We start from the raw sequence: 121,896 nt of genomic DNA on the forward strand, positions 1-121,896 counted from the left end.
GTTAACCATAAAGATTCTCTCATTTTGAAATTTCAGAAGACATGAAGTAGAAACAATGAGGCAGGCTTCGGGAAGCTATTTGCGTGCAAGGATCAAAGTGGCAAGCAAGCCGGCCCTATTTCAGAAACTGATTTTCCTGGGGGGTTTTCCTCTTAGTTTTTTCTGTTGCTCATAGATAGACCTTTTCTCCAAATTTCACCCACTTGTCTTTTAAGAGCTCCAAGGTTTTTCCGCCATGACTGAAGTGGCAGAACTTCTGCTGTGATGAGTCAGGTGGAGATGAGCCGTGGAAAGGAGGGGCGTAGACGGTGGTGGCAGCAGTGTGTGTTTATGTGTAAGATGCACTGCTTCTGTAAGTCGGAGGCCCTGATTACTCATAATGAAAACCTGCATGGAAATTTGGAGTGATGTGCCGGCAAACTTACCGATCTAGATCTGAAAAATACACTGAGGAGAAAGTACACCTGGCAACGAAGCTCGCCTTATCTGACAGCAGAAGAGCAGAGAAATAAAAAGTTTTTGAGGATTCGGTCTACACAGCCACCAGCCACAAACAGTCTTGCTGGATTATCTCGTGATCGTCAGCAGTTGTGATTTTCCCCCTTTTTACTTACATTCTTAATGGATGGAGCGTTTTATATTTTTAGGTAATTGTTAAGCTCAAATATACTGTCATTAAAATACAAAAATTGAATAGTTAATTGTCTGTTTGCAGCCAGACTAGGAAAGCGTACATTGTTTTCAAAGCTTAATAATTGGATTAAAATGTAAAAAAAAGCAAGGGCCTTAATGTGAAGGTGAGGGATCTGCATCTCCCAGCTACCCCTCTCTCCTATCTAGACATCTAGAGTCTCTAGATCCTGGGGTATTGGGGAGAATGGACAATGTTGCTTTCCTGTGCAAGATCCTCAGATGACATATTTTAGCCCCCAAGACGCTCATGCCTCCCTCTTCCTCCAGCCTCATGGGCATTTCCTCCCCTATGTGTACCTTTACCTTTCACCAGACAAAGCCACCTGTGGTTCCCTTGGATTCCTCCTGCTCTGTCTTGTCTCTGTAGTGTTGCATGTACTGCAGCCCAGCCAGCTGATGTGAATCCTGCCTTGCTACTTATTATCTGTCTGACACTCAGAATGTTACTTAACCCTCTGTGCCTCAGTTTTCTCATCTGTAGAATGGAGATAATAATAACACCTAACTCCTAGGGTTGATGTCAATATCGAGTTAATACATTAAAAGTGTTTACTTTTGTGTATGTGGCAGAATAAGCACCCAAATTATAGCTGTTATTGAGTACCTAGTTACTGTTCTACTGAATGGAATGGAAAATAAATACTCGTCCGTTGAAATGTCCTTCATCCTTCCTATCCTTTCCCGGCATTCCCTATAAAACTTTCTTTGTAGAACGCCCTTCCTGGCCTCCATCTCACCTGGCTCTGATGCCTGTCATCCATACTGCGTCTGTACCTCTGCAAACATCCTATCTGCTGCTCAGCATACTGGACTAGGCTGATGAATTGACCTGTCCTCTTCCTGTGCAAGACCTTAAGCTCCATGAGGCAGGGCCATACTTGTTAAATTGATATCTTCCATGTCTGGAAGGGTTCTAGCACACACTAGACAGATGCTAGCCATAAGTCTATAACTGTCTGGGTGACCTTAGGCAAATGACTTGACCTCTCAATGCCTCAGTTGTCTCATTTTTAAAAAGGATTGATGACACTGTCTAGTTCAGAAGATGATACAAGAATTGGAAGAGGAAACTAGAGGCAGTGTCGTGTAGGGGTTAAGAGCTTAGCCTCTGGATCCAAGCCAGCTGATGTGAATCCTGCTCTGCTACTTATCTCTATGATGTTGAGCATGTTACTTGACCTTCTGTGCCTCAGTTTTCTCATCTGTAAAATGGGGATGATAATAGTACCTACCTCCTATGGTTGATGTAAATATTGAGTTAATACATAAAAAGTGTTTGCTTTTGTGTATGTGACAGAATAAACACCCAAATTTTAGCTGTTAAGTACCTAGTTACTGTTCTACTGAATGGAATGGAAAATAAATACTCTAAAGTTATTCTGCACTTGTGTATCAGGAATTTGGACATCTCGAGGCACTTTTCAGGCAGGTGTGATGGCTCTAAATGGAGGTTATAGGAAAGTTAAGTTTTAAATCCCCAATAATTTTCAGGGACAGTGAGTATTTCTTTTACAACTTAACTTTGAGTGACTTTATTTTTGTCCCCTAGTTCATAGATGTTTTCATCCAAAGAAGATAGAAGTCTGTGATCCAAGAAATTTGAAGCATGACTTAGAACAGAAATAGGGATCATGATACTTTGAATAATGCATAAAGAAGGAAACCTTTCTAAACAAAAGGGACACAAATGTTGCTTTTTTGGCAACAGGATGCATACGGTCTGTGGAATACCATTTGCTTCAGGTCCAGGGATGTAGAAAACTCCCCTTGGTTTAGTCTTCACGCTAAAGGGCCAGGACAAGCCGTTGGAAGGGAGGTTTTAATGTGAAGTGGTTAGCCTTTACCTGTGCTTCAAGTTCTGTTTGTGTGTTAGTTTGGATTCCCCCAAAAGTAGACCCCAAGACAAGGATTCAGAGGTAGATGTTTATTTGGGAACTGATCCCAGGAAGCACAAGAAAGGAAGTAGGGACCAGTAAGGCAGAGATGGAGGGTCATAAAGGGTACATTGATGAACAGGTTTCTGCTCACATGTAGGATATCAAAACTGAATTCTTTAAAAAATCTGAACTCCTGGTTTTTCTGTCAAACCCCATCTCTCCTAAGGATGCCCTTCCAGTTATTTTGGCAGAATACTTCACACCTTCTGTTTTCTCCTGTAGTCTGTCCACTAGAAATCCTAATGACTCTGCCTTTACCTCTGTTGCTACCACCCTGGTCCCAGCCACCATCCTCTCTCATCCAGGTCATTACAGTGGACTGCAGGCTGGCCCGCAGCTTCCCCCCTAACCTACCCTCTGTTGTCTAATCTCAACAACAGAGCCAGAGCAATCCTTTGGAAATGTAATTCAGGTCTTTGTCATTCCTCTGCTCAGAATCTTCAATGGCTGTCCATTTCATCCATAGTAAAAAATAGTTCTTCTGGAGGTCTCCCAGCCCTAGACAGTCTTACTTCTTATTGCGTCTCAGATGTCATCTTGCATGGCTCCCAGCACACACTGCTCCAGCCCTCCTGTTGCCTTAGCTTCTCCCTTTGTTGTGATGTTCTTCCTCCATTTATTTCCATGGCTCATCCCTTGCCTCCTTCACACCTTCTGTGATCCCATTTTGATGAATGAATGATATGAGAAGTTTCTGGTACAGTTTGTAGTGTAGGTTCCTGTACAGTTAGGTGCTATATAAATGGTAGCGACTATTATTATCTTATTTAGTTCCCACAATAGCATTATGTGGTAGCTGCTAGTATTATCCTTATTTTATGGCGAGGTAAACTGAGGCTCAAAGAGGTTGGTTAGCCTAGAACAGTGGCTCTCAAAATATTTTGACTGACCCACAGGAAGGAATACATTTTACATCTCAATCCAGTCCATGCTTGCTTATGTGGATATGTACATATATATAATAGAAACAAAAGTTTCTCAAGCTCATAATTAGCCTTATGACATTTGATGCATTCTGATATTTTCTACTCTGTCCTAGTCATTTATTTTTTAGTTGCTAGTTTTAAACCACCAAGTTGAGTTTAAGAACCCCTTTTGACAAAGACTATCCAAGCCTTTAATTCTGTATCTTTAATTCTGTGTTACAGCTTTTCCCTGTGGCAACATCTGAACTAGCTTTGTCAAAAATTATTAGTGCCAAAAACTCCTCAGTACCCAGCTGAGTCAATATGTGTAACATTATAAGCTTATGTCTTTTTCTGCTGACCTCTGTAAAAGATGGTAAGGGTTTCTTCATACGAATAGATGTAAAGAAAGTATAGTAGGATTAAGGAAAATTTAAATGACTAACAGAAGAAAAAGGAAGGGAAATTATCAAGTAGTCACAAATAGAATAATTTTTTAAAAAGAAGAATTAAAATTTACCATTTACTTTGAAAGGATGGTAGTTGGGAATGGACAGAAACTTGGTACAGTCTGACCAGAGCAGTTGTTTGTGGACAGGCTAAAGGCATCATCTCTAGAAGAAAAGTCCTGTGTCTCAGTCAGTTAAATTGAGTCTCATCTTATCAGGGAGTCAGAAGGAATTGTATACCGCGTGTGGCCACTCCCAGGTTGACAGCCTAGGAGACTCTGGGCTCTTCCTGAAGAGCCTGGCAGCTGGGGTAACCAGCAAAGGCCAGAAGAGAACCTACAAATGTGCTGGGGTCAAGTTTGGTTCATCTACAGTTTGCCTGCTAGAGAAAGATAAAACCGTCACAAATATTCTTAGTTACTTGGGATACATGTAATCTTAAAAATAAACGTCTTTAACAATATTTGAAAGAAAATACGGCATTATAAAATGAAAGGGATGAGCCAGGTGCGGGGTCTCACGCCTGTAATCCCAGCACTTTGGGAGGCTGAGGCAGGCGGATCATGTGAGGTCAGGAGTTCGGGACCAGTCTGGCTAATGTGGTGAAACCCCATCTATACTGAAAATATAAAAATTAGCTGGGTGTGGTGGTGCATACCTGTAATCCCAGCTACTCAGGAGGCTAAGGCAGGAGAATCGCTTGAACCCAGGAGGCAGAGGTTGCAGTGAGCCAAGATTGAGCCATTGCACTCCAGCCTGGGCAACAGAGCGAGATCCTGTCTAGAAAAAAAAAAAAATGAAAAGGATGAGGTGTTAGAGGAACAGAAGCCTAAATAAGGGGTCAAATACACAGAGTCAGGCATTGTCTCTGCATGAAATGGCTTTGTCTGCATCGAGAGTATGGTGGGGTTAATCTGCCCTGTTTCTTTGATGCTGAATTAGATGCCTATTAATCCTGCAGTTTCTGAAAGTTAAGTGCACATTTGTTGAGTTTTCTTTAGATGAATTCTTTGCAACAACCCTGCAAGAGGAGGGCACAGTTGTCATTCCCGTCTCAGGTGAGGGACCTGCCACACCGAGAGGCTAACAAATACCCAAGGACAATCAGCCAGCCTGCAAGGAGCTGGCATCTCAACCCAAGTGTCTGGCACCAGAGCTTGCACTCTACCACTAGGCCTCCTCTTCTCATGTTTAGATTTGAAGAGCATTTCAGTGAAATCTCAGTTTAAACTCTTTAATTAAATTTAGAACTAGGCTAAAGTTTCCTTTGTGCTATTGCTGAAAATGTGATTTGGTAAGAAAATAGTATTCATGAGATTGCAAGGCAAATAGCATAAGAAAACAAACTTCTTTTATTCTTCAACATTTGATCTTTTTTTTTGTTTTTTTGAGATGACGTCTCTCTGTCACCCAGGCTGGAGTGCAGTGGTGCAATCTTGGCTCACTACAACCTCCACTTCCCAGGCTTAAGTGATTGTCATGCTTCAGCCTCCTGAGTAGCTGGGATTACAGGCGCATGCCACCACCCTCGGCTAATTTTTGTACTTTTAGTAGAGATGGAATTTCACCATGTTGGCCAGGCTTGTCTCGAACTCCTGACCTCAAGTGACCTGCCCCTTTTGGCCTCCCAAAGTGCTGGGATTACAAGCGTGAGCCACTGTGCCTGGCGCAAACACTTTCATTAGTAATTAGCAAATAATTTTTCTCTTTCCAAATTCTTTCTATTTTTAAAGGTCTCTTGGCCAAGCTCAGTGGTTCATGCCTGTAATCCCAACACTTGGGGAAGCTGAAGCAGGAGGATCTCTTGAGCCTACGAGTTGGAGACCAGCCTGAGCAACATAGTGAGGCCCCATTTATAAAAATAAAAATAAAAAAAATTACCCAGGTGTAATTAGTCCATTTTCACAATGTTAATAAAGACATACCTGAGACTGGGTAACTAACAAAGAAAAAGAGGTTCAGTGGACTCACAGTTCCACCTGACTGGGGAGGCCGTGTAATCATGGCAGAAGGCAAGGAGTGCAGGGCACATCTCACATGGTGGCAGGGAAGAGAGAACTTGTGCAGGGGAACTCCTCTTTATAAAACCATCAGCTCTCCTAAGATTTATTCACTATCACAAGAACAGCATAAGAAAGACGTGCCCCCATGATTCAGTTACTTCCCACTGGGTCCCTCCCAGATGTGGGGAATTGTGGGAGCTACAATTCAAAATGAGATTTTGCTGGGGACACAGCCAAACTGTATCATTCCACTCCGGGCCCCTTGCAAATCTCATGTCTTCACATTTCAAAACTAGTCATGCATTCCCAAGTGTCCCCCAAAGTCTTAACTAATTTCGGCATTAACTCAGAAGTCCACAGACCAAAGTCTTGTCTGAGACAAAGCAAGTCCCTTCCGCCTATGAGCCTGCAAAGTCAAAAACAAGTTAGTTACTTCCCAGATACAGTGGGGGTACAGGCATTGGGTAACTACAGCCATTCCAAATGGGAGAAATTGGCCAAAACAGAGGCTTACAGGCCCCATGCAAGTCTAGAATTCAGCAGGGCAGTCAAATCTCAAAGCTCCAAAATGATCTCCCTTGACTCCATGTCTCACATCCAGGTCAAGCTGATATAAGAGGTGGGCTCCCATGGTCTTAGGCAGCTCCGCTCCTGTGGCTTTGCAGGGTATAGCCCCCACTCCTGGCAGCTTTTATGGGCTGGCATTGAGTGTGGGTTTTGCAGGCACACAGTCCCAGCTGTCGGTGTATCTACCAGTCTGGAGGATGGTGGCCCTCTTCTCACAGCTCCACTGGGCAGTGCCCCAGTGGGGACTCTGTGTGGGAGCTTCAACCCCACATTTCCCTTCTGCATTGCCCTAGCAGAAGTTTCTCCATGAGGGCCCTGCCCCTCATGGAGGGGACGCAGCCCTGCAGCAGACTTCTTCCTGGACATACAGGTGTTCTCATACATCCTCTGAAATCTAGGCGGAGGTTCCCAAACCTCAGTTCTTTACTTCTGCACACCTGCAGGCTTAACACCACATGGAAGCTGCCAAGGCTTGGAGCTTGCACCATCTGAAGCCATGGCCCAAGCTGTACTTTGGCCCCTTTCAGCCATAGCTAGAGCATATGGGACACAGGGCACCAAGTTCCTAGGCTGCACGCAGAAAGGGGTCCCTGGGCCTGGCCCACGAAACCATTTTTTCCTCCTAGACCTCTGGGCCTGTGATGGGAGGGGCTGCTGCAAAGGTCTCTGACATGTCCTGGAGACATTTTCCCCATTGTCTTGGTGATTAACATTCAGCTCCTCCTTACTTAGGCAAATTCCTGCAGCCAGTTTGAATTTCTCCTCAGAAAATGGGATTTTTTCTATCATACTGTCAGGCGGCAACTTTTCCAAGCTTTTATTCTCTACTTCCCTTATAAAACTTAATGCCTCTAACAGCACCTGAGTCACCTGTTGAATGCTTTGCTGCTTATAAATTCCTTCTGCCAGATATCCTAAATCATCTCTCTCAAGTTAAAAGTTCCATAGATCTCTAGAGCAGGGGCAAAATGCCACCAGTCTCTTTGCTAAAACATAACAAGAGTCACCTTTGCTTCAGTTCCCAACAAGTTCCTCATCTCCATCTGAGACCACCTCAGCCTGGATTTCATTGTCCATATCATTATCAGCATTATGGTCAAAGCCATTCAGCAAGTCTCTAGGGAGTTCCAAAGTTTCCCACTCAAAACTGTTCCAGCCTCTGCCTATTACCCAGTTCCAAAGTCACTTCCACATTTTCGGGTATCTTTTCAGCAGTGCCCCACTCTACTGGTATCAATTTACTGTATTAGTCCATTTTCACACTTCTAATAAAGACATACCCAAGACTGGGTAACTTACAAGAAAAAGTAGTTCAATGGACTCACAGTTCCATGTGGTTGGGGAGGCCTTATAATCATGGTGGAAGGCAAGGAGGAGCAAATCACATCTCACATGGCAGCAGAGAGGAGAGAACTTGTGTAGGGGAACCCCTGTTTATAAAATCATCAGATTTCATGAGGCTTACTCTCATGAGAAAAGCACGAGAAAGACCCACCCCTGTGATTCAGTTACCTCCCACTAGGTCTCTCCCACAACATGTGGGAATTGTGGGAGTTACAATTCAAGAGGAGATTTGGGTGGGGACACCACCAAACTGTATCACCTGGCAAGGTGGCATGTGCTTGTGGTCCCAGCTACTCAGGAGGCTGAGTGGGAGGATTACTTGAGCCCAGGAGGTTGAGGCTGCAGTGAGCCATCATGGTGCCACTGCACTCCAGCCTGGGTGACAGAGAGATACCCTGTCTCAAAATAAAAAAAAAAAGGGTCTCACAAGACCTGCTTTGCAACCAATTGTTAACAGTTCACATTATGTTTAAGTATATGTAGTAATAAAGCTGATTTTCTTTCAGAATTATAGACTTCAGGGGTTTTGATAATTCGTACTTGTTTTGTGAATTGATAAGGAATAGTGCCAAGCATCAAATGGATAAGGACCCTAAATAATAAACCTTTATTTTCAAATATTGCTTCCATATCCACCTGCCAAGTTCTGGCAGCCTTTTTGATGGTATACAAATGCCTATGTTATAGTTCCTGCAATTCTTCTATTTTAATGAGGACCTACTTAAACCACGAGACTTATTTTACATTTTCACCATTATTTAAATAAGATTGTTCATTCATAGAGCTTCTGTCAGCCTACGATCTGCTGAATATTGGTACCTATGCAAAGACAGCTGATGTTCCCTGCTCTTGAGGAGGGGGGAACTTTTCACTGCAATATCTGTGGTAATTTTACATTTTGTCTTTTAGATAAACTCAAGCCATGGAGGGATTACTGCATTACATCAACCCCGCACACGCCATTTCTCTCCTAAGTGCCCTGAATGAGGAGCGTCTCAAAGGACAGCTGTGTGATGTGCTGCTGATTGTTGGAGACCAAAAATTCCGAGCTCATAAAAACGTCTTGGCTGCCAGCAGCGAATACTTTCAGAGTTTATTCACAAATAAGGAAAATGAGTCACAAACTGTATTTCAGCTTGACTTCTGTGAGCCAGATGCTTTTGATAATGTTTTAAACTACATTTATTCTTCCTCTCTATTTGTTGAGAAGTGCAGCCTTGCTGCTGTGCAAGAACTTGGCTATAGTCTTGGGATTTCCTTTCTGACTAACATCGTTTCTAAAACACCTCAAGCCCCCTTTCCAACGTGTCCTAATAGAAAAAAAGTGTTTGTAGAAGATGATGAAAACAGTTCTCAAAAGAGAAGTGTCATTGTTTGTCAAAGTAGAAACGAAGCACAAGGAAAAACTGTTAGTCAAAATCAACCTGATGTAAGCCATACTTCCCGGCCCTCTCCTAGCATTGCAGTCAAGGCCAATACCAATAAGCCACATGTCCCAAAACCAATTGAACCACTTCACAATTTGTCATTAACTGAAAAGAGTTGGCCGAAAGATAGTTCTGTGGTATATGCAAAGTCTCTTGAGCATTCTGGATCTTTGGATGATCCTAATAGAATCAGTTTGGTGAAAAGAAATGCAGTGTTGCCTTCAAAGCCTCTGCAAGACAGAGAAGCTATGGATGATAAACCAGGTGTGAGTGGTCAGCTTCCAAAAGGAAAAGCTCTAGAGCTGGCTTTGAAGAGACCACGGCCACCTGTTTTGTCTCTTTGTAGCTCATCAGAGACTCCCTATCTATTAAAAGAAACTAACAAAGGAAATGGTCAAGGTGAAGATAGAAACTTGTTGTACTATTCAAAGTTAGGCTTAGTGATCCCATCCAGTGGATCTGGTTCTGGAAACCAAAGCATTGACAGGAGTGGCCCACTTGTTAAGAGTCTCCTCAGACGGTCATTGTCGATGGATAGCCAGGTTCCTGTCTATTCACCTTCCATAGATTTGAAATCTTCCCAGGGATCATCTTCGGTGTCCAATGATGCACCAGGGAATGTGTTGTGTGCTTTATCTCAGAAGTCATCTTTAAAAGATTGTAGTGAAAAAACAGCCCTAGATGACAGGCCTCAAGTGCTACAACCGCATCGCCTCAGGTCCTTTAGTGCTTCTCAGTCAACAGACAGGGAGGGAGCCTCCCCTGTGACTGAGGTGCGCATAAAGACTGAGCCCAGCAGCCCGCTGTCGGACCCCACGGACATCATCCGCATCACTGTGGGAGATGCGGCAGCAACAACAGCTGCCTCATCTTCGCCGGTCACGAGAGATCTGTCTCTGAAAACAGAAGATGACCGAAAAGACATGAGCAGACTCCCAGCAAAAAGGAGGTTCCAAGCGGACCAAAGATTGCCGTTTAAGAAGTTAAAGGTGAATGAGCATGGGTCTCCTGTGTCAGAAGATAATTTTGACGAAGGCTCAAGCCCTACTCTCCTTGATGCAGATTTTCCAGATTCTGATTTGAATAAAGACGAATTTGGTGAGTTGGAGGGGACGAGACCAAACAAAAAATTTAAATGCAAACATTGCCTTAAGATCTTTAGATCAACAGCAGGTCTTCACCGTCATGTTAACATGTACCATAACCCAGAAAAGCCCTACGCTTGTGACATCTGTCACAAGAGGTTTCACACCAACTTCAAAGTGTGGACACACTGTCAGACCCAACACGGCATAGTGAAGAACCCATCACCAGCCTCTAGTTCACATGCTGTTTTGGATGAAAAATTCCAAAGAAAGCTGATTGACATAGTGAGAGAGAGAGAAATTAAGAAGGCCCTGATCATTAAGTTAAGGCGCGGCAAGCCTGGTTTTCAGGGACAGAGTAGCTCCCAAGCGCAGCAAGTCATCAAGAGGAACTTGAGATCTCGAGCCAAAGGAGCTTACATTTGTACTTACTGCGGAAAAGCGTACCGCTTTCTCTCTCAATTTAAGCAGCACATAAAAATGCATCCAGGAGAAAAACCCCTTGGAGTAAATAAAGTTGCTAAACCAAAAGAGCATGCTCCTCTTGCAAGTCCAGTAGAAAACAAGGAGGTTTACCAGTGCCGCCTCTGTAATGCTAAGCTCTCTTCTCTCCTAGAGCAAGGAAGCCACGAGCGGCTGTGCCGGAACGCGGCCGTCTGCCCTTACTGCAGCCTCAGGTTTTTCTCGCCCGAGCTGAAGCAAGAACACGAGAGCAAGTGTGAGTATAAGAAGCTGACCTGCCTCGAGTGCATGCGCACCTTCAAGTCCTCTTTCAGCATCTGGCGGCACCAGGTTGAAGTCCATAATCAGAACAACATGGCACCCACCGAACACTTTTCTTTGCCCGTTTTGGACCACAATGGTGATGTGACTGGTTCTTCAAGGCCCCAATCCCAGCCTGAGCCCAATAAAGTAAACCACATTGTCACCACAAAAGACGACAACGTGTTCAGTGATTCTTCAGAACAAGTTAACTTTGACTCGGAAGATTCCTCTTGTCTCCCTGAAGACCTTAGTCTTTCCAAGCAACTGAAAATCCAAGTCAAAGAGGAGCCTGTGGAGGAGGCTGAAGAAGAGGCAGCCGAGGCCAGCACAGCCCCCAAAGAAGCGGGTCCTAGCAAAGAAGCCAGCCTGTGGCCCTGCGAGAAGTGTGGGAAGATGTTCACGGTGCACAAGCAGCTGGAGCGTCACCAGGAGCTTCTGTGCTCTGTGAAACCATTTATTTGTCACGTGTGCAACAAAGCTTTTCGCACTAATTTTCGACTCTGGAGTCACTTCCAATCGCACATGTCTCAGGCTTCAGAGGAGTCGGCGCATAAGGAATCTGAGGTGTGCCCTGTTCCCACAAACTCTCCCTCTCCACCACCTCTGCCACCGCCACCACCACTGCCCAAGATCCAGCCTCTGGAGCCTGACAGCCCCACAGGCCTGTCTGAAAACCCAACTCCAGCCACAGAAAAACTGTTCGTGCCCCAAGAATCAGACACCCTTTTTTACCATGCCCCACCCCTTTCAGCAATCACATTTAAAAGACAGTTTATGTGTAAACTTTGCCACAGGACATTCAAGACTGCATTTAGTCTTTGGAGTCACGAACAAACACACAATTGAAAGACCAACACTTTTTACCTATGGGAGGCAGTCCCCAGATTTCAACCTGAATTGTGAAATGTGTCATAAGAAACAAAATATTTTTTAAACAAGAATAATAAAGGTTGGAGATCGTTACGCTTGAAATTAAGTTTGAGACAAATTGATCATTGCTTAGTAATGTCCTTAATCAACTTTAGAAATACACCTTTTAAAATATTGTGGTTCTGGACCTTACAAGAACAAGATGGTTCGATTTCGTTAATGTTGAAATTGGATTAGTCTTGATTGTGTGCATGGTTCCTCATTCCATGGTGTCAGTATAATCATTTAATTGAGGTTTTTGGTTTTTTATTAATTAGTGGAATACTATCGAAGTATTCCTTCTTTTGATTATTTTAGACACTTGAGTTCTAGTTAAATCTTAACCATGTTCTTAAGTCCAAAATATATCAGGAAGAAGTGGAGTAGTTTGCAGTATTGATTTATATCTTAGACTACTTTAGCAATAAAAGATAAATCTCAACTTTAATAAGTTATCCTGACACTTGAGAAAAATAAATATTTGGTATTTTGTGGTCATGTAAAACTTCTTTTTGTATGAAAATTGTGAGAAATTTAAATCAGCAATAGTAACACTTAGATTTTTATAAACTAACAAAAACTTGCTGTCAGTCAATATAATAAATGATAGTTAAACTCTAAGGAAGACCTGGGAAATGAAAACAATTTATGGAAGTCCCCTACGGTCAGTTTATAAGGGCTTCAGTAGTGATAGACATTGTTATAAAAACCTGTATCATGTTACATGTACACTGCACCAGAGTCTAAATTCAGACCAGCATTTGAAGGACTGCACAAATTTCATTTCCTCTGATTTATGCTGTCACAAATGGAAAATCTGAGTGTAGTTAGGACAAAAAGCTAACCATATGGCACTAATTTTGATTTTAACATTAGTATAACAAATAAGGTTGGGACATGTATTTAAATAGATCCCAGACACTCAAGAGTTAGCACAGCTGATCTAAAATTCTAAATTACCATTTACTTCCAGATAGAGCAGAGGAGAAACACCTCACTGCAGTTTCAACATGCTTTCTAAGAACAATAAATACGACATACACATTTTCCTGCCTCTCTCTTGTGACAATTTCTGTTAGAATTTGTTGAGGGTCTGGTGGTTAAAATCATGGGCAAGGCCATTCTCTACATCATTGCTTAATATTTCAAAAATAGGTATTAGAGCACTATCAGTGGTCCAAAATTAGTTTTAGCTACTTATTTTGGTCCATGGGTTTTGGGCTTTTCAAAGAATACTATGTATAATTTGTAATTAAAAGCCTTTCAGTAGGATATCCAAAGTTCAATGTGTTTCAAAAGGGAAAATTTTTACTTTTGGGGGTGGGAGTTAGATGTATTAAAAAAATGAAACTACAAAATCCTTTTAAGAAAGTAATACCAATTTAGACTCTAGTTTGTGTTACAAAGTATTCTTTCATATTTTTTTAAAAGCCAACTACTGTCATTAACAAATAATTTTAAATTTGTGCTCTAGCAGAAAATAACTCTGTACCCATCAATCTTATTGCCAACATTCCATACCAGTGTTAGGAAAGATATTCTCATTTTTTTTATTGAACCAGACATTTTTATAAAATACTGATTGACTTTGTACATTATGGATATTATATATAAAATTTTGCCTTGTATTCCTTCACTTGAAAAAACTCCAAAATTCCACAATATTTTAGTAGTTACTTCCTATTCTTTCTTAAATTTGATGGAGAAGGGAAAATAAATTGCAGTTATTGATTCTTGCCATCTTTGTTTTCTTAAAGAAATCTATGCATTTTAAGGATAAAACTAAAGCATATGGCTTTACATGAAACATCAAGATGGATTATTGTACATTGAATTCATTCCGTGTGTAATGTGGTATTTCTTACTCTGACCATCTTGGTAGCTGTCACTTCAAAAGAAGACAGTTTCCCTGAGTAATCATCACCTACATGGCCGTTAGAGTATCTGTCGGTGATAATTCCATGATACAGAGTATCTTGGCATTATAAATTCAGTATCCCAGGACTTGAACCTTTATGCTACATTTTCGAAGATTTTTTAAAAATAATATTGTTAATCAGTAAAAAAAAAAAAAAAATATTTTTGATCTAAACATAGGTTCTGCATATCTGTTAGATTTTAAAAATGACTGGTGTTTTGTCTTCACATTTTTGTCTAAGCAAGGAATATAAGATTTCAAATAAAATTTTGAACCAAAAACATTTATAATGCCGTTCTGGTTTTTCTATTACTTTTTATACTATACTTTAAAAGCATTAGGCTGAAAGAGTTTATTTTGGTGGTCAAAAAAATATGCTTCCACTCATGTAACTATTTTAAATGTTAAGAAGTAAAATAATGAAAGATACGTTAATTACTTTATTCAGTAAAGTTTTTTAAGAATGTTTATCTCAGCCAGTAGGCAAATACTTGGTGTAAAACAAGTTGGTCTTAAATTGTTGCAACTCATTAGCTAGTGAAGATATTCATGTAAATATCTTTTAGGATTGTAATTAATTTTGAAAATGTAGAAAGCTCTTTATTCCATGTAAGTATGCAGGATGCCTGCTTTTTTATGCAGTTGTGGAAAGAATGTAAAATGTTTTAATATATTCTTTGTTAATCTGAGAACTTGATATTGAATTGTTTTCTTTATGTGGGAGAAGGAAGGAGTAACCTAAAACATGTTTTTATCACTCAAAGTAAGCAATGGAGATAACAAATATTGTTCATTTTAACAGTAATATTTGAAGATTTGTAGAATATTCACCTTTAAAACTAGTTAGAATGCATTTATAATTTTACCAGAATATACAACTAACAATTCAACAGTGGTGTTCTTTGCATTTGTGGGGAGATGTGTGATGTTCTTGGTTTTCTGGTTTGGAATGGAACGTTTATAGCCTTGCCTGTAAAAATGTGCCCCAGCACTTAATTAGTGACCGTTTGAATCCATAGGTAGTCCCACTGGTGCTAATGAGAGTAGCTGCTGTGAAACAGGAATAAAATGTGTCTGTTCACGGAGGTGCAGTGTGGCTGCATCTACAAGGCCAACTGTCTGATCAGGGTGAGGGAGAGATGGAAGAATTAACAGATCTAAAGTTGGCCTTTGTTGTCTCAAATTGGGTTTGTACACACATGCATGCATGTGTGTATACAACTGTAATCTGGAACTTCAGGAAGTAAAATTATTTGAAGTTTCTTAGTAAAAAGTAATTAGGTATAATTCCAAATAGATTTCTGTATAAATTGTATCTAACTGGATCAGTTTGACAAATTTATGATGTCTCAGTGATGTTTCTGCAATAATTGTGAAATGCATTATTGATTTAAATAATGCTAACACATACTCTTTAAAAGTGTTCTTTAACACTGACTACTAAACTTTAAGTTTTAAAAAATAGATTTTCATTTATGGCTTTTTGTGGTTTTAGCACTTTAAGAAGTTTAATTTTTTGTAATTTTTAATATGCTCTTTCAGTGCATCTCAGCGGGTACTCCAGCTTATGGCATTCCCATGTGACTGGGGAGAAGACAAAATTGGTGTTTAGATTCTGGAGGAGAAGAAATGAGTTACGATGTCAGGTGTTTTTAAAAATTCCTTTTAGAGACAGTCTTTTGGGAACCAAAGTATTTTACTGTAAATCTTTAAAATAACAGAATTCAGTGCTGTTTCATTTGTTAATGCTGTCCAGATTTTTCACACAGTTATACTCGGTTAATACTAATTTTCAGAACATTAGTCCAAGGCTATTTCAAGTTTTCCATTGAATATATGCTTATGGTTAAAAGAAAAACGAATGGTTTTATAATTCTGTATATTTTGTCATATGCCTTAGAGTAAGTCATTTTTCCATTTTACTTAGGAATAAGCTTTTTCGAACTGAAAATTCATGGTAAAATAGGATTTCTATCTAATGTTAATCCATTGCTTATTTGTATTCAATTCTATTGTCTACAGTTTGCTTAAGTGTTGACTAAGAATGATTGGAGTCAATAAATTTGTACTGTATTTTGCTTTGAGTCAGTCTCAATGGTATACTCTGTACTTTGATAGTAACCATGTGTAGCATTTACATTTATGAAAGTAAAGTTAAAATCTTCCTATTTGGGTAATGTGAATAGCTGTGAGAGATTTAATTTTCCCCCGTTCCAGGTTGCTTATAGAATTAAGGTTGTATTAAAGCTTTAGTTATTTGGGCACCGCAAATACACGATGATTAAAACCAGATAGGCAACCATCTTTGCTCATCTGCCCTTTCCTTTACTGTTCGAACTGGTAGTTTTTAAGTTGATGGGGCAGCGGGGTAAATGCAGAAAAAGAACGTTTTTAAGTACCCTGCATTGATATTTCTGCATAGCAATTGATAAACGAGTTTTATTTGATAATCTAAAGAATTTAATGTCATAGCTTTTTTTTCATTCTAATGAGGCTTTTCTGTAAAACCGGGGTATATCTTTTTTTTAATTTTATTAGCTCTCCCTGTAACGTGAACAGCTGAACTGTAGATAATCAAGTTAATGCTACCAAGCTGACTGGAAAATGAAGAATTAGAAGGTACAGGGACCCACAGTGGGTTGATCAGTGCTGATTCTCACCTGCTTGGACTCGCACTTCTTGGCTTCTGACGATTCTGTTTTCCTTTGCTGATATCCTAAACTAGCCTTTCTCGGGAGCCTCTGCCCAAAGTGTCTGGAACACACTGTACCAGGAACAAATTTTATATATATATTATATATAAATATATATTTATATATGATATATATATTTATATATGATATATATTATATAAATATATATTATATATCATATATAAATATATATATGATATATAATATATATATTTTAACCTTCTGCTTTAACCGTGTTATTCAATTCGTCACCAATTATTGGTGGTGGTTTTGTTTTTATTGTTTTTAGGTTTGCCTTTTTTTTTTTTTTTTTTTTTTTTTTTAGCAATAACAGGCTTTGTGAGGTTTGGGATTGCTGCACTCCTTTGCATCCTCTCAATCTTTGGCACATACTCAAGACAGTAAATAGTGTGGCAAAACCATGTCCCCAATGTTTAATATTTTCCCCAGCCAGAGGCAAAATCTTGGCTCAGTTCTTATGAGCGTGAGCTCTATGAACTTGGAAAGTTGAGTGGCAGGTGTTCCTCATACATGGTGTATGTGTGAGATTTGCCATATTGTCATAGAGGCACTTTACAAATGCAGCATGGGGAAACCATGCTGCAGCATGAATTTGGGTATCATGCTATTGGCCATCGGCCCCCGTCCTCCACAGGAGAGCCCTTGGTCAGCTCATCCACCTCATGGTAATGCAAGTCTGCCTTTTGTGCAGTGTCTTATATCCCACTTGTGGTTGGCATCATTTCCTCCAGAAAATACTTCCTGGCCCCTTTCCAGGTGCTCTTCACCCCAGCCCACAGCAGTTGCCCCTCGCAAGTGTTCCCCATAACACTCTGATATTGGCCTGTCATTTGACTTACTACTTTCTATTTCATCTGCGTGTGGTTTATCCTGCTAGACTAGGAGGGACCCAAGGATAGGGGCTATTCTTGCGTTTCCAGGACCTGGCAAAGGGAAGGTGCCTATTAAGTATTTGATAAATACAGCAAAGAAATTTTGTCTGAGGCAACAGTCAACCAATTTATTTTTAGCTAATATAGGAAAGTTAGTGAAGATCTCTGCAAGTAGTCTCCAGATTTTGATTGACCTACACAGTAAGAGACCCATAGTGTATTTTAATTTTCATATGATTCTCAGTAAGCTCATGGGAGAATGGAAATGTTTGAATGGCTGGTGTTAGATTGACAAGTTCCTGGAAGTTTATGAATCCCAGGCACTCCGTGCTGCCATGATTGTTTTGGATGTGTGACAATACGTGTGTATCATTGGCACTGCCAAGGTCCCCCTTAGGACACCCAAGTATGGACAATTGCCTAATAAACTCATCAGTAAACCTAAGAAAAGGAATAGTAACTAATTCTGAGTGCTTATTGTGTGTGAAGCACTGTACAGGTGTGTGGTGGTATTTGTAAACGATTAACAGACTTGTTTTTCTTAACTTTTTACTCCCATTCCCCATTCTCAGGTATCCCAGTCTCCTGCAGTCTGGAATATTCCTTATTCTCTCTCTGGCTTTTATGGCCTTGATCATTTGGAAGACTGTGAACCAGTCATTTTGTAGAGTGTTTCTTAATTGGAGTTTGTCCCATGCTTCTCATGACTGGACCATCACTATGCATTTTGGGGTCAAAATATACGGAAGCTGTATTCTCTTCATTTCAACCTATGGATGGCATCTGATGCCTGTTTGCTCTGTTGCTGATGGCATTCATTTTAATCCTTTGACTAAGGTGGACTTCTGCCAACGTCTCCACTATGTTTGCCCCCATTTGTAGTTAATAAGTATTTTGTGGGGAGATATTTTGAGACTATGTAAAATTCTACTCCTCATCTCAATTCTACCCACTAACTTTAGCATCTCTTGATGTTCCTTGCCTGAATTAATTTATTTTTACAGTTGTTGCCAAATGGAGGTTTTCTCATGCCATTGTTCCCTCTTCATTTATTTGTGGGCTTTCTACTGCAAGAAAAATGTTCTGTAATTCCCCTTAACTTACTCATTTACATGTGTATGTGTTGTGGATTCATAGATTCCTATTCTGTTCAATGGTTTCTAATCAGTTGCTACCTTTTTTATTTTTTTGATGTTCAAATTATCCTAAATTTAATAGTAGGAGTTTCAAACCAGGCTGCTGCAAGCTTTGACATGTCCTCTCGGCAAAGTAAGAAAAATGCTCAAAGAGCTTGAGTTTTTTTTTCTTAATTTCTGGCACAACAAGATGTTCCAGACTCATCTCCCTCTTTCCCTGCCAGAGCCCTGAAACCAGCCATTTTATTTTTGTATATGTAATAAGCTCCAAAATACATTGTTATTATTTTTGCTTTAAATAGTCAATTGTCTTTTAAAGATATTTAATTAAAAAAACAAAGTTTTATAGTTACCTATTTAAGTTTCCATTTCTGGTACTCATTATTTTGCCTGCAGATTCAAGTTTCCTGTGATATCATTTTACTTCTGCTCAAAAGACATTAACATTTCTTTTAGTGTAGGTCTACTGATGCTGAATTCTTTCAGCTTGTGTATATCTAAAAAATATTTCTTTTGCCCACCTTGAAAGCTATTTTTGATGGGCATGGAATTCTAGATAGCTTTTTTTTCTTGTGGTCCTTAAAATACGTTGCTCACTGTCTCTAGCTTTATTTCCAGTGAGAAATCCTACTGTCCTTATCTTTGTTCCTCTGTATACAGTATGTCTTTTTTGCTCTGGCTGCTTTTTTAAAGTTCTCTTTATTACCAGTTTTATGCAATTTGATTATGATGCATGACCTTATATTAGGCCATTTGAAATTGTCTCAGAAATCACTATTGTTCTGTTGCATTGTTCTCTTTTTTCTCTCTGTTTCATTTTGGTTAGTTTCTATTGTTATGTCTTCTAGTTCACTAACCTTCTGCAATGTCTGATCTGCCACTAACCCCATCTGGTGTATTTTTCATTTCAGACATGTAGTTTTCATCTCTAGAAGTTTGATTTGAATCTTAGGTATATATTCTGGTCTCTACTTAACACATTCCATCTTTTCTCTGGCTTCTTTACCATATGGGATACAGTTAGAACACCTTTATAATGTCCTTGACTACTAATTCTATCATCTACTCCATTTCTGGGTTTGTTTTATTTTTATTTATTTTTTTATTATACTTTAGGTTTTAGGGTACATGTGCACAATGTGCAGGTTTGTTACATATGTATCCATGTGCCATATTGGTTTGCTGCACCCATTAACTCGTCATTTAGCATTAGGTATATCTCCTAATGCTGTCCCTCCCCTCTCCCCCCACCCCACAACAGTCCCCAGAGTGTGATGTTCCCCTTCCTGTGTCCGTGAGTTCTCATTGTTCAGTTCCCACCTATGAGTGAGAACATGCGGTGTTTGGTTTTTTGTCCTTGTGATACTTTACTGAGAATGATGGTTTCCAGCTTCATCCATGTCCCTACAAAGGACATGAACTCATCATTTTTTATGGCTGCATAGTATTCCATGGTGTATATGTGCCACATTTTCTTAATCCAGTCTATCGTTGTTGGACATTTGGGTTGGTTCCAACTCTTTGCTATTGTGAATAGTGCCACAATAAACATACGTGTGCATGTGTCTTTATAGCAGCATGATTTATAGTCCTTTGAGTATATACCCAGTAATGGGATGGCTGGGTCAAATGGTATTTCTAGTTCCAGATCCCTGAGGAATCGCCACACTGACTTCCACAATGGTTGAACTAGTTTACAGTCCCACCAACAGTGTAAAAGTGTTCCTATTTCTCCACATCCTCTCCAGCACCTGTTGTTTCCTGACTTTTTAATGATGGCCATTCTAACTGGTGTGAGATGGTATCTCACTGTGGTTTTGATTTGCATTTCTCTGATGGCCAGTGATGATGAGCATTTTTTCATATGTTTTTTGGCTGCATAAATGTCTTCTTTTGAGAAGTGTCTGTTCATGTCCTTCGCCCACTTTTTGATGGGGTTGTTTTTTTCTTGTAAATTCTGGGTTTGTTTTCTTTTTTTTTTTTTTTTTTTTTTTTTTTTTTTTTTTAATTGATGTATTTTTCTCCTCATTCTGGGTACCTTTTTGTTTCCTCTTGGCATGTCTGGTAATGTTTTGTTGAATTGCAGACATCATGAACTTTACCCCATGGGTGCTGGTTATTTTTGTATTTCTATAAATATTCTGGAGCTTTATGGGGGGGATGTAATTAACTTACTTGGAAACCATTTTATCCAGGTTTTACTTTTAAATGGTATTAAATGGGATCAGAGCAGAATTTAAATGAGGGCTAATTTTGTTACGTTACTGAGGCAAGTATACCCCCTGTACTCAATGCCCTTGAATTACTTCAAGCACTGTATGAACTCCAGGGATTGTTCCTTCTAATGCTTATGTGTTTTGTTGAGTTTTTTTGTTTGTTTGCTTTTTTTTTTTTTTTTTAAACCATCTTCAAGAAGTTTCCTTACAGGTTGAAGAGTCAAGGGACCTCTCTGCAGACCTCCAGAGTTCTTTCTTGTTCATTTGCGTGCTCGCTCGCTCTCTCTCAGGCTTTCTCTTCTCCAGCACACTATGCTTAGAACCCTAGCCACCTTTCCCTCCCTGGACTCCCAGCTCCATCTCCTCAACTCAGGAACACTGCTGGTTTATCCCATCTCTTTCTCATCTCCCAGTGATCACTGTTCTTTGTTGCCTTATGTTCAGTATTTTGAAAATCACTCATATGCTTTGTCTGGAATTTAGTCATTTCATGCAAGATGGAAAACCAAGGCTCTATGGTTTCATCTTGCCCAGAAGTGGAAATGAACTTGTTATTTTGTTATGGATAAGTTAGCTAATATGGACTAAAGCACCTAGCCCTCTATGTCTGGGGATGCTATGCCAGAAGTTTGCCAGTGGAAAATTCTCCCAAATTCTAAGCAGCTCATTTATGAAAGAACTCAGTAGAGATTTTCTCAAACTTAACAAAAAAAATTACACACATCTCACTGAATTCAGACTAACTTTATCTCCTCCTCAACTCACCTTTAGTCAGGTCTGAAAAAGCCTATGGTCACTTCAGCAGCAACCATCATGAAAGAAATTATGGGAGAGAAGGTCAGGATGGAAAGAGACAGGCATCTCTCTCCCATTTGGTATATGCACGGTCACAGTTTTACAAAGCCATAAAATATTACAAATTATAAGATAGTGAGATATTTATGACCTGGAAATTTCCTGACAACTGAGGCACCTGGAACTTCAGCTTCACAGTAAATCTGCCTATTTTATTCATTCACAGTGAAAAACCTTGGTCACAATCCAGTATGTGGATTTTATAAGCTGATAATGGGTCACAATCTGCCATTAGCCCTTTCCCTCGGCCAGGTCTTCAGATGACCTAGGTGGCAAGGATGGACTCTACAAAACCAGGCTGGGTTGGTGTCCAGCTTGCTGGCTGGAGGAAGAGCCGTTGCTTTGGGTTCTCAGTGTTTTTGGTGACAGATGATATGTAGTTAAAATGGCAGAAACACTAGATCTTTTCTTTCATGTGATAAAGACATCAGGAAGTTAGGATGCAAACTTGATTTCTACCACTTGAAACAGAAATTGGTGTGTAAGGAAGCAGAGATTTTGTTCTGAGGGTCCCCATTATTATTTAAAAGTAGGTTTTCACGGGCATGAAAGTTGGGTTTCCAAGTGGAGTTCATGGAACAAAAGAGCCAGTTTCTGTTCACAAAACCGAAGACCAAAGATAGATTACTGAATAATGTATAAGTTTGATGTTATAAAAATAACGTCTGTCTTTTTGTTAGGTGAAAGCATTAAGTACAAAGTAACCTACTAGCCCTTTAAATAAAATGATTTACATCAACTGCTGTTGGGCCTCTAAGAAGTGTTAGGCTTCATGTCTAGCCCCTACACAGCCATATTATTTTAGAAACATTGAGTGGGAGCTTTTCCTGATTTGTCAGAGTGAATAGTTTGGAAAAATCTCTAGCCTGTCACTAAGAAAAGGCTACCAATAATTGAAGAGCTAAAGCTCTTTCGCTGGAAACTTACTTGATGATCTAAAGAGTTATAGTTGAAGAGTTACCAGAGCTCAGGAAAAATATTAAAATTTATACAATTTGGAAATTCTGTTATTTCTGTTATTTGGAATAACCATATTTCCATTGCCAATGCTAGGACACAGGTCTAGGAGCATATTATGTCCCCAGTAAGTGGTTTTAGTTTTTTTTTTTTTAATACCTTGAAGGCAGGGTCGCATCATAACTTTTGTGGGCCCTAGACACTTTGGGGACACATTTCCTCCACAAAATATATACAAAATTATATTTTGCAACTACATTGGTATAAGGGCAAATATAATCCAAGCTGTATTAAAAATAAACTTTTCTTCAACCCCTAACAACTCATTTTTTTCCTTCTGATTTTAAAATAAACTAAAACATTGTTGTGGTCCATTAAAAAAAATTTATGGTTCCCTAAAAGTACCAGGGGCTCTAAGCACTTTGTCTACTGTGCCTAATGAATAAGTTGGCCCTGATTAAAGGAAGAAATGAAGCAGGCATGCAGCCAGCAGGGAGAAACAGATTCCAATACAGATAAATGGATACTTGGGGTTCTAAAGTTTCTTTTGGAAAAGTTGTCCAGTGGATGACAACCTCCCAACATTGATGTGTATTTTTTAGCCTGGATAACTGTGACTATGAATTCTTTTTGACATTTTCTTATCCTCTAAAATATAAGAGGCTTTTATAGCTGACACAGGATGAATTAGGTGCTCTGAGAAGCACTCAGATTCTTGACAAGACATACTTTTTGATGAATGCCAGACTTATAAGAGTAAGGAGTTTTCCAAGCCCTTCCTCAACTTACCTCCAAGAAGCCAACAAAACTCTTGAGCTAGGCAGAGCTCAGTGGCCTGATGGTGGACACTCCTAGTGTCACTGTCTGGGCACACTGACAAAGTAGAGGAGTTGAGCCTGTGACACCCACACTGAATTGGGACCCTGCAAGGTGGGTGGAGGCTGACAAGGTGTACAGAGAAGAGTAACCACAGCTCTCCTGGGAAAGGAGGCAAGGTTAGGTCTTGCCTGGCATCTAGGAACTTGGATTTTGGGAGGTTCTCACTGTCCCTGATAAACCCAGTGGCTTACTGTGCCTAAACGTGTACAAACCATACACTTCATGCTGAACAGCCTCTTTGCTTCCAAGAGTCTGGAATGTTGATGCGTCCTGGGCAGAAGACACCTACATGACTAGCCCCCAGTAATGACCCTGGCACCAAGTCTCTAATGAGCTTCCCTGGGGGCAACGTCTCATTCATGTTGCCACAAGTAGTTCCTGAAGGAATTAAATGCATCCTGTATGACTTCACTATGAGAGGGCTCTTGGAAGCTTGCTCCTGGTTTCTTCCAGATTTCATGCCCCTTTTTTCCTTTGCTGATTTTGCCTTGTGTCCTTTTACTGTCATCAGTCACACCCATCAGTGCAACTCTCTACCAAGTCCTGTGAGTCCTCCTAGCCAATCAGTGAATGCAGGGTTGGTCTTGGGGTTCCCCAACTCATGGTTTCAAGTCCATGACACCCATGGCTTGCAGTGAATCCAACAACAATTGTATTTGTGAAAGCACCACAAATTTAGACTTTCATGATTCCAGCAGATCAAGCCAAGGGCTCACACTCAACACATGAACAGGCAAGCAACCCCTTGAGTAAGAGTCAGCAGAAACAACCCACAACAGAACTAGACCATCAGAGACTGCTGACATCACCACTGTCATGTGCCAGGTACACAGCAGATACTTATGAAATGTTTAAATAAATGAAACGTGAAACAATAAGCTGACAAGTAATTGGACATTATCAGTACTGAACAGGCAGATTTGAGAAAGGAATGAATGGAATTTCTAAAAAGAAAAGAGGTTTTAAGTAAAAAGTCTCAATGAATGAGTTAAAGAATAGATTGCATATGACTGCAGAGAACTAATGAAGAAGCAGATATATCAGGAAAAAAATTACACAGAATGAGCCGAGACAGGATTGAAAACATGAAGGAAAAATTCAGAGTTATGGGGGATTTCTGCTCTGACTAAGATAGAGTAACAAAGACTGCATATGCCTTCCTACCTAAAACAATTAAAACAGCAGATAAAATATATAAACCAATAGTTCTCCAGGCAATAGGACCCCAGGCAATAAAGTGACATTTTAAATTATTTTATTTATTTGTTTGTTTTTAGAGACAGAGTCTCGCCATGTCACCTGAGCTGGAGTGCAGTGGCTAGTCACTGGTGCAGTCTTACTGCATTTCAGCCTTGAACTCTTGGGTTCAAGTGACCCTCTTGCCTCAGCCTCCCAGTGTTAAATCATTTTAATGTTAGTAAAACTGTAAATATTTAGTATTATTTAATATTAATATTTGATAATAATATTTAATGTTAATGAGAGATTGCCACTTGTAATATCTCTTAATCAAGGGACACTTTAATTTTTAATGCTATTAAAATACTTCATACTTAATGTTATTAATATTGAAAATAATATATGAACTTAAAATGATTTGAGATCATCACTTGGTCAAGAGAAATTATCAAATATAGCAGCTATCTGAATTGAAAATGAGGTAAGCGTGGCCGGGTTTATCTCACGCCTGTAATCCCAGCACTTTGGGAGGCTGAGGTGGGTAGATCACCTGAAGTCAGGAGTTTGAGACCAGCCTGACCAATAAGGCGAAACCCTGTCTCTACTAAAAATACAAAAATTAGTCTGGTGTGGTGGAACACATCTTTAATCCCAGCTACTCAGGAGGCTGAGGCAGGAGAACCGCTTGAACCCAGGAGGCAGAGGTTGCAGTGAGTCGAGATCAGGCCGTCGCACTCCATCCTGGGTGACAGAATGAGGCCTCATCTCAAAAAAAAAAAAAAAAAAAAAAAAAGAGAAAGAAAAGAAAATGAGATACACAAAGAAGTAGATGTTGAAAATGCCATTGATGAGTTTGTTTCCATTAAAGCCAGAAAAACAAAATTATAATAAATTTGTTTACAGTGTTAGTAAAATATTTAAACTTGAAACAATGTTACGATAATGTTACCTACTTTTCCATTTTTCAAGATTTTTCAACTTCTTCAATGTTCTAGAATAAAACAAAACCATTCAAAATATAAAACATACGTATAGGGGTGCACATCTTTCCTTTTGCCTGTGATCCAGCATGGGTCAGCTCAGCACTGGTCTTTAGTTAAAATGATGGGGTTTTTTGTTCATAATGGATGTTTTGCATTAATTTTGATTTTTTCTAATATTACATTAAAATATTTATCTTGATGACTGAGTTTCTGGCATCCTCTTGCATTTTACACCCAGACAGGTACCTCACTCCCCTCACCCATCTCTGTTTGGAAGCGTCAGCCTCCTGGGAGCAGGGAGCCTGGGCAGGGTATCCCACCGCAGCCCGTTCCCTGGCCAGATGCCTGGTGACTCTTGGGCCAGTGCGTAAGGCAGTGTTCTTCAAATCTCTTGAGTGTGACTGAAAGAAAGTGAGGTAGAACTTTAAATACCCCACGGCTCCTGCTGTCCTGGAAGAATGCAGGGGCTTCTGAATGTGGCCATTTGTCATTCTTGGGTGGCAGGACACAAAGATAGAGCAGTAGCTGCCACAGTAACTCGGTGGTCTCTGAAGGTGGAGCTGACGGGAAAGGGCCCCAGGTCACCACAAAGGTACAGGCTGTGTCCAGCAGGTGTGGTGGCATCCCGTGGCAAACCTAGCTCTATATAAAGTTCCTAGGGGAGCTGTTGAGACACAAGTTGCCATATGCATAATAGCCCCACAGTGCCAACCATCCAGTGCCCATCAACAGCAGTACAGAGGGATAGACGGGTGTCACACAATGACTTCTGCTCGGCAGGGAGTGTGGATAAGCCACATGCTGTATCCCACACCTAGTGAGCCAAAGACAGACACAGAAGAGTGTTTACTGCATGATTCTGTTGTGTAAAGAACAAAACAGGCAGAAACACATATGCCATAAGGAGTCAATACCTGGTTATCTTTGGTGGGGGCCAGGGATCTCGACTGGAGGCAGTACAGGGGTCCTGGGTGCTGGTCACCTTCCCATTCCTGTTCTGGCTACAGAGGTTTGACCCACTGGGGAAAACTCACTGAGCTGAACACATGATATTTGCCCGTTTCTTTACATATATTATACTTAAATAAAATACCTTAAAAGTAAATATAGGGTGTTTGTGTGCCCAGCCTCATTGCGGACAAACCAGAATTTCTCAGGGTAAGCCCCAGACATGAGAAAATTTTGTTAACTCTTTGGATGTTTCCAATAAATTTTAATATGCAGCCAAGATTGAGAACCGCTGATCAATCAAGGCCTGTTCTTAAACTTCCAAGTGGCCGGAACCCCCGGGGAGCTTGCTATGGGGCAGTTTGGCTTTCCCAAGCCTGGCCGGGGCCCTGGCGTCTGCATTTCTAACAAGTGCCCAGGCCAAGCCCAGGCTGCTGGAAGCAGGCCCACACTGAGCAGCTGTGTTAAACGATTCATTGTCCTCCCCCAGGAGAGCCTGGGAACTGCATTTTTAACCAACGACTTGGTTATTCTTGGTTAGGCAAATTTGAAAAACACTGATCAAGTTCCAAATGGCCTCATCAGATGGTGAGGAGTTCCATAACATTCACTGTGTTTCTTCAGGTGAGAAAGTTGACTTTTCAGGGATTTCACAAACTGCTTTAAAAAAATAATAATTTTACGGCTGGGGGCGGTGGATCATGCCTGTAATCCCAGCACTTTGGGAGGCCGAGGCGGGTGGATCACGAGGTCAGGAGATCGAGACCATCCTGGCTAACACGGTGAAACCCCGTCTCTACTAAAAATACAAAAAATTAGCCAGGTGTGGTGGCGGGCACCTGTAGTCCCAGCTACTCAGGAGGCTGAGGCAGGAGAATGGAGTGAACCCAGGAGGCAGAGGTTGCAGTGAGCTGAGATCGTAGTACTGCACTCCAACCTGGGCGACAGAGCGAGACTCTGTCTCAAAAACAAAAAAAAAAAAGAAAAAAGAAAATAATAATAATAATAATTTTTTAAAAATCAACAGGTGGATTTAAAAAATCAATAATTTTTTTTATTATTATACTTTAGGTTTTAGGGTACATGTGCACAATGTGCAGGTTTGTTACATATGTATCCATGTGCCATGTTGATTTCCTGCACCCATTAACTCGTCATTTAGCATTAGGTATATCTCCTAATGCTGTCTCTCCCCCCTCCCCCGACCCCACAACAGTACCCGGAGTGTGATGTTCCCCTTCCTGTGTCCATGAGTTAATTTTTTAAATTATTTTAAAAATCAATAATTTTTTAAAATTATTTAAAAATCAATCTTTTTTTAAATTATTTAAAAAAATAATTTTTTAAAAATCAACAAGCACATGTTCCTAGCTGGGAGGTGGCCGAGAGCTGCAGGGCTTGGTAGGCGCTGCCCATGCTGGCCTGAGAGAAGCAGAGGACAGGACCCTGGAGAGCGGCGGCTGGAGGAGTCCCAAGGGCAGCTGGGCCCTCATTGCCTCAGGAGGGCCCCGCAGGGCTCCAGGATGATGGATACTTGTCCAAGATCCTAGGACCAGCCAGAGACGACCAGGACTATCCAGTGCCCAGCACGCAGCACATGTGTCTCCTCAGGGTCAGGAGCTTGGGGGCAGCTGTCCTTGGAACTCAGGGCTTCCATCCTCTATTCTGACTTTGCTCGTAATCTCCTCACTAAAGACAGTGGCGCACAAGGTAAAATCAGTCTGCAGGGACCAGAGCGGGGCAGAGACTAGAGAACCGGGATGCCTTCAGACGCTGCTAGGGCCAGGCCTTTGGGCCCAGGTGGACCTGCAGGAAATGCTGCCAGAGCTTGCAGGTGTGGCAAACTTTCCCACCACACACCCGACCTTCACCTAGAGGTCAGGTGAGTAGTGGAAAAGCATCCCCCAACCCCACATCTCCTCGGGACAGGGGCTCTAATTGCCCATCTCCTGGCCTCCAGTGACTCCAGGCTACCCTGCTCCTGGGGGGAGTTCTGGAAGAATATTTGATGGGCATGGTTAGGAATCTGCTGCCTGCAGAAAGCCCGTCGGCCCCATCAGCCCTGCTAGTGCTTGGGTGTCTAGATCTACCCGATTCACAATCCAACTTGACCAGGAGATCTCAGGCTGCATCCTCAACTTACCTTCATAGGACAAATGGTGACAGTTTGCTCCCTGGGTACTCATTACTTCACTCAGCTTATTCAACTTATCCAATATCTAACGTCTCCAGCACCCAAGTGAAGAAGAGGGGTGCTATTTACTGGGGCCCCATACAGGGACCTTAATATAAGTTGCAAATGAAAAGGGAAAACATAAATATCCCACTTGTCTACAAGATGACTCCAGGAATTTCAGTCTGGTAATGTTGACAGTGATCTCTGAGAACATTCTAGACCTAATCATTAAGCAGATGGTTTGTAAAGATTTGGAAAATAGCGAAGACTTAAGGGAAGCAAGGATTCACTAAAATCACTCCCGGTGAACGTCTCTGGTTTCCTATCTCCATGGACACCTTAGATGGGGCAGCCCCAGGCAGAGCCCATCGCCCCCTCCCCTTTTCCCCCCACCCTGCATTTCCATGAAGCATGTCACCCCTCACCCATGGATGAGACCTGGCAGCGTCTTCTGGCTCCTCCCTCTGCCTTACCCTCCCCAGTTCCCAGCAGGTGCTGTGAGTCCTTCCTCTCCTCTCTCGCCAAAGACCCTTTCCCTTACAGAACTCTGCTGCCCTGCCCCAAGCCCAGTCAAAAGCATCCTCTGCAAAGTGCCCTGGGACGGGACTTCCCAAATTTTAATATGCATTCAAAACCCTAGGCTCTTACAAAACTGCGGGGTTTGGTTCCACAGTTCCGGGCGAGGCCTGACACTCTGCATTCCCAACATGCTCCCAGGTGGTATGGAAGCTGCTGTCCTGGCCCACACACTGGAATTAGCGAGGCTGTAGGGGACACACAAACTTGATGGCAGTTCTTCCTCGCTTGATCCCAGGGTGGGAGTTCCTCATGCCCTCTGAGTAAAACTGAATTCTCTCCAAGGTCACTTTGCACTTTGACCAGGAAATGCCTTCAGTTCCAAACTCATCTCAACCAGGTCCAATCAAACGTGCTGGATATCCGGGCAGATCTACCAGAAGCACAGGGCCCAGTCTCCACGGAGCCTGGCCTCCTTGCATTTCCTGGCCTTTGAACTCACTGCTCCTGCGGTCTACAGTGTCCCTCCCTCCCCCACTTCCTCTTCAAGATCCAGTTCAGCCTTCCCCTGACCTGCCCCAGGGGACCAGGCTGGCTTTCTTCCGTGCCACAGGCTCTGGGAAATGCCTCATGGCCCTCACCACGTGGGTTGAGATGGTTCCTGGGTGCCTGGCTCCATCTCCCTACACTGTGAGCTCCCTGTGGCTGCCTTAGCTACCTTCCTCATATAACAAGAGCTTGTGGCCTAGTGGTGAGTTCTGGAAAGTGATTCCAGAAACAGGTCCAGGCTGGGAGGAGGAAAACAGGAAAGAAGGGAACCCACACTGGATTACTAGGCTGTGGGCAGCCGGGATTCGCTGCCTTCTGCTGGGAACCCTGGAGACCCACAGAGAAGCCTCTGAGAAGGGAGATACAAGTGGCAAGTGTTTGTCCTTCGTCCTCCATCTCTTGTCACTCACTGGTCAAGGTTGGCCCCAGGGAATTAATGTTTCATCATTTCAAGATCTACCTGTCCCCCAGAATGGTGATGCCAGTCCCACGCAGGAGCAGTAGGGAAACCCGAGGCAAGAAGCAGGACATACGTGGGGCCGCGTAGGCACAGGGCTGCCAGGCCCCACCTGTGCACTGCCAGGTGCCAGAGCAGGGCTGAGGCAGAAAGATAGGTCAGGAGGACACGAGGTAGGGCCTAACGCCTCCAACAAGAGGCAAGGATTGCAGCTCTTCTCAGGTGTGGCCCAGAACGGACTGCACCTGCGCCCCGTGGCTGCCGGTTGTACTCCAAGGAATGCCGAATGAACGAAGGAATGAATGCGTGAGCAAAAACAAACAGCCTCCTGTTCTTTGTGGATGAAGCTTCCAGACTGATAACCCAGGGAACGTTCGTTGCTTTGCAAGCAGAGTCCTGATGCGCTGGCGGGCGGATGAAGCCTCATGCAGGAAGCGTTCAGCTCCACACCCCCTGGCCCCCTAAAGAACCAGCCTCAAGAACAGGGCTGGGGACCATGTCCCTCTCAGCCAACTCTCTTCATCTTTCCCATGCATCATCCAATGCCAGCGTCTGTTTCTTGACAAAGACTTTGAAATCATGCTGATGCCGATCAAAGTTGATCAAAGTGGCAGATAAAATAAAAGCTGGAAGACTATCAAGTGTCTCGTGGGCAAGGCCTAAGTTAAAAAGAAAAAATAACTTAGTGGAAAAGAGGCTGTACTTCCAGAAAAGACTCTGCACAACGGCTTTACACAAAGCCTGGGAAGTTAGGGTCGGCCGGCTGAGACCCTGGAGTCCATCTGCCCCTCAGCGTGGTCGGGCACGTGAAACACCTTCCCAGGTGCATGGGAAGCAATGTCTTGGCAGAGATGCGAGGGGCAGGCTGGCCTGGGGAACACGCTTGAACTGGGACGAGAAAGAGTAGGAATGAGTAGGCCGGGAGTGACCAGATGCCCGTGACAAGCACAGAAAGGACAGCAAACATGGACCAAAAGCAAAAGATGGAAATGTGAATACGCCAAATGAAAAACAAAATTAAACATTGCTTTCTCGCATGTTTGATTTGGAAGAGCATTGTTGTGGCACTGTCTCCTAACCCCCGGCCCAATCCCACCATCTCCCTCTCCCAGGGCGACAAGAACAGACTGAGCAGCAAGGTGCAGCCCCAGCTTGGCCGGTGATCCCTGAGGCCCTGGCACAATCTATAGAGCCGGAGGGTTCCTGGCACTCCCTTTATCAGCCAACATCTGGCTCTTACCTGAATTTTATTTTCTGTAATAATCTAGATACTTTGGTTTATAGGTCGTGTCCTTTTATAAGGAGCCTTATCAAAGTTAACCAAATATAAACCAGAACAACTAACAATCCAAGAACTGGCTGGGCTCAGGGACTCACATCTGTAATCCCAACAGTTTGGGAGTCTGAGGCGGGGCATCACTTGAGGCCAGGAGTTCGAGACTGTACTGTCCAACATGGTGAAACCCTGTCTCTACTAAAAATACAAAAATTAGCTGGGCATGGTGGCACACGCCTGTGATGCCAGCTACTCAGGAGACTGAGGCAGGAGAATCACTTGAATTCAGGAGGCAGAGGTTGCAGTGAGCCAAGATGGCACCATTGAACTCCGGCCTAGACAACAGCTCAAGACCCTGTTTCAAAAAAAATGAATAAAAAGAAAAATCCAAGAGCTGATCAAAACCAATCAGGAGTAGGCCCTTGAAACAGAACAGCTGTTGATCAAGAGGCATCTGGGGAAACTGCCTCATGATCGCCCAGTCACAGTAACCTCTTATGTTAAACTGGGGAGACTAACTCCAACTAATATTAAAGGAAGAGTTTATTATACACTTTAAAGGGGTCTTGGTAAAACAGCAGTCTTTTTTTTTTTTTTTTTGAGACGGGGTCTCACTCTGTTGCCCAGGCTGGAGTGCAGTGGCACGATTTTGGCTCACTGCAAGCCCCGCCTACCTGGTTCACGCCATTCTCCCACCTCAGCCTCCCAAGTAGCTGGGACTACAGGCACCCGCCACCACCCCTGGCTAATTTTTTGTATTTTTAGTAGAGACGGGGTTTCATCGTGTTAACCAGGATAGTCTTGATCTCCTGACCTCGTGATCCGCCCGCCTCGGCCTCTCAAAGTGCTGGGATTACAGGCATGAGTCACCGCGCCCGGCCAAAATAACAAAGTCTTTTAAGACCAAAATATTCTTCACACAAATCGTCTTTATACTGGACCTCATTAAAAGCAGAAGGTATGTCATTCATATCAGATCAGGGAAATTCTTTCCATTCGGTGCTGAAATAAGGTTTGGGTTTTTATTCCTCATCATCTAGCGTCATGCAAGCGCAGAGACTACTCCCTTGTCCCCCGTGTGTCCGTCTCTTGGATGCCAGATGTCTTCTGTGGGCCTCTGCCCCTGAGGTCTCACCGCATTCCTGGTGGAATTCATTGACTGGGGCCTAAGGAACCCCTGTTCTGTGCTGCATTTGCTCCTGGGAAAATGCCAGCAAGCCCCTCCCCTGCCTGGGTAGCAGGCGGGCACTTCCTCCCAGCGGGGAGAGGGGAGCACTGGCTCCTGCTCCTCCTTGCAGGGCCTCAGGGAGACTTTTTGCAAACAGAGGCTGCTTTGACCTGGGCGCCTCTGCACTGCGTTTCCAGCTGGAGGCGGCTCCAGCTCATCTCCTCTGTCTTGTTTGTCTCCGTGGCCTCTACCGGTGACCCTGACCGAGTTATCTCTGCTCCTTTTATCCAGCATGGAATAGAGCACAGCTTTCCCAAGCCCTTCTCTCCTGAACACAGCTCCCCCGAAGTCGGCTGACAGACCACCCAGCCCCAGTTTCTTGTGCATCACTGGGGGTCTCAGACTTCCTAGCCAGCACAGCAGCCTCAGAAGCCCCTGAGTGCAGTGCCATGGTACTCCCAGGAGGACGAGGGAGCCAGGGCTTCCACTGGCTGGACAGGCCTCTGCCTGCATTAAAAAGACACCCCTTCCTCCAGGCAGATGCAGCCTTCCACCAGGAGGTACACTGGCCCCACCGCTCCTTCTGCCAGGTGTCCTTGTGCAGTGAGCAGCCTGAGCAACTGAACACAAATGTGGTAGCAGTCAGGAGAGCTAAGAGACTGCAGCCTCCAAGGCTACTACCACCACCTCTGTGCAGTGCAAAAAGGCATGAAGCAGGTGTCACGAGTGGGAGACCTACAGCCCCTAACTCTGAGAAAAGAAATGGGAGCAAGAAGAAAGAACAATTCCTACTGTGGTACATCTAAGCCAAGGACAAAAGAATATCTAGAAACAGCCAACTATAGGCTGGCACCTTTATTCTAATCATTTTCCATCTTTATAGATTTAAAATAAATGTAATATGTGGAACTTTGCTTTGATGTGTGTTATCCACACTCTAGCAAGATGAACGGCCTGAAACTGCTCTGATGAAGAGGCTTCCTACCTCCAGACACAGCAGTGCCATGACCCATGATTTTGAAGCCAAGATTGTATTTATTTTAAATAGAAGCATATTGAATTGGGGAACACATTCTAACATCCCAGCTCCATGGGGAGGAGGAATTCTGCACTGCAAACCTCTCACCAGGGCTGATTTGCTGTTGTGTCCCCGCGCTGTGGAAGCCATGAGGAACGGTCATGAGGATGTTGACCCTGGCCCCCTCGGTGTGCTAGTGACTAGCAGCAGTGAGGGACAACCAGCTCTGTGTGTGTGTGTGTGTGTGTGTGTGTGTGTGTGTTATCACTGCACAGGCTGAGCCAGCCAATACCAGGCTAGCTGTGGGCATGCATGCATATTTACAGGCGTGATCTCAGCTTTGGTTCTGCTTGAATATTCCTGACAACTGCACACTCTCCTTTCTGCCCTTCACAAAAGGGCTATTACTCAGAGGCACTGGCCAGGAGACTGAAAGCAGCTTTTGTCCCACTAACCCCCCGCCCTGAGTAAGATGCAAAAGGAAGTTCATATTTTGCACCAACAGGATGACCTTAAATTCCGGGACTCCAAACAAAATTGCACTTGAAAACCCGGCCAGGTGCGGTGGCTCACACCTGTAATCCCAACACTTTGGGAGGCTGAGGCAGGAGAATCACGAGGTCAGGAGATCGAGACCATCCTGGCTAACACGGTGAAACCCCGTATCTACTAAAAATACAAAAAAATTAGCCAGGTGTGGTGGCACGTGCCTGTGGTCCCAGCTACTCAGGAGGCTGAGGCAGGAGAATGACATGAGCCTGGGAGGCAGAGCTTGCAGTGAGCTGAGATCGTGCCACTGCACTCCAGCCTGGGCGACACAGCGAGACTCCATCTCAAAAAAAAAAAGAAAAGAAAACCAGCTTCTTGGTTTTTGTCACTTGCATTCATTCACTCACTCATTCATTCATTCACCCATTCATTCAATTACCTAACAACCATATGTTGAGGCTACCCCATCTGACCAGTTCCCCATCCCATGCTGGGATACAAAGTGGAACAAGACAGTGAGGGAAGGAGACAGACCTGATCTTGGGGTGACCATCTACTGTATACCGGGAGCCGATGGAAGTGACCTGGTGCCAGGCCCTGTGCTTGCACATGTGCTTATTAGTTATCTGGTCCTCACAGAGACTGTAAGAAGTGGGCAGTCTCATTCCTCCCATGTTACAGATGAGGAAACTGAGGGGCAGCGAGGTGAAATGATTTACCTAAAATCACAGCAGCCAGAATTTGACCCCAAACAGTCAGACCTGGAGTCAGGGGTGTTAATCCATATGTGACACTTCCTGCTGAAGGAGATCATGTCTACGGTGTCCATTTCCAAGACAAAGTGCCTTGAATCAGCTTAGGTCAGCAAACTACAGAAGAAACAGGATACACTAGGCCCCTGCTTGGATTATCAACGCCTGCTTATCTGCTTCCTCTGCCCTCAGTTGCTGTCATCCGAACCAAAAAAGTTTAGTCTAAGATGAAAGTTTACTAGCCTTCAAAATAACTCACTTTGTCTGTTCTTATCATCCTGCCGGGCTACTTTGGTCATAAATACTTGAAGAGCCCCTGAGCTAACTAGGATTGCAATGCATTGTGGGCTGCAACAAAACGCAGCAGGACAGTCCTACAAAAAACCTGAAGCCCCTGCGCAACAACCGATAGGCAACATCTGGGAAGATTGTGACCCCCGGTGAGCTAGTGACTAGCAGCAATGAGGAAGCAGGGGAGGGATCTGCACACCAGGGGATAAATTACTTGTTAAAACCGTGCTGGGTGTGCCTGCCCATCAGACACTTGATTTTGCAAGACCATCATTAAGAGTCTCACTCTCAGGCCCAGTGGCACAGGCTCAGTGGCTCATGCCTGTAATCTCAGAACTTTGGGAGGCTGAGGCGGGCAGATCACCTGAGGTCAGGAGTTTGAGACCAGCCTGGCCAACATGTTGAAACCCGTTTCTACTAAAAATACAAAAAAAATTAGCAGGGTGTGGTGGCGCAGGCCTGTAATCCCAGCTTCTTGGGAGGCTGAGGCATGAGAATCACTTGAACCGGGGTGGCAGAGGTTGCAGTGAGCTGAGATCGTGCCATTGCACTCCAGCCTGGGCGACAGAGCAAGACTCCGTCTCAATAAAAAAATAAATAAATAAGAAGTCTCACTCTTGCTGTTTTCTAGGTCTCTGAGTCCGTTCTTTGGGCTTGGACAGGTGAGTTTATTTCTCACACTGCTAAGGGGTAACCATGATCTGATTCTTGGAGGAAGGAGAGAGATTTTCAGGTGAGGGGGGAGGGGGATCTGCAGGCAGAAAATGGTAGGGGTGATGCCAACAGCTGGGCAGGTCGGGTTCTGAGGAGCCCTGCAGGAGGCTGGATGTGCCTGTGGAGGGTCAGGGTTGCAGGGAGCAGAGGGATTATCTGAGAAGGGAAGCCTGGCATTGTTTTCCAGGCTGAGGGGCTTGAGCGCTTCCCTATGGTCTCATGAAGCCTCAAAGCCAAGGAGTGAGTGGTCGCTTCTGCACCCCAGAAAGACACCCGGTCCCCACGTGAGGACTGACCCTGAGAGGGGAGGGAGCAGGGCAGCCCCAGCCCAGCACTGGAGGGCCTGGCTGCTGCAAGGCCTGTGCACACCTGGATTAGTAAGTACGTCTTGCAAACAGCAGCCCTAGATCCAACTTAACTTTGGTGCTAGAGCTGCAAACCTCTAATTGAAATCAAGAGATGTTTCTGGAAAACCTGCAGATTTTTGAGGAGGAATTCAAAGGACCGTAAGGCCTGGTCCTAGTCCTGAAGGAACTGAGTCCAGCCGGGGCGATAGGCACACACATGAAATGTGAAATAGCAATCCAGGTCCCCATGACATTCCACAGGATAGAGGAGGTGCCTCTGGACAGCACCTAAGGAGAGTTCAGGAAGCAGCAGGTGCAGGCGTGCAGGTCACTGCAGGCAGCCGGGTCAGCAGTGTGTTCAGCAGGATGAAGCCCAAGGGAAGGGAAACTGTGGCAAAGAGCACTGGCCAAGGATCTAGCGGACAGGTCTGGGGGATGGCGAATGGAAGGTGATTAAATGTGTATGTGGAGGGAACATAGGGGAGCCCCAGTGCCAGAAATTATTCCTAAGTAGCCTTGGGCAACACTTGCATGAGGTAGGCCCTGGAAACCTTCCCTGCCCTGTAGCCTGTGTTGGGCACCATGCAGGAGCTTCACGCCTCCTGCTGTGGCCTTCCATCCCTCCCACAGCCTGGTGAGCGAGGCAGCTTCATGCCTGTCTTATTGATGGGGAAGATGAGCATTAGGAAGGCGAGATAACATGTCCAAGGTCACACAGCTTGGAGGCCCCCCAGGGGGAATCCACAGCCAGGTCTGTTCCAAAGTCCCGGCTGCTGGGCCAGCAGGTGGGTGCGGGATGGTGTGGAGAAGCTTCCGGCTAGAGAGCCAGCAGATGGACCCAGTGGAGAAGAAGAAAGAAGCTGCAGTTCGATCACAGAGAGAGGGCTGGTGGGATTTGGTTTCTGATTGGTCGGATGGGATGGGATCGAGGTTAGAGAAAAGGAGGCTGGTATAGAGATGATTCCTGGGTGTGTGTGTGAGAGGTGGTGATTCTGAGACCTGGATAGAGAAGTCAGAAGCAGGAATATCTTCATTGCTGAATAAACCTTTAAAAGGGTATTTATACGTGGTCTGTCTAACACAGTGGATGCTCAGTCCAGATGAGCTGCATGAATGAATGAATGACTCTCTATACTCTCTTCACTTGTATTTAACAAAAAGAAGCATCACCAGCCAGGGGTGGATTCCTCTGTTCTCCTTTTGACTAATTTTTAATGTTTTTTAAACATTCAACAGTGGAGGGGGCCAGCTCACCATCCCAGATCAGCCTCCAGGGTCACCCCCTTCCTCCCATTATCTCCTGGGGCCATCTTGGTCAAGTGCAAATATGATCTCATCTCTTCTCTGCCAAGTCAGCCACTCCTTTCTTTTGCTGTAGGAACAAAACCCAAAGTTTGTTTTTGCTGCTTATTCATCGAAGTTAAATACGCTTGGCATGAAGGGTGCACTTAGAGCTAAACGAATTCTTCCCTATTCTTGGCTCTGTGTAACAACAGCCATTATTCCTGTGCTGTATGGAGAACCCGCCCTGGGCCAGGCGCCGTGTCTGTGCACATGTGTTACCTCCAACCCCATAGCAGCTCTTTGCTGCAGGACTGGCTCCCACCGTACAGTGGAGGAGGCAAAGCCCATTCCCTTCATGCTGCAACCATGTCCTCTCAGAGCCCTGAGCCCTGGAGGCAGGATGGGGGCAACCTGCATGCCAGGGAAGGTGCCCAACCTCTCCTCCTCACCCGGACAATTGCACGATGGCCCCTCTGGTTGACCTCACTGGTCTCTTCCCATTTGATAATTCATCCCAAGATTTACTAATTACGTCCTTTCCCAGTGTTTTGTGATGTTCACACCCAGGCATCAGTTTCTAGAGTCTGCTGTGTTGGGGAGCCTCGCCATTCCATTTCATGGTGCTGCTTTATAACATGTGCCCACAGGGTGGGCGCCTGGCACTGGCTCAGCAATCAGTCTCTGCCACCCCCACCGTGGAATCCTTTCTTCTCCCTGACTGTTTTACACCTTTAGAATTTCTTAGCCCCCTCCATGATCCTCTCCTTCGTTTCTTTCTTCTTGCATCTCAGACCAACGTGATACTCCCGTGGGCAGGCATCGCTTTATCCCTGCTGGGGTGGCCCCTCCTCACAAGCCCTGCCCCACACACCCACTATGCTGCCCAAGGGAGACCCCTGCATGGCACCCTCTACAGCCCACTCCCACCCACCACCCCCTGAGGGGCCTGGCTCACCATCCCAGGTGAGCCTCCGGGTCACCCACCTCCTCCCCCTACTGTCTCCATCTTGGTCAAATGCAAATATGATTTCATCTCTTCTCTGCCAAGTCAGCCACTCCTTTCTTTTGCTGTAGGGACAAAACCCACAGGCTCATTGCAGTCGTGCCTGAGCCCCCTGCCCACCCTCCAGTGGCATCGCAGGGCTTTCCTTGGACTCTTCTTGGCCACTACTCCCAGGTGCACGGCTGCCCTGCCACCCATGCAGTTTACACAGTTACTTGTGGAATAGTCCCTCTGTCTCCTCTGCTGAGTTTAGGTCCCGTGAGAATTGATTTAGCTTATCACTAACCCCCCAGCGCCTAGCCCAGCACCTGACACACAGCAGCTGCTCAACAAATATTTGCCAAATCAGTGAACAAACCACCACACCCGGCCCATAACAAAAGCCAATCATAATATTTGTTAAACTAACCGGTCAAGCTCTGTTTTAAATGGTGGTAAGATACACATAACATTAAATGTACCATTACCACCATTTTAAAGTGTATCATTTGATGGTATTCAGCACACTCAAAATGCTGTGCATCCGTCACCCCTATCTAGTCCCCCAGAATGTTTTCGTCTCCCCCAACAGAAACCCTGTGCACATCAGCAGTCACCCCCTGTCGGCCCACCCCTAGCTCCAGGTAACAACTCACCTGCTTTCTGCCCCGTCACTCACCTATTCTGGGCATTTCATGTAAATGGAATCATGCAATGTGTGGCGTTTGAATCATGCACTGTGTGGCATTTGAATCACGCGATGTGTGGCATTTGTGAGTGGCTTCTTTCACACAGCATCACGTTTTCAGGTTCACCGTGTTGTAACCTGGGTCAGTGCTTCATTCCTTTTTACGGCTGAATAATGTTCATCACATGGATAGACCACATTCTGTCTGCTCGTTCATCTGCTGATGGACTTCTGAGCCTCCCCTCTCCAAAGGCTGGTATGACACTTTGCCTTCTTGCAGCTGGTCCCAGAGCTACAGGAGGAAGGCGAGGATGCCTCCTGGCACAATGGACATTCTCTCTTTTGCCTGCCCCCCCCTTTCCCTCCTTCATCTCAGGAGGGGCTCATTAAACACCAGGGACGGACCAGCAGGACTAGCAGCTCTGCCACTGTCGGCGTGCACCAGGACAACCCCTCCTGTGGCCTCCTGGGACAGCTCCTGCAGGGGACTCTCAGCTATGGCATCAGCAGTGGCCAGGCCAGCTCTCCCCAACACAGAAGGATACTCCCTTGTCTCTGCTTCTCACCAGAAGCTTTGACTCTTATAAACCTGTAGGCAAGAAGCATCTCCATGTTTTCTCTCCATCGTTTGGGGGGGAGGAGAAGCTCTGATGAGGAGATGGCTATCTAGATCACCTCCCTTGGTCCTCACCAGGGAGCCCTCCTGGGGGGATTTAGAGAGGAAGGAAGCATTTTCTGTGTCCACAGTGTCCACAGTACTGGATACTCTCTGTGCAGGAGGACCTCGTGTGCTGTCGCTGACAGGCGGAGGGCTGGCCCAAGGCCAAAGTGTGCAGGGACTGGAGCAGGCACAGTGCCATGGCCACATGTTGACCCAGTCTCCAAAGGACACATTTGCACACTGGACACACCTCTATCAACAAGAAAACTTTGCTTCAGTTGCTCTTCAATTCTGCATCATTTGTTAGATCAATTTTTTAAGAAGACAAAATAATTTTTTAAAAAAGGATCATTTTCTCCCCAAGAGTAGTGGATTATTGCACCTGAACAAATGCTTAGGCACAAACCCTTCAGTCATCCGGGGCCTCCCCATGGAGGCCTGGCTTGCGTGCTTTGACTTCTCACTGCAGAGCAGCGTTGAGAACATGAGCACACATGGATTTATTATTGGAGCAAATAATGCCAACCAGCCCTTTCTAACACTTGGCTGAATATGAAATGATTCCCAAAGACATATCTGATGGAACTGATGTCTTAGAAAAATGCTCTCAGGACTGAGGCTTCGCTGCTTTGCAGTCACTTGTCTTCACAGAGGCGTATGTCTCAGCTAGTAAAGGGGTTACCTGTTTGGCGTCCAAGCTGTGGACACACCACGTCAGCCCCAGCTGAATTTGTAATAAGTGGAGGGTCCTTGATGAGGACTTCGGATTCCTCACCTGCAAAACAGTGATAATAACATCTGTTTCATCCACCTCATAGCATTTTTTTTTCGGTTTTGAGATGGAGTCTCGCTTTGTTGCCCAGGCTGGAGTGCAGTGGGGTGAACTCGGCTCACTGCAACTTCTGCCTCCCAGGTTCAAGCGATTCTCCTGCCTCAGCCTCCCGAGTAGCTGAGATTACAGGCATGTGCCACCATGTCTGGCTAATTTTTGTATTTTTAGTAGAGACAGGGTTTCACCATGTTGGCCAGGCTGGTCTCCAATTCATGACCTCGTGATCCGCCCGCCTCGGCATTTTTATGAGGGCTAAAATAAAAATGTGGCAGTATCTAATTCCTTTTTCACCATTTCAATTCCCTTTAAAGGATCTTTGGTCAGTCATTTATTGGACAGCCCAGGGTCCATCGCACTGGCTGAGATTCTGGGTGCTTTAACCCGGCTCCTCGCTATTTCTGCAGACTTGCCCTGGAATCTGCGTTCTTTGGAGCAGCCTAGCCGAGGAGTCTCTAGGCACCAACTAAGGATCTTGCCCCACAGAGGGTCCTCTGCCAGGTGCCCTGAGCGTTCCCACCGTGACATCCCCTACAGAGGAAGGACCCTTCGTGATCCCCCAAAATTCACATGTTGACCCTTCGTGTTCCCCCAAAATTCACATGTTGAAGTCCTTACCTCCAATGTGATGGTATTAGGAGCTGGAGCCTTTGGGAGGTGACACTGAGGTCATAGGGTTGAGCCCCCGTGAATGGGATTAGTGCCCTTGCAAAACAGACCCCAGAGAGCTCCCTCCCTCTCTTCCCACCACGTGAAGAAACAACCAGAAGGCGGCAGTCAGCAGCCCCTCACCAGAACCTGACCCTTCTGGCCCCCTGATCTCAGACTTCCAGCCTGGTGACAAATAAATGTTGTTTACAAGCCACCCGGGATGGTATTTTGTTCTAGTGGCCTGAGCTAAGACACCTTCTGTTTTTAGGAATGTTTGCATGGATGTATGAGGTTGTGCAGCTTCCCTGACTTCACCTTTTAGTCCTGGAACATTCTTTCTCCAGTTCCCTTTTGAAGGGTACTGTTCAATGTGTGGAGCTAGCGTCCAGCGGCTCAGCAGCAGCCTGTGTTCTGGCCTACAGTTTCCTTTTTCTGCGATTTTCCTTTCTACAGACCCCCTGCTCCTCAGTGACAGAAGGCCACCAAACCTGTCCTGCTTCAGAACACCAGGGACCCAGTGGGCTTAACCTGGCCACCCTTTTTCTGTTTTGTTTTTTTTTTTGGGGTGGGGAGAGACTGGAGACTCCTTTTAAAATCAAGCCCAGCCATGCATTTGGAAGGCTGCTTTTGTGAGTCCATGCAGCACCCTGAGATGGGGGGAGGACAGTCCCCACCCCTTTGCTGGACACAGAGGTACCCGGTTCAAACAACAGTTGTGAGGATTATGAGGACAGCCGCGCCTCACCCACCGGCGAGGAAGGCTGTGATGCGCTTCACAGACTGAAAGACAAGGGCTTGTGAGGCTGTTTTCCCTCCCACCGGGACCCACCAGTGCCCCTCTCCCTGTCACCTGGGGCTTCTACTAGGTCGGTGCAAATGTAATTGCAGTTTTTGCCATAATACTAACAAAAGGAGAGCCCGGAGGAGGAGCTGGGGCTGCTTCCTTCCTGAGGGTCCCTGGCTTCCTCTTCGTTGCCCCTTTAGCCAACTGGACAGGAGAACAAGCTGGGGAAGGGGCTGGACTGGCAGGCAGCATGGATGCCCCGCTTGTGGTGACCGCCCACTCTGCAGGGCCCATCCCTCCCTCGGGCCCCATGAGCGGGAGCTGGCAGAGCTTCCGGAAGGTGACTCCGCGGGGAAATGACACACTGAGAGAATATACACAATGACTTCACGTACTATATTCAGTCCCGGCTCCCTGCTCTGAGTACCTAGAGGAGATGATGATCCATCGAAATTGGGGGAAATGACGCATTGCAATGTACCTGTGTCAATGAGCTGCTCTTCTCTAAGTCCACGGGGGTGTCGTATAGACTTGCTGCTTGGTGCAGCTGGGAGATCACGCAGCAAACACCTGGTCTAGCTCCGCCGCTAACCCTAACCCCAACCACGTTGTTGTTGTCCCTGGCGAGTCGCTCAGCGTCTCTAAGCTTCCACCCCTCATTCCCACGATGGGGGTGATAATTCCTGCCTCTTACTTGTTATAGGATTTCTTACAAAGTACTAGGCAAACAGAAGCATGAGTATTTCCTGGAGCAGCAAAATTATTCCCTTCATCTTTATTGCACTATTTGGCGTAACCACTGGCATATATAATAATTATTTGTAATTAGTACTTAGTTATGTGTAGATACATGCATGCTCCTGGATTGTTTTTAAAAGCCCTTTAATGGGATTTCCTTTAACTCTTTTTTTTTTTTTTTTTTTTTTTTTTTTTTTTTTTGAGAAGGAGTCTCGCTCTTCCACCCAGGCTGGAGTGCAGTGGCGCGATCTCGGCTCACTGCAGGCTCCGCCCCCCGGGGTTCACGCCATTCTCCTGCCTCAGCCTCCCGTGTAGCTGGGACTACAGGCGCCCGCCACCTTGCCCGGCTAATTTTTTGTATTTTTAGTAGAGACGGGGTTTCACCGTGTCAGCCAGGATGGTCTCGATCTCCTGACCTCGTGATCCACCCGCCTCGGCCTCCCAAAGTGCTGGGATTACAGGCGTGAGCCACCGCGCCCCCAGCCGATTTCCTTTAACTCTTAAAGAGACTAAATATCCCTCCAGGTATTTAGTTGGTTCTACTCACTGTGCTCAATGAAAACAAAAGCAGAAAGGAAAACTGTAGCCTAGAAGACAGGCAAAGCACTAATTACAAGAAATGTGCCTTGTCCTGCAGGGAATAAGGGCAGCTTTCCTGTGTCCAGTGTCGGGTAAGGGGAGACCCCTCTGGCCCGCGGGGCTTGGCTCTTTTCTAGTGGAGCCGCGCATAGATCAAGTGTTATTCCAGAGCCAGTGCTGGGAATGGCCAGATCACTGGAGCTGCAGAAGCAGATCCCACAGGTTCTGAGAAGCTACGAGCAGCTCTTGTCCTGCAGCCTAGGGGCTGTCCCCAGCGAGCAAGGCCCCACTGTGGCCACCCCTAGCTGGAGGCTGTGCATGGCATTCATTGAGAGTCTCAGCATGGGGAGGGGTCATCTCACTCCAGCGAAGTCATCTCTCTCTTCCTCCATGCACCCTCTCTCCAGACTCTCGCTGCCACCTGACACATCCCTACAAACTCAACTTCTACATGATGAACACATCTTTTTTTTATTTTTTTCAAGACAAGTTATTTGCTCTGTTGCCCAGGCTGGAGTGCAATGGTACAAACATGGTTTACTGCAGCCTCAACCTCTTGGGCTCAAATGATCCTCCTGCCTCAGCCTCCTATGTAGCTGGGATCACAGGTGTAAGCCACCACGCCTGGCTAATTTTAAATTTTTTTTTTTTTTAATAGAGAAGGAGTCTCACTTTGTTACCCAGGCTGGTCTTGAACGTCTGAGCTCAAGCTATCCTCCTGCCTCGGCCTCCTTCCAAAGTGCTAGGATTACAGGGGCCTGGCCCAGGAACGCATCAGGAGGTCAATTCCTCTAGGTAACAGTGTGATTTGGTTATCAGTGCATAGGTGTGGGACCAGCATTCTTTGGAGTTGGAGAAAATATGCAATTTATGCAACTGCCTCCTTGGAATTATATTCAAAAATTGGGGGCAGAGGCCGGGTGCGGTGGCTCACACCTGTAATGCCAGCACTTTGGGAGGCCAAGGTGGGCGGACCACAAGGTCAGGAGATCGAGACCATCCTGGCCAACATGGTGAAACCCCATCTCTACTAAAATACAAAAAATTAGCCGGGCATTGTGGCGGGCACCTGTAGTCGCAGCTACTCGGGAGGCTGAGGTAGGGGAATCACTTGAACTTGGTAGGCGGAGATTGCAGTGAGCCGAGATTGCACCACTGCATTCCAGCCGGGCGGCAGAGTGAGACTCCATCTCAAGAAAAAAAAAAAAAGGGAGCTGGAGGATCTCTTGAGCCCAGGAGTTCAAGACTAGCCTGGGCAACACAGTGAGACCCAGCCTCTACAAAAAAAAGAATCGAGGTTAAATATTTTCATTCATAAAATTGGTCCCAGCCTTGGGTACAGGCAAAAATGTCAAGTCACCTTGCTCCTGGGCATTCCCAAGGGAGGCTTAACTGAGTGACCTGGCAGAGGTAGGGCAGCCATCTGGGCCACATTCCTTAGTCTGCCCGGCGTGGGCACAGACTCGCAGGATGCATCATCAGGGTTGCCTGGGGCAGACTCTTGGCAGGCCTGGCTGGCCTGCAGCAGGCTGGCAGGCCCTGCCTCTGACGCTGCCCGGCCGCCTCCCAGCATCATGGCGTGACTCAGGCTCCCTGACGGGCCATCACCAGGGTGCGATTTGAAGGAGCGGCGTATCTGTTGTTCACTCTTAGGGTGGGTGGTGGACATCCTGGGAGGCTCTCCTAGGTGGGCGCCTGTGCAGAGACACTGATCACGGCAAATGCTAGGGCTGGATTCATCTCATGTCTTTCCCAGAAAGGACCTGGGACTTCACAGAAGCTCCATGAGTGAACTTCCCCTCTGGGTTTGAGAGGCCATGTCTCCTGGACTTCAGAACACAAAAGACAATTCTTCAGGCAGATCTTTGCACATGAACGTTAGCAATGGGGCCTCTATTTCCAGCTTCTAACATTTTTCTCTTTTCGGAGAATTTGTTTGCCTTGACCTTTATGAAAGGAGATGGAGAGAACATGGCCCCTGGGGTCAAACCCTGGCTCAGCCACTTTCTTGCTGGGTGGCCTTGGATAGTTACTTAGCTTCTCTGAACTCAGTTCCCTTATTTTTTAAATGGGGCGATGCTCTTGTTTGCATGTTGCTGTGAAAATGAAGTGAGTCCATGAAGTTGAGTACCCAGGTGGTATTTGATGGCGGGAGATGCTCAGTACACACAGCTATGACTTTCTGAACGCCCGTCAGGTGCATAAGGGTGCCTGGTGCATCTGTGGGGACCCGGGAGGGAGCTAGAGGGAGGCAGGGGCTCAGCCGATGGCACTACCATTTCCATCAGTCAGTCCTGGGAGGGACGGCAGGCGTGCGGTCTGGTCTTCACTCTCAGAGACTGTTCACGCGGCATCTGAGGCTCACCTGGGGAGTTAGTGCAGTTACTCAGCATTGCTGCTTTCCTCCTGGGGAAGGCATCATGAACAGCATCTCCATAAGTCATGCAAATGACTACTAGGAGAACTCACGGCCCCTCTTGGAGGGGAAAGCCCTGTCTGGCGCCGGGCCAGGCTCTGGCCACGGGTGACCTTTGGTTGGGTCTGCCGGCTCCGGTATTGACCCCGTGAGCAGTACAGGAAATAGACTCAAAGCACATTCCAGCCTCCAGGTGGTGGAAATGACTAAGCCAGTGAGATGGAGCCAAGGAGATTGGGTCAAATGTCTCCACAGCCTCTCTGGTCTCCAGAAATCTCGCTTCCCACAGCAGCTGCTGAGGGCACTGAGCCAAGTGCTAAAAGCATTTTGCTAAGAGGGAATTCTTGAAACGTCTGCCCCAAGTGCTGCTGGGGGGAAGCTGTGTATTTCCACTGGCTAGAGGTCCCTGGTAGGGCCTGTGAAGTGACTATCACAGCCCCCCGGGGCCCCCAAGGTGCTGGTCTCAGAATATTGGGGCACAACTTGATAATTCAAGCAATACTAATAATGTGAACTGCTTCAGGGTGAAGGGGAAACTTTTCACTCAGAGACAAACTATAAACGTTTTGGACCCTCTTCTTTTCCCCGCTTCGAGAAATTTAAGAATTACATTGAAAATTTAACAAAAGTCCCACATTTTTCTAAAAGTATTTTTTAAAACCCCGAAGTATAACAAAGTATAACTGTTTATAGATGTGCGATACATGACATACATGACACTAGACATATCTATTAATTTCTAAAAATGTCACATCATCCCAGAACCTCCTGGGATTGGTAGAGGAAGACGTTCAAAGACTTCCAGCTTTGATGCAGGGATGAGGCACTGCACCCAAGACTGGGTGACTCAGCAGAGATCATCCAACAAACAATTCTCATCTCCACCACGAGCATTTTAGAAATGTTTTAAAATGAAAAATAGTGCAGTGGATCTTGACTATGGCCTCAAACCCAGCTACTGTAAAGCATTATGAAGAAGAGTTTAGAAACGTGGCTTCCTCCTTCCCGCCTGGAGGCCTGCCATGCTAGCGAAGGAAGCCCTGGTTCAAGGTTTCTGGTGGACCCAGCAGACTGATGGGAAGTGGGCTTAGCTTGACCTAAACAGCTAGGAGCTGGGAGCTCAAGGTGAGCGTGCAGGAGGCGCCACAGCCACAGTGCTTTCCCTTTATGAGCAGCTAAAAATAGCAAACAACCACCGCAGAGTGAGTGACAGACCTATTTGAAGGTTCTGGTGGAGACAGAAGCCCTCCCTGGGCAGAGCTGCAGTCTCACTCCTTGGGTCGAAGGGAGATGGGGTGGAGAGAGAGGTGCCGGGAGCAGGAAATGTCACTGGGGGTGAGGGAGAATCCTGTGCTCTGGGAGAACCCAGCCCTCCAGTGTCTTCTGCAGTGGGAGAAGGGGACTGGGAGTTGGTGGATGTGTAGGGCTGGGAGCTTATGTAAAGGGAGCCTGCTCTTTTTCATAGATTTATAAGATGTTTCTGTTCCGATTTCGTGTTTTGGCCAACTGCGTTGTCCTGCAAGCCTGCATCATTCCTTATTTTCCCTCGATTTGCTTCTACACACAAGTAATCCAATATCTATATGTTGACATTATCTTTGAAAACACTTAACGGGGCCGGGCACAGTGGCTCACACCTGTAATCCCAGCACTTTGGGAGGCTGAGGTGGGCAGATCACCTGAGGTCAGGAGTTCAAGACCAGCCTAGCCAACATGGTGAAACCCCGTCTCCACTAAAAATACAAAAATTAGCTGGCGTGGTGGCAGGCGCCTGTAGTCCCAGCTACTTGGGAGGCTGAGGCAGGAGAATTACTTGAACCCAGGAGGTAGAGGCTGCAGTGAGCTGAGATCGTGCCACTGCACTCCAGCCTGGGCGACAGAGCGAGACTCTGTCTCAAAACGAAATTAGCCAGGCGTGGTGGCACACTCTTAAAATCCCAGTTACTTGGGAGGCTGAGGCAGGAGAATCACTTGAACCTGGAAGGCGGAGGTTGCAGTGAGCCGAGATTGTGCCACTGCACTCCAGCCTAGGTGCCAAAGTGAGAATCTGCCTCAAAATAAATAAATAAAATAAAGAAAGAAAAGAAAATTTGTCACACGGAAGTGTGACAAATTGCAAACTAGGGGTGCTGGTTAGTTTACAGTTTGTTACAAGCCTCTAAATAAGTAAGTGGGATGGGCCAGCACACCTGAGACCTGAAGGAATGAGACAGGTTCCACCGGTCACACAGGACAGGCTCTCGTCACTGCCCACACAGCCGCAGGCGGCCTGTGTGCACACATGGCACGGGGGACACCGGGCCCTCGGATTCCTCACCCCGGCTATTCTGGCAAGGGCACCAGCAGGACCGCGTCCACTGTGCAAGAGGAGGGCACAGGGGCACGTCCCACACACCACACACACACACACACACACACCACATGCACCACACTGACACACCACACACACACCACTCGAATTATCTGACTGCATAGGTCTAGCTACAGGTCAGGACATAATTAGACTTTTCTGCCAAATAAGAAGGGATTTCTTTTGTTTCTGCCTAAAATAACACAGAATAGAAGAAAAGAAGAGCAGTTTCCCCCACCCTTAAGAGGCTGCGGCAGACTGGAGCGCTCGTGTGTAACACATGGGGGTCACTTGCAGGACGCTGAGTCTCATTCTTTTTTTTTTTTTTTTTTTGAGACGGAGTCTCGCTCTGTTGCCCAGGCTGGAGTGCAGTGGCGCGATCTCGGCTCACTGCAAGCTCCGCCTCCCGGGTTCACTCCATTCTCCTGCCTCAGCCTCCCGAGTAGCTGGGACTACAGGCGACCACCATCAGGCCCGGCTAAGTTTTTTTTGTGTGTGTTTTTAGTAGAGACGGGGTTTCACCATGTTAGCCAGGATGGATAGTCTCATTCTTATTTCCACTTTCTGATAACAGACCTGGCTCGCAAGGGTCCATCCCCAGCTCACCTGGGCAATCCCCGTCTAATTTCACCTCCCTGACAGCTTCCTATCCTGTTCCCCACAAAGCCTCTCTGTCCAGCTGCTGTGCCATTCCTTCCTCTTTCCTGAAGAAAATCCGGGCCCACGGATTCAGGGCCAGAATCCCCTCTGATGGACCATCCACTGGCCCCGGAGCAGACTCCTGGCTAGGGAAGAGAAGGCCAAATGCTCAGTCTTATCTAATTCCTTTCAAGGTCAAGTCCCCTTAATACAGCTGCAGAAAATAACAGGTGAATCACTTTTTTATGGTTTAGGCCTGTGTTAGGCCCCGGAGAATCTCAGGCTAGTATGTTTCTATGGCACTCCCTAAGGACCGCGTCCACTGTGCAAGAGGAGGGCACAGGGGCACGTCCCACACACCACACACACACACACACACACCATACCACATGCACCACACTGACACACCACACACACACCACGCCACATGCACCGCATTTGCACATTACACATACACACACTCCACATCCATGCACCACACATACACACACCACCGTGTGCACCACACACACACACCACATGCACCGCACTTACACAATACATATACAAACAGCACCACACCACACCCATGCACCACACACACTCACATCACCCTGTGCACTACACACACATCACATGCACCACTGACACACCACACACACCACACCACACACCACATGCACCACACTGACACACCACACACACACCACACAGCACATGCACTGCACTTACACATCACACACACACACCACACACCACATGCACTGCACTTACACATCACACATACACACCCATGAACCACCCATACACACTCGCGCCACTCTGTGCACCACACACACACCACATGCACCACACACACCACACACACATGCTGTGCACTTACACATCACACATACACACCCACGCACACTGACACACCACACACGCACCACACCACATGCACCATGCTTACACATCACACACACCACATGCACCACACTGGCACACAACACACATACCACACCACATGAACCACGCTTACACATCACACATACACACATACCACACCCATGCACCACACATACACACTCACACCACCCTGTGCACCACCCACACCACACTCACAACACATCACACCACAGGCACCACACACATCACACCACATGCACCCCCGCCCCACCCACACACTGAATGAATAACACAGCCACACAGAGCAGGGCCTGGGCGGGCCCGGTGCTGAGCCCCTCCTTGCCTCTGAGAAGCACACCCCCTAAGGCAGGCCCAGCCCCCGGCTCCAGGGGCAGCCACGATTTCCAGGGACTTTCCGAAGACTGAGCCTGGAGCCTGTATTGCTGGCGAGCAAATGGCAGTCCTCGAAATCACCCTGACTGCGCGCTGTGCACACGCACACTCACACATGTGCACACACACGCACTTGTGCAAGCGCGCACACGAGCCAAGCCAGGCAGCCACACAGCAGCCGCCGGGGTCGGGCTGATGAAACCGGAGGCCCGGGTCACCTCGCGGCCCGCGGGCAGTCGCCGGAGGGGCGGGCGACGCGCGCACGTGGCGGGGCCGGGCGGCCGGGCCTTTAAGGGGGCGGGGGCACGCCGCGTTAGGAGCGGGGGGGAGGACTGCGGCCCCCGCAGGCCCGGCCGCGCCCCCTCCCTCGGGCACCGCCCCCGCCCCGCCCCGCCCCGCGGCCAGAGCCTCCTCCGGCCACCACTGGGCCGCGGGCGGGACGCCCTGGGCGGCGCGCGCAGGAGGAAGCGCGGCCGGCAGCGGCCCAGGAACTTCCCAGACGCCGAGTCGGGAGCGCGGGCCGCGGGGTCCGCTCGCGCCCCTGTTCCGCAGGTGTGCGGGGCTTGCGCCCAGCCCCGGCCGCGGCCGCCGCGCGTTTCCTCCCCGCTTGCCCCGCCCGGAGGCCCCGGGCCACGCTCCTCGCCGGGCTCCGACCCCGCCGCGCCCCCTCCACGCCCCTAGCGCGCTGCAGCCGCAGCCAGCGCGTGTCTTGAGTCCGCCGCTCCGGCCCGGGGCTGCCGGGGAAGTTGGGGCGAGGCGGGCCGGGGATGCGCCATGGCCATGGCCCGGCTGGGCTCGTGGCTCGGGGAGGCGCAGTGGCTCGCGCTGGTGTCGCTCTTCGTCGCGGCCCTGGCCACGGTAGGCCTGTACCTGGCGCAGTGGGCGCTGGCCAGGGCGCGACCCCAGCCCCAGCGGCGGACAGTGGAGCCTGGAGAGGGGCCGCGCCCGGGGTCCGACGCGCTGCTCTCCTGGATCCTGACTCTGGGCAGCTGGAGGAGCCAGTGGCAGGCGGCCTGGGTGACCGCCCTGAACGAGGAGGCCGAAAGGAAAGGGGTGAGTTTCCGGGACTGCGGGCCGGGGGGCCGCCGATGCCGGGGCGGGCGGTCCGGGCCGAGGTCTTTCCTGGAGGCGTCGCTGCAGCCCCTGACCCAGGCGAAGTGAGTCCTCCCCCCAGCGCAGACCATCCTCCAGAGTTAGGAGAGAGACGGGGGAGCGAGGCCCCTTGACGGAGAGACAAGACAAAGTGATTGATTTTATTCTCCAAACGGCAGGTGCTCCAGGCCCTGGGCTCCGCGAGGGACAGGCTGGCAGTTGAAGGGACTGTCAGAAGTGCTCATCCGCGCCAGCCAGTACCTGCCTTGCCTGGAGTCCCGGGGCGAATTCCCGTGCCCGATCGGACACTTACTGAGCTTGCATGTGATATATGAATAGCTGTGACCCCAATGTGCTTCCGCCTCTCATAGAGCTGAATTTTACCAAGAATTTATCTCCAAAGACTTGCATTTCTTGGCATATAAAAATAGTGACCGTTTGCTGAGGGCCAGCCGCTGGGCAGACATCCTAGCGAGGCTTTTGGGGCGTCTGCCATCTCTGAATCCTCACAACTCCCTGGACATGGGTGTTATCGCTGTTTTACAGATGAGGAAACCAAGGCCCGGAGAGGGCAAGCAGCCTGCCCAGTGCCACACAGCTCGTGGGCGGCAGAGCTGGCATGTGAGCCCAGCTGCCCTAGCCTGCAAGCTAAGGGCCTCGTGTCTTACCTCTGCTGCCTCACAGTCCTGTGGGTGTTTCTAGTCGCTGATTACTCGTTGACTTATTTTTGCTCTTAAGACATCTTAGTTTAATGACAAGCTCCTGGCGTGTACTATTCTTAGGCATTTCACAGAAGGAGTTGGAGCCTGGGTGGGTTTGGGGAGGCACCCCTAGTCTTGGCCGCTGCTCCGCCCTTCCAGGCCACAGTTTCCTGCAACTGCCTGTGCAGCTCACTGGTCATTCGCTGTGGAAATAGCAGAATTGCTAATTTTCAATGTCCGGCCCCATCAACCTTCAAAATATTCCATGGCAGGCCCTGTGCCTGGTCCTTGTGCCATGGCCTTGGAAGACACGGCCATGGAATTAAAAAACAAAAAAGCTTTGACTATCAGTTAACAGCCATCCAACAAATCAAGAGACCTTGTTTTGAACTCTTGAAAAAGAACATAAATGACTTTACTTTTTGGAGGAAAAAAGGCTTCAGGGTCAGTTGACTGACTTTTGTCCTGGTGCCCAGAATCTGTGCCTCAGCTGTCCAGAGCTGGACAGTGTCTCAGGGAAACCAGCTGTCTCTTGTGGGAGACTTCACCCCTGTTGGCCTCACATCCAGGAGCAAATGCAGGTATTTCCCCAGGAAGCTGCCATCACTGACCCCTGATTGACCTGGTATCAAGGCTTCTGAGGCTGAGGCCCCTCCAGGCTGGTGGCGTGATTGGGCACCAGTCTCATCTGTGTCCTTTGTAGGAGGCAGGCAAGTGTTGGGTGAATGACCTGTAAGTTCAGCTTCTAACTCTGGAGTTTCAGGCTTAGAGGCGGTGACCCTACCTCCTGTATATTTGGGATGGTTCGTTTCCTGACATCTATGGATTGGCTTCAGAAAATATGATCCCGTTGGATATGATCCTTCCATATTCCCATCTGCCTGAAGAGTCGAGAGGCAGAGAAGAGGATGTCCCTGGCAGCTGTCTTAGGCCGGTCAAGTCAGTCTGAGAACACTGAAGGAAATATTTGAAAGTTTTGGATGAAAACTTTTTACTTGAGTCTTTGTGTGGGAACAGGGAGGGTTTGCGTTCAGGGAGAGGAGAGAGGGTCTCACCTTGTTTGCGCCTTCACTGTTCTCTCTCTGCTCTTGGCCACCCACTGCAGTCTCAGACACCTGTCTCTCCTGACCTCCTGCCTGGAAGAGGCAACAGTGTCCTGGATTCACGCTCAAGCAACCCAGGGCCATCTCTGGAATTTTTGCATGGACATGGTCCATTAGTTCTGTGATGTCAGTTTTTGGTATTGCTTACTTTCCTGGGGATGGGGGTGGGGGAACACAGCCCTGATGCCTGGGAATGTCATTTGATTTGCATTCAAATGGAAGGTTTTGCAGGCAGATAGGATCTGGGTGACTGGGCTCCGTGTGAGTGATGGTCACACACCCTCCCAGCATCCTGAGCCATCGCTGCTGTGTCAGTGATGGCATTGTGGGTGAGCAGGTAGTGGTGGTTGCATTCCTGGCCGCCCTGAGTCCCGCGATTATCACACACATCCCAGCATCCTGGACCATCGTTGTTGTGACATTGATGGCAGTGCAGGAGAGCAGGGGCTGCTATGTCCATTCGTGGCTGCCCTGACTCTGGCAGGAGTTTCTCGATGCCCTCCCCCACCTCGATTCCCCCTAATCCCGGATTAGGGCTGACACTCCAAGCCCGCTCTCGCCCGGAGAGCCACAGCTTAGTGCTCCCCCTCCTGCTTCTGCCTTGTCCTGATATCACTCTGTCCTACCCAGGGAGGAGACCAGTTCCTAGCCTGTCACTTAGGGATTGAGAAGACACTGGTAATAACTTAATCACATCCAGCATTCTGTCTGAAAAGTGGAATTTTCTGTCCAACGGAGACAATAACTCCTCCCATTCCAAGTTTTACCCCATCTTTGTATTTTAAGATGGAAAGAAACCCTAAACTTTTCTAGCCAAGCCCCTTCCTTCTCCAGAAGGGGAGACTGAGGCCCGTGAATTGGCGGAATTTGCCAAGGTCTGCCCATCGGTGGCTGCAGCCTGTTCCCTTGTGGGAAGCAGTTTCAACTTGGAGACCTGAATGTTTCCTTTAAATGAGAGCTGGCAAGGAGAGCTCGGAGAGTAGACTTGTTAATGTGTTATCCCAAACGGTGGGGCTCGCACCTTCCAGGATCCAAGGACTGGTCAGCACCGGAGGAGTCCTCCTGGTCTCTGAGGACCACTGCAGCAGCACTGACTCCCTGTATCGCAGGGGACCTCGGATTCCCACCCTCACTCCAGAAAGGGGTCTAAATTATATGTGACAGTGATTTGCACTGACCTCAGGGGAAACCATTGCTGATCTGCCTGCTGGCCAGGTGGACGCCAGGTGTGCAGGGATCACAGGAGTCTCGTCCAGAGAGCTTAGTGACACACATGCCTGCCCCCCACATCCGCCTCAGTAGGCTTGGGGAGCACACTGTGAGGGTGTCCCATGGCTGAGAATCACTGGTGAGAAGCTGCTAGTACACACCTGCTATCCATCAGAGTTCCTCTTTCTTTCTTTTTTTTCGTTTTTTTTTATTATTATACTTTAAGTTCTAGGGTACATGTGCACAGCGTGCAGGTTGTTACATAGGTATACATGTGCCATGTTTTGGTTTGCTGCACCCATCAACTTGTCATTTACATGAAGTGTTTGTCCTAATGCTATCCCTCCCCCAGCTCCCCATCCCCCGACAGGCCCTGGTGTGTGATGTTTCCCGCCGTGTGTCCATGTGTTCTCATCGTTCAACTCCCACCTATGAGTGAGAACATGCGGTGTTTGGTTTTCTGTCCTTGTGATACTTTGCTTAGAGTGATAGTTTTCAGCTTCATCCATGTCCCTGCAAAGGACATGAACTCATCCTTTTTTATGGCTGCATAGTATTCCATGGTGTATATGTGCCACATTTTCTTAATCCAGTCTATCATTGATGGGCATTTGGGTTGGTTCCAAGTCTTTGCTATTGTGAATAATGCTGCAATAAACATGTGTGCATGTGTCTTTATAGTAGCATGATTTATAATCCTTTGGATATATACCCAGTAATGGGATCGCTGGGTCAAATGGTATTTGTAGTTCTAGATCCTTGAGGAATCGTCACACTGTTTCTACAATGGTCAAACTAATTTACACTCCCACCAACAGTGTAAATAGAATTCCTCTTTCACCCAGCACCACGTAAAAGCAGTTGTTTGAGCTTTGACTCTTGCCTCTCCACTTGGTGTGGTGTTGCAGACCCCTAATTCCCATTGATGTGATCACTCTTTGGTCACACAGAAGAGAAGATCCCAGAACTGGCTCTGTCTCAGGTCAGGCTGCTTAGACTGAGAATTAATATTATGGTATCCAAAAGCACCAGTTGAGATTTTCCTTTTGCTCCCCTGTGATTTCATCAATATTTACAAAGTGGTCCATGATAATCAGCTACACCCCCGACATCCCCTTGGGAGTCTCTGGGACTGCTGTCCTACAGTCTCCTCGACTCTGGGATCCAGCATGCTTGCCTTCGATGGCCCCTGCCCATGGGCTGCTCAGCACTCCTCCCAAGGCTGATGCTGTCTGGACCACGTGTGGGCAGCACCTGTCCCGAAGCGAGGCCTGTGTTCTGTGGCCTGTGCTCAGGGCTTGTCTAGTAGCGGCCCACCTGAGTGGGATGAGGCCCCGGACTAGGAGGGTCCCTAACGCTGTTTGTTTCTTTAGTCCTTCAGCCCAGGGTTTCTTTAGAGGAATGTTCTAAATGCAAATGATCAAGACTATGATCATTGTGGTATTTGTTAAAAAAAAAAAAAAAAAAAAAAAGAAAGATTCTGTGTGGACTTGGAACACATTATTAATAGCACTGACTTGAATAGGAGTTTCTGCATTTAAAAAGTAAACAAAGTGGCCACCAGACTTCAGAGTCTTTGCATTATATAATGACCTTCCAGTTGTGCTCACGAAGTCCAAACTCCTTGACCAATGACAGTGGCTGTGGTGTAGGAAGCCAGTTGGTAGAACTGTGGTGGCCACTGTGGGGAAGGGCCATGGAGCTGCCCTTCCCTCCCCCAGTAGAAGGAACCTGGGCCTCTTTGGGGCTGTGAACCCTGCACCCTCCACCGTGACCCCTTCTGTTGCTCCAGTGTCCAGGGACCTTTCCTGTGTGGGCCTTCCCGCAGGTCATTCCTTTTGTTTGGAATTCTTATCTTTTTTTTTTTTTTTTTTTTTTTTTTGAGACGGAGTCTCGCTCTGTCGCCCAGGCTGGAGTGCAGTGGCGCGATCTCGGCTCACTGCAAGCTCCGCCTCCTGGGTTCACGCCGTTCTCCTGCCTCAGCCTCTCCGAGTAGCTGGGACTACAGGCGCCCGCCACCACGCCCGGCTAATTTTTTGTATTTTTAGTAGAGACGGGGTTTCACTGTGGTCTCGATCTCCTGACCTCGTGATCCGCCCGCCTCAGCCTCCCAAAGTGCTGGGATTACAAGCGTGAGCCACCGCGCCCGGCGGAATTCTTATCTTTTTTCCTGCTTATTTAACTTCTCTAAATCTTTTGGGTCTCAGCTAAGAGGTCCCTGATCCTCCCCTTCAGCGAAGATGCTCCCTGCCCTGCCCTCCCCCCGACCCCCCCGGAGTCACTTATGCCCTGGTCGGCTCCCGGCATTGTGAGCTGGGGCAGAGCCAGACCCAGTGCCCAGCACAAAGCCGGCTCGGGGCAGGCCCTGGTCTCAGTGGGGTGAATGATGGGCCTCTGGACGGGGAGAAACAGTGGTGATGCCCATTCCCCCATCTGGACTCAGGCCTTCTGTCTTGGGAGCCAGCCAGGCCTGGGCAAAACAAGCTGTTTAATGTGCTTTGTTTTTCACTTCTAAAGCATCAACATTAAAGGAGGCTCTGATGACTTTGCAAGTCATCAATGCAAAACCCAGGAATAGGCGCCAGTTCAGTTTGTTCTTTGCACTCACCCATTCTCCCAACAAGACAGGAATTCAGGAAAGTGTGGGTGTAGTGTTCACATCAACTAAAATTCCCCCAACGCTAACTTCCACTCCCGCGGGCCCCTGGTAGGTTGCTGAGGAGGGAAGGCACTTCTTCAGCCCATGGAAGAGCCCGTGGGGAAGCTCTGGAGCTGGTTGCGGGCTGGCTTTGTGCTCCAGCTCTACCCTCCTAGCTGTGCGATCCTGGGAGACTCTCTGTGCATCATCTGCAGAAGGGAAAACTTTGGGTTCAATCCAGAAAACAAAATCCACTCTCCTAGAGGTGAGATCAGATCTGTGTGAGGCATGTAGCAAAATGCCTGGCACATAGTGAGACAATAAAGGTGGGCTGGTCTCTTTAAAGTCTTATTTTTTAAACTTTTTATTTTGAACTGCTTTCACAGAAAAGTTGAAAAAATAATTCAGCTTTCATATATTCCTCACTCAGCCCTGCGTAACCACAGCTCAATGATCAGAACCAAGAAATTAACATTGGTGCCATGTTACTATGATTCATAACACAGTGAGATTAATGTAATGTAATAGTTCAAGAAATTAGGCCAGGCGCGGTGGCTTACGCCTATAATCCCAGCACTTTGGGAGACTGAGGCGGGCGGATCACCTGAGATCAAGAGTTCAAGACCAGCCTGACCAACATGGAGAAACCCCATCTCTACTAAAAATACAAAATTAGCTGGGCGTGGTGGTGCATGCCTGTAATCCCAGCTACTCGGGATGCTGAGGCAGGAGAATTGCTTGAGCCCGGGAGGCAGAGGTTGCAGTGAGCCGAGATCGCACCATTGCACTCCAGCCTGAGCAACAAGAGTGAAACTCCATCTCAAAAAAGAAAGAGAGAGAGAGAGAGAGGGAGGGAGGGAGGGAGATAGAGAAAAGAGAAAGAAAGAAAGAAAAGAAAGAAAGAAAAAGAAAGGAAGAAAGAAAGAAAGAAATTAACATTATCACAATGCCTAACAACTAAAGCGAAGGCCTTCTTTGAATTTCACCAGTTTTCCACCTGTCTCCTTGTATTGTTCTAGGGTCCCATTAAGGGTACCTGTGGCGTTGAGTTGTTCCTTCTTCATCACCTCAGTCTGTCAGGCTTTCTCAGTCTTTGTTTTTTATGACCTTGATAACTGAAGACTATTGATCATTATTTTGCTGACTGTCTTTCCATTTGCCTAGCATTTTCATATGGTTGGAGTGAATTTATACAAACTACAGAAGTGGTGTGCACTGTGTCTGGGGCTTGTGATGTCAGTGTGTCTTGTTGCAGAGGATGCTGAGCTTGGTGCCTTGGTTAAGGTGAGTTCCGCTGGGGTCATCCTCTTGTATTTTATGTCTCCTCCTGTATTAGTCCATTTTTGCATTGCCAGAAAGAAATGCATGAGACTGGTAGTTTATAAGAAAAGAGGTTTAATTGGCTGATGGTTCTGCTGTCCAGGAAGCATAGCAGGTTCTGCTTCTGGGGAGGCCTCAGGAAACTTACAATCATGGTGGAAGGTGACGATCATCTTCTATGACCCAGAGCAGGAGGGAGAGAAAGAGGCGGGAGGTGCTACACACTTTTAAACAACCAGATCTCATGAGAACTCACTCACTGTACAATACCAGGGGGGATGGTGCTAAACCATTCATGAGAACTCCCCCCACCATGATCCATTCACCTCCCACCAGGCCCCTCTGGTAACACTGGAGATTAAAATTCGACATGAGATTTGGGCAGGGACACAGATCCACATCATGTCACCTCCTTTATCTTTCCTGCTGTGGTTAACAGGTAGTGTGGGGAGATACTTTGAGCCTGTACAGGTCCCGTTGCTCCTTAAACTTTTCCTCACTGATTTCGCAACCATTGGTGTATCTTGTGTGCAGTGATGATGCAGGTGCAGTTCGCTTGATGGTGACTTTCTGTTTCCTCTTCCTTACTGTCTTTATTATTTGGAACTCTACTATAGGAGAGAACTGTCATTTCTCTTCCAATGAGATATTTATCTGATTGTTTAGCTCAGTATGGACTCATGGATATTTATTTTATTCTGTGAGTTATAATCCCATACTATCACTATTTATTATATTGTTGTATCAGTTTGTTTTCACACTGCAATAAAGGACTTCCCCAAGAGTGGGTAATTTATAAAGGAAAGACATTTAATGACTCCCAGTTCCACATGGCTGGGCAAGCCTCAGGAAACTTACAATCATGATGGTAGGGGAAGCCGTCACCTTCTTCACAAGGCGGCAGGAGAGGGAAGAAGGAAGGAGGAACTTCCAAACACTTATAAAAGCATCATATCTTGTGAGAACTCACTATATGAGGACAGTATGGGAGAGACTGCCCCATGATCCAGTCACCTCCTTCCTCTGCAAGTGAGGATTACAGGTCCCTCCCTTGACGCATGGGGGTTACAAACAGAGCCAAACCGAATCCGTTGCTTCAGTTGTTCTCCTTTGGGCCATCAGGGTGCTCCTTTGAGAGTAGCCTCTTGTGTTCTTCCATCAAGCCTACTTTTTTTTTTTTCATTTCCTTCATGTTTCCACAAAATGCTTGTTTTTGGCTCCCCACAGGCCCTGGATTCAATCACTTCTTCAAGCAGCCCTGATTCCTTTTATTGGAGAAGTGTTTAGAAACCAAGACCTAGGCATTGGGTGTGTTCATTACCGCTTGGTTCTCATTGCTCCCCTTCAGTGTTCAGCAATAGCAAACATACATGTGAATACCAGCACGTGTGCACATGTCTATATTTCTGTGTATTTCTCTCTGTGTTTATCTTGAAAACCATGATTGTATCCTGTACCTTGGGTTCTAGTCCAACAGTACAGAGTTCATTTTAGTTTTTTCACTTTCTTCTTCTTAACTCCCTTCTCCAAGAGTAAGACATTGCACACCTGCTGTCTTATTTACTTACTACTTATGTGTTCAGTTCTAGTATATGCATAAAGTAGTTTCTGAGTTCCCAACCTATGAAACACATTTACTTGGATTATAGCATTTATATGCAGTCAAGATACAGTTTTCCAAGCTTCTTAGGTTATATCCGTGTTTTTCCCATCCCCTTCAGGGTGGTTATATTGTTCATTTGTAGTGTATATGTTTGTTGGTGCACCAGAGCCACACAGTTTTAATTATGGGGTTTCTATTGTCTGTTTTAATATCTGGTGGAGCTAGTCACCCTTGTCTTCCTTTTTCAGTGTTTTCCTGGCAATTCTATGTTTCTTTTTCCATGTGGACACAAAGTCTTCGTTTAGTCTAAATGGAATGGAGTCTGGAATGAGGGTTCTCTCAGCATTGACACAGCAGCAGAGATGCAGAGATACCTGAATTTGTGGTTGTGTGTGGCAGGCAGGCACACCCTGCTCCTGAAACTCAAGGACTAGGCAGATCAGAAAAGGAAAAGCAATCTCTCTTAATAACTTATTTTCTTTGTGAGACCACCCCTTGACCTTAAGTTTTCCAGCAAACTCTTTTCTTTTTTTTTTTTTTTTTGAGGCAGAGTCTCGCTCTGTCGCCCAGGCTCAAGTGCAGTGGCGCGATCTCGGCTTACTGCAAGGTCTGCCTCCCGGGTTCACGCGATTGTCCTGCCTCAGCCTCCAGAGTAGCTGGGATTACAGGCACCTGCCACCATGCCCGGCTAATTTTTTTTTTTTTTTTTTTTTTTTTTGTATTTTTAGTAGAGTCAGGGTTTCACTATGTTAGCCAGGACGGTCTCAATCGCCTGACCTCGTGATCCGCCCGCCTCGGCCTCCCAAAGTGCTGGGGTTACAGGCGTGAGCCATGGTGCCCGGCTGCAAACTCTTTTCAAGGTTTGAATTCAGAAGGTAGCAAGGGAAGAGGGTAAACACTGCATCTGCCGCCCCAGGGGAGCATGAGTCTGCACCCAGGCTGGTATAAGGCAACATCGTATCTTTAGGCTACTACAGAAGGTACATTGTTTCTCCACTGCATCCTCCGAGCTGCTGGCATGTTGCCTGCTCGTGCTTCTCTGCCTGGCACTGGCCTCTGTGCTAGGTTCTGTTCTCTCAGGTCAGAGAGCCTGGTGCACAGAATCGTCTTATCACCAAGCTCAGAGCATGGCCCTGGCCAGCAGGTCCCACTCAAACAAGCTCCCACCACAGAGAATGCCAGCAGAGCAGCCCTGAAACTGTGATTTCAGCCCTCTCGAGCAGTACATTTAATTCTCTGCTGATTTTTGGGGGATGAGATAGACAGTGCAAGAACACGGTGAGGTTAGAAGTGTATAAATCAAAATGTCCTGTCCCTTTTAGGTTTACACGGGTCATTGGGAATTCTTGAGAAATAGCCACAGCATAACCTCATCGCTTGCTCACTTGCACCATGCTTGCTGGAATCGCCACGGCAAGTTTTTACACCGCTTCCCCTCTCCCACCCTCGGTCACGCCTTGTAGCTGGACCCAGCTCACCACAGCGGAGATGAGATACAATGGGAGCTTGTGGGGCTGCTTGTTTTTTAACACCCAGTCAGAGCTTTTTTAAACATGGTGTACTTTCTACAGCATGTCAGGAACAGAGTTCAAGGAGAGTTTCGATCCGGGGTTGTGTTGTTGACATACACGTTTGGCCTCTCGAGAGCTTAGTTTTGAAAGGACAAGACTTGGTTGGCCACATAAGCCCTGGTTTCTTTGTTATAAAACGTTGGCCTTGTTGCCTTGTGGTCCTGTTCATTTAATTGTGCATCACTCGTTTGGAGATTATTTTTTCTTTTTGAGACAGGGCCTTACTCTGTCACCCAGGCTGGAGTGTGATCTCAGCTGAATACAACCTCCGCCTCCTGGGTGCAAATGATTGTCGTGCCTCCCCTTCCTGAGTAGCTGGGAGTACACGTGTGCCACCACACCCAGCTAATTTTTGTATTTTTGGTAGAGGCAGGGTTTCACCATGTTGGCCAGGCTGGTCTCGAACTGCTGGCCTTGAGCGATCGTCCCGCCTTGGCTTCCCAAAGTACTGGGATTACAGGTGTGAGCCACCATGCCTGGCCTTGCTTGGAGATTTTTAATTGGAAGAACCAGAACAGGCATGAGCTGACCGAGTTTCCTGGAAGGATGCTGGGGGAACATGCAGAGCCACGGGCACAGGTGAACCTTGGGGCCAGGTGGCTCCAGAGGGCTGTGAAATAGGGGCTGAGGAGTCTACTCTGTGGGCAGCCACCAGGCGGGTTCATTTCCAGCCAAGGAATCTTGGCCACCCTCTCAGATCCCAGGGAGAGACCAGCCCCTGGGGGGTAGGAGAGGAGAATCGGGGGTACCCTAAGTAACCGTGCGAGAGCAACCACACGCAACAGGGAGAGGTGCCTCTCCTAGACCAGAATAGAGGACTGTCCGTAGCAATCAGGGAGGACACAGCCTGGAGCCCGCTGTGCTGGGCAAGGTGCACTGCTGGACCCACATATCCTCTGATTTGCATGAAGCAGCCCTGCCCCAAGAGTCTGTTTCTTTCCTTAAGCTGTCAGCAGGAAGATTCAAAACACCCTTCGCTGCCTTCCTGCCACATCTTCAGGTTTGCTCCCGGGTTCCTGTCCTTTCCCAGCCTTCTCCCATAACTGAATCCTGCCCACTGAGCACAGTCTATTACCAGCTGCTCCTTGGATTTGCAAACCTACTGATATTTAGCCATTGCTGCTATTTAGAAGCACAGAGTTAACAGAAAGATGTGCTAGTACATTTTCTTAATTTTTCAGAACTTTAAACAGGTACGTAATTTAAAAGATGCATCCCCTCCTGTGCATGCCCTCCTCATGCTGCCCCTGTGTTCCAGGGCCCGCCTTTCCTGTCCTTTGAGGAGGACCCGCGGCAGCAGGCACTGGAGCTGGTGGTGCAGGAGGTCTCCAGCGTGCTCAGGTCGGCCGAGGAGAAGGTGAGCCCAGGAACCCTTTCCCTGCAGGAGGAGGTGAACTTGATGTCAGGGGCGGGGAGTTCGCTTTGTTTAGAATCATCGAAAATGCAGAACCCTTACACTAGGGAAAAAATCAAAACAACCATCTGGCTCATCAGCTGATGGGTAGATGAAGAAAGTGTGATCCGTCCACATAATGGGACGTTATTCCGCCTTCAAAAGGAGCGAGATTCTGACACTCGCTCCGGTGCGGATGAACCCTGAAAATACTGTGTCAAGTAGAAAAAGCTGGACACAAAAAGCCTCATATTGTGTGATTCCATTTATACGAACTATCCAGAATAGATAAACCTGCAGAGACACAAAGGAGGTTCGTGTTGCGGGGCCTGGGTGAGGGACTCTTGGGGGAAAATGGAGAGTGACTGCTGATGGGTTGAAGGTTTCATGTTGGGGTGATGAAATGTTCTAGAACTAATGGTAGTGATAGTTGTAGAACTCTGTGAATATATTAAAAACCATTGATTTGTACAGCTTCGACAGGTGAATCATATCTCAGGACATCTGATATCTGTTGCTCAAATATGCATGTCATGTTGTAGACTTTATATATTTATGATGTATCTAGATTTATATACATATATTTATGTATATATGAACTATGTAGATGTTATGTAGAATTCATTTTCCTGTTGCTAACAGTTTATATGTTCGACTTACTAGACTGGTCAGATACCATAAAGCGTAAAAGCTTCTGTAATAAGTCCTAAGACATTTTCTCTCTCTCTCTTTTTTGGCTTTGTTTTGTTTTGTTTTAGGGATGGGATCTCACTCTGTTGCCCAGGCTGGAGTGCAGGGGCATCAGCTTACTGTACCCTCAAACTTCTGGGCCCAAATGATCCTCCTGCCTTAGCCTCCTGAGTAGCTGGGACTACAGGCGTGTGTCACCGTGCCTGGCTAATTTTTTAATTTCTTTTTTTGCAGAGATGGGGTCTTGCTATGTTGCCTAGGCTGGTTTTGACCTCTTAGTTTCAGGTGATCCTCCCACCTCAGCCTCCCAAAGTGCTGGGATTATGGATGTGACTCTCCATGACCAGCTGAAATTTTTTCTTCAATACAAATCTTACCCTTGTACTTATTATATTATTGTTGTTGTTATTATTATTATTATATATTTCTTACTCTTGGGCTCTGAATTTTCCCCATTAATAAAAATGGTTTATTTGCCAGTTACGTTCAGCATAACTAGCAAATCCAAAGACCAGCTCCACATGGAGAAATACAATATTCTTGTTGGCTGCTGAATGCACAGTCTAGAGTTGCAGTTAGACATGAGGGTATGGTCTCACTTTAGGAGAGAAAAGAAGGAATCAGTGCTTCCCCCCTTCCCCATAACTCACATGTATATTTCCCATATGTGTATATGAAGAATCTATTTTTGAAAGCATCATCTATAATGAAGTTCCATCCTCCATTCCTCCTCTTCCTACCTATAGTGATGACTGTTCTTCTAAAGTTGGGCTGCTCTTCCTTCATTTTCAGCCTGTGTTTATATGTTACCTGTGTTGCTGTATGATGTTTATGGCTCTGTCTGCATTTTATTATCAGGTTAGGTGTGTGGGTACCATTTAGCAGACAGCAAGGAGGGGACGCCTGTGTGGCCCCAAATGGAGGAGAGTGTTGTCAGCCCCTTCACCCCACCTCTTATGTATCTCTGTGACAGCTGGGGTATTTGTGTGTTTAACATTTTTATCATGTTTTTATGTACACTTTTGCAACAAGCTTTCTCTATGTAGATCACCATAATTTTGAGACCTCTCCAGGTTGGTTTTTGTAGTTCTTTTCTTTGTAGTTCATTTTGCTTCAACTATGATTCAGGATTCCAGATGAACCCGAGCTCACTTACCCATCTCCTGTTGCTGGATAATGAAATTATTTTCTCTTTTTTGAAAGTACAGGTTGAGTATCCCTTATCTGAAATTCCTGGGGTGAGGAGTGTTTTGGGTATCAGATCTTTTTTTTTGGATTTTTGAATATTTGTATTATTTTTTTACTGGTCAAGCATCTCGAATCCAAAATACTCCATTTAGCATTTCCTTTGAGCATCACATTGGCACTCAAAAAGTTTCAGATTTTGGAGCATTTCAGATTTGGGATTTTCAGATTCGGGATGCTTAGTCCGTACAGACAGTGCTGCAGCGATTGTGTCTGTTCACCGCCTCCCCACTCCTCAGACAAGCACCGGAGGATCCCGAGGGCAGGCACGAGCCTGGCGGGTCACTGGTGTGCATACTTCAGCTTGACCAAGTATTCCTGAGTCAGTCACCAAACTGCTGTTCCCGGTTTTCTCTGCCCCAGCAGCATAGGAGAGCTCTCCTTCCTGCATACCCCTGTCAGTACTGGAGTCACACTGTTATATAATCCTTGTAATTAATGTGAGGAAGTCACTGTAAAGTACTGGGGTTGCAGGAGGAAGCCCATGGCAGCGGTGCGGGATGCTGAGACTGGCACAGCCTGGAGAGCTGGGAGGGCCCTGCGGCAGGTGGTCCAGTGCCCATTTTACACTCTGGGGAGCTGAGGTGCAGAGAGCCGTGGGCCTGCCTTCCTGGAGCCCGCTGCTTTGGAAGTGCCTTCCCGGGCGGTGAGCACCCTCTCTATTTGTGGCAAATAGGGACTGAATCCCTTTGTGGCTGGGTGGTTTCTGTATGGTGTTTTCTGATACTTTCCCAGTTAAGAGAGGAGTGGAATGTTCAGGGCTGGTCTGGACAGGGAGTGGAGGAAGCGGGGCTGTGGAAATAGCAAGACTCCGTCTTTAAAAAACCTTCATATTGCCAGAAAAGTGGCCTTAGACAGTATGTAATTCAATTGTAATCCTTTTAATAAATACAATTCCGGACATGGACATGACAAAAATAGTACATGTAAATTAAAAGTTAAAAACAGCATCGTATTTGTATGGCCATGACCATAGCAACATTTTTCATAACTGCTGAAATGTGGAAGGAACCCAAGGGCGCATTGATGGGCGAGTAGATAAGAAAATGTGGCTTGTCCACGCAGTGAAATAGAATTCAGCCATAGAAAGGAAGGACATTCTAGGCCGGGTGCCGTGGCTCGCGCCTATAATCCCAGCACTTTGGGAGGCCGAGGTGGGCAGATCATGAGGTCAGGAGTTCGAGACCAGCCTTGCCAACGTGGTGAAACCCCATCTCTACTAAATATACAAAACAATTGGCCAGGTGTATTGGCATGCTCCTGTAATCCCAGCTACTTAGGAGGCTGAGGCAGGAGAATCGCTTGAACCCGGGAGGCGGAGGTTGCAGTGAGCCGAGATCACGCCACTGCACTCCAGCTTGGGTGACAAAGTGAGACTCCACCTCAAAAAAAAAAAAAGAAAAGAGAAAGAGAAAGGAAGGACATTCTGACATAGGCTGTAACATGGATGAACCTTGAGGACATTATGCTTAGTGAAATACACCAGATGTGAAGGGACAAATGCTGTATGAGTCCACTTCTCAGCGGTCCCTAGAGCAGCCTGATTCAGAGAGACAGAAAGTGGAATGGTGTGTGCCAGGTGCTTGGGGGAGGAAAGCGGGGAGTTAGTGCTTAGTGAGGACAGAGTTTCAGTTTGGGAAGATGCAAGTTCTGGAGGTGGATGGTGATGATGGTTGATACAACAAAGTGAATGGACTCAATGCCACTGAACTATGCACTCAAAAATGGCTAAAATGGTTAATTTTATGTTATGTGTAGTTTACCACAATAATTAAAAATATAGAAGGGTATAGAGATTTCTTAAGGTTTCATTATTTCACATACAAGCTTTGTTTAATTTGTTTACCCTTCCTTTACCTGAGCTATGATTTGTCAATCCTTGTCAGGTGTCAATGACTTTGTTTTTAAAATTTATTTTTTTAATTGACAAAAATTATACATATTTATGGTATGCCTCATGATGTATATATATAGACATAGACCTGTTGGCCATATATATGTGTGTGTGTGTATATATATACACACACATGTGGAATTGCTAAATCTAACATATAGATGATGTCATATACTTACCATTTTGTGTGGTTAGAGATTTAAAATCTACTCTTTTAGCAATTTTCAGGTATATAATGTATTTTGATTAACTTTAGTCACCATGGTATGCAATAGATCTCTTGAACGTATTCTTTCTAAATGAAATTTGGTATCCTTTAACCAATACCTCCCCAGTGTCCCCAACTCCCCAGCCCCTGGTAACCACCATTCTGCTCTCGGTTTCTTTGAGTTTAACTTTTTAAGATTCTACTTATAAGTGAGATCACGTGGAATTTGTCTTTCTGCGCTTGATTTTTTTCCCTTAACATAATGTCCTCCAGGTTTATCCATGTTGTTGAAAATGACAGGATTTTCTTCATTTTTAAGGCTAATATTCCATTGTGTATATCTGCCACATTTTCTTTATCAATTCTTCTGTTGATGGACACTTAGGTGGGTTCTATCTCTTGGCTGTTTTGAATAATGCTCCAGGTCTCTTTTCCACATACTGATTTCATTTCCTTTGGATCTATAATGGACCCTTGAACAGCATGAGGGTTAGGGGCACTGACCCCTTGTGCCATCAAAAATCCATATATAACTTTTGACTCCACAGAAACTTAACTGTTAATAGCCTACTGTTGACCGGAAGTCCTACTGATAACGTAGTCAATTGACATATATTTTGTATGTTATCTGTATTATATACTCTATTCTTACAATGAAGTAAGCTAGAGAAAAATGTTATGAAGGTGGCTCACACCTGTAATCCTAGCACTTTGGGAGGCTGAAGCGGGTGGATCACGAGGTCAGGAGTTCAAGACCAGCCTGGCCAACTTGGTGAAACTCTGTCTCTACTAAATATACAAAAAAATTAGCCGAGCGTGGTGACGGGTGCCTGTCATCCCAGCTACTCAGGAGGCTGAGGCAGAGAATTGCTTGAACTTGGGAGGCGGAGGTTGCAGTGAGCCGAGATCACACCACTGCACTCTAGCTTGGGTAACAGAGCAAGATGCCATCTCAAAAAAAAAAAAAAAAAAAAAAGTGCTGGGCGCGGTGGCTCACGCCTGTAATCCCAGCACTTTGGGAGGGCGAGGCGGGCGGCTCACGAGGTCAGGAGTTCAAGACCAGCCCGGCTAACATGGTGAAACCCCATCTCTACTAAAAAGACAAAAATTAGCCAGGCATGGTGATGCATGCCTATAATCCCAGCTACTTGGGAGGCTGAGGCAGGAGAATCACTTGATCCCAGGAGGTGGATGTTGCAGTGAGCCGAGACCGCACCATTGTACTCCAGCCTGGCAATAGAGCGAGACTCCTTCTCAAAAAAAAAAAAAAAATCATATGGAAGAAAAAACCTATTTACCATTCATTAAGTGGAAGCGGATCATCATAAAGGTCTTCATCCTCATCGTCTTCATGTTGAGTAGGCTGAGGAGGGGGGAGAGGAGGGGTTGGTCAGGCTGTAGCAGGGGTGGCAGAGGTGGGAGAAAATCTATGTATTAGTGAACCTGTGCAGTTGAAACCCATGTTGCTCAAGGGTCAACAGTATACCCAGTAGTGGAATTGCTGGATCATATGGTAGTTCTCTGTTTAATTTTTAAAGGAGCTTCCATATTGTTTTCTGCAATGCCTGGAATAATTTACATTGTCACCAACAGCCTGCAAGGGTTCCCTTTTCTCCACATCCTTACCAGCACTTGTTATTGCTCCTATTTTTGCTAATAGCCATTCTCACAGGTTTGATGTGATATCTCCTTGTGGCTTTGATTTGCATTTCCCTGATGATCAGTGATGTTGAGCCCTTTTTCATAGACCTGTTGGCCATCTGTATGTCTCCTTTTGAGAAACATCTATTCAGGTCCTTTGCCCATTTTTTAATTGGGTTATTTGTTTTCCTGCTGTTGAGTTACTTGAGTTGCTTATTTATTTTGGATATTAACCACTTATCAAATGAATGGCTTGTAAATATGTGATTCCATTCCGTAGGTTGTCTCTTCTCTCCGTTGCTGGTTCCTTGGCTGTGCAGAGTTTTTAGTTTTGATGCGATCCCATTTGTCTGTTTTCGTTTTTGTTGCCTGTGTTTTGGGGATCATACCAGAAAAAAAAAACATTGCCCATTCCAGTGTCTTAAAGCTTTCCTTCTATGTTTTTTTCTAGTAGTTTTATAGTTTCTGGTCTCACATTTAAGTTTTTCATGCATTTTGAGTTGATCTTTGTATATGTGTGAGATAAGGGTTTAATTTCATTCTTCTGCACATGGATAGCCAGTTTTCCCAACACCATTCAAGGTGTCAGGACTTTTTTTTTTGAGACAGAGTCTTGCTCTGTTACCCAGGCTGGAGTGCAGTGGTGTGACCTTGGCTTGCTGCAATCTCTGCCTCCCAGGTTCAAGTGATTCTCCTGCCTCAGCCTCCCGAGTAGCTGGGATTACAGGTGTGCACCACCATGCCCCGTGAATTTTTGTACTTTTAGTAGAGATGGGGTTTCACCATGTTGGCCAGGCTGGTCCACATGATCCACCCACCTTGGCCTCCCCAAGTGCTGGGATTACAGGCATGAGCTACCGTGCCTGGCCCTCAGTGTCAGGACTTTTCTGGCTGTGGAGGTCAGGCTTCAGCAAGCACAGCCGGGCATGTTGCAGTTTGCAGATACTCCCACATTCTGGCAAGTTCAGACCTCAGGCTGCCGTGGTTCCATTCTGTCTCAAACACAGGAATTCTGCTATTATCATAAAATCAATACAAGTTCATTGATGAAAACTTGGAAGACACAGAAGAATATTTAATAAAAACACACAGTAGTGGCGTGAACTGGTGATGAGCTCTGTTCATGTGTTGATGTGCGTTGCCAGTCTTTTGCTTCTGCATTTATTTTTTGCTACAATTTACACTATATTCCATTTATATTCTTTCCCCCATGTTACTAAAATTCCTCAAAAATTCTAACGAATGAACACGTAAGAGTCAAGGCTGGCCGGTGCGGTGGTTCATACCTGTAATCCCAGCACTTTGGAAGGCCAGGGCAGGTGGATCACGAGGTCAGGAGTTTGAGACCAGCTTGGCCAACATGGTGAAACCCCGTGTCTACTACAAATACAAAAATTAGCCGGGCGTGGTGGTGCACGCCTGTAATCCCAGCTACTCGGGAGGCTGAGGCAGGAGAATTGCTTGAACCTGGGAGGTGGAGGTTGCAGCAAGCCGAGATCGTGCCACTGCACTTCAGCCTGAGCGACAAAGCCAGACTCTACTCGGGAAAAACAGAAAAAACAAACAAACAAAAAACCAAAAACGAGTCAAGGCTGTGAAGCAGCAGCCGTGTAGTCCTGGTTAGGAGCAGGGTTCCTTGCTCCATTCTTTCACTTCCTCTGTGTGGCTTGGCTTCTCACCTGTAAAGGTAGAGGGTACTATCCACCCCTAGACAGGCTGTGAGGATGGAGTGAGTTACCGCAGGTACAGCACATGCAGCAATGCCAAACCTGTGCCGGGCGCAATATTTTCGCCTACCTCTGTTGTGATTTTTGCTCACGTGTTTATTTCCTCACTGTTCCTAGAAGTAGAAGAGTAGAGGTACTTGAGAAAGAGTACGTGCATTTTTAAGGATCTTGATACATATTGTCAGAAAAGCAGCCTTAGGAAGTGGACTGTTTTTTATTTTTTGAGACAGGGTTTCACTCTGTCTCCTAGGCTGGAGTGTACTGGCACAGACACTGCTCACTGCGGCCTCCACCTCCTGGGCTCAGCAGTCCTCCTGCCTCAGCCTCCCGAGTAGCTGGGACTACAGACATGCAGCACCACGCCCGGCTAGTTTTTTTTATTTTTTTCTGTAGAGATGGGGTCTCAGTTTGTAGCCCAGGTTGGTCTTGAACTTCTGGGCTCAAGTAATCCATCGTCTTCTGCCTCCCAAAGTGCTGAGATATAGGTGTGAGCCACCTCACCCAGTGAAAGTGGATGATTAAATTGTATTTGTTTTGATATAATTACAGAAATAGTTCATGCTCATTAAAAAGTTAAAAATGTCCAAACTTTTTTTTTTTTTAACCATCTACCTCCTGCTGCCGCCTGCTGGGATGGGGCTGCTGTTAACAGTGTTCTCGGAAGCTTTTTCCTGCCAGAGGAAAAGCACTCACACGGACTCTTGTTTTGTTTTGCAACAATTTTCCACGTAGCTCTTGACGTTTATGTTTTTGTGCCCAAATGAGGAAAGGAGCCCTTGCCACTGCCTTGTCGTGGCTGTGGCTCGCACTGTCCTTTGAGGTGGAGTGAGCCCACCAGTTGGGTAGACGGGTGCCCTCCCCTCCCCTCCCCTTTCACGGGGCTGTGAGTGTGGGAGGAGGAGCCTGGTCGCTCTTGCCAGCCTGGATCCTATGCATACCCACAAGGAGGAAGTCCTGCTGGGATCTGCCCGGGCTCCTGGGAAGGGTCAGTTGGGAGTAGAACACCCTCGGGTGCTTGGATTCTGTACGTGGCCTTTTCCATTCTTGGACGAGCATCTTGGCCAAACACGACACATTTTTAGAGCACTGTTTTTGCAAAGGCATCCAGGGTGAGACACTGCATCCAGCCAGCTTAATCTCCTGTAAAATGTCCAGGGTGAGACACTGCTTAACGTTCGTGCGTGAAATGAAAATGATAAGACACCAAGGCCTCTTTTTGTTAATACTGTTCTGTGAATTCAGCCCTGGAACTGCCGTGTAGGGCAGCGGGTTCACAATGGTGTTCTTCTTCTCTGGTATCTAAGCCACACACCCCCATGGTCTCCAAATTTACACTGAATTCCATGTCAGCACCGCCTCGGGTTCCCTCCGCTGGGCATAATTCTTGAGAAGGAAAAAAAAAACTGTAACAGAACTTGAGGACCTGTGACAAATAAGAGATAGAAAAGAAACAGGAACTTCTCATTGCAGGGCATCGCCCCTCCCTTTCAAAGCTCACACTGTGGTGTCAGGTTGCCCCTTCCTATCTTTCTAACTCAGCCTTGACAAGGGACATGTGGTTGGCATTTGAGCCAAGACAGGGGCAAGGCCGCCGGAACCCAGCCTGTCTGTTATGTAATGCCATCTCTGATCAGAAGGATAAGGCCGAGGACTGGCTGGCCTGAGCTCCCCACCTCCTCTCCGCCAGCAAACCCCTCACTGCTGTTCCATCTGGAGTCTCCCAGTGAGTCCCTCTCCCGGTGGAACCGGCTGCCCTGCCCACTGGATGCCTTTTTCTTGGACTTTCTCCTGCCACCCCTGAAGGCCTCTATGTGTCCAGGTCATCACCTTTACAAATATCTGGCTCATCTGCAAAACCCTCTCTGCATAGTCTACACAGAGTACGGTCTTCCAGAGCTTGGAGCAGCTTGAGTCATCCCGCAGGACCAATGATAGATAAGTGTGGAGTCCACACCCGGCCCAGCCGCGGCTGTGGCGAGGAGCAATCTCAACTATGTTTACTCACGACACTTTGGACACCAAATGTGTGGGGGTTTTTCTCACACCAACTCTCAGTTCTTCAACTCTGGTGCCAACTGGGTGTCCTACACTTCAACTCCATTCTGACATTACTCAGACTTAACACAGATCCCACAGGCCCGGGGCTGGGTCCCACAAGACTGCCCCCACTTCAGACACGAGGCATAAGCTCCGGGTTGCCCCCGTTCTTCTGACTGTCTGTAGATGGGAGATTTCCCCAACCCACCCCCCTGAGGTTCACATATCTTACTAGAGTGGCTCACAGCACAGAACTCAGGAAGACAGTTTACTAAGTATTACTAGTTTATTGTGAAGGATATGACTCAGGATTGGCCACGTCGAAGGGATGCTTAGGTGGGCGGAGGGGGAGGGCAGGGACTCCAGCAGCTTCATGCCTTGCCTGGGCGAGCCACCCGCCCAGCACCTTGATCTATTCACCACCTTGGAAGCTCCCAAACCTATCCTTTCAGGGTTTTTATGGAGGCTTCATTCACTAGGCATGATTGATTACATCATTGGCCATAGGTGATTGAATGCAACCTCTAGCCCCTCTGCCCTCCCTGGAGGTGGGGTGATGGGATGCTGGAGGTGGGGTGGTGGGATGCTGGAGGCGGGGCTCAAAGTTTCTCAAGTGACCAGCCCCCATCCTAGTGCTATCTGGGGTCCCTCCCAACACCCCTCTTGTTAGCATATAAAAGACACTTGGCCAGGCATGGTGGCTGACGCCTGTAATCCCAGCACTTTGGGAGGCCGAGGCAGGTGGATCACGAGGTTAGGGGATCAAGACCATCCTGGCCAACATGGTGAAACCCCGTCTCTACTAAAATACAAAAAATTAGCCGGGCGTGGTGGCATGCGCCTGTAGTCCCAGCTACTTGGGAGGCCGAGGCAGGGGAATTGCTTGAATCTGGGAAGCAGAGGTTGCAGTGAGCCGAGATTGCGCCACTGCACTCCAGCCTGGCGACAGAGCAAGACTCCGTCTCAAAAAAAAAAAAAAGGACACTCTTCTCAAAAGATGCTGTTATCTGTCGGGAGATTCTAAGGGTTTTAAGAGCTTTATGCCAGGCATCAGGAACAAAGACCAAACACCTGTTTATCACAGGCAGCAGGCCGTGCAGGGCTGTGGCATTTTCCTAAGGGAATTCTCCTGGGTGCCTGCCTTGCAGGGTGTCTGCTCAGACCGGGTGTAGAAGCACGCTCCTGCCCACAGCCGCTGTGAGCAGGCTCCAGTGAGGTCTGGCTTGGAGGCAGCAAAGCATGGCCTTTAAACTTTTCTCCGGGGGCTCTGTCTGCATTCTCTTCTAGTCCCAACATGCACCGAGTGCATTTATTTCTCCTAGACTTTAATTACGTTCTTACACAAGAGCAACAAGTTTCTACCTATGTTGTCTTTCCTCATGTCTTGGGAGAGGTTTGCTCCAGAATGTTTGACCTAGAAGGAGGAAATTCTTATTTCCGTATCTCAAGCCACCTGAGAGGCAGCCCTTCCCTCACAGGGTCAGCCACAGCCCTTCCCTGGCACATGGGGGTTCAGAAGCTTTTCATGGCCCCTTCCCTGGGGGTCTGAGGTCCACACGTTGGTAAAAAGATGAATGTGAATCAGGGCTTAGGAACTGTGCTGTGACAGGTCGCTCACCGAAAAAGAGTTGCATTTCTTCTAGGAAATATTGTAACCGAATACCCTCATTTTCTCTTTCTTTCTCTTTCTTTCTTTCTTTCTTTCTTTCTTTCTTTCTTTCTTTCTTTCTTTCTTTCTTTCTTCCTTTCTTTCCTTTCTTTCCTTTCTTTCCTTTCTTTCCTTTCTTTCCTTTCTTTCCTTTCCTTTCCTTTCCTTTCCTTTCCTTTCCTTTCCTTTCCTTTCCTTTCTTCCTTTCTTTCTTTCTTCTTTCTTTCTTTCGACAGAATCTCACTCTCTCGCCCAGGCTGGAGTGCAGTGGCACAATCTCGGCTTACTGCAACCTCCACCTCCGGGGTTCAAGTGATTCTCCTGCCTCAGCCTCCTCAGTAGCTGGAACTATAGGCACGTGTCACCACGCCCGGCTAATTTGTTGTTTTTTAGTAGAGATGGAGTTTCACCGTGTTAGCCAGGATGGTCTCGATCTCCTGACCTCTTGATCCGCCCACCTCGGCCTCCCAAGGTGCTAGGATAACAGGTGTGAGCCACTGTGCCTGGCCCTGAATACCCCCATTTTCTAAGAAAAAGAGTATGAGTTATTGTTGGTTTATTATTATTTTTTTCTCTTTTCTTTCTCCACTTCCCCCTGCTCCCCACTTTTTACTTAGCCCTTCAGAAATGCAATTATAGCCTCTTACCTCCCTTTTCCCAGACACTGCCTACCGGGAAAGCTCCCCTAACCCTGTGCTCAGGAGAGCCAGAGTGAAACCCTTGCCCACCAGGAGGTTGCCTGGAGAGAGAACAGTCGATTTACAACCCAGACTGTGCCCATGATGAAGCTCTCTCCCACCGGAAGAGTTTCGGCTGTTACAGCCTAGTCCTGCCCACTAGGGTACCACTGGTCACCAGCCTGGACTCAGTAGATAAGGCGCCAAAGCAGGTTATGCGAACCCTCACCTGCTCGCTTCCTTCCTTTGATGACATTCATGCCAAGCCCCCTTTTGAAAGTGCCTGCTTTCTGCCCCAAAAGCAAAGTGGTACCCTTAAGGCAGAAGCCTGTTCTTCCCCTAAGCTAAGCTTTGGAATGCAAAGTCACTGCCTTTATACCAGACCTGCTCTTGTTCATCGTACTCCGCTAGCAGCCACTGCCGGACTTTTGGTTGCAGTACGGTAACTGTGGCTTTCAACTTAAGGTTCATTTGGAAAAGTTGCTGATGAGGGCAGGAGCTGAGCTGGACACTTGGTGATCTTTGGAAACTTGACTGATGTCGCCTGGCACGGTGTGGAGCCAGGAGTCCTGGACATGCGTTAGTTGTCTGTTTTCAGTTTCGTTTCCAAATAAATGGAGGCTCCCAATGGTATAACCATCAGCTGGAACTGAAAGTTTTGAATAAAAGTTATAACCCACCTAGCCTGGGAAAGGCCCATCTCAGAAGCCAAGGAGACCCTGATTGGATCTGGGCTTGTTTGGGGCATTTCCTTCTTCCTCTGAGCCACAGGTTCTGTGTCTGTTGTGTAGAGGCCCCTCCCTCGCAGAGCTGTGGGAAGCAGGGCAGGCCTGTGCCCGTGCAGTACCCCGCATGGCACCTGCCATGTTGTGGCATGTGATGGCATCAGGTGTGACCAGGCCCTGGGTATAGAGCTTGTATCCATTCTCAGGAGAGTTCACAACACTCCTGTGTCAGAAGCATCATCCCACTGTACAGAAGGAGAAACTGAGGCAGGGAGGTACAGTCACTTGGCCAAGGTATGGAGCTGTGATGCAGCAGAGGCTGGAGTGAACCTCATTTGGCCTCCAGAATCTAGCTCCAACCACTGCACAAAATAAACCATGCTGTTAGTGTGATTTTTTTGCATCTGTGTTACTTTTTTTTTTTACTTTTTAAATATTTTGTAGAGGTGGGATCTCACTGTATTGCCCAGGCTCGTTTTGAACTCATGGACTCAAGTGATCCTCTCACCTTGGCCTCCCAAAGCGCTGAGATTATAGGTGTGATATTATCACTTTTATTATTTCACTTAAGCTCGTGCTCCCACCACATCCTCACCATAAAAAAGACAACAGAGATAGGGAAAGCAGAACTGGTCAGCACTATCACCCTTTGCGTCTGTAAAACCACAGCTACAGACGGAACTGGATGAACGTGCGGAATTTCCCCCGGAACCTTATTCCATATCCTCTCTAGGGGAAACCCATAGCTCGCCCTGGGTGTGTGTGGTGTGTTGTGTGCACGTGTGTTCTATCTGATGCTGAAATATGCCCTGACAGCTGCGGGGTTGGGGGGTGGGAGGCGGTCCCCTGCCCTGTCCATAACTCAGGGGGCTGCCGGTTTGGTACGGGCACCATGATTTAAAACTGTCCACATTTGTCACTCTAGCTAGCTGTAAACAAGAAGCCGGGCTCAGTTGCCTTTTTTTTTTTTGCTTTGCTTTGCATGATTTGAAATTCCAGGTATTCCATTAACCTGGAATTTATGCTAAAATGCTAACAGGTTGTGAAATTGTTTTGAATGAGGGTCTTTCCTAGGGCGGGTGGTGTAGGTTCCTCATTGGAGACCCCGTCCTCTGAGATCCAGGGCAGATGCTGCCCCTGAATGCGACTCCCACGAGGCCACCTGTTCGTCTGGATGATGGTGTATGGAATTCTGGGCCGAGCCAGCCTGCAGGTGCAGCCCGACTCTGGCCTGGAGGAGACAGAGTGAAAGACCTGTGGTGGCCCCGAGGTTTCATCGGATGGTCGGAATACAGAGCATGGGGCGTAGGAGGTTGGTGTGGCCGAGTGGCCTGGCCCTGTCCGGAAGCACTAGCTGCCAGCCTGGAGAAGACCCACTTCCCTTCTGCCCTTCATGTTAAAGGAACTGTCTTGATTATGTCTTTTAGTGTAAACTTGATGAAAGACAACATATTCACAAACAGATCTTTCTGCTGTAGAATGCCCACGTTAAACCGTGGGATGCATTAACAACACCTTGCAGTGCAGCATTACTGAAAGGCTACCTTGTTTAAAGTATGTAACAAGAAAAGGGAGGGAGAGTGTTGCTGGGGGCGGGGTTGGAGTCAGGTTGGCGCAGGAGCCCCATGTGGTCGAGGCTCCCCACAAAAGAGGATAAACAGCAGCTCTTGGGGTTGGCCGCCATCTTGTTTCCAACCCTCTTCATCTCAGTCCCCTGCGAGAATTTCTTATAAAAATACATCTTTGGCCAGGCGCGGTGTCTCACACCTATAATCTCAGCAAATTGGGAGGCCAACGTGGGTGGATCATGAGGTCAGGGGTTTGAGACCAGCCTGGCCAACATAGTGAAACCCCGTCACTACTGAAAATACAAAACTTAGCCAGGTGTGGTGGCACGTGCCTGTAGTCCCAACTACTCGGGAGGCTGAGGCAGGAGAATCTCTTGAACCCAGGAAGCAGAGGTTGTGGTGAGCCGAGATCCTGCCACCACACTCCAGCCTGGGCAACAGAGTGAGACTCTGTCTCAAAAAAAAAATAAATAAATAAATACATTTTTAAGCCGAGTGCAGTGGTTCACGCCTGTAATCCCAGCACTTTGAGAGCCTGAGGCAGGCTGAGGTCAGGAGTTTGAGACCAGCCTGGCCAACGTGGTGAAATCCTATCTCTACTAAAAATACAGAAATTAGCTGGGCATGGTGCGGCATGCTCGTATTCCCAGCTACTTAGGAGGCTAAGGCAGGAGAATCGCTTAAACCCAGGAGGCAGAGGCTGCAGTGAGCCAAGATTGCGCCACTGCACTTCAGCTTAGGGGACAGAGTGAGACTCCATCTCAAAAATAAATAAATAAAAATAACATCTTTGGCCGTTTATTTTGAGTTAGTGGGCAAACAGGATTAAATGTTGTAGATATTGAGATAATCTTTAGCTCTAATGGAGTTTACTTTTTAAGTTGAGTCCCAGTTCCAGAGTAGAAATAGTATTTTATATCCAGTTCATACTGTCTTAAAGAATATTTACAGAGGTGAGACTCGCTTGCAGAGTGGGGAAAGACATCTGACTAGGAAATCCAAATGATTACTGAAGGGTCTTTGCCTTCATTTTACTTGGGAGTTCTTTCCTTGGGTGTTACAGAACGTGATGAAAGTGAAAAATATTCAAGTATATAAACCTTTTGGATACATTTTCTCAGCTGCATTGCTAGTTTCTTTGGAGACAAAAGTAATTACATGATTTCCAGTTCTCTAGAGTGTTCTAAGAGAAGGAGCCGAGGCAGCTGTACAGGAAGCTTAACTGAAAAGGAAAGTGAAAGGGCACAGTGAGATCTGAAGATCAGGGCCTCTCTTGTTGGTGAACAGTAGCGAAATCTGGAGTAACTGTGCCTAGAATTTTTTGGCCCCAAGTCTAAACAAAGGAATAGTTTGCAGATAAGTACTATTTGCATAGGTATGTGAGTACATGAGGTCAAGATGTTGAGGCTGGAGAGAGCACCGAGAAGGTGAATGAAGGCCTCCCCGCTCAGCCTGCTCTTCAGCCTTCAGTCTTGTTTTCCCCTCCCCGTGGCGCTTCCATCTGCTGCCCAGGGCTCCCCGACCCGACCCAAACCCTCACCTGCCAAGTATGAGTCTCCGCTTGGGCTTTCCACGTGGAGACCCTGACTTACCGTGAATAGCCCCCACGCCAAAAAACACTCTGTCACTTATACAGAGAGGAAGCTGTTTATTTGGAATACAAAGTTCACCCTTCTGTTGCTTGATTTTCAAATGCTTTATGTAAATAATCTTTGCTTGTTTTGGGGAAAAAAATCTCAAAAAAATGCAGGTTGGGGGATGGTTGGTTGTTGTCGAGGGAGCTTGCTCCTGCGAGCGGATGCAGACCTGGGTTCTGCGGAGTTCTGCCCTGGGGCTGGGGGTTCACTCCTGTCCTCTGAGGAGTTCACTGTCACTGCCGCCCATGCTAGATAACTGCTTCTATTTAACTTTTTAAAATTGTGTATTAATAGCAGACTGTTTCAGACGGAAACACTCAGGGCCCGGTCTGTCAGTTCAATAGAACTGGAATTCCCCAAAGAGCTCACTTGGAAAGTTAAGAAGAGGCTCTCATGACCATAGCTGATTGGGGGAGGGAGACTCTAGGGTCAAGATCAGGGTCTCTACCCACTCATGGGTATTTAGCTAGATGTTAACCCTTGACATCTGGCCACTTAGGAAGGCTAACTAGAGAGGAGGAGCTGCTTACCTGTGTCAGGTGATCCTGACTTCTGCTGTGATGCGAGGAACCCCTCTCAGCCCGTGGGGCCTTGCCACTGTTGGCATGGGTTGGGAGAATTTAATCCTCATTGTGGATAACACCTTAATACGCTAAAAGAAGATTACTTGTTTTTAAAATCTCCTCTCCATTTTGTCCCCGTCCATTTGGCAAACGGGGCATTATTTGTTAGGGTGGCAGAGGCAGGGGCTGGTGCTGGAAGAGAGCTTGGCCCTAATGGTTATCCCTCCAAGTGGAGCAGGAGCAGTATTTTGTTTGGCCATGTAAAAATTTGAGGCAGGTTCAGAGTGTTTCTTTCTGCTGGAATGCCATGGCACAATCACAGCTCACTGCTGCCTCAAAGACTTGGGCTCCAGTGATCCTCTCACTTTACCCTTCTGAGTAGCTGGGACTACAGGTGCACACCACCGTGCTTGGCTAATTTTTTTTTTTAAGAGATGGAGTCTTGCTATGTTGCCCAGGCTAGTCTTGAACTCCTGGACTCAAGCAGTCCTCCTGCCTCAGCCTCCCAAAGCGCTGGGATTACAGGCGTGAGCCACCACACTCGGCCTAAATTGTTTCTTTGATGAACTTTTCTAGCCAAATTCCGAGGGGAGGCTAAGAAAGGCTTGGTCTGCACTCTAGGTTCTATTTAGAGGGTAGGGAAGCCCTAGGGCTGGGGAAGACACGCCGGGGTGTCACCATGAAAAGATGTCACACATTTTGTCCTAGAGTAGAATGTAGAGATTACACTACCTTAGTGATGGGGCTTGAGGGATTACTTATGAGCTTTGGAGTCCTGCATTCTAGAAGTTTTAAAGTCCTTTTATCTATTTACTTATTTATTTGCTTGCTTTTAATCAAGTGCTTGGTTCTCTGTGTATCAGGGAATGGGTGGTGGGAAACTTTCTGCAGAACTGGATACGAAGGGAAGTGAAATTGTTTCTTGCTTGGGTTGAGGCTTTAAGTCTGTTTTCTTGGTACAATGCTGATTAGCCCAACAGAGAAGACTCCAGAGGAATTATGCAGTGCTCAGAGTCAGCGTCGGGGTTTTAAATTTATTTTTATTTTTTATTTTTTACTTTAAGCAGTAAAAGGCGTGGGCTGTTGAGACCAAGGACAGGGAATTTTCTCAGTGTCATGCCATTGGTGCGTGTAACTCATCTGGCCACAAAGCATGTTCCTCCGAAAAGGACTGTTTATAGATCATTTATTTTTAACATGAATAGACAACATTTCTTATACAAACATTTTTTTGTTCTGGCCCTTTGTGAACTCTGGAGATGATGGAAAGATGTAATTAGCTCATGTGAATCCGTCTTCTGAACGTGGCGGTGTAAGAACCGGTAGAAAGAATTGCATGACTTTCTGCCGATATTGAGAGAAGGCAGGATTTTCTTTTTCTAGCTCTGTGGCGTTGAGGTATTTGGTTGTGGATATTGGATGTTGACCCCTGCCCGGGCCTTAGTGCCCAGGTTCCGTTTTTGTTCCAGAGTGGGATGGGCCAGTGGTGGGAAGAGCTGGATCCAGGGCTTGGCTGCGGCCAGGAGCCAGCAGATGAGAAAGTACAGGGGAATGTCCTAGCCCTGAACTTGGGGGAATAGCAGGCCCCGACTGAGTAATTATTTTGATAATCTTTCCATTTGGTATTTTAGATTCTGATAAATCCACCAGAGAATTAAGGAATTTTCTCTTCCTGTCCAGTGACTCCCTGCAGTGGAGTCAGTGGTTCTTTTGGGAATGAGGAAGTCAGTCTGACTTACCCTCAGCCCCTGATAGCTTTGCTTTTTGGCCAAACACTGGCCACTTACGGAACCCCCTTGTGCCTGCCCTGTGGTCCAGCCCAGTGTGCCCCTGGCCTCCCCTCTCCTCCTCCTGGCCAGTGCACACCTGGCACCTGGCCTGGTAATTATCCCACACGTGTCTGCTTGGCCCTCTGCCCCCGGGAGGGGAGTGGGGAGGAGAGAATGACCTCTCATTCTACATCAGCTTCTGTAGAGGAATCTGTGGCAGAAACTAGAGCTCTCTCTGTGCCATGGTAGCTGTGAAAATCACCCCTCTTAATACTGTATGATTTATGATTTATGTCAGGAAACCACAGTTTGGTTTATTCCTGATGTTATTATCTTTCTCTGTCTGACAGGTTCTTGAACGAGCTCATTTTATAATTCTGGTTTTGGTACGGCTGCATAATTTTATAATTGTTTGATACTTTGTATGTTTTTCCAATTACTCCCTCCTTTTTGAAAACCATGATAGCCTCGAAATTATTTAGGTGGAAGCAACCTCTTGTGTTCTGGGTAATTTAAGAAAACTTTTTTTACTTGTAACATCTATAACTTACTTTCTCTTTAAGACTCATTTTTAGCAAAAGAAGATGGCTAATGGCTTTGACTGTGTATGAATGTGGAAACATTTGGGGAATTAAAAATCAGCTATTATGGAGAAATAGAACAAGATGATATTTAAAGAAAAAGACTTTGTTGGCCGGGCACGGTGGCTCATGCCTGTAATCCTAGCACTTTGGAAGGCCAAGGCGGGTGGATTGCGAGGTAAGGAGATCGAGACCATCCTGGCTAATGGTGAAACCCCGTCTCTACTAAAAATACAAAAAATTAGCCGGGAGTGGTAGCACGCGCCTGTAATCCCAGCCACTTGGGAGTTTGAGGCAGGAGAATCGCGTGAACCCGGGAGGCGGAGGTTGCAGTGAGCTGAGATTGTGCCACTGCACTCCAACCTGGGCGACAGAGTGAAACTCTGTCTCCAAAAAAAAAAAAAGGAAAAAGACTGTATTATATGTGGAAAGCGCATGATAACTAGATTTGGTCAAGACTTTAGCTCCTAAGAAAGTCATCAGGAAGCAAAGATTTGAAACATTGTTTCTGGTTTTCAAACTATATTATAGAAAAGATTTTGATCTGAATATTTATCCAACTTTGAAACTCTAAATTTGTATCATTGCTAACGTATAAAGTCCAGATTGTTTTGATATAAAAATGCCTAGGCCAGGCGTGGTGGCTCACGCCTGTAATCCCAGCACTTTGGGAGGCTGAGGTGGGTAGATCAGCTGAGGCCAGGAGTTCGAGACCGGCCTGGCCAACATGGTGAAACTTTGTCTCTACTAAAAATACAAAAATTAGCTGGCCATGGTGGCACGCACCTGTAATCCCAGCTACTTGGGAGGCTGAGGTGGGAGAATCGCTTGAACCAGGGAGGCGGAGGTTGCAGTGAGCCGAGATTGCTCCACTGCACTTCAGTCTGGGTGACAGAGTGAGACTCCGTCTCAAAAAAAAAAAAAAAAAGATGCCTATGGCAGCTGAGCGCAGTGGCTCATGCCTGCAATCCCAGCACTTTGGGAGGCCAAGATGGGAAGATTGTTTTAGCTCAGGAGTTCAAAACAGCCTCAGTAATATAGGTAGAGCCCGTCTTTACAAAAAAGACAAAAACAAAAACAAACATTAGGTGGGTGTGGGGGCACACCCCTGTAGTTTCATGTACTCAGGAGGCTGAGGTGGGAAGATCGCCTGAGCTGGGGAGGTGGAGGTTGCAGTGAGCTGAGATCGCGCCACTGCACTCCAGCCTGGGCGACAGAGGGAGACCTTGTCTCAAAAAAAAAAAAAAAAAAAAAATGCGTATGTACCGCTGTCCTTTGTTTTGAACACAGTTTTCTCCCTTACCTGTGCCTCCTCCAGGTGGTGGTCTGTCACGTGGTGGGCCAGGCTATTCAGTTCTTGGTCAGCGAGATGCCTGCCTCGGCTGCTGAATGCCGGCTATACGACGTGCAGCTCTCCCCATTCCATTTACAGGTAAAGATGTTAGACTTTGCAAGTTATGAGACCTGTCACAGTTCTCAGAAATGTGAAGAGTGAGCATGGTGTGAGTCACAGGGCTGTAACATTCATGTTTTTATTAATTATCGTTCATGTCATAATTTTCAAACTGTAACCTTCCATATAGGATTTTATATGTAGGAAATGATCACACACGCTACACATTACACACACACACTACACACATACAGACACACATACATTTATAATAAACTCAGGGGTTGCCTCTTTCGGGCATTTGAATGAGGCAGGGTGTTGTTGACGGATATGATAAGGCAGGTGGCATCTGAGAGGAGAAAAGTGGTTCTGGTTCCGAATCCAGCGCTGGTTGCAGCTTGGAAACACAGCTGAGCGGCTGCGGTGGGGCATTCCTCTTTTCAGTTTTTGACAAAGTTGATTTAAAAAGAACCCCCTTATTATTTTCACAAGTTAAAAAATTAGTATTACCTTTATTCCATGTTTTCATAATAGACTTATAATAATAAAGACATATATATAATTATACACATCTCTATAATTTTATAGAGAGACTTACGGATCTCTAATAGTTACAATAAGCCCAGTGAGACTTTGGTTGCCCAAATCATCAGAGAGCTGTGCGTCTCTCCCATCCGGCCAGATATTCACTGGAGTTCCTCTTTAGCTGGTATTTAAAAATTGCAGATGCCTGGGCTTGTTTCAGGGGTCACTGCCAGTTCAATGCCCTGTCTCATCTCCCGTGTCCTTGGACTTGACTCCTAATTTGGGGGATGAGCTCAAGTCATGCAGAATTCCCAATCACAAGGGAAGATGACATCCCGTATGCTTTTCCTACAAAGGCATGGTTTTAAATAGCCAGCACTAACAAGATTTCTTGGCTACCTAAGTGGCTTTTTTCTGAAATCCACCCCCTAGTTCCTCAGCCCCACTCCAGCAGCACCCCCTTTGAGGGAATTGAAGAGGTGAAGAGTTGGCATCATGGATTCGTGAGGCGTTAATGCTCTCCTACATCCCCCGGATGTTTTGGACAATGTGATTAGAAAATAACCCGCAAAGTCTGGGTCATATTTACCCAACATTTGATGCATGTTTTGGAACTGAATGAGACCAGAGAGGATCACAAACACAAATGAAGAAATGTCATTTCTGACATTGTGTTTATTATATCAAAGTGTTCATGCCATTTTAAGCAGCTCACACAGAAGGAACACAATTGTATCTTTGATCTGTTAACACAGTTAGAAACCAATGTGTGGGTTACCTCTCAGCGCAGAGGCAGCTGCTAGAGATGGGTAAATAATTGATGCTAGCAGCAGGAGGCGTTCCCGCTTCTCTGATATTCCTCCAACCAGCGACGCCAGAGTGGTCTCCATCGACTCAGCCGTCTGTGTCGAAACAATTAAAGTGCACTTTTCCACTAGAATTACCTAATTTTTTCCTAGAATTACCAGACAAGGAAGGCAGGTTGGAGACGGTTATGAAGTAGCAGTCATCGTTTTTCTCTTACCCTGTTTCTAGCATGAGGTGAGAGTCCACGTACTCAGATAGTCTGAAGTCGTTCTTCCCTTTTGTATAGGAGTGGAGAAGGAATGGAGATCTGCAAAGTTAAGATTTTTGCTTTGGACGGAGCATCTAGCTGAAGAATAAAGGATGCAATATTAGCTTTCTATGGCTGTGGAAACAAATGACCCTGAACAGTTTGAAACAGCACAGATTGGTGATGCCATCGTGAAGGAGGCCAGGTGTCCGGCCAGGCCCAAATCCAGGAGCCGTCAGGGCTGCGCCTGCCGTAGCGGCAGTCACGGGGGAGTCTGTTCGTTGCTTTTGGGGTTGTGGGTAGAATTTCATTCCGTGGGATTACGGGACTGAGTTCCATTTTCCTGTGGCTGTCAGTGGAGGGCCATTTCCGGCTCCTTGAGGCACCCCATTTTTCGGCTCAGGGTGCCTTCCGCCACCTCCACACCAGCAGGGATGCCTGCAGTCCTCACGTCACATGCCCTGGCCCCTCTTCTCCCGTGCTCCCCCACTCTTCAGGACTCACGTGTTTCCACTGGGCTCTTCGGAAGGACCCAGGGTCATCTCCCCATCTTGAAGTCCTAGCCCCTGGCGCACCTGCCAAGTCTCCTGTGCCCTGTAGGGTCTCACAGTCACAAGTTCCAGGGATTAGGGGGCGAACATCTTTGGGGGCCGCTGTTCTGTCTCCCAAATGGACAGGGTGGGATGAGGCATCCTTAGAGATTGAAATCCAGTTAGAGGCTGCTGTGGCGGCCCCGGGAAGAGACAGTAAAGATGCCTTTGTGCCGCACACAATCTTCAGGGCTGTGTGAGTGTGGGACGGGGGAGCCCACGCCCAGGATTAGAATGAGGCGCCCTGGGCCCTTCTCCGACTCCTCTTTCCTTTATGCCTTGCGGATACTCCCAGAAGGAGAAATGCAAAGCACAGCAAACTATTTATGCTAAATAGACTGCAAGGTTGGGTGACATCTGGTTGTTGACCACCAATGCTGAGGCTCCTCTTTGAGGGGTAGGTTGAGGCCAGAGAAGGGGCAGGAAGGGCAGGGGGTAAAGAAAGTTTGGGGTCCTGCTTTCCATTTTGAAAGCACATAGTGTGCCAAGTGGAAAGCTAAGCAGTTTTCTGTGAAAATATGTGAATAAATGAGCAGGTACACACATACATACACACATGCACACTGATGCAGACATGTGCACACATACAGGCACACATGCTCACACGCACACTTCCGCACACGCTCAAATACACATGCACACGCACACATTCACACTCACGTGCACACACATGTTCATACATGCACACATGAGCACACATGCTCGTATGCACGCACCCACACACACATGCACACACATGCACTCACGTACATGCTCACATGCACTCATATACATGCTCACATGGACACACACATGCTCACATGCACACATACATGCACACACGTGCTCACATACACAGTCACATGCACACACACATGCACACGCACATGCACATTAAGGCTTTGGTGGAAAGAGTGGCCCTCTAATAACTTGTTTTTAATAGCTGGAGTTCCACATGAAGGAGAAGAGAGAGGACCTCCAGATTAGCTGGTCTTTCATCAGTGTGCCGGAAATGGCTGTTAATATCCAGCCCAAAGCACTGGGGGAGGTCAGTCCGTAAGTTTTTATGATTCTTCCATTGGTGTGAGAACGCACATATGTTAGGACAGTCTGTGGTGGGGAACTGAGTGCATGGCTGGTGTTGGTGGCCTCCTTCCCTATCCCAGCCACCCCTTCTGGGGCTGGCTTGGGCCTCTCAGGATGTGGATGGGCCCTTTGGCTTGGCAGGGCCTGCCGGGGGATGGCTTTGATGGCTCGGATGCAGGGTTCCCACCTGAGCCGCACCTGCAGTCACCTGGCCATTTAAAAACACCCCGAAGCCTTCCCTGCCCCACCCCAGATGCGAGTTTAATTGGCTGGGGATGATTTTAGCACTCATATGCAGCCAAGGTTAATGACACCGTAGGTACCCACTTGACGCTCCGCCATGTCTGACGATCAGGCCCTCTCTCCCACGGTGAGGGCGCTGCACTCGTAACTTGGGCTGAGTCCAAAGGCTGCTTCCAAGGGCAGGGCCTTCTTTCTTTCCACAGTTTTTGCAAAGACAGAGCTAAAATCTGAAGGTAATTTCTTTCCTTCCTACTTTGCATGATTCTAGTCACCTGAAGACATGAGGTTGGGAGCAGGGAATGGGCTTGCAAAGTCGATTTGTCAACTTTCTCCTCTTTCACCAGGACCAGGTGGCTGAGACAAGTGCGATGTCTGACACTCTCAAGGACATCTTGAAGCATTTGGTTGGTTCTGCCTCTCCGTCAGTGGTTCTGATCACCAAGCCCACGACTGTAAAGGAAGCTCAGGTAAATTCATCTGGGTGCTGTGGGTGCATCTGAACCCCGTTAGGCATCATGGCCCACCTCTCTTGGAGAATCCGTGTGTGTTTCCAGCGTTCCTCCACCTCCCATGGTAGAGCCAAGATGGCTTGGGTGCTTGCTGAAGATAATAATGGTGGGTGTGGGATAAAGCCTTAGGTTTGGAGCACGGGGCTGCAAAGCTTCATGAAGTGGAAGGAAAACCTGACATTTCCCTGTCCATTCCGAACCCTAGACCTCATCCTTCCGGGACCAAGGTACCTGGGAAAGCAGCCAGTGTTGAGAACATTGCCCCAAAAGCAAGCAGAGCCAGGTGGGTGGAATAGACAGAGATGGTTTAGCCTGGGCTAGGGCCGGCCTGCTGCCCTGGTCCTGCCTGCGACAGCTCCTGCCTCTTGGAGGTCTGTGTCCTTTGGGGGCCCATGATAAAGGAGGCTAGTCTCGTCTGTGCGACCCCCTTTTCCATATCACCTGCCTCCCTCCTCATGCTGGAGCCCCGCTATTCCATCTGATTAAGGTGCTACTCACTCTTCTGGTTAAATTCTTATCCAGAGCATTTGCCCTGGTCAACCTCATGGGCCTAAATAACACATCAGTAATCCTTTGTTTAAGGTGAGTTCTCTCAGTCATACGCCGATCTTTTTATCATGATTATGTAAAACAGGCACTTATAGTCCCTGAAGTTCAAAAAATATATTTTTTTGGCAGTGGTTTTATGTAGCATGATAAAATACATCTTTATTATAATGTCCATCTTTATTATCTAGCTCTTGGTGAAGTCAGTTTGAAAATATAAATTCTTGTGTGATGTCTGTCCTTGGTCTGCGGATGTCACCAGCTGTCAGTAGGTAGAGTCTGAAGACTTTGTTTCACTGGACAGATACCAGTTGATGGCAGTGTTTGCTGCCAAGCCCTGGCCATGGGGGTCACAAGAGTATAAGGAAGCACCATCACCCTCCCAAAGCCTGCAATATGCAGAAGGGGCACCGGGCCAGCAGAGCAGAGCAGAGCAGGAGGGGCGTGGATGTCTGGGGGGCTTCCCAGGGGCCTGAGGCCTGGGGGCACTCGGCCTCTCCAAATGGAGGGGACCAGGCCGTGCCTCTTGGGAGGTGAGAGGAGAGTCCCAGTGCTATCCCTTTCAGTATTTCTGTCACAGTAGCTTATTTCACATCGGAGGTGACTGTTCTGAATATGACAGTCAACTTTGAATGTCAAAATGTATGCAACTTCATAAAACAGCCGTATATTTTTGGAATCCATGAATAGGACCCAGACGATCATAACTTCAATCATGCTTTTCCATAAATTTGTACAGTTTATTTAATCGAAATAGCATATATATATTATATTGGTCAGGATTTTCCAGAGAAACAGAACCAATGGGAGTGTGTGTGTGTGTGTGTGTGTGTGTGTGTGTGTGTAATCAGCTCACACAGTTATGAAGGCTGATAAGTCCTGAGATCTGCATTTGGCAAGCTGCAGCCCCAGGAGAGTCTGTGGGGTAATTCTAGTTCGAGTCTGAAGCCCTGAGACCTAAAAGAGCCCATGATGTACGTTCCAGTCCAAAGGCCATTGGGCTCAAGACCCATGAAGAGTCACTGTTTCAGTCCAAGTCTGAAGGCAGGAAAAGGCCCCTTTCCCGGCTCAAGCAGTGAGGAAGAGGAGTTTCCTTTTACTCAGCCTTTTTGTTCCATTGCGCCTCCAACTGACTGGATGAGGCCCACCCACGTGAGGCAGGAAAATCTGCATCATTGGGTGTGCCAAGTTAAATGTTAATCTCATCCAGAAACACACTCACAGTCACACCCAGAATCATGTCGGACCAGACATCTGGGCACCCCATGGCCCAGTCAAGTTGACACTTACAGTTAACCATCACCCTCAGCAACTGAAAAAAAATATTTCATCTCTGTCCCAGACAAGTAGATTGCTCTGTCCCCAGTGCTCAGGTCCTTGGATTTCAGGGACTTCGGCAATTCCTTCTTGGGCTCCAGCACCCTCAGCTCAGAACAGTGTTTTCTAGGTGGGAAAGAACACCTGTGTCTCTTAAGACATTAGTGAGTATTCCCCTGAAGAAGTGTTCAGTCAAATCAGTACCCAGGGTCTCTGCCTGAAAACTTCTCACAGCATGGGGGCTGGCGCCACCTCCGAGAAGCCCGTCTGGGTCCCTGAATGCTTGCAACGAACAGAGCCTCTTTAACAAACCTGCACGTTGTGCACATGTACGCTAAAACTTAAAGTATAATTTAAAAAAAAAGAAAAAGAACTTAAACAAACAAAGTAAATAAAATAAAAGAACACTCTTGGCCAGGCATGGTGGCTCATGCCTGTAATCCCAGCACTTTGGGAGGCTGAGGCGTGCAGATCACCTGAGGTGGAGATTTCGAGACCAGCCTGGCCAACATGGTGAAACCCCATCTCTACTAAAAATACAAAAAGAATTAGCCAGGTGTGGTGGCGGGCACCTGTAATCCCAGCTACTCAGGAGGCTGAGGCAGGAGAATTGCTTGCACCCAGGAGGCAGAGGTTGCAGTGAACTGAGATCGCACCACTGCACTCTAGCCTGGACAACAGAGCGAGACTCTGTCTCAAAAAAAAAAAAAAAAAAAAGACCACTCTTGGCAGTGGGTGACAGGTGGAACCCAGTTTGGGAAATGCTGGTTTGAAGCTGGGCTCTTCCAGATTTGGGGGTGCTTTCTGTTTGAAATGCCCTGGTTCCTGTTGGAGGATGTGATGTGGTGGAAGCTGGTCCCAGCTGCCCCTGCCTCTGTCCCCTCACCTGTCCCCTCACCTGTGCAGTGCTGCAGTATGCATAGACATTCCTCATGTGGACGTTGGACTCTGTGTGGAGGTGGGAAATGGGTGTGGGCTGACAGCCCTGGCCGTTCCCATCTGTCTGGTGTCCTGCTGTGTGCCAGCAGGCCTTGAGTGCCCGCAGCCAGCAGAAGAGGTCGTCATGCTCTTAAGCTCCTGCCCGGGTCAGATAGTTTAGACCCATGGCAAAGCGAGCTCCATCTTCCCCTGTGGTAAGTTTCGGGAACCCTGTCTGTGGATGAATGCATTGCTGCTTGTACTTGCTGTATTTGGGATAGAAAATGCCCCCAGGCAGGAGGATGCCGATGGCTCATTGGCTCCCTCCCTTCCCATGAGAAGGGAAATTGTTTCAAAGCAGACCCCAGAGCTCGGGCTCCCTGTGCAGGTTTTCCTGTAGACACCCCACTGCCACCACCCCCCATAACAGGAGTCCAGCGGCTACTTCCTTGGTCCTCAATCTCCCCATGAAGACCAAAAATTAAGTGCTCTTTATTTTTTCAGAACTTACAGTGTGCTCCATCTACTGCTCAGGAATCCTGTCCTCCTAAACCTCCAAGGGCTCACGAGCTAAAGCTACTGGTGAGGAACATCGGCGCCTTGCTGCTCAGCGAGCCCGGTGCCTCAGGTGGGTGACGATGGGAGCCTGCCTGCCTGGAGGGGCTGCTCTGTCCCTGAGCAGAGTCAGGGGCTCCGGGGGGCCTTGGATTCTCTGGTGGCTTCCTCCTGTGGGGGTGCAGCGGGAGCCCTGCCATGGTTGCAGAAAGCACCTGAAAATGTAACGGGAACAAGAGATGGTAAAAAATCCAATCCTGTTTCTGCACGTGTGAAGGCCAAGGGGAGAAAGGAGTATAATTGGTTTGGCCTTTTTCATTTGTCTAGAATTGTCCTGCCTTTTTTATCTTTTCTTTCCTTTTTTTTTTTTTTTTAACTATTGAACCCCTGTGTATGTGTTAAGCATCTCTGACCAAGGTGCAGCTTCTGCTTTCTTTCTTTTTTTTTTCTTTTGAGACAGAGTTTTGCTCTTGTTGCCCAGGCTGGAGTGCAATGGCACAATCTCGGCCCACTACAACCTCCACCTCCCGGGTTCAAGTGATTCTCCTGCCATAGCCTCCCTAGTAGCTGGGATTACAGGCATGTGCCACCACGCCCAGCTATTTTGTATTTTTAGTAGAGATGGTGTTTCTTCATGTTGGTCAGGCTGGTCTTGAACTCGCGACCTCAGGCGATCCGCCCGCCTCAGCCTCCCAAAGTGCGGGAGATTCTGCTTTTTTAGAAAGTGGGTGAAGGGGGATGTAGGGAGTTGATGGGCATCAGATGGCTTCGGCCACACTCGGAACTCCAATGCTGGGAGACCATGGCTGCTGTTGGAGCCAAGACAAGCAACACAGAATGGATAACCCCTTCTGTGTGGTTCTGAATCACTGTTGAGGCCCCAGACACAGAGTCACTCAGGCCAGGGCACCTCTTTACACCGCGACTCCATTTTGCCAAGAACAGGAGCGAATTGTGTTGCCCGAGTATGTTAAAGCTGACTTATCTTTATTTGCAAGCGGCTTCCTCCAGTTCCGAAAGCACAAATGGGCCACATCTAGCAACTGAGACTGTGCAGAGCTAGCTGTTGAGGATTTTTTTTTTTGTAAAAGTGCCCGCATGTTGCTCTTTCAGCCTGTACTGCTTAGTGGCTAAAAGTGGGCTCCCTGGACTCGGCCGGTCAGAGTTGGGGTCCCAGCTCTCACATGTACCTGCCCTGAGGCCAGGCCCCGTTCCTGCCTCTGCTGGATGTCCCCACGTCTGGGTCTGAGTCTTCCCTTGAAGAGTGACTGAAAGCTCAGTAGCCAATGTGTGGAGGCTGCTTCACCCTGCTGCTGCGTGGTCCAGCGTCCACACATTCCAGCAATTACTGATTCCACAGTGTATTGGGGACTTTGTCCTGCAGGGAGAAGCATTGTCTCCAAGCAGAAACAGCTGTTCACTAGTGACATGTCCTACTACCTGGATCAAACACCCTGACTAGTATCAGGTACAGCACCTGTCTGGTGTAAGTCGGGAAATGGGAACTCTGTGAGGTGTATTTCCAAATTTAGGAGTCAACGTGAACTGATGTTTAGGCTTTAGCAAACTGTTAGTCTTGTCTAAAAGTGGGGACCATGCCTCTGTATATAATGGTGCTGCCTCTCGGGAAGGGTACCCATGGGAGCCCACACCTGTGGCCAGCACTGACGGAGGGGGGCGAGGCACTTGGGGTCAACAGCCCAGGGGTGTTGATATCAAATGTGGGAAAAAATTATTTAACTCCAATAAAGGCTGGTGCTATGGGCATTTGAAAATGGCAAAGGAAAGAATTCCCACTCTCTGAAGTGGGTATTTAGTCATTTAATTTAGCCTTTTTTTCTATGCATACAATGTCTTCATGCAATTTAAAAAATAAAATAAAAATAATGCTGGGTGCAGTAGCTTATGCCTGTAATCCCAGCACCTTGGGAGGCCGAGGCGGGTGGATTACGAGGTCAGGAGTTTGAGGCCAGCCTGGCCAACATGATGAAACCCCGTCTCTACTAAAAATACAAAAATTAGCTGAACGTGGAGGCGTGCGCCTGTAATCCCAGATACTAAGGAAGCTGAGGCAGGAGAATCGCTTGAACCTGGGAGGCAGAAGTCGCAGTGAGCCGAGATCGTGCCACTGCACTCCAGCCTGGGTGACAGAGCGAGACTCCGTCTCAAAAAAAAATAAATAAATAAAAAATAAAAATAAACGCCAACACGATGCCCTTCTATTTAATTACAGGCCACATTAACGCAGTGTGCGTCGTGCAGCTGAACGATCCTGTTCAGAGGTTCTCCAGCACCCTCACGAAAAACACTCCGGACCTCACGTGGAAAGAGGAATTCACTTTGTGAGTCCGGCCGGGTTACGGGCCTGTGTGTCCACGGCCGTGTCTGTTCAGGAGTGCCAAATCCTGAAATCATTCTGCAGCACCGTTTAGGCTAAAACACTAAACCAAACCAGTTAACAACAAATGATGTCTTAAGCATCTTAAAGGTAGCTTTAGGTCAAACATGGGTTTCGTTGTAAAGGCAGCTCTTAGAGTCCGTTTTCTCCTCCTGCCCCGATAGGATGAGAGGGAGCTATCGTGGGGTCTCTTACAGACACACACATCATCCAGGGTGAAAACGGAGGGAGCCTCTGACTGAATCCAGAACCCAACGAAGAAAATAGAAAAAGGGGCTGGGCGCAGAGGCTCATGCCTGTAATCCCAGCTGTTTGGGAGGCAGAGACGGGAGAATCGCTTGAGCCCAGGAGTTCAAGACCAGTGTGAGCAGCATAGCGAGACCTCTTCTCTACTAAAAGTTTTTAAAAAATTAACCGGGCATGGTGGCCCTTGCCTTGCCTGTAGTAGTCCTAGCTATTTGGGAGGCTGACGCAGGAGGATCGCTTGAGCCTGGGAGATCCAGGCTGCAGTGAGTTGTGATTGTGCCACTGCATTGCAGCCTGGGTGACAGAGAGATACCCTGTCTCAAAAAAAAAGAAAGTCTGGGAACAGTAGCTCACACTTGTAATCCCAGTACTTTGGGAGGCTGAGATGGGTGGAGGTCAGGAGTTCGAGACCAACCTGGCCAACATAGTGAATGAAACCCTGTCTCTACTAAAAGTACCAAAATTAGCCAGACATGGTGGCAGGTGCCTGTAATCACAGCTACTCAGGAGGCCGAGGCAGGAGAATCACTTGAGCCTGGGATTCAGAGGATGCAGTGAGCTGAGATTGTACCGCTGCACTCCAGCCTGGGCAACAAAGTGAGACTCCATCTCAAAAAAAAAAGAATAGAGATAGGGAAAAATGTAGGCCATGCATAAATAATGGTGTGTAAGAATCATAAATAAAATATTATCAAACAGAATCTAGCAGCACATGAAAAATAAAGCCAGCTGTGTTCATACCAGGAATGTGAGGATGTACGTGTGCTTTCACATAAGGAAATCTGTTAATGGTGTTCATTGTATTACTAGATCAAAAGAGAAAATAAATGTATTTTCTCTACATATGTCCAAAAGACATTCAGTGACATTTAATACCCATTCTTAATTTTTAAAAACTTAATTAGAACAAAATTTATGGATACTTCTTTAATAAGATTTTAAAAATCACCATAAATGGTAAATACCAGAAGCAGACTCACTAAAATCAAGAGAAGGATGCCTATTGTTCTGTTCTAGAAGTATTGGTTAATGCAATTAGATAAGGGAAAAAACCATACACAAATACCGGAAAGGAAGAGGCAAGACCAATCATTGCTTGGAGATGATATGACTGCATATCAGGACTATGCAAGAAAATCAACCCAAGCTATTAGAATAGTGGATATGACGTAGAAATGAATATTTTAAAAACTAATAGACATAATCATTTAATGAATTAGCTGAGTACCAAAGTATTAAAATGAATCATAATCTAATCCTTAAAAAATGAACAATTAGAAAAAGTAATGGAAGAAAATTTCCCTGTGTGTGTGTGTGTGTGTGTGTGTGTAGCTTTTATAAATCATGAATGAAAAGATGACAGCTGCCTTAGAAAACTGAACAAAATTCCTGAACTGGAAATACAAAAGCCAGAGCTACCAACGGCCATAAACTTCTAAAAAGATGTTCAGAAATAAGTAAAGTCATGCAAACTTCAGCAAAAGAGAGAGGTCATTTTTCCACCTCACAGCTTGGTAAAGGATAAGAGAGTGATAATGGCATTGGCGGTGTCACGGGGAATAAGCATTCTGGATGCCATTAATTGGCCTAAATGAAAAACACCTCTCACATGCACATGCCATTTGACAGGCAATTAGAGTTTTCCTAAGGAAATAGTCACATGGCATGCAAAGATAAATGTGTAAGAATGTGCCTCTCAGCTTGTGTAGAGTTATGAAATACTGGGGACCACCAACACATTAAGAAGGGTTGTTCAGTAAAGAGTTGGCTGAATAAAATCTCCTAAGGCCAAAGAGCAGAATACTAGAGGCCCATCAAACATGATGTTGCTCTGTAGTTATACAGAAAGACATCCACAAAATTTTTGGTTAAAAGAATAGGTTACAGGCTGGGCACAGTGGCTCACACCTGTAATCCCAGCATGTTGGGAGGCCGAGGTGGGAAGATGGCTTGAGCTCAGGAGTTCGAGACTAGCCTGGGCAACGTAGCAAGACTTCATCTCTACTTTTTTTTTAATGCCTTTTTAATGAAAATAAATAGGTTACGAAGAAGGAGGGAGGTATATCATGTTCCGTATTTTGTCTTTAGGTCATTATATAGCTGTGCTTTCAATATGGCAGCGACTGGCCACATGTGTCTCTTTAAATTAAATTAATGGAAATTTTTAAAAATGACGTTCAGTTCCTCAGCTTGCACTGGCCACCTCTCCAGTGCTCTGTGCCTACCGCATTTGACAGCTCCTCTGTCACTGTCATCACAGAACATCCTGTTGACTGCTCTGGAAGGCTAGTCACCGAATATTAACAGTAACTGTTTCCGAATGGGGAGGTTGCAGATAACTCTTTCCTTTTTTTTTTGCTTATATGTCTTGGTGGTTTGTTGAATATTGACATCTTTGTCTTCCTTTCTATAATGAGAAAAAATACTCTATTTCATAAAAAGAATCAAGCATTGCATTTTTTAGGACTCATAACTTTTTTCTCTTCCAAAGCGAGTTGAATGCCAAGTCGAAGGAGTTACACCTGCAGATTTCAGAGGCTGGGCAATCCTCAGAAGGTGGGTTGAGCAGGAGGACAGAGGCCCCGCCCTCTGGAAAGGTCCTCCGCTGCATGACCTGGGCCTCAGGAAAGGGCGGTGGGAGATCCAGCAGAGGAAGCTGACCCCTCCTCTAAATGACTTTGGTTTTCCCATGGGAATGTTTGGTCGAAAGGCAATTTGAGTTATTAACAAGGTCATACATTTTGGGGAAATGTTCAACTGGATTTTTTGTTTGTTTTTTTTAAAAAAAATCCAAAATCTTTTATGCAACAATTCTTGGCATAGACAAGTAGTTCTGAACCTTCCTAGCCCCAAGAGACCTCCTTTTTTTGGAAAAAAAAAAAAAAAAACAAAACCTTTTAACTGCAGTGAGATAAACAGCATAAAATGTATCATCTTAACCATTTCTAAGTACATAGTTCGGGGCAGTAAGTACATTCACACTGTTGTGCAACCATCACCCCCTTCTATCTCCAGAGTTTTTCATCCCACTCTACTGCCTGTATGAATTTCACTGGGTTTTTCCTTGTAAAATAAACTACAGAGGTTTAAATTGAACTCAGGATTTATACACAAGAAAGCAACAGTTAGAGGTAAAGTCACTAAAACACTGGAATGAACGTGGGCCTGTATGTGTGCGTATGTACACATCAGTAGTTTCAATATTTGTTAGGTTTTTAAAGATACAAATATTTTCTTAGATTGTAAAACTCTCCCTATAAACATACCAAAATTGAGAAGCCCTTGCCCAGCCTATCCAGCAATAAAATCAAGCCATTTGGTTACCTCCTAAAGTGAGAAGGTTGTTATTTCTCCCAATTAACTAGTTTTATATCCTAGTTGTTAGCAAGAATCCTGAGGCGACTTCCTTGATTTTGGAGTCCCGAGAAAACTGGGATGCCCACGAGATAAGAGTCCCCAGAGAGAAGCGTAACGCAGGTCGGGGACCTGCACAGCATGGGGGTGCTGTTTACCAGAAGTCAACTTCTGATCCCATTCCTGGGTCCCCACTCCTGCTGGCCTCACTCAAATTTCATTCTAGCCCAGCCTGATGGAATCTATGAAATTTCGAACTTTACGAAAACAATGCAAAGAACAGCCACATAACCTTTACTGAAACTCACGTATCCTTAACATTTGCCCAGTTTCCTTTACTATTTGTGCTCATGCTTGGTCTCTCTCTCTCTCTCACATACTCATTTTCTTTTTACACACACACACACACACACACACACACACACAACTTGAGGGTAAATTATATGCATCTTGGCCCTTTGTCCTTAATTCTTTAGTGTGTATTTTCCTAGGAATGGAGATACTCTCTGCTGTGTCCACAGTACAGTTGTCAGCTCCCTGAATTTACATTGCTGCAATTCCTTAGCTTATGCCCATCTTCCAGTTTTTGTCACTGGACGACCCCATGATGTCCTTCAGAGCAGTGACCTTTCCACTCCGGCGCAGGGCCGGACATTGCCTGTCTTATTGCTTTAGCATCCTCTGTCCTGCAGCGTTTCCACAGCCTTCCTTTGTCTTTTATGGCATCGACATTTTTAAAACGTTCTGAAACGTGAGCACTTTCCAGTGGGCTGGATGCACGTGAGGAGCACAGTGTTCCGGCTGCTGGCCGTGTGGGCCTTTCCATTCTCACGGAACCCCGGGAAACATCAGCGGCACCCCTTGCCTGTCTCCTGTCTTTTCAGGTCTGCTGGCGACGGCGACAGTTCCTTTGGATTTATTTAAGAAGCAGCCTTCTGGGCCACAGAGCTTCACGCTGACCAGCGGGTCTGCCTGCGGCAGCTCGGTGCTGGGCTCGGTCACAGCAGAGGTAGGGCGAGGCTGTCCGCCGCGGCCGGGTTCCGGCTTGGGGCACTTGCCCAAGGAGCGTCTTCACTTATGTCTGCAGAGTCTCACTCCTGCTTCTGTGTGAAATAAGACCTCCTCTAAGAGGAGATGCTGTTTCATCGTATGCAGGACTAGACTCGAATAGAGCACATTCTGTCCACTGTACAATTGAGTTGTCTGCTGGAGGAGATAGCTTTTCAGGATGCCATTTTATGGGCCTACCCCAAAAAGGCCTTTCAAAGTTTTGCTTGGTTCCCCAGCTTCTATTCTGTTGCCATCATTACATGTTGAGCTGGCTGTGTGTAAGGCTGGGTCTGTGTCCATTCTGGGAATATCCAGGTTAATTGGAAATGCTAAGTGACCTTAAGGGAAGGAATTATGAATTAAGGTTATTTCACAAGAAGGCAGCGTCATGTGGCTGATCAGCCTGTGCAACTTCCACAAAACCAGAAACAAGTAACGCGTCTTCTCTGCAGTTCTCTTACATAGAACCCGGTGAATTGAAATCCTGGCCCATCCCTCCCCCTGTTCCTGCTGCAAAAATAGAAAAGGACCGCACGGTGATGCCCTGTGGGACTGTGGTCACTACTGTCACTGCTGTGAAGACCAAGCCTCGCGTTGACGTGGGGAGGGCGTCCCCGCTGAGCTCTGGTGAGACAACAGGAATGCAGTCGAGGACCTTTGTGCGTGACGCCTGCCTGTAACCACCTCGCCCCCACAGACTGCAGAGTTCTGGAGCCTGCAGCACCAAGTGTTAGGAAAATCTCACAGCACAGGAAGGGTGCTGATTGGCCACACTTGTGCTTAGTTTGTTATTGTTATTGGATGACAGTTATCTTTCTCTTCTGCCGAACACATATGCAATAAACTGAAACAAGGTTCAATTCCCATGGTATATTCTGAAGCTAAAATCTAGATAGTGTAAATAGTTGCACTTAGGTGTAACTCCAACTAAGTTAAATTAAGAACTCTATTATAGGGCTGGGTGCAATGTCTCATGCCTGTAATCCCAGCACTTTGGGAGGCCGAGGCGGGCAGATCACCTGAGGTCAGGAGTTTGAGACCAGCCTGACCAACATGGTGAAACCCCATCTACTAAAAATACAAAATTATCTGGGTGTGGTGGCACATGCCTGTAGTCTTAGCCACTCTGGAGGCTGAGGCAGGAGAATTGCTTGAACCCAGGAGGCAGAGGTTGCAGTGAGCCGAGATCACACCATTGCACTCCAGCCTGGACAACAAGAGCAAAACTCCTTCTCAAAGAAAAAAACAAAAACAAAACAAAACACAAACTCTATTACCTGTACGTGGGGACAGCACACACTTTTTTCTTGAAAAGTTCAAAGTGGACTTTCTTCTGTTAAAAATCGTTTGCTAGAAGGCTTGACTGGCTGTCATTTGAGATCCAGCTGAATTCTGTACCTGTCTCCGCAGCCACTGCCTTGGAGACAGAAGTTTCTGTATAAGTGTATGCTTTACTTCTCAAAATTCATACTGCATCTCTGCTTGTGCAAAAGCATTATCCTCCCAGAGTACGTGAGTTGGCACAGTTCAGGGATGCAAAATAGAATGGGAAATTCTGGCCTAGTTGAAATGTTTCTGAAATTTTATTTCAACCTGGACTCCAGACACCACTCTTGCCCCTCCTCCCCTCAAAACGGCTTTCGTTGAGCTTTGCCTTTACCAGCTGCACACACCAGAGTTGCAGTGAGGGCTGTCCTTTCACTTTTCGGTAACTATTGATCCAGTCAGCCACGGGGCCACCTTTGTAATCAGGATCTTCCTCTGGCAGATTCTCCGGTGAAGACCCCCATCAAGGTGAAGGTGATCGAGAAGGACATCTCTGTCCAGGCCATCGCCTGCCGCGGCGCCCCCGTCAGCAAAACACTCTCTTCTTCAGACACAGGTAACTGAGACATGCCCACATCACTCTCCCTCTTAGCACCTTTGGGCCTTTTGGGCTGTTCTGATATGAAGTATTTTCCTTTCAGAGTTTAGAAAAAGTTGTTTTGGGCCTGGTGCAGTGGCTCACACCTGTAATCTCAGCACTTTGGGAGGCTGAGGCAGGTGGATCACTTGAGGTCAGGAATTTGAGACCAGCCTGGGCAACATGGCAAAACCCCATCTCTACTAAAAATACAAAAATTAGCTGGGCGTGGTGGCGCATGCCTGTAATCCCAGCTACTCAAGAGGCTTAGGCAGGAGAATTGCTTGAACCCGGGAGGCAGAGGTTGCAGTGAGCCGAGATTGCACCACTGCACTCCAACCTGGGTGACAGAGCGAGACCCTGTCTCTTAAAAAAAAAAAAAAAAAAAGGTTTTGATTTGGTTTTGTTTTGTTATTGAGTGATGAGTGAAGGAGAGGGAGAAAAGGGAACTCCAAATTGATCAGAGACCATTAGCGGCATTCAGGCATTCATATTCCTGCTACATTTTAGGGAATGCTTTAACAAAATAAAAAGCCAGCTGAGACTTTGCGTTTTAAAATTTCTGATCATTTTTCTCTTGCACAACACGCTAGCTACATTAATAGCAAATAAGTAGGACTCGGGACATCATCATCACGGTCACTTTAATTTTATTTCCCACTTTCTGCTTAGACCAGCTTAGTAGAAGTAGTTTTCCCTTCTACTAGGAAATGGTCACTACGAATAGGAAATGCAAATTTCCTATTTTATGGTCACTTTCAGGTAATAGACATTTTTGAAGAGATGACTTACTGACTTATTAAATCACTGCGCAATCTAAATTTGGGGATTAACTTTCTTCCTTCGCCTCCTCGTGACCTGCTCTCAGGGGCAATGGATGCTTCCTTCTTGCTTAGCTCTCCCGCATTCGCTGAGTCCTGTGTCTGACCTTGGCCAGGTCAACAACTAGGCAAGGTGGGGCAGTCAGAGGAGTGGAAAGTTCTCACTGGAGGGGCACTGTCTTAACGTGGTCTTGGATTCTCAGCCTGGTGAAAGTTTATCACTGCGTCCTCCTCTTGTGGGAGGTTTTATGGTGTTTTGGATACTACCCTGCTGGGTCCACCACCTGCAGTTCTGGGACTCAGGCCCTGCCCCTCCTTTCGTTACCAGAAAAGCATCTTGATCTAGACCCCAAGAGAGGGTTCTTGGATCTGGTGCAAGAAAGAATTCGGGGCGAGTCCACAGAGTAAAGTGAAAGCAAGTTATTAAGAAAGTAAAGGAATAAAAGAATGGCTACTCTGTAGGCAGAGAACCCGTAAGAGCTGCTGGTTAGCTATTTTTCCGGTTATTTCTTGATCATATGTTAAACAAGTGGTGGATTATTCACGAGTTTTCTACCAAAGGGGTGGGGATTTCTCAGAACTGAGCGTTCCTCCGCTTTTCAGACCACACAGGTAACTTCTTGCCTTTGCCATGGCATTCGCAAACTCGTGGCGCTGGTGGGAGTGTCTTTTAGGATGCCCATGCATTATCCTTAGTGTATCACCAGCAGTGAGGACAGCCGGAGGTCACTCTCATTGCCGTCTTGGTTTTGGCAGGTTTTGGCTGGCTTCTTTACCACATCCTGTTTCATCAGCAGGGTCCTTGTGACCTGTGTCTTGTGCTGACCTCCTAGCTCACCCTGTGAGTAAGGACACCTCACCTCCTGGGAGTACAGCCCGGGGGTCCCAGCCTCATTTTGCCCAGCCCTTATTTGAGATGGAGCCACTCTGGCACTAATGCCTCTGATGCTTTTGCCGCTGCCCCTGATGCCCCTTCCTCAGTTTCTTCCCCTGGCAGTGCCCCTACTGCCCATGCTGTGGGGTCCCGTCACCTGGGCAGGATCCCTCCTAAAAGACCCAGGCTGATGTTCCCACTGTGGGTTCTGGTGCATGGGCCATGGAGCCGGCCCCCAGGCTTACCCGCCACGGTGCAGCCAGGCGCTGTAGCAGGTGTCCAGGCTGCCCCTGGCACCTGGACCGGGCTCTTGGGGGACTGAACAGAAGCACTGGGCCTGGCGTGAGGAGGACGCGCTCCCGACGCGTCTCCCTTGGTGGCTTTGGGAATCACAGCACGGCTTTCTCTTGAGGAGTCCTCCCCAACTCCTTTCTCCAGCACTTCTCTCTTCTCAGTGTGGGTCAGTGGCTAAACAAAAACCGGTTCCTCTACTCACAACACTCCTGACGCCAAATGTATAGATTTTCTATGGCAAGCAATTTTCTGTTTCTCTGCAGACACCAACTGGGTGTCCTACAATTTAATTCAATTCTGGCATGACCTGGAGTTAGCTCAGATCCCACAGGTGAAAGGCTCAGCCCCGCGAAACCACCCTCCCACTTTAGATGCCAGGCACAAATAGTGGGTCCCCAGGTTACCACACTTTTGTCCCACTTGGCTACAAATTGGGGTTTCCATGACACCCTCCTCGGGGTCTGTCATTTGCTATAATGGCTCACAGAACTCAGAGAAACACTTTACTTGGGTTTACCAGTTTATTGTCACACAAATGCACAGCCAGATGAAGAGGGGCGCAGGGCACAGTCTGGAAGGGTCCTGAGCATAGGAGCTTTGATCTCCGTGGAGTCGCCTCTCTCCCAGTACATGCATGCGTTGGTTCACAACCTGGACGCTCCCTGAGCCCTGTCATTTAGGGGTTTATGGTGCTTCTATGAGTAGATATGTAGGCATGATTGATTCACTTATTGGCCTTTGGTGATTTGGACTCAGTCTCTAGCCCCTTTCCCTTCCCCACAGGCAAGAGGAGGGCAGAAAGTTCCAGCCTTCTAACCACAGGGTTGGTGCCTCTGACATCCAGTGCCCGTCCGCATTAGCATTCACTCAAGTGGGGTGCAGGGGCTTATTAGGAATAAGAAAGATGCCCCAGCTCAGTGGCTCTGGAATTCAAAGGGGCTTTTTTTGTTCTCTGTGCCAGGAACCAGGGAGGAAGACCAAGTATCTATTTATTGTTCCCCGGTGTCACTGTTGTCACCGGTTCTTGGCCTCTGTGGTCTTATCTTGACTCCCTTTGGAAATGCAGCATCTGTAAGCCTCAGGCCATGGCCAAAACTGAGACAGAAGTTCCTTTTACCATCCTGCTACTTTAATAGCTTTGTCATTTTGACCTTACCTGAGCAGGAAAGTGTAAGTTACAAGCATCAGCTCTGAGTCAGAGAGACCTGCTGTTCATCTCAGCTCTGGGGCCTCCTGGCTGCTGGACATCCTCCGCAATGGTCAAATGGGATAAAAGGAGGGACCTGCTCATGGGGTGCGGAATAGGAGTAAATGAGAGAATGTGCACAGAGCTCTCTCTCTGAACAGCACCTGGTTTGCCGTAAGCATTCTATTGATGTTGGCTGGTGTGTGTTGTTATTAACCTGGGGAAGGAAGCGCTTTTATTAACTGGCCCTTCATAGCTCTAGTTACTATTCTATGTGTTTAGCCACTCTTGGGAGGGAAAAGGAGTTACTACCTTGCCTTTCAAAGTTCAAAATCTTCCAAAGGGTTAGATATTTTTTTGTTGTTGTTTGCTTGCTTTTGCCATTTTCCATCAACTTTATTCAGGTATAACTTAAATAAATAAAATCGGTGAATCTTAAGCAGACACTTCAGTGAGTATCTTGTAACCACCCAGGGAATCAAGTTGTAGACCAAGGGTCAGCAAACAGCAAACTATGGCCCACAGGAAAAATCTGGCCCGTCACTTGTTTTTGTAAATAAAGTTTTACTGAAACCCAGCCATGCTCATTTATTTACCTGTGGTCTCTAGCTGGTTTCACTCGATAAAAGCTGCATTGAGAAGTTGTCGCAGAGACCACCTACAAAGCCCAAACAATTTACTCTGTGGCCCTTTTTAGAAAATATCTGCTAACCATTGCTTATCGACCATTTCCGTTATCCCTGGAAGTTCCCATGGAAGTCTTTAATTTTTGCTGATAAACTTAACACCGCCTTCCTTCTGGCAGAATTGTTGGTGTTGAATGGTTCGGATCCAGTGGCTGAAGTTGCCATTCGACAGCTCAGTGAATCTTCGAAGCTGAAACTCAAGTCGCCACGGAAGAAAAGCACTATTATCATATCAGGGATCTCCAAGGTACCATCGTGGTGGCTGGGGAGGTGTTTGCATCTGTCAGTGACCTGCTGCTCCTCTGCCCTTTGAAGAAGTTAGCCCAAGCACTTGGTTAACGTCCAGAGAGTTCCATTTACAAATGTCAAATTATGTTCCTCACCCCACAAAGGAGTCATGTGTGGTGTTGTGTTTATGCAGTTTATCCTATTCACCAAGGACACGGGAGACTTTCTAATCAGGGACGCTTTACATGTTGAGAGGTTGGCAAATCATTTCAAGAAAAATTATCAAAAGAGAGGAACATGATGTAAGGCTCCCCTTTGGTACAGAGCCTCTGCTCTCGTCACCACCCAGTCACGGGGAACTTTCACTTTCCACGTGACACGTTTCCAAAGCCTTTTACTTTTTTGCAGTGAATGTTTATTCCTTTTGTAATCAGAGAGAAATGAACATTGCGGTGTCCCCCGTGGACGTCGCACTCCCTTTCTTCCCCTTCTCCTGCTCCGGGATGTCTGCTCAGAGCAGGTGGTGGCAGGCGTGTGGTTCCGGCGGCGGAGAGGCCAGCCCCTCAGGTGAAGGGCCATGTTACAGATCCTTACTCTTTTTATTACATTTTTTTAATTGATTTTTAATTTTTTCTCTATCTATTTATTTTGAGACCAGCTAATTTGTTATGAGACTGGCTAATTTTTGTAATTTTGGTGGAGATGGGGTTTCACCACATTGCTCAGGCTGCTCTCGAACTGCTGGGCTCAAGTGATCCATCCACCTTGGCCTTCCAAAGTGTTGGGATCACAGGCGTGAGCCACTGTTCCTGGCCCTTACTCTTTTTTGACATTTCCAAATGAACAGGTGGAGGGAGGGTTGGGAGATTTTGATCTGGAGTAGGAGGGGGATGAGGAAGAATTCTGGACAAAAGAGTGGGTGGGTGGGCTAGAGGGCACGCAGAAGATGGATTCCTCAGTGGCTGGGAGACGGGCCAGAACAGGACCTCGGAGGTGCCAGAGATGAGTCATCAGCCTTGCCATCGTACCCAGAGGGTGGCCTTGCCCCACATCCCAGAGGCAGTCGGGTGGTGTTATTGGAGCTTCCTGAGCTCCTCCAGGGGCTCTCAGCAGGGATCCATGACCTCTCTGGAAGTCCGGGGCCCAGTAGTTGGGTTTTCTTTGGTCTTGGGTGAATGAATGAGCAAAATAAGGACAAGACTCATGGTCATCTCCCCTATACTTTTTCTAAGATCGTATTTAAAAATCACAAGGAACTCCTGGATCTTAGTATTTAATGTTCTGAATCCACTGCAGTGATTATTTTTATTGGTGATCAGATTATCTAATCTTTATTATTTTTTTTTTTGAGATGGAGTCTTGCTCTGTCTCCCAGGCTGGAGTGCAGTGGCACAATCTCGGCTCACTGCAAGCTCCGCCTCCCGGGTTCACGCCATTCTCCTGCCTCGGCCTCCTGAGTAGCTGGGACTACAGGCACCCGCCACCACGCCCGGCTAATTTTTTGTATTTTTTTTAGTAGAGATGGGGAGATTATCTAATCTTGAGTCAGTGGGCGCTTACACAGGCTGGCACTTAAGTCAGAACAGCACAGTTGTCCCTAAGCAAACACCTGTGTCACTGCCACCCACAGCAAGAACAGCATGATTGGCCCTCAGGTAGCCCCCGTGCCCCCCTCCCCAAACTTTCCCCCCTCCAAGGAAGAGCTAGCCCGACTCTCAGAGGTTCATTTAGTGCTTAAATATTTTTACATAAAATATGATTTTTGAGAGGATGTGCTAGTGAATTTCCACTTGCAGGTAACATAAACATGTATAGGAACAAAGACAGCTAAACCCGAAACACCATGGCCACTTCCTTTATGCTGTCGTGGACTCTGCAGGACGGGCTCTCTCTCTCGCATCTCATTTCTGCAGCTTGCCACAAACGCTCCCATCGCTAGGCCCATCTGCGGGAGGAAGAGGGTTAACCTCTAAGCCCCAGGGGCCTGAGCCCTGGCTGTAAGGGAGACCTTTTTGAGCCCAAGCATGAGCAACGGCCGTGGTGTATGAGCGCCTTCTCTGAGGCCCACTGCTGCATCTTCTGAGACTTTGAAATCAGCTGTCAGAATGTTTTGGAGAGTGCTTTTCAGGTCTTTTCAAACCCTCCCTTCCTTTCATGTATCGCTTGTCATCTTCCCCACTGCCCCTGACAGACCTCACTATCTCAGGACCACGACGCTGCCCTGATGCAGGGCTACATGGCCTCTGTGGACAGCACCCACCAGGAGGACGCCCCATCCCATCTGGAGAGGACGGCAGCCTCTGCCCCGCCAGAGGAAGCCGAGTCAGCCCAGGCATCCCTTGCCCCCAAGCCCCAGGAGGACGAGCTAGACTCCTGGGACTTGGAGAAGGAGCCACAGCCTGCAGCATGGAGCAGCCAGGTCCTGCTGGACCCCGACGGTGATGAGCTGTCAGAGAGCTCCGTGAGTGTCTCGGAGCCGGACGCTGCCAAAAAGCATAAAGGTACCTGCTCCCGGGCCCCCCACTTGGTGGCTTTGCACTCATGCTGGCTTCCAAGCTGAAGTCATCTGCTTTCCTTCCCTTTGTCCCCTACAAACTCCCTCCCAACTTCACCCCCTGCCCCTCCAGAATCGCCCTGTGCTGAATGTTTGAACCCATGGGGGGCATCTGCAGGTCCTTCTGTGTGAGGGTTGGCGTCATCTCTGCATTTGGGGTCAGTGTGTGTCCATGCATAGAGGCCCCTTCCTCAGTCCGGGCTTGCTCCACCTGGCTTCCCGAGGGGTTACCAAGAGCCCTACACAATGATGGGCCACAGAGACTCAGAGCAAAGCCAGGCAGAGCCTGGGGCTCCTTCCACTGCCGACTTGGACATCTTTGCTCCTTTGTGCCTCTCAGAGTCTCCCTGCACCTGAAACAAAACCAGACCTCACCACCTGACCCTAGGAGGCTCTACAGGGAGAAAAGCGCCTGGGAATAATGAATCAATTAACTTAATATGTGGGTGGTGAGGAGGTGATCATTTCATTAGTACTGATTGCTTCCATTAGCCCTAAGTCAGTGCTTTAAAACTATAAATTCCTTAAGTGTGGGCAGATTTGCTGAGACAGTGCCTTGGCATGAGTAACCTGAATGTAGTTGCTAAGGACATATAGTCTAGGGGTTTGGGGTCAGTTCCAGATGTGAGACCCACCCACCGAGCCTCAGCATCCTCCCCCATGAGATGAGGAGCATGGCCGCTGCTTGCGCCCACCTCACTCCACCATTCGGGGGACAAAAGGACATCTCGGTGCAGAAGACAGGACTGGGGGCAAGGCAGGCCAAGCCGTGAGCTCAGGTGAAGCTCAGCATTAACTCCTGGCTCTGGCTTTTGTGTGGGGCTCCAAGGCTTTCAGCAGGAATCTCAGGATGTCCTGAGACCATCTGTGTCGGGAAATCGAAGGGGTTCCTTGGGGGAGCTTTGTTCAGCACTGCTGTCGCTGCCTTTTGTCCTCTGTTCTTGATGCCATAGACCAGTGATTCTCAAGCCCAGCACTTTTTTCCCCCAGGGAATATGGCAGTGTCTGGAGACACTTTAGTTGTCACAGCTGGGAGTCGGGTGCAGTGGGCATCTAGTGAATAGAGGCCAGGGATGCCACTCATCGCCCTGCTGTGCACAGGACATGCCCCCACAAGGCAACCTCACAGTGCAGCATGCCCTGGTCCCAAATGTCCCTGGTGCCAAAGCCCACAGCCTGCCGTGGGCTGGACTGTCTGAGTCTGTCCTCCTACCCTCTCTCCCTGTCTTTGCTTCGTGTCCCTCAGCCATGGCATGGTGGCCTCCCTCTCGCATGCCCACCTCCTTGCCAGTGCAGAGTCGTGATAGGTGTTGGGGGAAATGGGAAGTTAGAAGAGGAAAGGGAGAAGGAGGAAATTTCCTGGATAAGATTTCAGACCCCTTGGACTCCATTTGCCACTGCCTAGCCTTGGGACGCTTTATGCATGGACCCCCCTCCACAGAGCACTTGAGGGCTGTAAGCTGCACGCTGACCTCTGTGGCAGGCTTCTGTGCTCCTGTTAAGAGGTCTTGGCTTGGGTTATGTCAAAGGTGACCTAGTCACCTGACACACACACCTGTGGCCTATTCTTTGTCTTGGAGACAGTGAGTGCTGGGTGAAGCGGGACAAACATGGGTGCAGGGTGGGGTAGCTCTTCCTCTCCCTTACCTGACTCGATGGCCTGTTTCCTCTTGTCTTGGCAGAACCCAAACCCCCGTCCGCCCTCCTCGTTCCTTCTGAAGTGCCAAGCCTCGCTCACTCTGTTCATGCAAAGATCTGTGTTCCTTCACACAGCCCCTCCTCCTTCCCCCTGTCTGGTTTCCCTTCCAGGAGGTCTTTCCCTGGGTTTCCATCCTTGCTGTGTCACCCACCCTGCTCCTCTCCCTTCACGGGCCAGGTGGATGAGGGATCCACCCTTTGGGGACTGGGTGTTGGGCAGGTGTGCTGGGGGCTGGGGCTGGCCACCTACAGCGCAGGCTCAGAACTTGTCGGAGCCTCGGCATTTGGGAGTGCAGCAGAGAGGCTCAGCCGTGCGTGCCGTGCGTTTCACTCCTGCGGCCCTACCGCATTGACCCCAGATTTTTGAACAGGACGTTCTTGGCAGCAGTTTTAAATGTTTCCTTCCAGTGTTTTTAAAGAGACTTGTAATTAGCATCTCTATGAGATGTTGTCACAATCTGAGACGATTCTGTGTTATGGGTGCTAAGTCATTTTCATTTTTCAACCAAACATTTTTCAAAACTGGTGATAGAGAGTGTCTTTTTTAAAAACTAAAGCTTGTTTTTTTTTTTCGGTTTAAGAACCACCTGTATCTTCTGTCCTGCTAAGGAGTTTGTATTCGGTTTCTGAGAGTGCCTGTGTATTTAGAATCCTCCTGAGGTTCTGCTGGTTGGAAACCAGCCCGCATAGGAAATGTATTCCCCAAATTTTTATTTACTTTTAGTTTAAAAAAAGATCAGTGAAGTTGGTTGTGGATAAACTCGGCACCACTGAACTGTGTAGGTAGAGATGGTTAAGAGGTTACATTATGGGTATGTTACCACAAGTAAGAACAAAAGTTTCAAGGGAGGTTTTGGGAAAAAAAACTTGAACAGTAAGAAACCTTGCCAAATACCCTGCACAGTGGCGTCCTGTGTGCGTGTGGTGTCTGTAGATGGCTCAGAACCCTTACCCACGTCCACTCTGATGTTGCTCTTGCATAATTCTTTCTGCCTCTTACTTCTCTTCATCTCATGCTCATTCCCTTTAACTTAAGAGGATCGCTATGCCAACCAGAATTAATTGCCTGCACAGTAAGTTATTTTTGTCATTTTTTTTTCACTTACACGTAGACGTCCTAGGAGTGCAGCCCGTAGCTCCGCAGCCAGCCGACCTGCCTGCCTCGTGTTCCCTCCCCTCTCCGCCTTTACCCTCCTAGGTTGCTAGTTGCCCATGTTCCTCCTGAAAGTGCTGTGGCTGAGGTTGTACAGCACCTATCAGGTGAGGGCGCTTGCTCTGGTACCTGATGTGGCCAGGCGACCTTGCTGTGACACCCACAGGAAGAGGCTGGTTCCCTTTGTCATCTTCCAGAGCTAAAAAGTAGTCACTTCTGTCAATGGACCATCTGTGGTTCCAGTTGAAATCCGATGCTGTTCTTGGGAAGCCAAAGACAATTTTTTTTTTTTTTCTGATCATTGTTTTTCCTATCTGCTGGGTTTTAAGAGAGATCCTTCAATTAGCTATTTATATCTGTTAGACTCTGTAAAGACAAATAGGAATAAATTTGGAAATATTTATGACATTAGAGCTATAATTTAGATTAATTATGTTTAAATTCTTTCATGTATTTGTTTACACTTCAGCCTTCTTGTGATTTGTTTTTTAAACCTTCTTAGAACCAGGGAAAGACTTTTTTTCTTCTCCCTGTCTCCCATTTAAAATCTTGGTTACTTGCCTCAAATTTCACATAACCACTCCCCAAATTATCTTCAGGAATCTTGAAGGTTGTGGATGAGGTCTAAATCTTGCTTCTTGCTGTTGGCGTAGAGAAGGTAGCCTGGAGTCAAGTAGTCAGGCTTCATGAAATCAACATGGCCCCGGCTATTCTTGCCCATAGTGTGAACTTCACTATCAGCAAAGGGCAACAGATTCTGCAGGCTCAAAGTCAAGCAGATGATCTGCTTGATCCACACCATCAGTTACTGGATCAGTCACGGTCCTGCAGAGAAGCAGAACCCATAGGTTACATATTTAAGGAACTGACTCATGGGATTGACAGGTCTGAAATCCGCAGGGCAGGCGGCAGGCCAGAGACCCCGGCAAGCGCTGATGCTTCAGTCTTGAGGCAGAATTTCCTCCTCCCTGGAAAACCGGTGTTTGCTCTTAGGGCCTTCAGCTGATTGGATGAGGCCTACCCCCATTCTCCAGGGTAATCTCCTTTCCTTGAAGTCCACTGGCTGGAGTTGTTAACCACATCTACACAATGCCTTCCCAGCCGCACCTCAGTTCATGTTCTGTTGAATCTCCGGGTGCTGCGGCCAAGTTGACACAGCGACACCTCACAGGCGTTGCTCGTGGACCTGGGCAGACCGGTACATTCCATGTGGGGTTACTGCCCAGCAGACAAGGGCGTGCTCCCGTCTCAGCCTCCACCCTCACAACCACCATGGGGCGGCTGTTTAGCATGCACTGGCAAATCTGGGGCCCTGTTCTCCCTGCATCGTTTACACCAAAGGTGATAGTGAACAATCTGCTTCCAAGTCGAGACGGGCTTTCCCATTGCTATTGAGAAAGGGAATGGAATGGCCTCTGTCCGCATGCTGGTCCTTGATGGCTGACGAGTCACACACTGCCCGAGATGTCTGCATGGCCGGAATCCTCCTCCCCCGCCCCCTGCATGCCTCTCTGGAGATGCAACTCGTTCTGGGAATCCCGCCCAAGTCCTTGCGGGATTAGGGGGCTTTGCTCCGTGAGACCCCAAGGGCTTTGATGTATCCACACTCCCCAGAGTCTCCTCCCCAGGGGCCACAGACTTGCCCATTTTTCCAGACACCTGGCTGGCCACTTCTCAGACGCCGTCCTTAGCAGCACGGAAGAGCAGGGCCTGGGAACATGGACTTCAGAGCCAGAAAGCGCAGTGTCACACACCCGCCCCATTAGTGTGCGACCCCAGACAGCCACCTCTCCAAACCTTAGCTTCCTCATTTGTCCCTACAGAGTCTAGCAAACATAAATAGCTAATTGAGGAATCTGTCTTAAAATCCTATAGGTAGGAAAACAGTGACCAAAAGCAACCCTAAAAATGGTAGGGATCAGGCCTCCTTCCTCAGAGGCGGCTGGGGAATATAATTGAGGGTCCGGTCTACGGAACTGCAAACCTCAGTCCCCACCCGCACATGAGCGTCCCCTGTACGAGAAGTTGATGCCATCCCCCTAGAAGCTGTGACAAATTATCGGGTTAGGGGAAAGTGTGCAAGTCACACAAATGATTTTGGGAAGATTTGCACACGGGCACATATGACCATAATCTGGTTTCTGGCATTGGTGTTGAACTATGAAATTCAACAAAACAGGCCAGGAGCTGTGGCTTACACCTGTAATCCCAGCACTTTGAGAGGCTGAGGCGGGCGGATCACGAGGTCAGGAGTTCGAGACTAGCCTGGCCAATATGGTAAAACCCTGTCTCTACTAAAAATACAAAATTAGCCAGGCGTAGTGGCATGCACCTGTAATTCCAGCTGCTTGGGAGGCTGAGGCAGAAGAGTCGCTTGAACCTGGGGGGCAGAGGTTGCAGTGATCTGAGATAGCACCACTGCACTCCAGCCTGGGCGACAGAGCGAGACTCCGTCTCAAAAAAAAAAAAAAAAAAAAAAAGAAATTTAACAAAACAGCAGACGTGCTCTGGAGAGCGTGAGTGAAGATGGAAGAATAGAAAATAACCTTGTTACCAGCCCCTCGCAGTGGGGTGTAAGAAGAGGCATAGGGCTCCGGATCTGCCACTGAAACAAGTTAGTCCCTCATGGTATGGACAGACAACAGACTGGAGCCAGTAGTGGGGTTAAAACAAACATGCTATGCAAATCTTTCTTGTCTACCATCTTTTTACATGCAGGCTGCAATCGCTGCTATTTCGTCTTAATATGCCAAGAATTCAAATTTTAGGCAGTTTTTATTTTTATTATTTTAGTTTATTTTGAGAGACAGGGTCTTGTTCTGTTACCCAGGCTGGAGTACAGTGGCAAGATCATAGCTCACTGTAGCCTCGAATTCTTGTGCTCAAGCAGAACACTTGCCTCAGCCTCCCAGGTTTAGGCACTTGTAGTACAATTTCACTTGCATAAATTATAACAACTGCTTGAAAATGTGCATATCCCATTTTATTTCTTTAAGAAAAAAAGTTTAATTTTTTTATATTTTAAAAATAGAGATGGGGTTTTGCTATGTTGCCTAGGTTAGTCTCCAATTCCTGGGCTCAAGGGATTCTCCAAACCTCAGCCTCCCGAAGTGCTGGGATTACAGGCCTGAGCCACCGTGCCTGGCTCCTATTCCTGTTCTAAGGTCTTTTGAACACAGCCGTGCCTTGCCCGTCTCCACACCCCACTTCCCTCTTAACCTGGGCACACCGCGCGTCTCTGACGTGGCGCCGGGCCCTGCGGGTGGGCTGCGTCAGCTTCTACCCACACAGCCCTGTGGTCTGCAGGCCCCCAGAGTGAAGTGTGAAGGAGCGTGAGCAGCGGCACACAGGAAAGCAGGTGCGGTGCCTGTGTCCTCGGCCCTGGCTTTGCTCCCGCGTTGTCGGCTGTGGCCTCCCGGTGCTCTAAGCACTAGTGACATTTTGGCCGGACCCGGGCTAGCAGTGGACAATCCCAGCTGCGTGTTCGAAAGACCTGGGATCTTTTGAAAAATGCTCATGCCCGGTGTCCCCGGACCCCCATCATGCCAGATTCTCTAGGAAGGGCCTGCGCACCTGTTGTCCTTAGAGGCCTTGGGGCTGGGGATGCCGCTCCACTGTCCTCTCCGCCTCCACTCCTCCATGTGGCTGCCTGGGTTCTAAGGACTGAACAGGAAGACATGGTGGACATTCCTGGATCCTTAAGCCAAATGCGCCCCCTCCCCTCCCAGGGCTGTATCAAAGTACCACACACTGGGTGTTTTCAACACCAGGAGCCGATTCGCTCCCTGTTCTGGAGGCTGGAAGTCTGAGATGCTGCTGCTAGCAGGGCCACCCCTTCTGAGGCCCTGTGGGAGAGCCTGCTCCCGCCTCTCCAGCTCCTGACAGCTGCTGACAACCTTTGGTGCTCCTTGACTTACAGAAGCATCACCCTGTGCTCCGCCTCATCTTCACGTGGTGTCCTTCCTGTGACCCTTCACAATGTCTTCCCCTGTGTGTCTGTCTCTGCTTCTAAATTTCCCGTTTTGATAAGGACAGCAGGCATATTGGATCACGGGCCACCCCAATGATCTAATTTTAAGTTGATGACTTCTGTAAGGACCCCATCTCCAAATACGGTCACATTCTGTGAAGTACTGGGGATTAGGACTGTAACATATGAATTTGGGTGGGGGTGGGGGAGCCAAGTTCAGCCCATAACATTGACCCTGCTCATACCTCAGGCCTGACTCCAGACCCCAGGCCAGCTTCGGTGCAGGGACACCTATGAAATGGACTTTGGAGATGGAGCAGGAGGGAACCTCTCACTGCTGGGGGTTCTGAGTCCTTGGGTCTGTGGTTGACCCGGGGGGTGGGTTGGCGTTCCCTCCCCCTAGGCCACCATTTCTCCTGGAAGTGAAGGGGGTGACGTTGGAGCAGTCCAGGTGAAGCTGATGGATCCACCACTTCCTCTCCCCTGTTCCACTGGGAGCCCTTGTACCTCTCCCCTGTTCCACTGGGAGCCCTTGTGCCTCTCCCCTGTTCCACTGGGAACCCTTGTACCTCTCCCCTGTGACACCTGGGAGCCCTTGTCCATAGGCCCTTCAGGGCCTCCAAGATCAGCCTAAAGCAGAGCTTCAAGGCAGGTGCAGGTGCCTATAGATCAGAAACACCACTGAGGGCCCCCTCATCCCCCAGCCTCAGGTCACCTGGTCAGCCCAGAGCCCCCTGACAGCTAGGGGTTCCTCTGCCTGGGAGCCCCTATCGCCATGCCCAGGGCATTTCCCCAGTAGGTGCCCTCTGATACACCAGGCAGTTAGCCACATCGGCACTGCTGCATCTGCCCCACTGGCCAAATTCCAAAGTCATGTCCAGTCGGGGGTCATTATCCAGCCGTCAGAACACACCCTGCTGATGGCTGGTTTTTCACGATGTGCTGCATTTTTCAGGGACGTGAATCACTCCAGGAACTGACACTGACGTCCCACAGGTGTACCATTAGGCCTGCGGACAACAGGGACGTCATTTACACGTTGATACTACTTACCCACCTTTTTCATTCCTTTTCCAGCAGTCCCTGAAGCCCCTGCACACAGGATCCTAACTTTAGATCACTGTAAAAAATGTCCAAATGATACATCATAAAAAGTGATTTGGTTGTATTGAGAGGGTCAAGTTTTTAAAAAATTATGGCCGCTTTGATCAAATTAAATTCAGTCCATTGGGGCCCTTCATCTTCTCAGTTTCTGTCCTGTAAGCTGGGCAGAGCAGATGGGACACAGTAGTTCATGCTTAAAGTCAGGCTCAGGGGCACATGCTTCTTTCCCCATAGTAGGCTTTGATTATACAAAGATTCATAGGCAGGTCTAGGTCAGGTTTCTCCGACTGCCCTCAGATAACACAATTGTTGTTGTGCATTTCATTTAGAAGAGGGAATTGATATTCTTCATCCCCTCCTTTAACCTCCTCAACATGGGTGGCGATTTGCATATGTCATGGCTATTGAAATGTTTATTCGATATGCCTATCCCAAAGGGAATAAATTATCACATTAAGTATAAAGCTCCTCTTCATGATGATCAGACCTGTCTTCTTTCAAAGTCATTACCACCTACATGCCAGTGGTAATGAATTTCACAGGCTGGCCTGAAATGCTTACTCCCTCGACCTTGCCAGCCTTGGTTAATAGGATGTTAAACTAATTTGTGAAAAAGCAAATTAGTGGGCTCATGCACCTACTACATTAGCTTGTACTTGATCTTTAAGGAATCATTGCTGTTGAAATTATTGTTGCTGCTGCTGCTAATTTTTTTCTATTCCATATTCTACTACCTGATGGATATCTATATCCAGGTAAATATTTGTATATAGAGATCTGTATCTATCTGTAAGCAGATAGATCGAACCACACAAAATTGAGGTTTTGTAGGCCAAATATGCCCAAGTAACAAACTTCAGATGGCATAGCCTAATATGATAGGATCTGGAATTGTTTTTTAATAAAATCTTATTCCCAAAATAGCAAATATTATTTAACATTCCTAAGAAAGGGAATACCATTGTTCTCAAGGTCTTAATTGAGTTTTATGAGTGTGACCATCCTTTCTGGGACACAGTACTGCTTTGCCACCTATACCCTTCCTAATGAGGGGAAGTGGGTGGCACAGAGGGGACCCAGGTATCCCAACCAAGGCAATAGCTATCTGCCTCCATTTGGTCTGATAGAAAATCAGGGATATAAGCCAGGTGTGGTGGCTCATGCCTGTAATCCCAGCTCCCAGCACTTTAGGAGGCTGAGGGAGGGGTGGATCACCTGAGGTCAGGAGTTCAAGACCAGCCTGACCAACATGGTGAAACCCTGTCTCTACTAGAAATATAAAAACATTAGCTAGGCATGGTGGCGTGCACCTGTAATCCCAGCTACTCGGGAGGCTGAGGCAGGAGAATCACTTGAACCTGGAGGTGGAGGTTGCAGTGAGTCAAGATCGCGCCACTGCACTCCAGCCTGGGCGACAGACAGCAAGACTCTGTCTCAAAAAAAAAAAAAAAAAAAAAAAATGAGGAATATAAATATTGTCCTTGGAAAGGGATACCAAGCGATAGTCCAGGCTTACTGCGTCTATTGTTATAATCTCCTTTCCATTTCATCTTGAAAACTCTCGTTTTGTACAAGCCAGATTCCAGTTGTTTTTCTCATGCCGATAGTGACAGCACATTGAAGTAGTAAACGGCCCTTCGTTAGAGGCATTCAGGCCTCCTTTTCCCTTTGTCCCATTGGACCAGTCATTCAGCCCCTCATTCCCCGCCCACTTGACCAGCCCCTGTGCTTCCCTCTTCCAGGAGGAATTCTAAGGAAAGGCGCAAAGCTGTTCTTCCGCCGGCGGCATCAACAGAAAGACCCGGGCATGAGTCAGTCACACAATGACCTTGTGTTCCTCGAGCACCCAGAGGGTTCCCGGAGGAAAGGCATCACCCTCACCAGGATCCTGAACAAGAAGCTGCTCTCCAGGCACAGAAACAAGAACACCATGAACGATGCCCCCGTGGAGCCCTGCACGTAGGGCCTGAGGTCATCACCTCCAAGCCAGAAGACGTGCACCCGCGTTAACTACCCTCACCAGGACGCAGCCAGTGTGTCCGCCAGATGTCCAGATGCCCAGCTTGTCTTGCTGGGTTTCTTCCAACCATCTCGTCATTTAAAGGGAAAACAAAATCTGAGTCTGCGGCCAGGAGGCTTCCCCCAGAGAGGACGAAAAAGCCTAACTTGCCACCAGATGCCAAATGAGACTCGACAGCCGCAAAGCTTGGGCTGTGCTCAAAGCTAAGGGTTAGGGTTCAATATTAGAAGGAGATTAACATTATAAGTGAAATAATATACTCTAATAGATTGTGGAGGGCAGGTTTGAGGGACTCAGTTTACCTATTCTACACTAACGTGTTGTTTTGGGTCCATGCCTGGACCATGTCACAAAAAGGAGGTGCCCCCCTGTGCTGTCACTGTGAATGGAAAGGTTGGGTCACCTCTCTTCATCTGCTGCTTGGAATAAAAAATGCAGCTGGCCCTGAGTACAGGGAAGTGGAACGTAGGCAGGATTTTGGATGAATAGAGAAATTTTGATAGGAATGGAAACGCTACGACAGATGTGGGAAGTCATCTACCTTTGATATTAGCCATAGAACTTGAACACTAACTATATCCTATGCATAGTATGCAGAACACTTTTCTAAGTTTACTTTGAGGCTACTTGCAAGTGGAAGAGATATATATTCTCACATGGTTTTTACATTTTTCTCTATCACGTTAAAAGCTCTAATAATGTTAGTGGAGCAGTTGACATCCAGGTTTTTGTTTTTCCTGCCTGTCATAGTTGCTAAACAAGAGCACAGCAGGCCTGTCAGATGAAGTCAGGAGCCATACGTGACCGCTCGTAGTACACGGTAACCAAACACATACATGGATTTTGCCAAATGCTGCCAGTAGCCAAAACAAAGTCCTTTTAGGGCAACAGAGGAAATTATTTTGTGTCTCAGGTGTCAGTCTTAGGAATGGAAGCTTAATAACAAATGGGCCAAACTTGCAGGACATTCCTTCTATGAGCGCTTCAGAATTTTGCTGTGAACAGTCCTCTTGGACACAGGTTGGGGTGCCCTTGTTTGGTGGAAAACGTGATAAACCTAGCACACCATTTGAATATCCCTATGTATCATTCCAGTCGCTTTCCTCATCAGTTGCCTTTCTATTTCAGTTCATTCACAGATTTCACTTCTGAATGTGCCACTTCCAGGAGACATGCTGGTCAAAGAGCAGTCATCATTGGGGTGAAGTGTTTTTGACAGTTTAATATGATTCACTTTTCTCCAAAGACATGTAAAAGGCTGTTATGAAAGCTTGGCTTCTGTCATGGAGATGGAAATGGGCAAGCTTCCTTCCGTAGGCTCTTTTGTTAATCCTTAAACATTCACTATTTCAGGGGTAATAGAGCCACTGGTGAGTAAAAACCTATATAAAAACCAAAATTATAGGATTTTTTCTTTTTTTAGTAAAAATCTATATAAAAACCAAAATTATAGGATTTTTTTCTTTTTTAGTAAGAACCTGTATAAAAACCAAAATTATAGGATTTTTTTCTTTTTTAGTAAAAACCTGTATAAAAACCAAAATTATAGGATTTTTTTCTTCTTTTTTAGAGGGAGAGATCAGAAAACGGCATTACGAATTTCACTTTAAAATGCGCATTACCAACTTCTTAAGTGTTCCAGGAATTATCAAGTGACTTTAAAATGACTTTTCCAACCTGCTTTGTTTTTAAAAATTATATTCCAGTTTTAATCATTGTAAAAAAGCACCTGGAGTTTCAAAATGCGTGAATACTACCAAGTTTCTGTCCCCAAAGTCAGGCATCACTGCTAGTCTTCTGGGACAGATGGGACAGATATTCACTTTAATGTTTTACTTGAAGTTTTACTTGGCCATGTGGTAAAAAGAGCCTGAGACATATTTAAGAATTCCAAGAGGATATTATGTGTCAGAATTTCAGACACTGATGAGAAGTTTTTAATCTTTTTTATTTGATTTTAGAATTCAGGTGCACTCTATTCAAGTGCAAGGATATCAGAAGTGTTTTTTTTATTTAAAAAAATTTTTTTTCGAGACGGAGTTTCACTCTGTAGCCCAGGCTGGAGTGCAATGGCAGCTTACTGCAACCTCCACCTCCTGGGTTCAAGCGATTCTCCTGCCTCAGCCTCCCAAGTAGCTGGGATTACAGGCACGTGCCACCACACCTGGCTAATTTATTTGTATTTGGTAGAGATGGAATTTCACCATGTTGGTCAGGCTTGTCTCGAACTCCTGACCTCAGGGGATCCACCCACCTCGGCCTCCCAACGTGCTGGGATTACAGGCATGAGCCACCAGGCCGGCCCCAGAATTTTATATTAAGCCTTCTTGCTCTCAAAAAAAAAAAAAAAAACAGTTTTTAACTATTCCATTTCCAGATGAATCCCATGAGCACTGCTTACTGTTGAATACTGAGGTCTAAGGCTCTGCTTCCTGTGGACACGCTCACGTTGTCTCCATCCAATGGCCTTTTCTGAAGTTACAGAAAACACCGATGTGGGAGGGAGTTTATGAAGCAAAGGCAAAGGAAACACGTAGGCTAGCTTCAGGGTAGCACCGTGAGAAATGAGCTGTACTGATACTGTGAATGTTTCTTTTCCAAGCTGTTTTATACAGGTTTGTTTTTTCATGGTGTAGGGTATTTATGACAAAGTAAATGTTGTGAAGGTTAAAGATAAATTAAGATTATCCACCAAATGCTAAACATACTGATGTGTAAATCACCTTTATCGCCTCACCTCTTCTACAGGCTTTTGCGGCTTGAGGGCTTTTGTGTTTGGCTTTTGTCTGGATGAAAGTTTTGCCCAGTGGTGTTTTAAAAGCGATTCCTCATGAACACTAAGATTAATTGTGTCTGTGTCTCTGGAACTGGGTGCTCATGTTGGTTTTAATGAGCTTGCAACCCTTCCCCGTTTGCTTTGTTTAAGGAGGTGCCTCTGTTCTTTGTGGAGGAGTGAAATGGAGCTTTAAGTGTGTGTGTGTGGTATGTGTGTTTGCACACACGTGTGTGTTATTGTAGCAATAACAAAAGTGGCCATCTCCTTGTTCCAGCTGAAAACCTGCTGTGAGAGTTTTGACAGAGCACTTTATTTTAGTCAAGTTTCAAGTCTGAGTTCAAAACCAGCCCTGATCCCTTATGACCGACTGCAACTCGACCAGTCGCCACTCAGTGGCCACTTGGTGCCCATTTAGATTTTTGCTTGGGTTTTACTGGCCACCTCTATAGACGAGAGTTGCAAAGTTGCTTTGAGCAGAGAGGGAAAGATTAATTTACACTGCTGGCCGCCGAAGACAGGTGTTTCCTGGGTAATAGTCTCACGGCTCTTGATCTGCAAACTTCAGAGTACAAATTGGTGGATGGTGGAAGTCAGGACATGTATCTCTGTCCGATGGAAAACAGACCTCGGGGCTGGCATAAACCCTGCTGCCAGGCCCTCTCCCCACTGCCCCAAACCGGCCTAGACACGAAGACCAAAGCAGCCTGCACAGGGCAAGGCCCCCGCGGAATCCTGCAGAGCAAACTCAGGTTACCTTGGGTCCATGACCGTTTGCATTCGAAACACAATACACTGCCCCGTTCTCTCAGCAGCTGGGCAGTAGTGCACCATTCATCATTTAGGCTTGTGGTTTGTTGTTTACTCTACCAATGTTATGTTGAAACTGCATTGTAAAAAGAGAAGAAAATGGCAGGTTTTCCAGGTCCACGGAAAGGTTTGGCCTGACGCTGGAGTGCGGTGATGAACTTACGTGACAATGATTGTATTCCTCAGTAGCACTTTAAACACCGAAGACAGCCCTGCGCCGAGCCTGCACACGGGATTGGGTGGGTTCCTTTGGAGAAGATGTGGCTGGAACACAAACAATCTTTGAAAGAAATAAATGTGCACACAGAACACTACACTGAGTTGTTTTTCCTGAGTCCTGTTCTGTCCTCGAAGTCCCAGGGTCTTCTCTGAGCGCCCCTTTCATCAGGTCACTGCAAGTGACCGTCACAGCCAATTAACGTAAAAGAAGAGGCAGGCCGGGCACGGTGGCTCGTGCCTATAATCCCAGCACTTTGGGAGCCTGAGGCAAGGGATCACTTGAGGTCAGGAGTTCGAGACCAGCCTGGCCAACATGGTGAAACCCCATCTCTACTAAAAATACAAAAATCAGTATTAGTGGTGGTGCATGCCTGTAGTCCCAGCTACTTGGGAGGCTGAGGCAGGAGAATTGCTTGAACCTGGGAGGCGGAGGCTGCAGTGAGCCAAGATTACGCCATTGTACTACAGCCTGGGCAACAGAGTGAGACTCTGTCTCAAAAAAAAAAAAAAAAAAATTTCCAGTGACCCTTGGGTCAGGGTGAATTGTGGATGCTACATGTCAGAGACTGTTGGCCTGGACTCCCCCAGCAGCAGAGCCCAGCATGCGGTGGCCTGGGGGTGACATACTCGGGAAGTGCCAACAGAGTGCCAAGGTCCGGCCAAGGGAGAAGAACGGGAGGGGCGAAGCCCACACGAGGGTGCGTGTCCGGTGGTCCATCTGTGAAGGGCAGGCATGTCCCCACGCCATCCACAGGAACCTTCTGAGGAGCTCTCTTCACCTGGGGTCGGGGGAAGCATTCACCCATCCTTGGACTTCACGGTCCATTCCCCACCCCAGTGGGTGGCCCGGGTGCATGCAGAGGGGGACAGGTACCTGGCTCAGCCACAGGTGGAACGGTGTCTGCACTTGGCTGGGGCTCACGGTGGTTCTGGGATGGAGGCGGTCGAGTCGGGTCACAGACGTGTCCTGTGGGCCCCATGCAGGCATCTTGCCTTCTTTCTAGTCATCAGTTCCCGTGGTCTCCCTCAGTCTTCATTCCCCCTGCGGTGCCCAGACAGCAGAGCAAGTGGAGAGCTGGTGTCCTGGAGAAAGCTACTGGACAGGCCCAGCCTCCTGCCCCAACACTGCCCACCCCTCCTCTCAGCTGTCCTGCCCACTCATTAGACACAGTGTAGACCCTTAGAGGGAGCCTGATGCTTCCCAGCTGAGTTCCAGGTCTTCTGCTCCATTTCCTGGGCACTGCGAGGTGGTGATGGCAGTGCCTCTTGTTTGGAGTTAGAAGTGGTTCAGGACCCAGTGATTGAACTGTTGCTTCCTTTGTGTGGCCAGTGGGACCCACTTTGTGCTGATGCTCCAGGAGGAGGCTGGATTGAGTTGCTGGAGGCCAAGCTTGTCCTAATTTACCAACTTTCCTAAGCTGGTCACCTCCAGGTAAGCACTGTGTTTGCCAATGCATCTCCACTGCCCAAATTAATCCAACTCAACCACCCTCGGTCATTCTGGGGTGTGCATCCTTGTGCCCAGCAGTTCACACTCACTCTTCCAATGGTCTAACCCAACTCAAGCCCTGCCTTCCCCACGAAGGAGCTTCTATGCAGGCTGCGGAATCGGCATGCTTGCAGTGACATGGTTCAGGCCGGCTCTCGGGCTTCACTGTCCTGCATTGTTCTCGTTTCCTGTATCCTCCAGGGCTTCGTACAGTCACTGCCCACCTAGCAGAGCAAGGACAAAGGTCAGCTGATGACCCTTACGTGAGCACAGACAGCAGCTTTGCTTCCACCCACCTCACCCCCCATCACCCAGGACCCGGTGCTGGGGACTGAGCAGGACACTGGAGGGGATGACCACATGCTGTTTTGACCTCAGCACCTCTACAAAGACAGTGTGATGTGTGTATATGTCAATAAAGTTTATTTTTAAAATGCAGATCGCTCACCAAAGGGGGCTAGACACCAGGATGGCTGACATAGCACAATGATCCCCCTAGAGAGAAAGCTGCCGAGGCCAGGCCCCCCTTCTCAATGATGACCTAGAAACATCAGCTTTCCTCCACTGGCCTTCCCCAGCTCCACACTGCGACTGTCCACAGTGGAAACTGCGAGTCACACCCTGCTGTAACAGGCATTCAAAACTAGTTGCCTATGTATTTATAGATCGATATTAATGTCATTGGTATTTATAAAGTTGGATGTGCAGGTACCTTGGGCACCTTAATAGAAGGGTTATCAGCTGGTGATCATCATT

At 47.0% G+C, this 121,896-nt stretch overlaps 2 protein-coding genes across 10 annotated transcripts in view; both read left to right on the forward strand.

The window, feature by feature from the left end:
- Window positions 1–16,086, forward strand: part of ZBTB21 (zinc finger and BTB domain containing 21) — a 23,480-nt gene extending 7,394 nt beyond the window's left edge. For 4 of the 8 annotated variants that reach the window (XM_055279770.2, XM_063639233.1, XM_055279772.2 and 1 more), the window contains one exon: window positions 8,808–16,086. In XM_055279770.2, coding sequence (XP_055135745.2) covers window positions 8,821–12,021 — 3,201 coding nt within the window. In that variant the 5' untranslated portion in view covers window positions 8,808–8,820 and the 3' untranslated portion in view covers window positions 12,022–16,086. Of the gene's footprint in view, window positions 1–36; window positions 648–8,807 lie in introns of all 8 variants that reach the window. The other 4 variants (XM_055279773.2, XM_063639234.1, XM_063639235.1 and 1 more) reach the window with 3 other exon arrangements.
- A 34,678-nt stretch (window positions 16,087–50,764) lies between these two features.
- C2CD2 (C2 calcium dependent domain containing 2) lies at window positions 50,765–119,746 on the forward strand. Of its 2 annotated transcripts, none has more exons than XM_055279766.2 (14): window positions 50,765–51,408; window positions 62,851–62,949; window positions 82,914–83,027; window positions 86,080–86,184; window positions 86,810–86,932; window positions 90,260–90,383; window positions 92,544–92,652; window positions 95,446–95,510; window positions 97,193–97,317; window positions 97,811–97,985; window positions 99,127–99,240; window positions 103,242–103,369; window positions 105,542–105,851; window positions 115,572–119,746. In XM_055279766.2, exons 1-14 carry the CDS (start codon window positions 51,130–51,132, stop codon window positions 115,790–115,792), a joined length of 2,091 nt encoding a protein of 696 aa, XP_055135741.2. In that variant the 5' UTR covers window positions 50,765–51,129; the 3' UTR covers window positions 115,793–119,746. The 2 variants fall into 2 exon arrangements, with proteins under 2 accessions (XP_055135741.2, XP_063495316.1); XM_063639246.1 differs by lacking the exon at window positions 115,572–119,746 and adding an exon at window positions 108,715–109,172 and having other exon boundaries at window positions 50,778–51,408.
- Window positions 119,747–121,896: the final 2,150 nt, after the last annotated feature.

Source organism: Symphalangus syndactylus, chromosome 5 (genome assembly GCF_028878055.3).
Source record: "Symphalangus syndactylus isolate Jambi chromosome 5, NHGRI_mSymSyn1-v2.1_pri, whole genome shotgun sequence".
In the NCBI taxonomy this organism is placed as follows: domain Eukaryota; kingdom Metazoa; phylum Chordata; class Mammalia; order Primates; family Hylobatidae; genus Symphalangus; species Symphalangus syndactylus.

Bases quoted from the DNA above. Each gene is read 5' to 3' on its own strand.
- C2CD2 (XM_055279766.2), top strand. From the start codon at position 51,130: ATGGCCATGGCCCGGCTGGGCTCGTGGCTCGGGGAGGCGCAGTGGCTC. The intron at 97,318-97,810 runs GTAGGGCGAGGC...TCTTCTCTGCAG, and splicing joins TGGGCTCGGTCACAGCAGAG to TTCTCTTACATAGAACCCGG. The intron at 97,986-99,126 runs GTGAGACAACAG...TTCCTCTGGCAG, and splicing joins GGCGTCCCCGCTGAGCTCTG to ATTCTCCGGTGAAGACCCCC.